The 144179-nt window shown below is 42.1% G+C and overlaps 1 protein-coding gene across 1 annotated transcript; it reads left to right on the top strand.

Moving 5' to 3' along the window:
* Positions 1 to 76534: 76534 nt before the first annotated feature.
* BMP3 (bone morphogenetic protein 3) lies at positions 76535 to 141186 on the top strand. Its single transcript, XM_077476171.1, has 3 exons — positions 76535 to 77062; positions 121803 to 122701; positions 140271 to 141186. Exons 1-3 carry the CDS (start codon positions 76792 to 76794, stop codon positions 140460 to 140462), a joined length of 1362 nt encoding a protein of 453 aa, XP_077332297.1. The 5' UTR covers positions 76535 to 76791; the 3' UTR covers positions 140463 to 141186.
* Positions 141187 to 144179: the final 2993 nt, after the last annotated feature.

Below are 144179 nucleotides of genomic sequence, written 5' to 3'. Positions count from 1 at the left end.
TTGGGAGCCTAGCCACGTACTGGACCCAGAAATCCAAGCACTGCCTTCCAGATTTAAATATAAAACGCTACCAAAAAAAACTGTTATCGATCGCAGGGATCAGGCCTGACTCTGCGATCGCTGTAGTTATGTGTTTAGTGTTTTGTAAGTGACAGTTATCGATCGATACTGCACTTGGGTGGGCTGGGCGGAGGGGCAAAACGCAGGTGCTAGCAGGTATCTGGGCTGATCCCGCTAACAATGCATTTTTTTGGAACCTTAAACTGCTGGGGACGCTAGTATAGATCTGATCAGATTCTATACCACTATGGGAGGTGCATGCTTTGCGCATGGGTGTTAGCGGTACTGGCACTAACCTAGCGCTGCCTGGGGCGATGCAGACCCTGACCCTAAAACCTAATTGATATCACCCGCCGGGTGATCAGGGGGTTAAACCTTTATTGGGTAATAAATGGTGGGTGCCCTGATGCTATAAAAAGCAAACTAACTAACCAGAGTCACCCGTAACACTTATACGGTGATCACTGGTGAAAGGGTTAACTAGGGGCAATCAGGGGGTTCAAATTTTTATTAGGTAGTATATGGGGGTCCCTGGCACTATATAAAAATCTGACGGGGAACCTAAATAACTAACTGGCTAACCAGCGTCACCAGTGACACTAATGCAGCGATCAGAAAAATGATCGCTTAGTGACACTGGCAAAAGGGGGTGAAAGGGTTAACTAGGGGCAATCAGGGGGTTAAAACCGTTATTGGTTAGTATATCGGGGTACCTAGCGCTATAAAAACCTGGTGGTGAACCTAAAAAAATAACTAGCTACCTAGCGACACTAGCAACACTAATGCAGCGATCAGAAAAATGATTGCTTAGTGACACTGGCAAAAGGGGGTGAAAGGGTTAACTAGGGGCAATCAGGGGTTAAAACCGTTATTGGGTAGTATATCGGGGTACCTAGCGCTATAAAAACCTGGCGGTGAACCTAAAAAAATAACTAGCTACCTAGCGACACTAGCGACACTAATGCAGCGATCAGAAAAATGATTGCTTAGTGACACTGGCAAAAGGGGGTGAAAGGGTTAATTGGGGGCAATCAGGGGGTTAAAACCATTATTGGGTAGTATATCGGGGTACCTAGCGCTATAAAAACCTGGCGGTGAATCTAAAAAAATAACTAGCTACCTAGCGACACTAGCGACACTAATGCAGCGATCAGAAAAATGATCGCTTAGTGACACTGGCAAAAGGGGTGAAAGGGTTAACTCTAAGGACAATCAGGGGGTTAAATCTTTATTGGGGGGTGGTAGGGGGCTACCCTGGACCTAACACTAACTGCCCTGACACTTTTTACTTTTACAACTGACACTGAATGCAGTGATCAGTAAATAAATGATCACTGCAATCAGTGACACTGTGACTGGGGGGGGGGGGGGCGGGGGGACATCGGGGGGCGATCGGGGGGCGATCAGGGGGGGGGGTTTGTGTGCCTGTGTGTTAGTTAGTGTCAGTGTAGTGTTTGGTGCAGACTTACTGTGTCCTCTCCTCGTAGTCCGGTCAATAAGACCGCCCCGAGGAGAATGACATCACTTCCTCCCTGCCTGTGTATACAATACACAGTGGGAGGAAGCTTCTCATTCGCCAGGAGCGATCGAGAGGGGATGGCCAGAAACCAATGGCCATCCCCTCATCCCGGATCGCTCCTGAAGCGAACCGGACTGCCGCATCCAGCGGTAGGGGGTCCGATCGGACCCCCCACCCACTGGAAGGCAAGCACGTACATGTACGTGCGTGTGCCTGTACATGCCATTGTGATGACGTACAATGGCATGCGGCGGTCGTTAAGTGGTTAAATGATGAGGTATTTTCCTGCAATTAGAACTGAAGAAGTGGCTTTGACAATACTGTAAAACTTTTCCAACATTACAAAATTAGCCCAGTTGAATGTGACTAACTACTTTTAGAGATAGCTATCAAAGTGGTATTAAACTTAAAAGCAAAAATGTATTATATTTCAGCTTACCAACTCCAATTTGTTAGTGTATCTAAATCTGCGAATACATCTAATGCCGCATACACATGGACGGATTTTCTGACGGAAAATGTTCGATGGGAGCTTTTTGTCGGAAATTCCGACTGTGTGTAGGCTCCATTGGACATTTTTCATCGGAAGTTCCGAAACACAAAATTTGAGATCTGGATCTCAAATTTTCCGACAGCAAAATCCATTGTCGGAAATTCCGATCGTGTGTACAATTCTGACGCACAAAGTTTCACGCATGCTCGGAATCAAGCAGAAGAGCCACACTGGCTATTAAACTTCAATTTCACACATCACCGTGTTCTTGACGTTCAGGAATTTCCAACAACATTGTGTGACCGTGTGTATACGTGTCCCTGTGCTCCTTTGTCCAAAGTGGAGGCACTCTAATGCAAGAGGAGTGTTACTGGTCAGATCACAAGGCGAAAACAGAGGGAAAAAAGCCTAAAAAAAGGAAACTAATGCAGCCACCACATCTAATAATTGGTAAGCTGCAATATACTTTATTTTTGGTTTTGGGTTTAATATCACTTTAAGGTTATCAGTCAATGCTTTGCTTGAGGAGCGAGCAACCAGATGTAGACCTCTTTTCGGGGATTATGATTATTGGCCCTCCCCAAACAGAAATATTGCGCTAAACCTGAAGATAAATAACAGAACCAGAACCTTTGCTAAGTGGAAGAGTGGAATTGATTTTTGATTGAAAATGTATACTTTATTTTGCATAAAAATATACAAAAAACAAATACTTCAACAGGGTATATTCCACTCTGTACTGCGACACAGCGCATAAATACACTATGTAACAATACTTTTCCAATCATACAAATAAATGACATTCATCCTGCCTAATGTGTTGTGCAGAGTATTAATACCCTGAACCATCACATCATGCATGACTCCTCATTACTCTGAAAGCATTGACTAAAAACATGTAACTAGCCAGTCAAATAACTAAATTGCATTGCAATAGGCAATGGGTGTGATAGGGGGTGGGGGGTGGGGGGCATAGGGAAGGGGAAAAAAGAGTTCACAGGCCCAAAGCTTTATTGAACTGCCAAAGGATACGTCATTTATTTTCTTAAATTGATGCAGCGTTCCCCTTAATATCCATACCAGACCTGAAGGGCCTGGTAATTGAATTTTGGGGAACCCCACGCTTTTTTTTTATATCAATGACTTTCAATGACTGTTCTCTGTATTACGGGGAGCCAACAATTCATTATAGCCGCAAGTGATTTTAAATGACTTTTTTTCCTGCAGAAATGACACTTTGTGCAGGGACAGTTCTAAGCATGGGAAACATGCGCCCCTTCACAGGCATACTATACACACCCCCCAGGTATGAAATTTAAAGGAATATTACACTTTTATTGTTTCACTTTAAGCATTATTAAAATCACTGCTCCCGAAAAAACTTCAGTTTTTAAAAACTTTTTTTGCATTGATACTTGTCCCCTGGGGCAGGACCAAGGTCCCCAAACACTTTTTATGACAATAACTTGCATATAAGCCTTTAAAATTAGCACTTTAGATTTCTCCTATAGACTTGTACAGGGTGTTCCGTGAACACCCCAAATTGTTCGCTGTTCGGTGAACAGGCGAACAGGCAATGTTCGAGTCGAACATGAGGTCGACTCGAACTCAAAGATCATCCCTAGTCCACATCAACAAAACTACACAAGGACACCGTATAAGCAGCCTTATATAGTGTGGGGTGTGGACTTAGTCCCCCTGAGCCATAATTGACCAAAGGCACCCTGCCTTTGGCCAATTATGGCTTTCTCAACAGAGCGCGCTATGAGGTTAGTTGCATGCTTTGACCAATCATCATACAGCAATGCACTGCGATCTCGCGGTGCATTATGGGGAGTTCCACAGCACTCAAATTTCCCACGAATGCCCTATAATGTTCATTGTTCTGCGAACATCTGTAAGCTTTTTTCATTCCGCCCACTGGTTAGATGAAAAAAAACTTCCAGTGTGTACCCAGCTTACGGCTGTAGTATTGTCCGCTTGTATGGCTGCTGCTTGCTCTTGCCTTCTTGTCCACCTCTTCTCTGTTGTCCCTGCAGAAAAGACAGACGAAGGCTCATGGTGGCCTCACAAAATCTATTTGGGTCTTTCCTTGCAGCATCCTTTCCAGCTTTCCAGCTATTTTTATCCCGTTTGCATTGCCATTCCTGCCTGTGCTTGCTTGAGTTGGGCAGGAGCATGACTTATAAGGAAAACAATAAAAATGTAAATACAAAATATACAAAATTCTGTAAATATGTAAGTAATAAAATGTGCAAATACAATTGTATGAGGGCTACATGTCATCAGACTTCTCTCGTCAAACCACTGTATTCATACTATAAACTCCAGTCTATGACAGCAGATGTCATTGAAGGAAGTCTTAAGAAGGAAGAAGACAAAATGAAGGTGGAGGGCCAGATTTGTGGCACAAGTACAATGGAATTTCAGGAAATAGCGTAGGTGGTGGAGGAGAAGGAAGAGATAAAGGTGGAGGTGCACGGAGAGAATGTGAAAAAGCAGGCATCATATGGCTGCAAGATTCTCTGTTTAGCATTTTGTCGCTGCCCGCCCTTCCCTCAGCCATAAAATTACCCTCCAATATAAGATTATGTTGGCAAGGAAGAGTACTTGCCAATGTGCCAGGCTTCTGCTGCATACAGCCCAACTACTGCATCAATACCAAAAACTACAGAAAAATTTACTAAAAATATAAATACATATGAAAACAAAATAAATTAAAAAATGGGTTAAGGTGGCTTGGACATGAGTCTGTGAGGACGCATCTCGCAGAGGCTCTGGCGCCGACATCCTGATTACCCCAAAAAATGCAGCCTATCGCCCTTAAATCCTCATGGACAACATGGGAAGGAGATTGGGCAAGCCACAACTGAAAAGACTGCCTAGGCCATCCGCCGCGTGGATCGGGAGAGGGCTCTGCCCCCCGACACAGGCCAGAGACCAGACACCACTCTCCAGTTTCCTCGGGCGGCTCGGATGTCGAAGTGAACCCAAGCAGGCGGACAAGAGTCGCAGACCTGGTGAGTGGATTGCCCACTAAAACTGACCTAGCCTCGATGCTCACATGGCTAAAGAAGGTGATCAAAAAGAAGCTTGCAGTGGTGCGCGCTGACCTCTCCCAAGTGTTAGCGCGGGCAGAGGAGATGGAGCAGCGCCTAGACAGGCATGCGGAGGCCATTCTAGATCTGCAGACTACAACACGATCCCTCTCCATCGCTCATAGGCTGGCCATGTATAAAATCGAAGACCAAGAAAACTGTAACCAGACAAACAACATCCGCATCCGAGGTTTACCAGAGGCCACGAGGGACGAGGATTTAGCACACACCATCCAAGGTATTTTTAATACATTTCTGGGGAATCCGGCGGATCACCCGCTGAAGTTAGACAAACCCAGTCGTATACTTGCACGTTCCATAGCTCAAAAAAAGTCAGCCTCTTTTATAGTCAAAATCAAATCAGCATCGGATAATTTACTCTATAAGACCACAGAAATTGCCAAGGAATTTAGTTCATTCTACCAACAGTTATACCAAGTAAGACCCACTATAGCGGATGGTGAGGCCTAAAGAGTAGAAATCCAAGAGTATCTGTCGAGAGCTAACCTTCCAAAATTGTCGAAATCAACATTAGACTCTTTGGAAGGGGACCTCACCATTGCGGAGCTCAAAAGCGCACTTAAAAACATGGAAAATGGTAAGGCACCAGGCCCAGACAGCCTGACAGTGGCATACTATCGCACCTTTGCAGATATACTCCTCCCACATCTGACGACATATGCCAACTGGGCCTCCAAGAAGGGGGGAGAGGGGATTCCACCCGGAGACATTACATGCTCACATTACAGTTCTGCCTAAACCCGGGAAGGATCCGAGCCTATGTGGCAGTTACCGCCCAATTTCTCTATTAAACATATACACAAAAATATACGCAAAGGCGATTGCCAATAGGCTCCTTCCTCTCATACCCCAGTGGATTTCCAGCGAACAGACGAGCTTCATACCGGGGAGGGAAGCTCATGATAATTCTCTCAGAACCCTCTCTTTGATATCATATATGCAAAGGTACTCCCAGCCCACCCTCCTCCTGTCTACGGATGCGGAGAAAGCATTTAATAGGGTGGACTGGGAGTATCTATTAGCCACACTTTCACATATCGGGATAGGATCGAATTTGTTAACAAAAATAGAGGCACTATACCAAACCCCCTCAGCACAATTGAGAATCAATGGCACACTGAGCGACACCTTTTTCTTACACAACAGAACTCGGCAGTGCTGTCCCCTGTCCCCTATCCTTTTTGCGATATCACTAGAACCCTTTTTAAACATAATACGCAATAACCACAATATTCACGGAGTTAAGATAGGACCGACGGAACATAAATACGCCGCATATGCGTATGACATCCTCCTCTAAGTACAGCAACCAGTAATTTCCCTTCCCAACCTCATGGTAGCTTTCCACAAATTCGGCGCAATGTCTAATGCCGCGTACACACGATCAGACTATCCGGCGGATTTAGTCTGGCGGACAAACTGCCGGAAAGTCCGCCAAATTTCAGAACGAGAGGACTTGCCCACACATGGGGCTTTTCCGACGGACTTGCCCACACATGGAGGAAAGTCCGTTCATTTTGAACGCTGCTCCAGGTAGCCGGGACTAGCAAAGGAAGTCAATGTCGCCGCCTTTGGTGGCGAGATTGACACGTCGTTGGCCCCATCACCTGGTATGGACTTAAAAGGGAAGCCCTACGGCGTGGGGGTCCCCCCAAGGTCCATATAAGACCCTTATCCTAGCACGCAACCCGACCGTCAGGAAAGGGGTGGGGACGAGCGAGCCCCCCCCCTCCCGAGCCGTACCAGGCCACGTGCCCTCAACACAGGGGGTGCTTTGGGGAAGGGGGGGCGCACGGCCCCCCACCCCAAAGCACCTTGTTCCCATGTTGATGAGGACAAGGGCCTCTTCCCGACAACCCTGTCCGTTGGTTGTCGGGGTCTGTGGGTGGGGGGCTTATCGGAATCCGGGGGCCCCCTTTAATAAGGGGTCCCCGGATACCGGTCCTCCACCCTATGTGACTGAGTATGGGGTACAATGTACCCCTACCCATTCACCTGTGAAAAAAATGTAAATAAAACACAACACACAAGGGTTAAAAATTATTTATTGCACAGCTCCGGGGGTCTTCTTCTGTCTTGGGGGTCTTCTCGCCGGACTCCTCCACTATGTTCTGCTAGCTATTTTACTAGTGGAGGAGCCCGGCTTTCTTCTTCGCCGCCGCATGGGGTCTTCTTCCGACTTCGGGGGTCTTGTCCCCCTCTTCGGTTCTTCTTGCCGGGCTTCCGCTCCTTCTTCCAGCTCTTTTACTGGCCTCTGTCTTCACCGCCTTCTGTTCTTCTCTTGTTCTCTTCTTGATATGTTGACTTGTCGCTGTCTCTGGCCATAATGACAGGGACGTGTTGCGTGGCGACTTATATAGGGACAATGGGTGGGGTCACCGGGTGATGTCCCCGCCCATTATGATGTCACAGTCCCAGCATCCTCTGGGACTGTGACATCATAATGGGCGGGGACATCACCCGGCGATGTCACTATATAAGTCCCCGCACGCCGCGTCCCTGTCATTGCGGCCAGAGAGCTCGTCGAGTCAACATTTCAAGGAAGAAGAACAAGAAGAAGAGAAGGCGGCGGCGATAGAAGACCGGGCCACCGCTTGTAAAAGAGCTGGAAGAAGGCGTGGAGGCCCGGCAAGAAGAACCGAAGAGGGGGACAAGACCCCCGAAGTTGGAAGAAGACCTCCGGGCGGCGGCGAGGAAGAAGAAAGCCGGGCTCCTCCGCTAGTAAAAGAGCAGAAGATAGCGGAGGAGTCCGGCGAGAAGACCCCTCAAGATGGAAGAAGACCCCCAGAGCTGTGCAATAAATTATTTTAAACCCTTGTGTGTTGTGTTTTATTTACATTTTTTCACAGGTGAATGGGTAGGGGTACATTGTACCCCATACTCATTCACATAGGGTGGGGGGCCGGGATCTGGGGCCCCCCTTATTAAAGGGGGCTCCCACATTCCGATAAGCCCCCCTCCCGCAGACCCCGACAACCAACGGCCAGGGTTGTTGGGAAGAGGCCCTTGTCCTCATCAACATGGGGACAAGGTGTTTTGGGGTGGGGAGGCCGCGCTTCCCCCCTTCCTCAAAGCACCCGCCCATGTTGAGGGCACGTGGCCTGGTACGGCTCAGGAGGGGGAGGGCCGCTCGCTCATCCCCACCCCCTTTCCTGACCGACCGGGTAGCGTGCTTGGATAAGGGTCTGATATGGACCTGGGGGGACCTCCACGCCATTTTTTCAGCATAGGGCTTCCCCTTTAAGTCCATACCAGGTGACGGGGCCAGCGACGTGTCAATCTCGCCACCAAAGGCGGCGACATTTACTTCCTTCGCTAGTCCCGGCTACCTGGAGCCGCGCTCAAAATGAACGGACTTTTCTCCGTGTGGGAAAGTCCGTTCATTTCAAAAGTACGGCGGACTAGCACGCACACGGCCGTATTGTTCGCCGGACTGTGAGTCCGGTGGACAGTTTTTGAGTCAAAACTACTTTCTAAGTCCGCCGGACTTTTGGGTAAAAAAAGTCTGCCGAAACCCACACATGGGCGGATTGTTTTCCGCAGGATAGTTTGATCGTGTGTACGTGGCATAATTTTAGAATTAATTTATCGAAATCAGAGATACTGAACATATCAGTCCCACATAGGCAAGCAGTGAGCTTACAATCTACACTCCCCTTTCAATGGCAATTGTCAGCCCTAAAGTACCTTGGGATATATTTTATGCCCAACCTTGCCTCCCTATTTCGCAAAAATTACATGCCTGTCCTGAATGCAATGAGGTCTGACCTGCAAAAATGGTCTCAACTAGCACATTCTTGGCTGGGGAAGATTGCAATAGTAAAAATGAACATATTGTCCAGGCCCCTAGGGATTCTTTAAACGTATTCAATCTATAATAGGTAGGTTCATATGGAATCATAGAAAACTGCAAATAGCCTATTCATGGTTAATACAAACTAAACGAATGGGTGGTCTGGCACTCCCAGATTTTAAAAACTACTATCTTGCTACAATTCTAAACCACCTGTTGGACTGGAAACACCACCGGGAGTCAAAGCTATGGGTGCAGCTGGAAATAGACTTATGTGGAAAAGAACTGTACCCGTTGATATGGATACCAGGGCCATCTTTAAGGCAGGGCAAAAGGGGCAGCTGCCCTGGGCCCTGTCATTGTTGTGGGGCCCAAAACAGCTGCCTCATACTTGCCAACTATCCAGGTTTAAATTCCCTTGAAGTTTTAGTACTGTGCTGTGTCCCGATATCTCAATGTGAAATGCTGCAACTAATGCTGTCCAGCTTTTCCCTATTGTTGTATACAGATGACTCACCTGCAGACACTGTGTTTACATGTAAATAACCGACATTCTTATGTAAATAGCGGCAACAATACTAAGTAAATAGCTGTGGTCGGCTGCATTGATATGTAAATAAAGGCGGCATTCATATGTTTATCATACTCCTCTGCTGTGAGGAGATGATGTGCTGTAACCTCTAGCAACTAAAGTAGAAAAGATGTAGCTGGATAGCCACACTCCGAATTATTCAGCTTTATGCTGTGATTTTAATTACATTTTGGCACTAAAACTGAAGCTGAGCGGCTGTGCAGTTAGTCTGTTTACCAGCCTAGATGCTATGATTTTAATTACATTTTTGAAATAAAGTTGAATAATTCGGAGTGCGGCTATCCAGCTACATCTTTTCTACTTCAGTTCCTGTTGCAAACAGAGCCAGCACCCTGTGGGATTGTGGAGAGAGCTGTTTTGGGAGAAATCATTACCTTAGAGCGGTAATTCTTTGTATTTATAACATCTAGCAACTAGTCAGTGAACCGTAATGTGTGCTGTAGCCTCTAGCAACCAGTCAGTAAGCAGTAATGAAATGCTGTAACTGCTGGCAACCAATCGCAATTGCTGCCTGATCTGATACAGTAAACTAATTTTAAGTCTAGCTGCTATTTATTGGCAACGTGCAAGTATACGACTGGGTTTGTCTAACTTCAGCGGGTGATCCGCCGGATTCCCCAGAAATGTATTAAAAATACCTTGGATGGTGTGTGCTAAATCCTCGTCCCTCGTGGCCTCTGGTAAACCTCGGATGCGGATGTTGTTTGTCTGGTTACAGTTTTCTTGGTCTTCGATTTTATACATGGCCAGCCTATGAGCGATGGAGAGGGATCGTGTTGTAGTCTGCAGATCTAGAATGGCCTCCGCATGCCTGTCTAGGCGCTGCTCCATCTCCTCTGCCCGCGCTAACACTTGGGAGAGGTCAGCGCGCACCACTGCAAGCTTCTTTTTGATCACCTTCTTTAGCCATGTGAGCATCGAGGCTAGGTCAGTTTTAGTGGGCAATCCACTCACCAGGTCTGCGACTCTTGTCCGCCTGCTTGGGTTCACTTCGACATCCGAGCCGCCCGAGGAAACTGGAGAGTGGTGTCTGGTCTCTGGCCTGTGTCGGGGGGCAGAGCCCTCTCCCGATCCACGCGGCGGATGGCCTAGGCAGTCTTTTCAGTTGTGGCTTGCCCAATCTCCTTCCCATGTTGTCCATGAGGATTTAAGGGCGATAGGCTGCATTTTTTGGGGTAATCAGGATGTCGGCGCCAGAGCCTCTGCGAGATGCGTCCTCACAGACTCATGTCCAAGCCACCTTAACCCATTTTTTAATTTATTTTGTTTTCATATGTATTTATATTTTTAGTAAATTTTTCTGTAGTTTTTGGTATTGATGCAGTAGTTGGGCTGTATGCAGCAGAAGCCTGGCACATTGGCAAGTACTCTTCCTTGCCAACATAATCTTATATTGGAGGGTAATTTTATGGCTGAGGGAAGGGCGGGCAGCGACAAAATGCTAAACAGAGAATCTTGCAGCCATATGATGCCTGCTTTTTCACATTCTCTCCGTGCACCTCCACCTTTATCTCTTCCTTCTCCTCCACCACCTACGCTATTTCCTGAAATTCCATTGTACTTGTGCCACAAATCTGGCCCTCCACCTTCATTTTGTCTTCTTCCTTCTTAAGACTTCCTTCAATGACATCTGCTGTCATAGACTGGAGTTTATAGTATGAATACAGTGGTTTGACGAGAGAAGTCTGATGACATGGAGCCCTCATACAATTGTATTTGCACATTTTATTACTTACATATTTACAGAATTTTGTATATTTTGTATTTACATTTTTATTGTTTTCCTTATAAGTCATGCTCCTGCCCAACTCAAGCAAGCACAGGCAGGAATGGCAATGCAAACGGGATAAAAATAGCTGGAAAGCTGGAAAGGATGCTGCAAGGAAAGACCCAAATAGATTTTGTGAGGCCACCATGAGCCTTCGTCTGTCTTTTCTGCAGGGACAACAGAGAAGAGGTGGACAAGAAGGCAAGAGCAAGCAGCAGCCATACAAGCGGACAATACTACAGCCGTAAGCTGGGTACACACTGGAAGTTTTTTTTCATCTAACCAGTGGGCGGAATGAAAAAAGCTTACAGATGTTCGCAGAACAATGAACATTATAGGGCATTCGTGGGAAATTTGAGTGCTGTGGAACTCCCCATAATGCACCGCGAGATCGCAGTGCATTGCTGTATGATGATTGGTCAAAGCATGCAACTAACCTCATAGCGCGCTCTGTTGAGAAAGCCATAATTGGCCAAAGGCAGGGTGCCTTTGGTCAATTATGGCTCAGGGGGACTAAGTCCACACCCCACACTATATAAGGCTGCTTATACGGTGTCCTTGTGTAGTTTTGTTGATGTGGACTAGGGATGATCTTCGAGTTCGAGTCGACCTCATGTTCGACTCGAACATTGCCTGTTCGCCTGTTCACCGAACAGCGAACAATTTGGGGTGTTCACGGAACACCCTGTACAAGTCTATAGGAGAAATCTAAAGTGCTAATTTTAAAGGCTTATATGCAAGTTATTGTCATAAAAAGTGTTTGGGGACCTTGGTCCTGCCCCAGGGGACATGTATCAATGCAAAAAAAGTTTTTAAAAACTGAAGTTTTTTCGGGAGCAGTGATTTTAATAATGCTTAAAGTGAAACAATAAAAGTGTAATATTCCTTTAAATTTCATACCTGGGGGGTGTGTATAGTATGCCTGTGAAGGGGCGCATGTTTCCCATGCTTAGAACTGTCCCTGCACAAAGTGTCATTTCTGCAGGAAAAAAAGTCATTTAAAATCACTTGCGGCTATAATGAATTGTTGGCTCCCCGTAATACAGAGAACAGTCATTGAAAGTCATTGATATAAAAAAAAAGCGTGGGGTTCCCCAAAATTCAATTACCAGGCCCTTCAGGTCTGGTATGGATATTAAGGGGAACGCTGCATCAATTTAAGAAAATAAATGACGTATCCTTTGGCAGTTCAATAAAGCTTTGGGCCTGTGAACTCTTTTTTCCCCTTCCCTATGCCCCCCACCCCCCACCCCCTATCACACCCATTGCCTATTGGAATGCAATTTAGTTATTTGACTGGCTAGTTACATGTTTTTAGTCAATGCTTTCAGAGTAATGAGGAGTCATGCATGATGTGATGGTTCAGGGTATTAATACTCTGCACAACACATTAGGCAGGATGAATGTCATTTATTTGTATGATTGGAAAAGTATTGTTACATAGTGTATTTATGCGCTGTGTCGCAGTACAGAGTGGAATATACCCTGTTGAAGTATTTGTTTTTTGTATATTTTTATGCAAAATAAAGTATACATTTTCAATCAAAAATCAATTCCACTCTTCCACTTAGCAAAGGTTCTGGTTCTGTTATTTATCTTCAGGTTTAGCGCAATATTTCTGTTTGGGGAGGGCCAATAATCATAATCCCCGAAAAGAGGTCTACATCTGGTTGCTCGCTCCTCAAGCAAAGCATTGACTGATAACCTTAAAGTGATATTAAACCCAAAACCAAAAATAAAGTATATTGCAGCTTACCAATTATTAGATGTGGTGGCTGCATTAGTTTCCTTTTTTTAGGCTTTTTTCCCTCTGTTTTCGCCTTGTGATCTGACCAGTAACACTCCTCTTGCATTAGAGTGCCTCCACTTTGGACAAAGGAGCACAGGGACACGTATACACACGGTCACACAATGTTGTTGGAAATTCCTGAACGTCAAGAACACGGTGATGTGTGAAATTGAAGTTTAATAGCCAGTGTGGCTCTTCTGCTTGATTCCGAGCATGCGTGAAACTTTGTGCGTCAGAATTGTACACACGATCGGAATTTCCGACAATGGATTTTGTTGTCGGAAAATTTGAGATCCAGATCTCAAATTTTGTGTTTCGGAACTTCCGATGAAAAATGTCCAATGGAGCCTACACACAGTCGGAATTTCCGACAAAAAGCTCCCATCGAACATTTTCCGTCAGAAAATCCGTCCATGTGTATGCGGCATTAGATGTATTCGCAGATTTAGATACACTAACAAATTGGAGTTGGTAAGCTGAAATATAATACATTTTTGCTTTTAAGTTTAATACCACTTTGATAGCTATCTCTAAAAGTAGTTAGTCACATTCAACTGGGCTAATTTTGTAATGTTGGAAAAGTTTTACAGTATTGTCAAAGCCACTTCTTCAGTTCTAATTGCAGGAAAATACCTCATCATTTAACCACTTAACGACCGCCGCATGCCATTGTACGTCATCACAATGGCATGTACAGGCACACGCACGTACATGTACGTGCTTGCCTTCCAGTGGGTGGGGGGTCCGATCGGACCCCCTACCGCTGGATGCGGCAGTCCGGTTCGCTTCAGGAGCGATCCGGGATGAGGGGATGGCCATTGGTTTCTGGCCATCCCCTCTCGATCGCTCCTGGCGAATGAGAAGCTTCCTCCCACTGTGTATTGTATACACAGGCAGGGAGGAAGTGATGTCATTCTCCTCGGGGCGGTCTTATTGACCGGACTACGAGGAGAGGACACAGTAAGTCTGCACCAAACACTACACTGACACTAACTAACACACAGGCACACAAACCCCCCCCCCTGATCGCCCCCCGATCGCCCCCCGATGTCCCCCCGCCCCCCCCCCAGTCACAGTGTCACTGATTGCAGTGATCATTTATTTACTGATCACTGCATTCAGTGTCAGTTGTAAAAGTAAAAAGTGTCAGGGCAGTTAGTGTTAGGTCCAGTTGGAGCCGCGCTCAAAATGAACGGACTTTTCTCCGTGTGGGAAAGTCCGTTCATTTCAAAAGTACGGCGGACTAGCACGCACACGGCCGTATTGTTCGCCGGACTGTGAGTCCGGTGGACAGTTTTTGAGTCAAAACTACTTTCTAAGTCCGCCGGACTTTTGGGTAAAAAAAGTCTGCCGAAACCCACACATGGGCGGATTGTTTTCCGCAGGATAGTTTGATCGTGTGTACGTGGCATAATTTTAGAATTAATTTATCGAAATCAGAGATACTGAACATATCAGTCCCACATAGGCAAGCAGTGAGCTTACAATCTACACTCCCCTTTCAATGGCAATTGTCAGCCCTAAAGTACCTTGGGATATATTTTATGCCCAACCTTGCCTCCCTATTTCGCAAAAATTACATGCCTGTCCTGAATGCAATGAGGTCTGACCTGCAAAAATGGTCTCAACTAGCACATTCTTGGCTGGGGAAGATTGCAATAGTAAAAATGAACATATTGTCCAGGCCCCTAGGGATTCTTTAAACGTATTCAATCTATAATAGGTAGGTTCATATGGAATCATAGAAAACTGCAAATAGCCTATTCATGGTTAATACAAACTAAACGAATGGGTGGTCTGGCACTCCCAGATTTTAAAAACTACTATCTTGCTACAATTCTAAACCACCTGTTGGACTGGAAACACCACCGGGAGTCAAAGCTATGGGTGCAGCTGGAAATAGACTTATGTGGAAAAGAACTGTACCCGTTGATATGGATACCAGGGCCATCTTTAAGGCAGGGCAAAAGGGGCAGCTGCCCTGGGCCCTGTCATTGTTGTGGGGCCCAAAACAGCTGCCTCATACTTGCCAACTATCCAGGTTTAAATTCCCTTGAAGTTTTAGTACTGTGCTGTGTCCCGATATCTCAATGTGAAATGCTGCAACTAATGCTGTCCAGCTTTTCCCTATTGTTGTATACAGATGACTCACCTGCAGACACTGTGTTTACATGTAAATAACCGACATTCTTATGTAAATAGCGGCAACAATACTAAGTAAATAGCTGTGGTCGGCTGCATTGATATGTAAATAAAGGCGGCATTCATATGTTTATCATACTCCTCTGCTGTGAGGAGATGATGTGCTGTAACCTCTAGCAACTAAAGTAGAAAAGATGTAGCTGGATAGCCGCACTCCGAATTATTCAGCTTTATGCTGTGATTTTAATTACATTTTGGCACTAAAACTGAAGCTGAGCGGCTGTGCAGTTAGTCTGTTTACCAGCCTAGATGCTATGATTTTAATTACATTTTTGAAATAAAGTTGAATAATTCGGAGTGCGGCTATCCAGCTACATCTTTTCTACTTCAGTTCCTGTTGCAAACAGAGCCAGCACCCTGTGGGATTGTGGAGAGAGCTGTTTTGGGAGAAATCATTACCTTAGAGCGGTAATTCTTTGTATTTATAACATCTAGCAACTAGTCAGTGAACCGTAATGTGTGCTGTAGCCTCTAGCAACCAGTCAGTAAGCAGTAATGAAATGCTGTAACTGCTGGCAACCAATCGCAATTGCTGCCTGATCTGATACAGTAAACTAATTTTAAGTCTAGCTGCTATTTATTGTATGTCTCAGAGCAGGTGGAGAGGGAAATTGCATGGGGGGGCCCAAGAAACATTTTGGGTCCAATCAATATTAAAGACGGCCCTGATGGATACCCAACAGTTACCGCAAGTTACCATCGACTGCCTCTCCTCTTACCAAATCCTCCCTTGCTGCATGGGACTCCTTGTGCAGAACACATAAGTGGCCCCACAACTCTCCACTTATGCAGCTAACAGGGCATGGCTACTTTCCAACGGGAAATCTGGACTCAAATTTCAATAACTGGACCTCAGACTCACCCCTCATGCTCTTTCAGGTAGTAAATACCTCGGGACTACTACCTATCTCAGATATTGCCCAGAAAGAATCATTCTCATTCATGAGTCGATGGAAATACCATCAATTAGGGAAATTTGTTAATTCCCTTCCCAGACCCTTGCGTTCTAAAGAGGATCTGAATCCAGTGAAGGAGATATTTTCCGGGGACCTGATATCTAACCTCTACCAGGCCTTATTAAGGATAACCACTACACCTCAATGTTTGTTCCTAGATAGATGGGAAAGGGACTTACAAGGCCATCTAACAGCCAACCAACGTGCCAAGATTCTACATCTGTCCCACATTTCATCTATATCTTCCAAGACAACGGAAATGAACTATAAAATGTTAACAAGGGGGCATTACACCCCAGCTATTCTCCATAAGACTTTTCCATCTGTTCCAGAGCTATGCTGGAGGGGCTGTGGATACATAGGCTCTCACGCCAACGTCTGGTGGGCCTGTCCATTCATTAGACCATATTGGCTCAATATCATCTATTGGATAGAGAAAATTCAGGGAAGTAAGCTGCAAAATGATCCCTGGAAGATTCTGTTCCATTGTACAGATGAGCCAGTGGGATCATATAAGAGATCTATCACCCCCCACTTACTGAATCCCGCAAAGGCCCTTATTCCAAAATTCTGGAAACAACAGAAAATCCCCTCCATCAGATTGTGGTTGATGGAGGTGGATAAGATATACCAGATGGAAAATAGCACGCTCAAACTTAGGAACAAAACTGAATTAGCATCCAAGATATGGTCTTGCTGGCTCATCTTCAAGTTTTCTACCACATATGCCGAAATAATGTCCCAAAACTAAAATAGGTTTAGGAACAATGAATAAAGTTTGGCAGTATGTGATATGAGGAGCACTCTTGGCTGGACACCTACCCTCCCCTCCCTCCCCCATCCCCCCTGCTCTTCCACACTTTTCTTGATTCTGTACTTCTCTTTCTATCTTTTCTTCTACAAATAAGGGCACGGTCAATACCATGACTTGTTGAGCTATATAGCTCTTTAGAGGAGCTGCCTACCTAGTCAATATGTTTATAGTCATTACGAGTAAAAAAAATGCCATAATGTTGTATGTACACAAAAGTTCTGTTGAATTGGTTGGTTGTATCCTACTGTGATGTACATTATGCCTTTAATAAAAAAACTTATTGAACAAAAAAAAAAAAAATGGGTTAAAACAAAAAATACATTTTGGTTGGGAATCTGCCAGTCTGGGACAACCCAAGCCAAGAAATGTTGTCTGAATTATATGATGAAGAGATACAGTGAAAAGAACTTGGATAAACTGGTTTTCACTCACAGTTCTGAGGGTGGTTCTATGGTAGCCTTTTTTGCAGCTTCAGATGTCAGCTGTTCCTCACTATGTCCCGCATATAATGTACTTCAATTTCTATATGAAGATAAAACCTGCCTCATCTCTCAGGCCGCGTACACACGGGCGGACTGTTCGCCCAACCTTGTCCGCTGAACAGTGTTTGGGCGGACAGTCCGCTCGTGTGTGGGCTTTCAGCGGACAGTTTCAGCGGACAGTTGGACGGACAAAGTCTTTCGGAAATTCCGAAAAACTGTCCGCTGAAACTGTGTTTGAGCGAACAGTCCGCCCGTGTGTGGGCTTGTCCGCTGTACTTTCGTAATGAGCGGACTGTTCCCACTCGGAAAGTCCGCCCATTTCGAGCGCGTGTACAGGTAGGCGGGGCCCGCGAAGGAGACGTCGCGGGCTCCGCCGCCTGGAATGGGCTTAAAGGGGAACCCCAACGCCGAAAAAAATCGGCGTGGGGGTTCCCCCCAAGTCCACACCAGACCCTTGTCCGAGCACGCTACCCGGCAGGCCAGGAAAGGGGGGCGAGCGAGCGCGCCCCCCCTCCTGAGCCGTACCAGGCCGCGTGCCCTCAACATGGGGGGTGCCTTGGGGAAGGGGGGGCCGCGCGGCCCCCCCACCCCAAAGCACCTTGTCCCCATGTTGATGAGGACAAGGGCCTCTTCCCGACAACCCTGGCCGTTGGTTGTCGGGGTCTGCGGGCGGGGGGCTTATCGGAATCCGGGAGCCCCCTTTAAGAAGGGGGCCCCGGATACCGGCCTCCCACCCTATGTGAATGAGTATGGGGTACAATGTACCCCTACCCATTCACCTGTGAACTAAAGTACAATAAAAAACACAACACAGAGAAAAAATATTTTATTGCACAGCTCCGGGGGTCTTCGGGGGTCTTCTCGCCGGACTCCTCCGCTATGTGTGTGTAGCTCTTTTGCTAGCGGAGGAGTCCGGCTTTCTTCCTCCCCGCCGCCGGCCTCTTCTCCCGACTTCGGGGGTCTTGTCCCCCTCTTCGGTTCTTCTGCCGGGCCACCGCGCCTGGTCCGGTGGCCCGGTCTTCTGTCGCCGTCTTCCGTTCTTCTGTCGCCGCCTTCGGTTCTTCTGCCGGGCCACCGCGCCTTCTTGTAGCTCTTTTACAGGCGGTGGCCCGGTCTTCTCTCGCCGCTGTCGTCGCCGCCGTCGCCGCCGCCGCCTTCCGTTCTTGTTCTTCTTCTTGTTCTTCTTCTTCTCCTGGAGATGTTGACTCGACGAGCTCTCCGGCCGGAATGCCAGAGCCGCGCTGTGCGGTCACTTATATAGTGACAATGGGGCGGTGTCACATGGTATATGTCACATGGGTTGGTCACATGGTGACCCCGCCCCCTTACGATGTCATAGTCCCCATGTGACATCAACCCATGTGACCAACCCATGTGACATATACCATGTGACACCGCCCCATTGTCACTATATAAGTGGCAGCGGAGCGTGTCCCTGGCATTCCGGCCGGAGAGCTCGTCGAGTCAACATCTCCAGGAGAAGAAGAAGAACAAGAAGAACAAGAACGGAAGGCGGCGGCGGCGGCGACGACAGCGGCGACAGAAGACCGGGCCACCGCCTGTAAAAGAGCTACAAGAAGGCGCGGTGGCCCGGCAGAAGAACCGAAGGCGGCGACAGAAGAACGGAAGACGGCGACAGAAGACCGGGCCACCGGACCAGGCGCGGTGGCCCGGCAGAAGAACCGAAGAGGGGGACAAGACCCCCGAAGTCGGGAGAAGAGGCCGGCGGCGGGGAGGAAGAAAGCCGGACTCCTCCGCTAGCAAAAGAGCTACACACACATAGCGGAGGAGTCCGGCGAGAAGACCCCCGAAGACCCCCGGAGCTGTGCAATAAAATATTTTTTCTCTGTGTTGTGTTTTTTATTGTACTTTAGTTCACAGGTGAATGGGTAGGGGTACATTGTACCCCATACTCATTCACATAGGGTGGGAGGCCGGTATCCGGGGCCCCCTTCTTAAAGGGGGCTCCCGGATTCCGATAAGCCCCCCGCCCGCAGACCCCGACAACCAACGGCCAGGGTTGTCGGGAAGAGGCCCTTGTCCTCATCAACATGGGGACAAGGTGCTTTGGGGTGGGGGGGCCGCGCGGCCCCCCCTTCCCCAAGGCACCCCCCATGTTGAGGGCACGCGGCCTGGTACGGCTCAGGAGGGGGGGCGCGCTCGCTCGCCCCCCTTTCCTGGCCGGCCGGGTAGCGTGCTCGGACAAGGGTCTGGTGTGGACTTGGGGGGAAACCCCACGCCGATTTTTTTCGGCGTTGGGGTTCCCCTTTAAGCCCATTCCAGGCGGCGGAGCCCGCGACGTCTCCTTCGCGGGCCCCGCCTACCTGTACACGCGCTCGAAATGGGCGGATTTGCCTCCGCCTTACGTGGGCGAGTCCGTTCATTTCAAAAGTTGAGCGAACTGTTTGCCCAACCTTGTTCGTCAAACAGTCCGCTCGTGTGTGGGCAAGTCCGCTCATGCAAATTTTGAGCGGACTGTTTGATGAAACTGTTTGCCGAACAAGGTTGGGCGAACAGTCCGCCCGTGTGTACGCGGCCTCACTCCTTTTATTTGGACCTAAGTTGCTTATATACTGTCCAACCACCAGGGCTGGTGCAAGGATTTTTGACACCCTAGGGGAAACCTCGTTTTGCCACCCCACTTAGCTCTGCCCCTAACTCCACCCCCTTTGCCCTGCCTATGTATATGGTGGCGGTAGCTGGGGTCATAGAGGTGTATAGTATACAGGTGTGTGGGGGGAGGTGTAAAGTAAACAGGTGCGGGGCAGGTGTACAGTATACAGGTGGGGGCAGGAGTGTACAGTATACAGGTGTGGGGGTGTACAGTATATAGGTGGGGGCAGGAGTGTACAGTATACAGGTGGGGGGCAGGATTGTACATTATACAGGCATGTTGGGGGGTGTACAGTATACAGGTGGGGAGCAGGAGGTATACAGTATACAGGTGGGGTGTACAGTATACATGTGGGGGGTGTAGAGTATACAGCTGGGGGAGGGGTGTACAGTATACAGGTGGGGTGTACAGTATACAGGTGGGGGTGTACAGTATACAGGTGGGGAGGAGTGTACAGTATACAGGTGGGGGTGTACAGTATACAGGTGGGGTATACAGTATACAGGTGGGGGTACAGTATACAGGTGGGGGAGGGGTGTACAGTATACAGGTGGGGTATACAGTATACAGGTGGGGGGTACAGTATACAGGTGGGGGAGCAGTACAATACACCACATTGGGCACAGTCAGTATGCAGACAGCTGAGGTCGGTGTCGGTGCCTGGTAGTAGGTCCTCCTATCACACACGAGGCAGTCAGGCTGTGTGTAGAGGTGACTCACCGTCGGGCAGCGTATGATCAGCTTGATGAGCACGGAGCATCATCCCGGCTCCTCACATCACCGGACACCAACTTCGCTCTTCTCCACCTCCATTACCACCCATACACTTCGTCCTCTTTCTGGCCCCGGACCTTCCAGCTGAGCATCCTCCGCGACATCATACAACTCCACCCTTCAGAGTTCCCCATTAGTCTTCCCCCACTAATCTGGACAGAACAAGACTCCGCCCCTTGCAGATCACCTTCTGAGAAGTTACTGATTGAGTGATCTGGGGGAACCACAAATGAAGGGGAGGGGGAGGGTGACCATGACTGAAGGAGGAGGACGGGAGGATGTCAGGAGAGGCAGGGCGCCATCGCGATTCCGCTGGTCTCAGAAGGTTATTTTCAACACCCCTAGCAGCCATGGCTGCACCCTAGGCGGCAGTGCGCCCTAGGCGGCAGTGCGCCCTAGGCGTCTGCCTAATTTCCTTAGTAGTAGCGCCGGCCCTGCCAATCATTGAATATTAGTGGCTATTGCTTGCCAGGTGTAATTTTTTTTTCAAATACTGACGTTATGGAAACATTTTGTTAAACCTTTAATGACAATGTAAATTAGTGTCAAACTGCAAAAAAAGTTAATTTTGCCACTCACAAATTTTTACAAAGTTGAGAACTTTAGCGTTATGGGAGTTTTTTTTACAAGTAAACTTTTCAATAGCTAGATCAATTGTGGCTGCTTCCACTGTTCAATTCAGGCCTGTTACCACTAGATAAAAAAACTACCCATAAAAGGCATTTTTTTTCGAATCAAAATGAACCTGAATGGGGTGCTGCTACTGTATTTAGGCCAAGCTAAATGTAAAGTAAAAGTAAACGAATGATTACACATTCAAATAATGTGAAGCCAGAATGGGGTATTGCTGATGCTGTTCATTAAAATTGTACTGTTCTGTAACACCACATACAGTACAGCTTAAAATCATCTCCTGAGCTTGCAATTGAAAAGCATTGGTGTTTTTCCCATGTCATCCTCAAACCACATTAAAATAAACCTCTCTCTGCTGTATGGTATTTTTTAACCACTAGGTGTCCATGCTATAGCCAAAGGACGGCTACAGCGTGGACTCCAATTGCCGGGAGGGTGTCCCTGGATGTCCTTCTATTTATTTCCTCTCTACGTGTCGCCACTGTGCGCATCGGGGAAATTCTGTGTTGGCTGTGTCCCTTGGACACAGCCAATCACAGATCATGCTAAATGGCCAATCACAGCAGCCATTTAGCACTCGATCTAAGTGTCCAAGGAGAGATGATCTCATATGTAAACATGTGAGATCATCTCTCATTGCCGGCTCTCCCTCCTCACAAAGAGACAGCGTGTGAAGAGGGAGAATGAACAGCTGCAGGGTGAGTGTTAGGGAAAAAAAGTGAAAAAAAGTGCCCACAGTGCCACCTGTCAGTGCCATCTGTCCCCAGTGCCTTCTGTCCCCAGTGCCTTCTGTCCCCAGTGCCACCTGTCCCTAGTGCCACGTGTCACCAGTGCCACTTGTCCGTGCCATCTGTCCCTAGTGCCATGTATAAGTGCCATCTGTCATCAGTGTCACGTGTTTTCAGTGCCACGTATTAGTGCCATCTGTCATCAGTGCCACATATTAGTGCCATCTGCCATCAGTGTCACGTGTCATCAATGCCATGTATCAGTGTCATCAGTGCCACCTGTCAGTGTAATGTGCCATCTGTTATCAGTGTCATCAGTGCCACGTATCAGTGCCATCTGTCATCAGTGTCAGGTGTCATCCGTGCCACGTATTAGTGCCATCTGTCATCAGTGCCACCTGTCATCAGTGCCACATATTAGTGCCATCAGTCATCAGTGTCATGTGCCATCAGTGCCACATATTAGTGCCATCTGTCATCAGTGTCACGTGTCATCAGTGCCACTTATCAGTGCCACCTGTCATCAGTGCCACATCAGTGTCACATGCCATTGTTCTGGTGCTCCAGGGCCTTCAAAGTGTAATAGGTAGTCGACAATTTAGATGTGTAATATTTGCTCCTAGAACACCTGATGGTGCTCCTGCATGTTTGGCCTCTCTAAGTGGCTAGACTGTGAAAAAGTCCCAGACATGTGGTATCATAATACTCAGGAAGAGTAGCAGAATGTGCTTTGTGGCATTTGTGGCACTGGAGCGCTGAGCTGTGGAGGAGGCAGGAGCAGCCATCTCAGGCTCTCAGCGGCTCCCTGAGAGGCCAAGCCGAGTGTCGGTCCAGGGATCTAGGCGGATCCCGACTCCATGGTCGTGATGACACGGAGCCTGGATCAACTCTGTGATGACAGCAGACAGCTGACTTCAGCCTACTGTCTGCTAAAAACGGGTCACAGGAGTGCAGAATAAACTGCACTCCTGTGATCCACAGGAGAAGTACAGCCAAATGAGCTTTGGCTGTACTTCTCCTTTAACATTAGTTTCTAATAAAAGTACAGCTACTGTTTTGTTTCAAACGTGTTAGTCACCTTTGACTGAGATTGTCAGAGGTGACAGGTAACTGAAAGGTTATAGGAAAGAATCCTTCTGTAAGTTATGATAATGACATTTAGGCATAGGATAGTGGATATTTACAGATAATGTACAATTCAAAAAAACAGAACCTAGGCAAATATTTTTTCAGGCTGTAAAATGATTCAGGTTATGCAAGTTTAATCCTTGGCAGGCTCATTATCTGATTTAACAGCAACGGAAACCATCCTTTTGATATTATAATTGCCTGATGCATTGTGCATGTCATGGCAGTATCTGAACAAGGGCAAGTGTACGCTGACAAAAGATTCACATAATTTGACCAGTAAAGTTGGTGAGTGAAAATGGAAAATTAGAGCTTATGAAGATATATTAGGGCAATTATGGCCACAGAGAACTTCTTGTCAACAGAAAGAAGAAAGCAATAAAAAAGTAAACTGGCCCAGTGTTCCAGAGTTTGAACCAAAAACATTAATAAACGAATCTGTTCCCCAGATTGTAGAAGAGAAGAAGATTTAGACAAATACCCCAGGTGCATATCCTGCCTCATTAAATGTCTGGGTAACAAAGAATTTATTTACGCAATTGGAAAACTTTGTAATACTACAAATAACTCTTGGAAAACAATGCATCATGGGTCATGTCAGTTGTATGTGTTGTTTTTTTAAAGAACTTTGTTCATTTTAAGTGCATTTGTAATCTGTGAACATTTCAGAAAGAATGTGTATTTAATTGCTGTACTGAGTTTTTGTTACAGTAATTGGTGCATGCATTGTTTTGTTCACAGCTTAACATTACTGATAGTATCTGAAGGTCTTCACAATGTTCATAATTTGAAACTATGGGCCAAATTAAAATGTGATATATATGATTATTACACCACTTTTTGTTTTCCTAATTCACCCCTGCAACACTGTTTTATTTAAAAAAAAATTCTGTCATTAAATTCATTCTTTTTTCATATTCTGTAATAGGGTGACAACGTTCCTGCAGCAGCATTAACATGGACGTGGTAGTCATAGATAGATAGGGGTAATGTTTAGGGATTAGCTAAGTGTTCAGCCTGAATGTAAGTTTGGACTGAACACTGGCTGTTTGGACATTTGTCTAAATGCAGAATGTGTACTGCGTTTTTCTTGGATGGGAGTGACAGCTTCTGACTGTCAATAAATGCTAAGGAAGCAGCTTGTAGCAGCTACATTTTTACCAACCACTGACATCACCTGGCCCATTCACTAACGTGGCCAGAAATCTTCAGCCACATAAGCAAATGAGTGGGGAAATGCAGCAGAAAACAAGATTGTCTAAATAAGGCCACATGGCATTTTTTAGGCAATGCTGTCAATAGCCGTTAAGGAAGCAGAAGCTGCTTGCAGTTGCCACAACCTTACCAATTATTGACATCAACTGACCTATTCACAAACAGGACCAGGAATGTCCGGCCACATGAGTGGAGAAGTGAGCCTTGCATCATTGCCTAGATATAGCCACAAGGCCATATTGCTACATGGCTATATTTGAGCAATGGTGTCACCAACATCCCTGCCCCTTCATGTATATTGTCGTTGACAGTTTGGGAAGCTGTCATTCTGCTTATGTCACTGTAATAAATCACCAGGACAAGATGGCTTTCACCTGAGGGTACTTAGGGAACTCAGTCAAGTAATTGCCAGACCATTGTTCCTAATTTTTACTGACAGTCTATTGATTGGAATGGTACCAGCGGATTGGAGAAAAGCCAATGGAGCACCAATATTTAAAAAGGGCCCAAATACACCCCTGGGAATTACAGACCAGTTAGCCTAACATTAATAGTATGCAAACTCTTGGAGGGGATGATAAGGGACTATATACAAGATTTTTGCAATGAAAACGTTATCATTATCAGTAATCAGCATGGATTCATGAAGAATCATTCTTGCCAAACCAATCTATTAACCTTCTATGAGGAGGTGAGTTGCCATCTCGATAAAGGAAGGCCCATAATTGGATCTTGCAAAAGCATTTGACACAGTTCCCCATAAAGGTTTGGGTTTGTTGGTATGGACCATAGGGTGAGTACATGGATTGAAAACTAGCTACAAGGGCGAGTTCAGAGGGTGGTGATAAATGGGGAATACTCAGAATGGTCAGGGGTGAGTAGTGGGGTCCCACAGGGTTCTGTGCTGGGACCAATCCTATTTAATTTGTTCATAAATGACCTGGAGGATGCAGTAAACCGTTACATTTCTGTATTTGTGGACAATACTAAGCTAAGCAGAGCAATAACATCTCCACAGGATGTGCAAACCTTGCAAGAAGATCTGAACAAATTAATGGGGTGGGCAACTACATGGCAAATGAGGTTTAATGTAAAAATATGTAAAATAACGCATTTGGGTGGCAAAATTATGAATCCAATCTTTACACTAGGGCGGGAGAACCTCTGGGGTAATCTAGGATATAAAGGGACCTGGGGGTCATAGTAGATGATAGGTGCTGCTAACAAAACAAACAGAATATTGGCATGCATTAAAAAGAGATTAACTCCAGAGATAAAAACGATAATTCTCTCACTCTACAAGACTCTGGTTCGGCCGCACCTAAAGTATGCTGTCCAGTGCTGGGACAAGGTCATCCAGCACCCAGGGCAAAGATGCCAAACTGCGCCCCCCTTTCCCTTAGGGTTAGGGTCAGGGTGCCCTCTACCCCTGCAATAAACCATTGCGCCAGGGGCAGCCGCCCCTCCTGCCCACCCCTTGTCCCAGCCCTGATGCTGTCCACTTCTGGGCACCAGTCCTCAGGAAGGATGTACTGGAAATGGAGCAAGTACAAAGAAGGGGCAACAAAGCTGATAAAGGGTCTTGAGGTGGAGGATATCAGTTATGAAGAAAGGCTGCAGGCACTGAATGTATTCTCTCTGGAGAAGAGACGCTTGAGAGGGGATAGGATTTTAATTTAAAAATACTGTACCGGTGACCCCACAATAGGGATAAAACTTTTTTGTGGAAGGGAGTTTAACAAGACATGTCGCCATTCATTAAAATTAGAAAAGAGGTTTAACCATAAACTACGTAGAGGGTTCTTTACTGTAAGAGAGACAAGGATGTGGAATTCCCTTCCACAGGTTGTGGTCTCAGCAGGGGGCATAGATTGTTTCAAAAAACAATTAGATAAGCACCAGAACGACCACAACATACATGGATATACAATGTAATACTGACATAAAATCACACACATAGGTTGGACTTGATGGACTTGATGGACTTGTGTCTTTTTTCAACCTCACCTACTATGTAACTGTTGGGAATAGGTCATTTGCAATAGGTTGTTACATTTTAAATTTTTTGGGAAAGTCAGCAGCAGTGGGCATCGTAATTGATGATGGATTTACAAGGTAAATTTTTTTGAAGGTTTTTATTTTTTTCAAAAAGTACACGTCGAATGTTTGGGTGTATTTATTTTTAGGCAAACTTTTACTATGTACCCCTATTCATTCATGTGAGTTTAGGGCCAGTATCTGGGGGCCCACCTAATAATAAAGGGAGTCTCCAGATTCCGAAAAGCCCACGCAACCATTGAGCAGGGTACCCCCCCATGTTGAACGCATGTGGCCTTGTATGGTTCAAGAGGGGGGCTGCACAATTCTGCCCCCTCCCCTTTCCTGGCCATCCAGGCTTCATGTTTAGATTAAGGGTCTGGTATGGATTTTGGTTTTTATTGTTTTTATATGCAGTCCCACTTAATATCCATACCAAGTGTGGAGAGTCTGATATGGACTTCCTGGGGGACCTCACTTTCTCACTTTTTTTGTTTTTCTTTGTGTGCGAGGTACCCTCTTAAAATCTATACCATACTGAAATGTTCTGCTATGCATTGGGGGGGGGGATGCTATGCAGTTTTTTTTTTCATTCTTGCTGTAGCATGTGCTACAGCATAAAAACACATTTACAAAGAAAAAAATGAAACAAGAAAAGAACAAATGAAAACGTGAAAAAAGAAGAAGCTAATAATTAATGTCGTTTTTCATTCTTGCTGTAGCATGTGCCATAGCATAAAAACACATTTACAAAGAAAAAAAATGAAACAATGAAAAGAACAAATGAAAAAGTGAAAAAAGAAGAAGCTAACAATTAATGCCATTTGCAGGCAATTTAATGACTGCAAGTGGCATTAATTGTTAGTTCCTCCTTTTTAACAGCACACAAACCCCATCCAAAGATCCTACAAAATACATAGCAGACTCTTGGTGGGTCGGTTTTACAGTTTTTTTAAACAAAGAAATTGACAATAACAAAGTCATTTGCCAGCAATTTAAAACATTTTTTCTTTCAAAACATTGCTCCCAGCTGCATTGACTTTAAAAAAAGTATATATAAATGTTTGCATTGGTGCATCTGCCCCAGAGCAGTGCCCACTCCCCCTTGCGTCCTTCTTTCTTTTTTTACAGCCCCTTGCATAATAACCCAGAAAATGTGCATTATTCTTTTTACACAATCGTCTGCCATTGAATTCAATTGGCATCCAAACTTTTTTAACCGGTTTCCGACCGGCACACGCCAATGTACGTTGGCAGAATGGCATGACTGTGCAAATGGGCATACCTGTACGTCCCTTTGAATTTGCCGCCGTGTCATTGCGTGTGCGTCGGCCGGGAACTCCGTGAGTAGGATCGCAGGTCCCGTGGACTCGATGTCTGCGGGGATACCCGCAATCGTATCACGGAGAGGAAGAATGGGGAGATGCTAATATAAACAAGCATCTCCCTGTTCTGCCTAGTGACACTGTCACTGATCATATCGGGAGCTATGATCAATGATGTGTCACAGCTAGCCCATCCCCCCAAGAGTTAGAACACATCCCTAGGACACACTTAACCCCTACAGTGCCACCTAGTGTTAACCCCTTCACTGCCAGTCACATGTACACAGTAATCAATGCAATTTTAATCATACTGATCGCTGTATTAATGTGAATGGTCCCAAAATCATGGCAAAATTGTCCGACGTGTCCGCCATAATGTCATGATAAAAATTGCTGATCGCCACCATTACTAGTTAAAAAAAAAAATATTAATAAAAATGCCATAAAACTATTCCCTATTTTGTAGATGCTATAACTTTTGCGCAAGCCAATCAATAAACGCTTATTGAGATTTTTTTACCAAAAATATGTAGAAGAATTCATATCAGCCTAAACTGAGGGAAAAAAAGCTTTTTTTTATATTATTGGGGGATATTTATTATAGCAAAAAGCAAAAAATATAATTTTTTAAAAAAATCATCGCTCTTTTTTTGTTTATAGCGCAAAAAATAAAAACCACAGAGGTGATCAAATACCACCAAAAGAAATCTTTATTTATGGGAAAAAAAGACGTCAATTTTGTTTGGGAGCCATGTTGCACGACCGTTCAATTGTCAGTTAAAACGATGCAGTGTCGAATCGCAAATTGTGCTCTGGTCTTTGGCCAGCAAATTGGTCTGGGGCATAAGTGGCTAGAATTTTGAGAACCCCTGCTGAACTGCACCCACGGCTGTTTGGCACATCACTAGTAGTAGTAGATAGACATGTATTGTTAAATCGACTTTGGGGAAAAAATGCTCCCTTACACTGCAAGGGTTGAATGCTCGCTTTAGTTCTAGGGGGCCTAAAAAGCACTTTAGTTACTTGGCACTTTAGTTACCCTCCTCGCTGCAAGACTGGTCCAGTAGTAACAGGTTCTCTGATGTCATCAAGATGAAGACATAGAGCCTGTACCCCTTTATTGGATGTGAGGATGCAAAGGAACATTCTACTGCCTCACGTGGGGGAAAAGAGGAGAGAACCATGCAAGAAAGAGGACTGTTCCGTCCCCTAGACAGAAACTGGCATTTAGCCCTTGCAGTGTTGGGCAGATCCACTGCAAGGAAGGATTAACATTTTTCCTGGTGATGGGATTTAAATAAGGGATGAGTTTTCCTCACAAAGATTATTCAAATAACGTAAAATCTTTGCTCCAACTACTTACCATCAAAAGAGCTTGTTAATGTCATATAGGGGAACCCTCCACCCATTTAGATATAGAAATCTTTGTGGAATCAAGTTATATATGGCAGTTCTATAGTTAAAGGATATTTAACACCATGAAGTGGTTGAATTTGTTTTATTTTATGGTCTACTAGGAATCTGAAGGAAAGAACAAAAGTGAGCCAACTCCTACATATCACAGCCATTTATCTCTCAGAAAATGGATGTACTTCTGTGGTAAAATTCTTGAAACGCTGCCAAATTGTTGAATACCCTCTTAACACAAAGAAGTTATTCTGACACCTCTCAGGTTATCTTTCTGTCATTTTACCATATCACTAAATGTATTTAGAGGAGGGATTGTACACATTCATTTCCATTTTGACAGTTACACATAAAAAGCTTTGCACTAAATTGTAAACGATAACAGTTTTTGCTTAAAAGAAGGTCTACCAAACAACGTTGTCCAGTCACATCTTATGCACTTTCCCAGAAAATACATCCCTGTCACAGGGAAAAGAAAGAAAAAGAAGCCATAGTTGGATGTCATTCTCATTGTAAAAATATATTTTATTATACATACTGTATGTCATTTAAAAAAATGTAACTGTTATTCAATGTTAGTTATCTGATCAAGCAGGATCTCTGGAACAATGAAAGTTTAAGTAAATGTATAAATAAATCTAGTCATGTACGACCTAATAACTGCAAGCAATGTTCAAAATCTATTCCATCTATTGCAATAATTTTGCTAAAAAAAAAAAAAATATTTGTTATTTTATACTGTATATCTTAAATGTCAATTATATCTCAATTATACCTAATCGGTATCCTAAAAGATTGTATTTTTATGACTTGAATTCCTCTTTCTTCTTGTGCCTAAAGTCCCATGTATGCAATGAGCTCTGATGTCCTGAACCTAAAACTAGTCCTACAAGATTTGGAGTGATATTCTGTTAAGTCACTACTGTACTACTTGCTGCAGTGGAAGCTTTACCTGAGGACCTGCTGACCAATCATTAGACCGAGGACATTTAGTAGCAGAAAAGAAAAAATGAGGGTAAAATCTGTGGATTGAAGCTGAAAATGCACTTTGCACTTTTGTTTTACCTTGTTTATTATATAAAATTGCGCTAAGTATACGTGAAAACCTGTGGTACAACTTATAAAAGTAAATTCAAATACCAAATCGTGCATGGATCATAAAAAAATAAATCCAAACTGAAAGTGTGCCATATAAAATACCCTACGTCTTAAGGCTCTTATTCTATCAAAAAGTCCTCACAGGTAAAGAGATACAAGAGACTATGAATATGGATCTAGTCCCAAAAGTAAAGAGATCAGTCTTTCTTTCAAAGTTTGGTAGAGCTTCCGAATCTTGCCAATATCTCTTCCTGAACAAGAAAAGTTGGACTCTTACCGCAATTGATGGACTCCAAACGAACGGAGTCGTTAGCGCTGGCAGAAACCAACCCTCTGCAGGGATCCCGGGTACACGCTCGGCTCTTGCAAGCCAGTGGAGGCGTCAACGCCTGTGGACCTTCCGAGGATTTCCATCAGGGGCCGATGACTTCCGGAAACGGCCGATTAACCTTCCTTCATCTCGGTTTACGCTAAGAAGATGGACAGGTTGGCTGCCCAATCCTTGATAGTTTCTGGTTTGGAGAGCTCTCCGATATACAGCTCCTGGGGCTCCAGGAGGATGTAAGGTTTGCGTATTGAGGAGCCTCCACGCATAGCTGTATATCGGAGAGCTCTCCGATATACAGCTCATAGAGTTGCTCTTCAACACCCGGTCACACCATGGTACATTGGCATCTGGTAGACCATCTCCTGTTCCAGAGGTCCAGCTGGAGGCAGGCATATGATGGAGCCCATGGTGCTCACATGGCCATCCCCCTCGTCTGTTGGTAGAACCTATCCAAGAATTGGAAATAGTTATTAGTTAAAGCAAGCTCTAGAAGTTCTAAAATAAATTCATTGTGTGCACCAAATTCATGGTGGGTTGCTTCCAAGAAAAAGGAGACCGCCCTTAGGCCCCAGTTTTGGGGTATCAATGTGTAGAAAGATTCCACATCGATCCCCACCAGTAGGGCCCCAGGGGGATCTCCAGGTCCTGCAATTTCCCCAGAACATCATGGGTACCATGGACGTAGGGCGGCAATGAGGTCACCATGGTTTTAATAAATCCATTCACATATCTACCCACTCCCTCCATTGGACCTCTTATTGCCGAGATGATAGGTCTACCAGGGGGGTTGGTGAGGGATTTATGTAGCTTTGGGATTATATAAAAAGGTGGGGCTCTTATATTCTCCCACTCTTAAATAGTCCCACTCTATGTTAGTTAAAAGATTAACTTTGCGAGCCAGGAATAGTTTTTGATAGATTTTTTCAGCTAGGGCGGGAAAGAGGTTATTCGGTAGTCTCAGGTAAGTGGAGGTATCACCAAGCTGTCAGAAAATGTCCCTTTCATATAGGTTGCCAGAAGGACCACATTGCCCTCTTTATCGCTACTCTTTAACTACCAAATCCCCTGCCCACTCCAGCTGAAACAGTGCTTTTCTTTCTTCACTGGACAGGTTGTCTGTACCACGTTGTGACCAGCCAGTTTTATTAAGATCATCCTTCACAAGATCAAGAAAGACCTTCATCCAGTGATGCCTGTATATAGGAGGCATTTTAGTAGATTTAATATACAGGCCACTGGGTCTTCTGATCTTATCTGGGTCAGGTTCATCCTCAAAGCCAATTTGTTCATCCAGGAGAGCTACCAAGTTCCCCCGAGGCTATCCTCTCCTCTTTTTGTCCTAGGTGGCCACGGGTGGTAGAACACCCGTTTGGGTACTGTGCTTGTGACCAGCATGCCAAATACAAAAGATAACTTTATGCAAGAATAAATTGATGTCTTTGTATACTATAAACTTGTCCATAGACATTGATGGTGAAAAGGACAGTCCCTAACTTGACAGTTTAATATGTCTTTCCTCAAATGGAAAGTTTGATTAATGGTTGGTTAAAGACCTTCATGTCTATTGTTGGGGGCATTGGTAAAGTCTGAGACCTAGCTTGCTGTTTGTCCTGTGTGCAAAAAAAAACCTGAAGAATCATAGCCGAACCTGACATTTCTGGCTGATTGTTATTGGCTGATCTCTATTTTTACCTTGTGATTGCTGTCTGTTCACATGACAAATATAATGTAAGAAATTAAAATAAAAACTAAATGGAAATAACACAAGGTCACCTTTAAAATGTAACTAATAATAATAACTAAAGTAATAATAAATAAAAAAATAGATACGAACAGACAATTGACTGTTTTCTACCATAAAATTAAGTCTTTATCTATGGAATGCTTAATTTTACTCCATCAAACTCCCCCACTTCTGGGAATTCGAAACTTCTTGAACCAATACTCTTTAAGAACGCCTATCTGATACCGTGAATATGTATAGTACCCAAAAATGATGATCTATGCAGACCTCTTGCCATCTTCTTTTATCCTCCCAAATTACAACCAGATTCATATGCATCGTTTATGCCCTTCAAAAGCTCTGAATACTTACTTCAGAGCTCATTGTCTAGTGTCATAAAATATTTACAACAAAATTCCCTTTGCATAGAGTTGTGAGATATCCAGCAATTAAATACTTATGCTCACACTAGCATTTTTTTATGTACACATTATCATTGTCAATTCATGCTTGTACAACTACAGCATGTCAAGCTACAGTATATAGAAATGAGCCTTATTAGCTAGTATCATAGTTAATGATGATGCTGTAAAAATTTTACCCAAAGTAACAAATATGTGCACACCTTTTATCATAATATTTCAATGTATTGTATAAATTTGGATAATGTCAAGTTGAAAATTTTCTGGTCAATGATTTTAGAGGCTCTTTTCAATAAATTAAAGCTTGCATTTGTCATTGTGTTATTTGCCTATATATTTAAATAATTAAAATACAAAATCAGCTGTAGCCAAAACAAAAGTGCAGCTGCCCAGCCCTCCCCAAACATACCAGCCTAATTCACTAAGCACATTAGATAAAATGTCTGGTTGGTAGCAAGTATGTCAGCCAAGTCCTGCTAGTACCAGCCACTATGCCCTTTAAAACTGGTTGGGTGCTTCAAGGTGGAAAGTAGAACTGGCACCAGGGTAATACAGGGACATGAGGGGCAACTTACCTGTCCTCTTTCAGACAATATTTTGTAAATGACTAAAAGCTTATGAAAATAGGAATAGCTGGGAAGTACAGTACAGCATGCTTCTGACAATCCACAGTTGTACTGTAATGTGCTGATTAGGGATGAGCCGAACATCCCCCAGTTAGGTTCACCACAGAACATGTGAATGGGCAAAAAATGATGTTCAAAAAAACAAACACCATTAAAGTCTATGGGACACAAACATGAAAAATCAAAAGTGCTACTTTTAAAGGCTTATATGCAAGTTATTGCCATAAAAAGTGTTTGGGGACCTGGGTCCTGCCCCAGGGAACTGGTATCAATGCAAAAAAAAAAGTTTTAAAAACTGACATTTATTCGGGAACAGTGATTTTAATAATGCTTAAAGTGAAACAATAAAAATGTAATATTCCTTTAAATATCGTGCCTGGGGGGTGTCCTTAGTATGCCTTTAAAGTAGCAAAATACTCGCGGCTGTAATGTATTGTCGGGTCCTGGCAATATAGATGAAAATCACTGAATTAAACGGTACGGCCCATTGGAACTGGTATGGATATTAAGGGGAACCCACACCCAATTTTTTTTTAAAAATGGTGTGTGGGTCCCCCAAGCACTATATACTCTCAACAGCAGTATATATACTATACGGCCTGCCCTATATACTCTGCAGAAAATTGGGCCTTAGGTGTTGGTGGTGGTTTCCTAAACCAAAAATATTGTTGGAGGTGGTTGTGGTACCAGAACACTGTAAGACCTCACAGTTACTCTTGGCGGTGCAGGAATGGGCCCTGCTGTGAAATATTAGATACAAAAATTGTAATTATATGCCCCTGATAAAAAGGGGCAGAAAAATTGGGCCTTGGGTGATGGTGGTGGTTTCCTAAACCAAAAATATTGTTGGAGGGGGGGCGTGACCGGAAGTCGAAGTGGACGGACGTGCCAGGGCTGAGCTCCGCCGAGGCCTCTCAGCATCCCCGTCCATCCTCGCTCGTCGGGCGTTTTTTCGCCCCACCGGATCCTCCATCTGACCGGGGGAACGTCCTAGCTCCGGACGGAGCCATTATTTTCAGCCGATCCACCGCTGAGCCTGTAAACAGGGCCGCAGACGACGTGACAGGCTGGTCTCCGCCGCCATCTTGCGGCCTACTCCGCATCGCGGAACGTGCGAACGGCGCCTTGCAGGGCTCACACCGGGCCGGCATCCAGGACATCGCCCACCGCTGGGCTCATGGGACCCCCCCGCTGGGGACAGGGAGCTGCGGATCGTTCGTTGGGGCCTGGAGGAGAACCAGCGCTGAGAGGTGAGACCCGGCGGCCATCTTGGTACACCTGAGGCCTACTACAGTTCACCTGCACCCTTCCTCCCAGCTGTCCTGCATAATCCTTCAACGAGGACAGTACCCCAGTTTATGCACAGCCTGTCCCCCCCCCCCCTGGATGGCTGCCTGTCTGGATCACCCTTTTCTTTGAGTCCTTTGTATAGTCTAGGCCTTGTCGGCGGCCATTTTGGTACACCCGGTCCCTTCTTCCATCCTCCTGAGGCCTACTTCTGCCCATTCTACAGCCTGTTTAGTGCCTGGACTCTCCCTGTACCTTAGTGTGGCGGTGTTTCTTGGACTCCCCCTCCCCCACTAGCTCTCTAACCTGATACATTCCGCTTCGGGGTCACACTCCGGGTCCCTCTGCTTGACAGACATGTGATCACTTCTTGCGAGTCCTACCCGCCTTCCAATGCTCCCCTACCGCTTACAGTCGCTTCTTTCCCATGGGGAGCTCCACGTGTAATTGAATGTATGCCTAGTCCCATCGCCTCATGGTGAAGTACGGACCGAAACACCTCCCTCAGTCGCTGTCTCCTGATCTGCGGCCCTCACAGACTCTAGATCGCTTTCTAAGCAGACCGGCCTCCCCTGTTCCAACTCCAGGCTCTTCTACATATGCACAAGTGGCTTCCCAGTTGTCCGCACCAGATAACCCAAGTCTTCTGTCTAGGAGCCACTTGGACACGATGTCCGCCCCTGTTACCGTCGAAGTACTGGATGATAAACTGCGAGCTCTCCTGCAGGACTTGACCAGCAATGTCTCTAAGGAAATGGGTAAACTCGCCCATGAATTGCGGGGGGAGCTTGCTCAGATTGGGGAACGGACCGACGTTCTGGAAACCAAATTTGACGACCTACTGCAATATGTACACGTCTTGGAAGAAGACAACGCCGGTTTGAAGCAATCAGTCTCGCAGCTCCAATCTCAACAGGAGGATCTGGAGAACAGGGAACGCCGCCAAAACCTACGCATCAGAGGAGTCCCTGAGACGGTTAGTGAGGGGGAGATTAAACCATACCTACTCAGCCTCTTCAATGTTGTCGCCCCTAAAATTCCAGACATAGATTGGAGATTGGATAGGGCCCACAGATCTCTAGCCCCAAAGCCCCCAGCTGGAGCCAACCCTAGAGACATCATTGTGCGCTTCCACTACTACGACAGCAAAGAAGCGCTGACCATGGCCACCCGTAACAAGTCCCGTCTGGAATTTAAAGGGGCCAAGATACAAATCTTCAGCGACTTATCCCCTATAACCTTGGCCAAACGGCGCAGCTTTCGTCCTGTGACTACGCATCTGCAAAATCATCAGTTCCCGTATCGCTGGGGTTTCCCCTTTCGTCTCTCGGCCTCTAAAGATGGGACTCAATACTCCATGAGAGATCTTCAGGAAAGTGAGGCTTTCATACGCAATCTGGGTTTACCACCCCTGCCAGATGAAGACCCCATCCCGCTTCCAACGACGCCCAGACCCTCGTCTATCCCGGCACGGATTTGGACACCAGCTCGCCAGAAATCGCAGAAACCCTTCTCTACTCCCCAGCGTAACTTGCATCCCAGATTGCCTCCTTGAAGAGAAATCTCAAACGTCAGGTCTGGTTGGACTCGATTTCGGTCCTTGTTTCACCATGTTTTTCCCCCTTGACAGGGGATGTACGCACCCTTAGTTATAGGTTGTGACTTTTCTTTTCTTCCCATTTTTGGGTGCCTGGGACTATGGTATATTGTTCCTATTGATTGTAACGTTTGCTGGAAGGTGGCGGGGTCTCTCCAGATGAGCTGGAACCCCTGATGTGCCTCCTTTTGTTCCGTGGCCGCGGCTGCGGACTCCTGGGTGGTTTTTACCCCCCAGGCCTTTTTTCTGTTACCTATGGTTTATTTTTCCATTTTTTAGGCCTTTTTTTTGGCCTTTTTTTCATTTTTTGCTTATTTTGGATGCCTTCTTTATCACTCATTAGATGCATTGTTGATATGTTATGTTTTCACGTGCTTTTCATCCCTAGGATACACCACGATTTCCAGTATTTCCTTGGTCTGTACAGGTATATTTGGTTACTGTATGTTAATTATGGGTACTTTAAGCTCCAATTACTTCATGCACAATGGCTTTGAGGGTACTTACTTATAATGTTAAGGGCTTGAACTCTGTTCATAAGCGTTGGTTGGCTCTGAAGGAGTTCAAGTCCTCCAACGCAGATGTGGTCCTAGTCCAGGAGACTCACTTCCGCCCAGGGAGTTCTCTTAAATTTGCTGCCAAGCATTTTCCAGTTTCTTTTATGGCCTCCGACCCCTCTGGTAAAGCCGGGGTCGCGATACTGATTAAAAAAACCTGTCCGTTGCGGGTGAAGTCCTCTTTCCTTGACCCGCAGGGTAGATATATTCTCCTGGACTGTGACTACCTATCTCGCTCTCTGACTATAATTAATATTTATGCCCCCAACTCGGGTCAGGTTCAGTTCCTCACTGGGGTCTTGGACACGCTGGGCGCATATGCCCAGCCGTTCATGATCATCGGCGGGGACTTTAACATGACTATGTCCGCTAGGAGGGATAGACAAACCCTATTTTCAGGTAACCCTTCCTGTAAATCTGAATGCCAATCCACTGCGTTTCGCAAACTCACTAGGTCCCATAACCTCCTAGACATTTGGAGGATTAAACACCCGACACATCGTCAATTTTCTTTCTATTCCCCCCCCCATAAGATGTACTCTAGATTAGATTATATTTTTGTAACGGCACCTCTATTGACGTCGGCAGTAGCCGCGGAGTTGAACCCCATGACATGGTCGGATCATGCCTCGGTTCAGCTTGACCTTGCCCTCTCCACTTCTACACCCCGGACTTGCCACTGGAGACTTAATGATTTCCTTCTCCGTGACCCGGTCACTGAAGCTCACTTGTCCCAAAGTTTAACTGACTTTTTTCAACTGAATGTAGGATCTGTGCGGGACGTGTCCACCTTATGGGAGGCTCACAAGGCCTTCTTCAGAGGAATATGTATTTCTGCCGGCTCCCGCCTTAAGCGAGACTCGGCTGCACAGAGACTTGACATCCTTTTGCAATTGCAAAAAGCTGAGGCTCTGCTCTTATCCTCCCCTTCGGTGCCCCGTCTTCGCACAGTGACCTCCTTACGCGAAAGGTTAAAATCTCTGGACATGCATAAATGCTCTAAAGCCCTACTCTGGGCAAAACAGAAATTTTACGAGTTCGCCAACAAGCCTCATAGGATGCTGGTGAATAAGCTTAAACCCCGCCCATTTCACTCTTATCCTGATCTTCTTATACAGTCAGATGGCACTCCGACTTACTGCCCCTTAACAATGACTAAAGTTTTTGGTGCTTTTTATAAAAAATTATATAACTGCCTGACCTCCGATCCCAACCATGTGTTCTCTCAAGAACACTTTAATGACTTTTGTACCTCTTTGAAATTGCCTTTGTTGTCCTCTTCTCAGGTGGACACCCTGAATGCTGCCGTCACGCCTGAGGAGTTGGCAGCGGTAGTAAAGGCACTCCCGTCCCACAAATCCCCAGGCCCAGACGGACTTCCTTATATCTATTATAAATCTTTCCTCCCGACGCTTAGCCCTCATTTACTAAATATTTTTTCCTCTTTACAGAAAGGAATAGTACCTCATTCCCAGTTTCTACATGCTCACATAACGGTTATCCCGAAGCCGGGTAAATCCCCTACCCTACCGGATAATTACAGACCCATAGCTTTACTTAACTCCGATTATAAGATCTTTACCAAAATTCTAGCTAATCGACTTTCCTTGATGATTCCCGCCCTGGTCCATAATGATCAGGTGGGATTTGTCCTGGGTAGACGAGCTGGTGACAACACTAGACGTACCATCGACCTCATAGACCTGCTAGACAAGACATCCCGCCCTGCCATTATTTTAAGTTTAGATGCACAAAAAGCTTTTGACAGGCTGGGATGGCCGTATATGTTTGCCACACTTCAGCGTTTTGGATTTTCTGGTTCTTTCCTGTCAGCTCTGCAGGCCTTGTACTCGCTACCCATGTCTCAGGTCCAACTGGCATCTTATAGGTCACCACTCTTTACGCATAGTAATGGTACTAGACAGGGATGTCCTCTTTCCCCCCTGTTGTTTATATTATGCCTTGAGCCCTTGGCCGCAGCTATAAGAGATGACCCGGACATAAGCGGCGTCTCCCTCAGGTCGAAGGACTATAAGCTGTCTCTTTTTGCCGATGACATTCTCCTCACCTTGACGAAACCCCACATCTCCCTTCCCAAACTTCATACACTCCTAGATGCATTCAGTAGACTCTCAGGATATAAGGTCAACACGACTAAAACTGAAGCGCTCCCCATTCACATCCCTCCCCCACTTCTGGCTTCGTTAAAAAATGAATTCCCCTACCATTGGTGCCCTGTCTCCCTCAAGTACCTTGGCATTAATTTAACTGCTACATATGATTCCTTATACGTAGCAAACTTTGTTTCTCTGATTGCGGAAACACATAGTTTGCTCCGAAGCTGGTCGACTTGCCCGCTATCCCTCCTGGGTAGGATTAATGTACTAAAAATGGCCATACTCCCTAAGTTTTTATATCTCTTTGAAACGTTACCAATTGCTATACCCATGCCTCAGCTTAGAAATATTCAACGGGCCTTCACCAAATTCATATGGGGAAATAAAATGCACAGAATCGCCCAGACCGTGGTTTTTGCTCCACGATCCCAAGGGGGGTTGGGAGCCCCTGATATATTGAAGTATTTCTATGCGACTCACCTCCTGCCGGCTATCTCCTGGTCGTCGTATTTCGCTTCCAGTAGATGGTCGGAACTAGAGATGAGCGTTGTCAGTCCGGTTCACCCATGCTCTATGCTGTGGTCAGATTTGCCCTCATCTATGGTCCAGCTTAGACGCATACTTCTTGGGCCGATGCTATTTTCTTTATCCATATGGAAAAAATGTCACAAGAGGTTCTCTCTCTCTTCTCCATGCTCACCTTTGCTGAATGTTATTTTCAACCCAGACCTTCCAGACAGCCTTTCCCTGAAGAACATGTTCCCCTGGTTTAGTTCGGGTATCTTCCAACTTCGCCACTTGGTACATCCGATATCCCGTAAATTCCTATCCTTTCTAGAGCTTCAGAATAAGTATGATATCCCGAACCAACTTCTTTTCTCATATCTTCAATTCAAACACTATTTTCATTCCAGATCCCCAGATCTGGCTTTGGTCAACCCTAGTACCTTTGAATCCTTATGCTCCCAGGGTCCTTGCCAGAAGGGTCTAATATCCTCCATATATAGCATACTTCATAACTCAACCACCCCCAACACGGACACTCACCTCTATATGAGAAGATGGTCCTCTGTTTTACAGTCTCCCTTAACTATCTCTCAATGGCAGGATATCTGGATGTCTACCTCCAAGGTCTCTAGGTGTGTGGAGCAGAGAGAGACGGCTTATAAGATACTGATGTTCTGGTACAAGACTCCTGAAATGTTGCATAAATACGATCCCTCTATATCTAAGCTGTGTTGGAGATGTCTGCGACATGAGGGCACTCATTATCATATTTTTTGGAGTTGCCCTATGATTGTACCCTTTTGGTCTATGGTCCAATCCCTGCTCCATACTGTGCTGGAGATTGATATCCCTTTGGATCCTAGGCATTATTTATTGGGCTTGCCGGTGGCAACACTATCTAAAAGCGCTAAGAAGCTGACAGCTTATGTCCTTCTAGCTGCCAAAAGAGTGATTCCTGCGCTTTGGCTGTCCTCCTCCCCACCCACTCACTCGCAATTGATATCCGCGGTGGCAAACATACGCAGAATGGAACATATGACTGCCTTGGCACAGGACTCCCTACCTAAATTTTTTAAAATATGAGATAGATGGGACAACTCCATACTGAACCCTGAGGCAACACCCTACTGTATGGATGTGAGCCCCCGAGTCAGCCTCCCTGAGGCTTCCCCCCGGGATCCTATCCCTGCATCACCTATATAGTTTACGGCATTTGGTTTACTTATGCATCTTTACTTGCAGACCTGTGGTGTATCCTTTTTCCTTTCCCCCCTATGTTTTATATCAAGATATCAACATTTGATGTCCCGCCTGCGGCGGTTTTTGCTGTTACATTTGCAATGTTAATTGTGTCTGTATGTATTGAAAGCAATCTTATTTTTGTTCTGTAAATGAAAAAATTTTCTCAATAAATATACATTTAAAAAAAAAAAAAAAATATTGTTGGAAGCTAGCATCATCAAGATTGAAGAGGAATAGGATAGTCAGCATAGGCAGTCTTCAAGGGATCCCACATCCATAGCAAATTCAATCAGTTACATCAGCATCAGGTGCTTGATAGCTGCTGATCCAAGACTGATTATTTTTTATGAATGTGAGCCTATCAACGGAGTCTGTGGACAGGCACACTCTTTGATCCATTACAAACCCTACAACAGCACTGAATGTGCATTCAGAAAGCACGCTAGATCCAGGACAGGCCAGTAGCTCATATTGAGCAAGTTCTGCTCTGTTGGAAAGGTCTCCAAGTCTTCTCTTGACCCTAAATATTCCTGCACCATGTAATGCAGACCTGGCGATGGTTACTTGAACTAATCAGACCTTGGTGCTGAGGACTGAAAAATTGTTTAAAGCCATCCGTCAGCCAGCCACCTTCTCCAACTCTCTTCCTCTGACTGAACAAAGCCTCAGCAACACATTGTCCAGCACCAGGAAATTGTAACCTCCCAGGGTCTGGAAATGCATTGCACAATACCTCCTGAGGATATTTCATTCTCTGCGATGGCAGGATGAGTTCTGCAACCTTATCCTTGTAACGCAGATCAAGAAGGGTTGCCAGCCAGTAACGATCCCTCTCCTTGATAACATGAATCCTAGGGTCCTTTTGCAGGCTTTGCAGAATAAGAGAGTCCATGCAGCGTAAGTTTGCAGAGGCATTTGATTCTGAGTCCTCCGGGTCACTAAGGATCATATGATCCATAACTACCTCCTCCCAGCCACGTACAACTCCTTGGGTTTCAGGGATTTAAAACCATACCTTGAAGACTGCTGCTGAGTGTTATCCTCTACATCCATTCTGACACATTCCTCCTCCTCCTCTTCTTCCTGTGTGTTTGGTGGGCCTGCAGGAATGCTATCTGGATAAAGGGGGCCTTGAGAGGTAAGGAGGTCCTCTTCTTCCTCCTGCTGTTCTGCCTCAAGTGCCCTGTCAATAATTCTATGAAGCGCATGCTCCAACAGGATGACTAGAGGGATAGTGTCACTGATGCATGCATTGTCGCTGCTCACCATCCTTGTGGCCTGCTCAAATGGTGACAGGACAGTGCATGCATCCTTGATCAGTAGCCACTGGTGTGGCAAAAAGAAGCCAAACTCCCCTGACCCTGTCCTGGTGCCATACTCGCACAGGTACTCATTGATGGCACTCTGCTGTGTGTGCAGCCACTGCAGCATTGCCAATGTTGAGTACCACCTGGTGGGCATGCCACAAATAAGGCGGTTGGTGGGCAGGTTGCATTCCCTTTGAATGTCAGCCAGCCGAGCACTGCCATTGTGCGACCGGCGAAAATTACCACAGACTTTTCTGGCCTGCCTCAGGAAATCCTGTAAGCCTGGGTACCTGCTCAAGAACCACTGCACCACCAAATTCAGGATGTGTGTTAAACATGGAACATGGTTCAAGTGTGCCTGTTGGAGGGCGGAGAGAAGGTTGGTGCCATACAACCATTACTGGCTGAAGCTGGCGCGATGTCAACCACCTCTGAGCCTGTCCCTGCAGAGCTGACAGAATCTCTGCAACAGTATGGCTCCTGTCCCCTAGGCAGACCAACTTAAGCACTTGTAATATTGGGGGTTGTTTAACTTAAGTGTAGCACCCGCTAGCGAGACCAATCCACACCAGAAACTAAATTTCAGGGCTTTTTGACCCACTTTTATTTTAAAAAAAAAGGAAAAGAAAAATGTCCATCAATAATTCCCACGCAGGGGTTTCAACTTGACAGCAGCAGTAAACGAAAAATACCAAGCCACCTGGCTTTATGGTCAGAAGTACTGCCGTTTGGGCTTTACCCTTCAGCCCTCTTGGCCATATAACAGAGATCATGGACTGTACCTCTTTTACTCTTCCTCACTGCTCATCCCACAGCTTTGGGCCCTCTGACTACACCATGCAGACATGCATGCTTCTCCCTTGCTTGCCTGGACTCCTCGGGAGGGTGGAGCCCAGAACCATGGTCAGGTGTATAGAAATAGACCAACACACACCTGACCAGTCAGTGTGCTGGTCACTCCCAAAATCTGGACCCAGGACTGGGGATTTCATCCCACCCGGATCACTATGAAATCCCCGGACTCCAGATCCCAAAACAGATTTTAGTAAATAATGAGGGAACTGAAAAGTCAGTTTCCTCCTAACATTGCAAGCTCCCTGGAGCCCCTCAAACCGCCTGGTTGAAAATACTGGGTCCATACACTGGTGGTGTACCACACTACCACACACTACATGGCATATTTTAGCCTGACTGCTTGCGTAGGCCCTTGAACGCTTACAGAGCACCGCTGGTTCAGAGGACACATATGCAGAAGAGGCAACAGAGGAAGAAGAAGAGGAGGGGGTGGAGGAGAGATCTGTGGCAGAATTATCACTAGCATTTTGGAGGTGTGGTGGTGAAACAAGCTCCAACAAAACTGAACTCTGTCCTACATCCTTCCCAGCTGCCAGCAGTTACCCAGTGTACCGTGAAGGAAAGGTAATGTCCCTGCCCATGCCTGCTGGACCATGAGTCAGCGGTAATATGCACCTTACTGCTGACTGCATTGTCCAACGAGGCTAAAACCTTGCCTTCCACATGCCGGTAGAGAGCTGGAATAGCGTTCCGCGAAAAGAAATGGCGTTTTGGAACCTGCCACTGTGGTACAGCACATTCCACAAATTCACGAATGGGGGCAGAGTCTACCAGCTGAAAAAGCAGCAGTTGTAGTGCTAGCAATTTGGCAAAGCTAACATTTAGAGAGCACTAGAAGTATAGTAGGGTTGGAAATCCCAGAGGAGGAGCAAGGAGAAGTCCACCTTTTTCTTTGATGTGGATCTTTCAAGTTCTGTTACCAACGCACTGCATGGCAGGCCATCATTTGTCTGGTCAAGCATATGGTACCCAAGGGGCTGCTATTCTAGCCACACTTGATGTGCTTCAGACACTACTGCACACGTGTCAAAAAAGGCTCACACAGAAATTTTTAAAAGTCAGCGGGGAGTCAGCAGCGCCCTTTACCTGCGATCTCTGCGATGGGATGCAATAGGGTGGCTGCCCTTAAGCTGCCCTCTAGAGGACATCCTGCCTCATTGGATTTGTACCTCCTCCTCTCTTCTCTCAAGCACCCAAGTACAGTCAGTGACCTCATCATCCCCTCCCTTCTCATCACTGGATCAAACTTGGCAGTATGCTGCAGCTGGGGGAACATGACTGACAGTTTATTGTCCTTATTGGGCACCCCCTCTCTCTAGGCTAACACTACTCCATTCCTCAACCTGGAAACTAACATCGGAGCCTTCAAATTGCTGCTCATCCTCCAGCAGCATGTACCTGGCCCTGTGGTCGAATAATTCTGGGGACTCCTCCGTGCATGATGGTGGGGCTATGGAAGGAGTGACTGTGGACAAGGAGCTGGTGGAATAGGCCACTTTGGCAGCTGTGTTGGAAGGAAAACTACTCTGAGCCTGGGTAACAGAGGATGAGGAGGATGAGGACAGCTTTGTTATCCACTCCACCAACTCTTCTGCATGTTGTGGCGCAATAACATGGCTAGCAGCAGAAAAAAAGCACAAGCGTGCCCCACGGCCACCTGCAGAGGATGCACCATGTCCACAACCAGCACTGTTGACTGTAGACACAGAGACTGCTTGCCCATAGTGGCATGTGAAAGTCTGCCTCTCCTTGGTGGCCTTCCAGACATAATGTTTATTTTGTTTTGCAACACCACACTACATTGTATTAAATACTATGTACACCACAAGAAGTGTAGTAGAAACTGTACGCACTGTATTGTGTACTGTGTACACCACCAGAAGTGTAGTAGAAATTGTACACACTGTATTAGATACCGTATACACCGCCTACACTGTATTAGAAACTGTGCAATGGCTGCACTGTATTTTATATTGTGTACACCCCCAGAAGTGTAGTAGAAACTGTATATCTATCTATCTATATATCTATCTATATCTATATATATATATATATATATATATATATATATATATCTATAACACTGTATATATATATATCAAATAAATACACTGCCACTAGCTGAATAACCTGCCTACCTAATCTAAATCAAGCTATCTCTCTGTCCACACCAACAACACTACACACGGCCACCGTATAAGCAGCCTTATATAGTGTGGCGATTGGCCAAAGGTACCCCGCCTTTGGCCAATTATGGCTCTCTTAGCAGAGGGCGCTGTGATTGGCCAAAGCATGCAGGTCAGGTGCATGCTTTGGCCAATCGTCATACAGCAATGCATTGCGATCTCGCAGTGCATTATGGGGTGTTCCACAGTGCTCAAATTTGCCGCGAATGCCCCATAATGTTCTCTCTTCAGCGAATGGGCGAAAACCCTGTGTTCAATTCAAACTTATGTTCGCCATGAACATCAAGCTCATCCCAAGTGCTGATGTTTTACTTTCAGTACATGAAAGTAAATAAATATTGTGGACTGTCATTTCTGATCTTTTTTTAAAATGATCAGTTACCCAATTGCCACTAAGCTGGAGCAAGCAGAAAGATGCTAAAGTTAGAAACATATATAATGTTTAGTAAATCAGTTGCTAATACACTAATAATCTCTTGACAGATATGTTCAGAATTTAAAACCACTGAAATTATGACATGTCTAGAGTATAATGCATTTTGAGCAAGTGACTGAAAAGCCTGATTGTTTAAGTTGAAGTCTAGACTACTCTTATCTATTAACAACACAGACTGCTTGTTAGAAGGGCGATAAAAGGCCCGACCAGCCCCCATTTAAATGGCTTAGTTTTGTGTTGAATTTATGATTGTCTTTGTTAGTCAGTCCCAAAAATTACTTTATGTATGATGCACAGATGTATCATGGTTGATAAGCATCTGCAAATTAGAGGAAACTATAGCAAAATAAGTAAGTTAACAGAGACCTCACCCATAATAACTATGCAAGTCTTTATGACACTCTTAGTAGTGTATGGTTCACATCTGTGTTTTGCAGATAACCAGCACATCTATATCTTAAAGATAAAGTTTAGGATTTTTTAATTTTTTTTTGCAAAGTTACATTTAGGAATGCATATCCCAGGCCTGACTGATGTCTCTATAAGCTGAAAATTTCTGTAGCAGTCACCACTTCTGTAGTGATAGCTGCAATCTTTTGGGTCTGGCACAGTTGCCATTCAGAGAAAGCCTTGTATTTTTTCAGTGAAAATGTGTCATTCTTTGACTTTGGATGAGGTGGAGAGGCAGGGTAGTGATGTCACAGTCTCCATCACAGCCAATGAGAGAATGCCTTGTATTCATTGACAAAAAATATAAGGCATTCAGTGATTGGTTGCAATGCAAAGGAAGCAATCCCCTGCGATTACTATGCAGAAGGGCAGCCACACGGCATTGGACATGAAAGACTACTGTTATGTAGACATGTGTAATTTGTTTTGTAACAAATCGAAATTCTGACAATTGTTGCATCTTTCAGACATTCGGATGCATCCGAATGTCCAAATAAAAAAAATAACGAATTTCAACTAATACGAAAAAGAAATTATAGCGGATATAATGAATGAATTTGACATGATTTGGTAATTCCTTAAAGTTCTAATGAAACAAAAGGTCAACTCAAAGTAAATCTTACAGTCCAATCAGCTGATTAATTCTGTGCTGGAGGATGGATTACTGGCAAAGTGCATTCCTGAGAACTGAGTGAGAAGGGTGCTGTATTGTATTTGAGAGGAGGAGAAGAGATATTGTCATTGTGTGTGTTAATAGATTCAATAAACAAACGACTTTCCAAACTACGAATCATTATCACAAATCAATATACATACATAAATATCAAATTTCAACTAATTATAAAGAAATTATAGTGGATATAACAAATTAATTTGACATGATTCGGTAATTTGTTAAAGATCTAATGAAACAAAAGGTCAACTCAAAGTAAATCTTACAGTCCAATTAGCTGATTAATTCTGTGCTGGGGGTTGGATTAATGGCAAAGTGCATTCCTGAGAACTGAGTGAGAAGGGTGTTGTATTTGAGCAGAGGAGAAGAGATATTGTCATTGTGCATGTTAATAGATTCAATAAACAAACAACTTTCTAAACTACAAATCATTATCACAGATAAATATAAATACATAAATATCTAATTTCAACTAATACTAAAGAAATTATAGCGGATATAACGAATTAATTCGACATGATTCAAGATTCAGCATAATGAATATCGACACTCTACAGACATAATGAATTATCCAAAAATTAATTAACGTCACATAACGAATATAACAGAACAAAATTATGTATTTTACGAATGAAGACGAAACAAAACTAAACAAAACAAGTCTACTGTTATTACTGTACTATTGGCAACTACTAAAGTAATTTACAGCCTACACAGGCATTAGTCAGGTATGAGATATACATACCCTGTTTCCCCGAAAATAAGACCTAGCGTGATTGTTGGTGATGGCTGCAATATAAGCCCTACCCCCCAAATAAGCCCTAGTTAAAGTCCTTGTAGGTCTTCTTTTCAGGGTAGGGCTTATTTTCGGGGAAACAGGGTAGGGCTTATATTGCACTCATTACCGACAATCACGCTAGGTCTTATTTTCGGGGAAACAGGGTATGTACATTGGTCCAAACTAGAGAGATATGGTAGACAAGAGCTCTAACTGTCTGAATCCACAGCTAGGAACCTAAGCCCTAAGCACCCCCAAGAGAACAGGAAGGACAAAGTGCAAAATGGAAGGGGAAAGGTGAGAGCTACAAAGAATAGCAAGAGTGTGGTTAGTGAGCTGGGCATTTGGTCTAACCCAGTAGGCACCAGGAAGCTTAGAAATGTAGGTCAGAGTAGAACAGCACCTGATAAAGCTGGACAGGGCTTTGGAAAAGGAATAAAAATCAGCAGAGACAAGTGCTTTAGCATCCTGAACCCAAACAGCAGATGCCCCCAGATCAATATGCAACCAAAAGACAAAAAAGAAGACTGTCTTCATATGGCCAGTAGACTTATCTGAATCTGAAAACAGTGCACTAAGCTATTGCAATTTTTCAGTGGATGATAGAGTGAATGCTGGGCAGTAAGAACGTGATAGATGTACTGGTGTATTTTATTCAATCTGGGCTTATTCATTTTTCACATGAGGGTACAAACAACAAAAGCCATATAACATTGGAAAGAGGCACAATGCATGGTTTCTTTACATTTGTATGAAACAGCAAAAATCCGAAAAAAATAAATATTAACAGTGTGCACAAAGGGAGAGTTAAATAAGTCTGTTATCAGTTAAAATGTAGGGAGTATTCCTGTTAAACTTCATCCAGTGCAGAGCCAGAGTTAAATAATAAACATGAGGTTGTTACTGATCGTGGATTCAGAAACAAGTTACAACAGTAGGCTGAGGCTGGCCATTGGAATGATGAAATTGAGTACCTAAGTGTAAGGAAATATTGAACAGGAAAGCAACAGGCAAAGTAAAATTTGGAAGAAAAAAAAAAGGGAATCAAATACAACTATTAGCTTAGGGAAAGTGGGGGGAGAGGGAGGATGAGGTGAGAAGAATGCCATCATAGCTGTATCAGTCTAGTAGAGTCATCATTTGAACCCCAACTTTAAATGCAGATGACATTCTAAACATAGACCAGACAACAAACGTTGTAGAACGTTTATAGAACTCCACGGCCCATTTCACAAAGAAAGGTATGATGGTAGATCTGCAGTGATGGGGTATGACTATCCCAACTAAAGCTAGGAAATGTCTGATGATGTCTTCCTTGGCAGATTTAATAGAACCAAAGATCAAGAAGAGAAGCGCTTTCTCTGGGAGATGGGAATATGAGTTTTCATGATGTCACAATAGAGTTTTAGAATTTTTGCCCAGAACTATTCAATTGGAGGACAAGCCCACCATATGTGAAGCATAGGTCCAACATACGGCAAGGACTGAAGGGTTGAAGTGATTGAGGGAAGCAGGGCACTTGTACCTTCTTGTGCTGAATTTAAATTCTTTCTCCTGGATCTTAGTTGCTAGATATAGTTTATGGGCCAAAATAAAACATTTTTCCAAATCGTGAGCTTTAAGGTTGATTTGGAGCTCTCTTTCCCACATTAGGTATAGGATGGGGGGAAAGAATTAATATAATTGGGAAATGGTGTGAGTTGGAGGGGTGGGTTGTAGAAGTAACAATTCAGACACAGCAGGTTGGAAAAAGTTGCTAGTTAGGTCATGGAGTTTAGAAAGGACAAGGTCTGACATCTTTGAAACCAATAACCAAACTTGGGCATAATGGCCTGGGTACCATCAGTATAGACAGGTCAGATTGTACCAGTTGAAGGAGTCTGTGATGGTCAGTGTTATTCCAGGGGCTGAAGGTTGGGATACCTAGGGATGATAGAAAAAAAGGGTTGCCAAAAAAGGGGGCCATGGGACCTACATATTGTGAAATCTGCTAATTAGCGAGGGTGCATTTTTGTAGAGACATTGTACATTTCAGATATTGATTTAAAAACGTTTTTCAAGATCGGGAGAAGGAGCGTGGAATAAGTTTTATAAAACTGAGGTGTAAATCCATCTGGACCTGGACCCTTTTATTAAAAGGGTGTTCTTAATCGTAAAGTTCACATCGTCTTCAGAAATGGGAGCTCCTTGAGTGTCTTGAGTCTGTACATCAAGTAAAGGCTGTTATTTCATCGTCAAATGTTTCAGGGTTACTGTAGTGACCCTGGGCTGGGATATTGTACAGGTTGTGTTAAAACTCAGTAAACATCTGCATAATAGTGGAAGGGGAAGGGATTGCTTCCCCCTTCGGGTCTCTAAGCTAAGAGCTGAAAATGTTACTCACCCAAGGGTGGAAGGTCCTTGCTAGTGATCTATTTAATTTATTGCTGAATTTGAACTGATGTAGCTCAATTTTATTTGTAAAAGTGGTCTCATAGAGTCAACAGAGGATCTAACTGCAGAAATATCTGATAAAGTTGAGGCTAAAGGGGCAGTGTGTGATTAGTTTCAAGCTCCAGAAGTTTATTTATGGTCGGAAGTAATAGAGTTAGCTTGTTGTCTCTTCAATCTGGTTCCTTGTTGGATGAAAATCCCCCAGAACTGCTTTCATCACTTCCCACTAAGTTTATTAGACCTGATTGTCTTTGGAAGAGCACTTGAGGAATATGAAAAATACTCACAGAAAGTGTTGAAGTGACTTCATAAAGAGAGGCTGAAACCTTCCCAACAGATGAGTCAGTTCTGTCAGCTGTTTGTCATCTGGGACACAAGGTCTCTGAAGGAGTGACCACTGACTCCATAAAGTTGAAAGCCACGTGGCCACAATGTAAGTTTAGATCATTCCTGTAGTTTAGCTTATACAACTGAACAATTGTGGAACAGTTTTCAACAAAATGCAACCTCTCAACGAATTTTTGAGGAATGAGGGAGATGATCAAATGCTGTCTGTAAAGACTTGTCAAGTTAAAGGGCCTAGGAAGCCTCAAGAGTTGATACAAGAAGAGTAGTGACCAATATAAACAAGCCTTTCAGCAGCTAAAGTGGAACTTAAAGCAAACCCTTGTCTTAGCATATGCTGTTACACTTGACCTTATGAACTGCATATGGACACAGGTAGAGACAAACTTTGCAGTGTTGTATCAACAGCATGATGGTAATTTCAGACCTGAAGTTGGAGTCTCACCCCCGATGAAAATAACTTTCTTACGCACAAGCTAGATTTCTTGGACTTGAAATGGTCAGTCATACTCAAGGAATACCTGTATGGTGGAGATTTCGAAGTCTAAACAGAAACAGACACTTATATTTTAACCACTGCCAAGTCAGATGCTTTGGTTGGGTTTTGCTTCAAGTAGAACTATAAGCAAAACTTTTTGTTTTTCATTTTGGATAGAGCAAGAGAGGGTTATAACCCATGTCGGATTTTTCTTTCACCATCTGGGTCCCATTGGAGAGATTTCCCTTCATTTCCTGTCCCATGGCCAAGGGAATTCCTTGGGGACCCCCAGGTCATCAGAAATAGTGTCCTCAATGGAAGATGTTCCCTCTATCAGGACAACCCAAAATTTGGGATTTTATTTTACTTTCAATGATAATGTAAACAGGACAAATAGAGAGAGTGAATCTCCTTAACGGGGGGAACAGACAGCAATAAAAACTGACAAGCATTCTAACTCCTCTCCAGTCTGTCCAAAGTGAAAAAAAAGTCATAATTTCAGCTTAAAGCATCAATCAAGGGTTAGAAATGAGGAACCTGATGCCCTGTCTCAAAGGTCACACAACACTGAAGCTTTAATAGAATAATGGACTCAATTAACACCGGAGCAAAAGAGGGTTATAACCCATGTTGGATTTTTTTTCCCCATCTGGGTCCCATTGGGGTGATTTCCCTTAGCAAGAAAGACCTAAGGAATTATCAATCATAAGATCCCCTCTGTTGTCTGGCTCTAAAAGCTCTAGGAAGTGGTTGGCCATAGCTTCTACTGACTGAACCCCCTAAGGTACCCAAGTTGATTTATAGATAGTTGAATCTGCTGCAACTCTCTGATGGACTTATTTACAGTACTCCTGCTGATGTTCCTGAGAAAAAGTGTCAGCTGTCTCTTCTTGAAAAGCACAGCATTAAAGTGTGATCAGTCCTACATAATGAACACAGTCATCCTAAATTACTTAAACAAGAAAGCCATCAGTCAGCTGATGAAATGTAAACAAACTTCTGGCTGTGAAAGCTGGAGAGAGTTTGTGTACATCTCAACGCTGCTGACAATATATGACATACTCATTGCAGGCGGTGAGAGGGTTAAAGGGGACCACCCCCGACAGACTTTGTTGTCTGTATAGATTTACACACTGGCTAGTGATTAGTTAGGATCTGTTTGACTGTAGCTAGGCCCAATGGATAGTTACATCCTTGCTGCTACATATCGGGGAAATTTGTTGCATTATTGGTTTACTGCTACTTGCAGCATTGCTCTCCACTCACCCAGTGCACCAAGGCCTTTCACTGGTGGTAAATAGAACAAAAAACAGCCCTATTCATCTTGCTTTATTATTGTTTGTTGTTATTGATCCACTGCATTTGCTATTGTGAATTCTTTTTACCACCTCTTTACTTTCAGGGTGTTGTCAGGTTTAGTAATGGGGCGGGTCATCACTGGAATTGGTTACAGAGTCCATAATTTATCAACACCTCTTACAGGGATAGTGCTATATGGGCAATCATGACAATAAGTGAGAAAAGTGAAATGGGGGAGAGAATCCAAAAGAGGAAGGGAAGGCATAGCTCCCAACTGTCCCTGATTTTGAGGGACTTTGGAACAAAGTTCCTCTGTCCCTCTTTCCTCCTCATTTGTCCCCCATGTTGATCTGATCTAGATATTTGTATATAAAGAGTACTTTTTATCTTTCAAAAAGTGTTTCCCAGTGCTAAACCTTTCATCCAATTTCTAAATTGCTGCATTTGTACATTTCAAAAGTCAAAATAAAGGAATAGTAGTGGTAAAAAAAAAAAAAGCACTTGTGGATATAACTAATTATTTTTTTTTGTCTTATTCTCCTTTAAGGGGGCATGGCAGGGTTTGTGTCCTATGCATACATACTTTTGCTAATGTTCTTGTTACCATTTCAAACAGTTGAGAGGTATGGGAAGGACAGGGATAGACAGGGAGAAAGTGAGAGGGAGAGAGATGGGGACGAGAGATAATGTCAGAAAGAGTGCAATAGGGAACGGCAAATAGTCAAAGAGTAAGGGAGAGAGAGATAGCATGCAAAGAAAGGGGGAGAGGGGGTGTTATATTAGGTACTCTGGGCCTGGCACAGTGAGGAAACCACTTTTTTTTTGTATGTGCTAACATTTTGTATGACATTGTGAGCCTTAAGGCATAGACAAAACAGTTTGAAATTGGCATGTGAGGAACAGGTAGTAAAGATACCCAACCACTCTGCACATTTATACCATGCTAACGCTCTCAGTGGCAGAGCTTACCTGTTTCCTAAGTCCTAGGCAGGTCTGACCTAGAGCAATGAGTGTATGATGGCAAACCTTTCTTCTCCTGCCAGGCAGAGGTCAAATGTGGCAGCAGGAAAAGAGGCTACAAAGAGGTATGGCTGAAACAGGACTTGGGAGGCTAAGCAACTGTAGCACAGCTCCCTACTCCTCACAATGAGGCTACATCCATGCACTCTTGGCTACCACTAGAAATATGTCCACATGCATTATAATTAACATGTTGACACAAAATAAAGCACAGACATTATCAGTACCATACTCGCACAAGCAGAAATATTGGGAAAAATTAAGATCAATGCTGATAACCCTAGGGTTATCCTAATATTGAAGGAATTTATGGTGGTATTTGACATATCCCCTGATGTGACCATGATGTAACATGTAGGGCATTAACGGAGGCAGAAATGGACCTCAAGTGACATATGTGATAGCGCATCCCGATACCCGTATGTGATTTTACTGCAGTGTTTATAAAGCAGTTACTAGTAATTTACTACAACTACAATATTATGGGATTTTCATGGTGCAACAGCAAACATCTTTTCTTTAAAAACAAGAGGTTTTATTTCACATGTATTAAAATTACAGTTAAATAATACTTTACAGATAGTTTACAATTTCATCTTCCATATACAGCAAGATTTTGTGGGGTTGATTGTCCCTTCCATACAGGCTACACTGTTGTTTCCTCTACATCATGTTTCACAGACCACAACGTGGTTAAATTTAATAAGCTGTATATAAACAAATTATATATATATATATATATATATATATATATATATATATATATATATATATATATATATATATATATATATATATATATATCAAGCAGCAAGAGCAAGTATTCACACAAAGCATTAAATAATCCTTCCCAAACAAACAAGGTGTCCTTATGACACCATGGTTACCCACATCCTTATCTAGGAAAAAAGCTCTTATTCATGGTGGCTGACACTTCTCTTTAGAACTACCCTATTGTAAGGGAGATCAACTACTGAGAACTGTATACTGGGCAGATTTGGCATTCCTATTTTTGTTGAGTACATGTGCTCAGTGTTGTCCAGAGGTTGTCTTTGGGAAATAGACGTATAAGTGCTGGCAGCATTGCTGCAGAGGTTGAAGGGGTGGAGGGTCAGCCTGTCAGTGCTCAGACCATACGCGACACACTGCATCAAATTGGTCTGCATGGCTGTTGCCCCAGAAGGGAGCCTCTTCTAAAGATGATGCACAAGAAAGCCCACAAACAGTTTGCTGAAGACAAGCAGACTAAAGATATTGATTACTGGAACCATGTCCTCTGGACTGATGAGACCAAGATAAATGTATTTGGCTCAGATGGTGTCAAGCATGTGTGGCTGCAACCAGGTGAGGAGTACAAAGACAAGTGTGTCTTGCCTACAGTCAAGCATGGTAGTGGGAGTGTCATGGTCTGGGGATGCAAGAGTGCTGCCAGAACTGGGGAGCTACAGCTCATTGAGGGAACCATGAATGCCAACATGTACTGTGACATACTGAAGCAGAGCATGATCCCCTCCCATGACGATGACCTTAAACACACCTCCAAGACAACCACTGCTTTGTTAAAGAAGCTAAGGGTAAAGGTAATGGACTTACAAAGCTTGTCTCCAGACCTAAACCCTATTGAGCACCTGTGGGGCATCCTCAAATGGAATGTGGAGGAGCACAAGGTCTCTAACATCCACCAACTCTGCGATGTCACCATGGAGGAGTGGAAGAGGACTCCAGTGGCAACCTGTGAAGCTCTGGTGAACTCCATGCCCCCTCTAAGACGGTTTAGGCAGTGCTGGAAAATAATGGTGGCCACACAAAATATTAACACTTCTGGCCCAATTCGGACATTTTCATTTAGGGGTGTACTCACTTTTGTTGCCAGCAGTTTAGACATTAATTGCTGTGTGTTGAGTTATTTTGAGGGGACAGAAAATGTACACGGTTATACAAGCTGTACACTCACTACTTGTAGCAAAGTGCCATTTCTTCAGTTTTGTCACATGAAAAGATATAATAAAATATTTACAAAAATGTACGGGGTCTACTCACTTTTGTGAGATACTGTCATTTGTGACATCATTTGTTGCTGTGCGTTTCTGCTTCCTGGGTTATTTTCATCTCCTTTGTCGTTTTCGCTATGTTCTGTGTTGCTTTCTGCTCTTCAAACAATGACGGATGAAATGACATGTTTCATGGCGGCAACTACAGTAATGTTATATTTCCTAATGGAAGAAGAAGAGAGAAAGAGAAGGACATGGTAATAGTGGATCAATTCTGTTATTGCTGATCCAGAGCAGAGGGACCAGTTCTAGGTCATGTACATGCAGCTGCTGCATGTACAATACGATATAACTAAAAATATGCACAAATCATAATTTGTTTTTATTAAATTGTATGTATTATTTATTATATATACACAGTACTTTTATTTTCATTTTTTTATTTTTTTAAGAAATAGGACATATTTACTGCCCCACCATCCCTCTCCTGAACCAGATTCGCCTATGCCCCATAGGAGAATCTGGTTCAGGAGAGGGATGGTGGGGCCAGTAATATGTCATATTTGTTAAAAAAATAAGTACTGTACATATAATAAATAATACATAAAATGTAATTAAAAATAATATGACTTGTGCATATTTTTAGGTAGATAATATTGCTTTAATATTTTATTTGGAGTGGTGAGTAGAGGCTGTCAGGTAGGCTATACGGGGCCCCGTGATTAAGCAAATTAACAGGTTGCAACCAGTGAGGGAGACCTTAAAGTGTCATTGCTAAACAGATAAAAAAGATTGAGTTTATTTTATTATCAAAAAGTAAACAATACTGCACTGTCACCTAAATACAAGACAGCAGCCAGCACAGCAAATGATAAATAGCAAGTGAAAATAAACTAGTATATGTGCCCCCCAAGTGAGGACAGTCATAATGAATAAGACAATATGAGTTAAATAGTGAACACTCTAAATAATATACATGCAAAAACACAAATGAATGTGTTAAATAAAGTCCATCCAAAACTAAAAAAAAAGTTTTCCATTAGTTATGATTGAACAAGCTGAAGTTAGAAGCTGATTGGTTACCATGCACAGCTGTACCAGATTTTACACTCTCCCGTTTTAGTAAATCAATCCCAGTCAATCCTGAGACCTTTCCTGGATGGTGAGGGCGCTCCCCATCTGTACGAACCTCAGAATCCCTGTTACAATTCCTGAGGAAGCAAATGGAGGGCATGGGAACAGATTGGTGGGCAAGTATTTTCCAATTGGGAAGATTTTACTGGATGGTGATAATAAAAGTAAGAGACTAGTATATGTGCAGCGCTAAGTGGAGATGGTCGTAATGAATAAGACCGCATGAGTTAAATAAGGAACACTAAATAAAATACATGCAAAAACACAAATGAACGTGTTAAATAAAGTCCACACTGTGACGATAAATACGTGAATATAATCCACAGATGCAAAACTGGGGTATGATGTTAATCCAGGTATGTGAATATCAACTTTCAGACATCAATGGTGGAACACATGTGAGGAGAAGATAATGAGACAAGCCACCACCAACATAAGAGAGGCTTATGGACTCAACATATGAGAGCAAATCGAATCAACAAGGCATATGCACAATGAGTCGTCAAGGCTTTTGGTGACAGCATACCAATAGGCAGGGACATCCACGTCTGTGAGTATTGGCACAGGAAGATGGTGTTCACACTGTCCCTCAGAGAACTCACAGCAAGGAAGGGAAACTCAGAGATAAGTAGATCAGATCCTTGTCATATGCTCACAGGATGCAACCATAAACTAAACAAAAGTTCCGCATAGTGTAAATCCATATAACAAGGAATATTTATTAAAAGTTGAGGAACACTCACATTTGAGCAACTAAAAAGTGCTTGTACAATACTGAAGGTTAACGCAATGGCATCAGCAGGCTCGTTCTGATGCATTTTGTCTGAGAAGACATCATCTGGGGTTTAGACTTCCCGTGGCCATTAAATAGACCTAGTACCCCAATAACAAGCTACAAACCTGTGGGTAATTGGTCGTGCAATAATGTAATCACTTCCTGGTTCTAAAAATGGCAGCAGACCTTTGTCCTAAGGATTAGCAATATGTGCACCAAGCCTCACTTTCAGATGGCGACGTCCTCTGGATGCCGTAGTGGTAATGCTTATTGGTCCATCCATGCTCAGTCATGAGCGTAGGACCGCCCACCGCCACGTCAGCAATCCGGTTGACAAGGAAATCTGCAGGTCATGCCTCTCTATAAAACAGCGAGAATCGCTCGCTTCCAACACTTTATTGGCTGAACACTGCTATATTTCATGTAGTGGGGATACCACATGACATTGGCAAAAAAAAAAGTTTACATTACAATGGCATTAACATACCAAAACTATACCGGATAAATTTAAAGGAGTTGTGAAAACTATATGTGAAGATATATTGCAAATATGTATATAGAAATATTTTAATATATTATGCCCTGCAAGGTTAATGCCGAAACTGGGGTATGCATTGCAACTATTAACTATAAGCTGTATATACATATAAATTGTGAGAAATCTCACAACTTGGGAGAATATACTTGTCTATAACCAGAAACTCTGTACCTCTTGGATCTCTATTGTGATATTGTTGATAGTGTTTAGGTACAGTATGTTTGTTACTGCCCTTTTGTAGCTATATGTTCGTTGACCCTTATCCTAAAGGACCTAATGGTACAACCCACATATTGTTTGTTGCAAGGCAAAGTTTGTTTTGGTATGTTAACGCCACCGTAATGTCAAAAATATTTTTTGCTAATATCATGTGGTGTCCCCACTACATGAAATATAGTGATGTTCAGCCAATGATGTGTTGGATGCAGGCGATTCTCGCTGTTTTATAGCGAGGCGTGACCCACAGACGTCCTTGTTGACCAGATTGCTGACGCGGTGGTGGGCGGTCCACGCTCAGAACTGAGCATGGATGGACCAATAAGCATTGCTGCTACTGCATCGGGAGGATGTCGGGTGTCTGAAAGTGAGTCTTGGTGTGCATATTGCTAATCCTTATGATTAAGGTCATATGACATGGTTTGCATGTGTGATGATTCGCTATTCATAGCGAGGCATGAGCCGCATGCGCCACCACCATTTTGAAAAGCAGGAAATTATTGCATTATTACACGACCAATTGCCCACAGGTTTGTAGCTTATTATTGGGGTACTAGTTCTTTATTTAAATGCAATGGCCACGGCAGGTCTACACCCCAGATGATGTCTTCTCAGACTAAACACTTTGGGACCAGCCTACTGATGCCATTGCGTTAACCTTCATTCTTGTACAATCGTTTTTTATTTGCTCAAATGTGAGTGTTCCTCTAATTTTAATAAATATTCCTTATTTTGCGGATTAACACTATGTGGAATATTTGTTTCATTTATGGTTGCATCCTGTGAGCATATGAAAAGGATTTGATCTACTTATCTCTGAGTTTCCCTTCCTTGCTGTGAGTTCTCTGAGGGACAGTGTGAACACCATCCTCCTGTGCCAGTACCCGCAGACATGGATGTCCCTGCCTATTGGTGTGCTGTCACCACAAGCCTTGACGACTTATTGGGCGTATGCTTTGTTAAGTCCATTAGCTCTGGTAAGCCTCTCTTATGTTGGTGGTGGCTTTTCCTGTTATCTTCTCCTCACATGTGTTCCCCCATTGATGTCTGAAAGTTGATATTCACATACTTGGATTAAAATCATGTCCAAGTTTTGAATCCGTGGATTATATTCACTAATTTATCATCACAGTGTGGACTTTAGTTAACACATTCATTTGTGTTTTTGCATGTATATTATTTAGTGTTCATTATTTAACTCATATGGTCTTATTCATTATGACCATCCTCAGTTAGCACTGCACATATACTAGTTTCTTACTTTTATTATCTCCATCCAGTAAAATCTTCCCAATTTGAAAAAAAACTTGCCCACCAATCTGCTCTCATGCCTCCATTTGCTTGCTCAGGAATTATAACAGGGATTCTGAAGTGCATACAGATGGGGAGCTCCCTCGCCATCCAGGTAAAGGTCTCAGGATTGACTGGGATTGATTTAGTAAAATTGGAGAGTGCAAAATCTGGTGCATGGTAACCAATCAGCTTCTAACTTCAGATTGTTCAATCGTAACTAAAGGCAAAACCTTTTTTTCGTTTTGGATAGACTGGAGAGGGCTTTGAACACCTGTCAGGTTCTGCCTGTGACCCCATTAAGGAGATTCACCCTCTCTATTTATCCTGTTTTTCATTATAATTGAAAGTAGAAGAAAATCCCAAATTTTGGGTTGTTCCCAGAAAAGTATTATAGCGGAATTCTTCCATTGGGGACATTAGTTCTGGTAACCTCGGGGTCCCCAAGAAATTGCAGGGATTTCCTCTCACTTCCTGTTTGGCTATGGGAAAGGAAGTGAATGACAAGCTCGGCAATGGGACAGAGATGGTGAAAAAAAATCTGACACAGGTTATAACTCTCTTTTGCTCTCTCCAAAAAGGAAAAAAAAAAAACTTTAAGCTTTGACAAAAAAAAAACTGTAAGCTGATGGGTTTCTATGCAAAGCTGCACCAGACTTTGCACACTCCAGTTTATTAAATCAACCCCCTGTCTCCTCCATCTTGCTTGGTATTGCTAAACCAAATGCATTTTTGTTGATTTGTTGGATTTTCCTGGTTGGGAGATCACTGTATAAATGAGCAGAAAAACACACCTAAATGGGTGACAAAATGCGCAAAAACATGCATAAATGCTCGATTGTGCATTTCAATGCATTTCTATGGGGAAGAAGGTGCTTCAAAAACCACCAAACTGCCTAAATAGAGCTACAAAAGTAGCTTTACAACTTTTCTGAGCATCAAGCATTTAGCTTCGGGTGTTTTGGAGTGGATATGTGAACCACCAACATAGATATGTTTTCTCCCTGAGCATTTTGGAGTTTCAAGCTTTATGATACAAAATGCTCAGGTGTGAACGGGGGCTAAGGCTTGATTCAAACCATTCTGTGCACATTTTTATATGATATCAACACATATAACATGTATTGATGCACACATTAACATACAGCCATCATCAGTGTACCTGTGTATTGTCTTGTTACCTGTGTATTGTCTTGTTGAGTAGCTGTGTATTGTCTTGTTGAGTATTAGTGTCAGAAAGCGAGTCGTTAGGTAATTTGAACAAGGTATAATCCCCAATCCTCATTAAATTTAATAGGTATGATGCCCGGTGGGTGTGGAGAGGCGACTCGTTGTACATCTTGCGACATGTATGCATTCCTTGATCATCCGATCGAGGGTGAATACTGCTGTGCAAAATCAGGGCAGGTGCAATTTTTGACACCCTAGGCGAAACCTCATTTTGCCACCCCCACCTTTGCTCCACCCGTGACTTCATCCCCTTTGCCCTGCCCATGTGACAGGAGGTGGCGCTATACAGGAAGCATCAGCTTTGCTTCCTCTAGCGCTTGCTCGAGTGCTGCGTCTGTAGTTACACTACCGGTCGGATGGAGCAGCTGCCCGAGACTGAGTTAGTTACATGTTGCAGCCTGCAGAGCATGCAAATGCAGAGGGAAACAAACGGCCTGGCGCCCCTAAGCAGCAGTGCGCCCTAGGCGGCTGCCTAGTTTGCCTAGTGGTAGCACCGGCCCTGTGAAAAATGTAAGTACATTGTTTCCCTTGATGTCTAGGTTCTGAATCTGGGGAAGCAACTGTCAGCACTGAGAAGACCCTCCATACTAAAGGAGGAACGTACACAGCAGGGGACGGCAGAGTCCAGCACGGAGGTGGGTGGAGACAAAGAGGTGCAGACACTAGGAAAGTGTAGATGGGTAACAGTCAGGAAGGGTAGAGTGGGAAGTGCCCGGGAGGCCAATTCATGGCTGGAGCATCCCAATAAGTACGCTCCATTGAGAGACATTGGTGAAACCAATCAGGGACCAACATTGCTGGAGCTAAGGATCTCTCCTAGCTGACGGGGGAAGAAGTCTTCCAGTGAGAGTGGGGAGGAGTGAAGGGAAAGGAAAGACAGATTCTGGTGGTAGGGGACTCAATTCTTAGAAGGACAGAGGGGGCAATCTGTAACAAAGACCTGAAGTGCCGAACCGCAAATTGTCTACTGGGCACTCAGGTTCAGCACATCTCGGATCTGGTGGACAGATTACTGGGAGCGGCTGGAGACGACCCAGCTGTTATGGTGCACGTTGGCACCAATGACAAAGTCAGAGGCAGATGGAGTATCCTAAAGTACTATTTTAGGGACTTGGGAGCTAAATTGAGGAAAAAGACCTCCAAGGTAGTATTCTCAGGAATGCTACTGGTAGATCGAGGCACACCAGAAAAGGCAGAGGGAGATTAGGGAAGTAAACAATTGGCTGAGGGGCTGGTGTAGTAAGAAGGGGTTTGGGTTCCTGTAGGACTGGGCTGACTTCTCAGTCAATAACATCTTAAGAACAAAGTACACAGAGGAGAGATGGGTTTGCTTTAAGAGCATATTAAATAAGGACATGAGCTAATGCATCCCACTGGGTAATACATTTAAAAGAGCAAACAAGAGTCCTGGATGGCTTAACAAAAAGTACAGGGTTGAGGGATCATCATCACATTCAGACTTTATAAAGAATGCAACAAGAAATGTAAGGGCGCAATAAGGACAGCTAAGATAGAACATGAAAGACACATAGCGGAGGAGAGCAAAACAAATCTCAAGAAATTCTTTAAATATGTAAAAAGTAAAAAGGGAGGACAGATCATATTAGCCCCATAAAGAATGAGGTAGGACATCTGGTTACAAAGGATGGGGAGATGGTGAAGGTATTGAATTTATTCTTCTCCTCAGTCTTCACTAAGGAATCAAGGGGCTTCAGTAACCAAAACTGCAGTGTTTGTCCTCATGACACATCACAGGAAACACCTCCATGGTTAACAGAAGACAGAATTAAAATTAGACTTGAGAAACTTAACATTAATAAATCACCGGAACCAGATGGCTTGCACCCGAGGGTACTTAGGGAACTTAGTCAAGTAATTGCTAGACCATTGTTCCTAATTTTTACTGACTGGAATGGTACCAGGTGATTGGAGAAAAGCCAATGTAGCACCAATATTTAAAAAGGGCCCAAAATACATCCTTGGGAATTACAGACCAGTTAGCCTAACATCAATAGTATGTAAACTCTTGGAGGGGATGATAAGGGACTATATACAAGATTTTAGTAATGAGAGTGGTACCGTTAGCAGTAATCAGCATGGATTCATGAAGAATCGTTCTTGCCAAACCAATATATTAATCTTCTATGAGGAGGTGAATTGCCATCTAGATAAAGGAAGGCCCATAGATGTGGTATATCTGGATTTTGCAAAAGCATTTGATACAGTTCCCCATAAAAATTTACTGTGCAAAATAAGGTCTGTTGGCATGAATCATAGGGTGAGTACATGGATTGAAAACTGGCTACAAGGGCTAGTTCAGAGGGTGGTGATAAATGGGGAGTACATGGAATGGTCAGCGGTGGGTAGTGGGATCTCCCAGGGTTCTGTGCTGGGACCAATCCTGTTTAATTTGTTCATAAATGACCTGGAGGATGGGGTAAACAGTTAAATCTCTGTATTTGTGGAAACCTTGCAAAAAGACCTGAACAAATTAATGGGGTGGGTAACTACATGACAAATGAAGTTCAATGTAGAAAAATGTAAAATAATGCATTTGGGTTGCAAAATTATGAATGCAATCTATACACTGTGTGGAATACCTCTGGGGGAATCTAGGATCGAAAAGGACCTAGGGGTCCTAGTAGATGACAGGCTCAGCAATGGCATGCAATGCCCAGCTGCTGCTAACAAAACAAACAGAATATTGGGATGCATTAAAAAGGGGATTCGTTTCAGAGATAAAACGATAATTCTCCCACTCTACAAGACTCTGGTCCGGCCGCACCTAGAGTATGCTGTCCAGTTCTGGGCACCAGTCCTCAGGAAGGATGTACTGGAAATGAAGCCAGTACAAAGAAGGGCAACTAAGATAGTAAAGTGTCTGGAGGATATTAGTTATGAGGAAAGGTTGCGAGCACTGAACCTATTCTCTCTGGAGAAGAGACGCTTGAGAGGGTGTATGATTTCAATATACAAATACTATGCTGGTGACCTCACAATAGGGATAAAACTTTTTTGTGGAAGGGAGTTTAACAAGACTCACGGCCACTCATTAAAATGAGAAGAAAAGAGGTTTAACCTTAAACTACGTAGAGGGTTCTTTACTGTAAGAGCTGCAAGGATGTGGAATTCCCTTCCACAGGCGGTGGTCTCAGAGGGGGGCATTGATAATTTCAAGAAACTATTACATAAGCATCTGAGTGACCGCAATATACAATGTAATACTGACATATAATCACATACATAGTTTGGAATTGATGGACTTGTGTCTTTTTTCGACTTCACCTACTATCTTACTGGACTTCGCTCACACATTTGGTCTAATTCAAAAATGATTTTATGCGCACCAATATAATTTAAAGATGTGAATATTCCTTTGTTGATATAACTATATGCATGAGCTGTGTGCACACACTTTCATGGGCTGCATCTAAACAACACAATACACAGCCCTGATAGGGAGGGTATGCTACATTACCTATGAAATGAAGCAAAATACAGGCGGTCCCCGAGTTACAAACAAGATAGGGTCTATAGGTTTGTTGTTAAGTTGGATCTGTTTGTAAGTTGGAACAGGTAAATTTTTTAAGTGTAGCTTCCGCCAAAAAACTATTTTTAAGCTTTTTGGATAGCATAGGGAATAGTTAACACCCCTGTAATGTCTGTTTAGCTGTCTCTGCCCCTATTCAGAAGATTTCACCTCACTTTCTGTCCCAATGACAATTGGATTTTGAAAATTTGGGGTTGTTGTGGAAACAAGCCTTGGTGACAAAAGCATCAGTGCAGACACCTTTTTCCTATAATAACTCTTAGCCCTTGTACACACGGTCGGAGATTCCGACAACCAAATCCATTGGATATCGTCCGTCGGATTTTGTCTGACGGATTTTGTCTGAAACTGTTGCATACACACGGTCGGACAAAGTTGTTGGAAAATCCATCGTGATGACGTTATTTCGTTACGACGGGACTACGTTCACGATAGTAGCCAATAGCTTTGTTGTAGGAATTTGATCTGAGCATGCGTGGCACTTTGTCCGATCGTAATTCTCTACACATGATCGGAGTATGTCCGATCGGAGCATTTTGTCTGAAAATGTTACCAACAAGTTGGAAAACTTGGTCCGTCGGATACTCCGACGGAAACAGTCCGTTGTAGACCACACAGTCGGAATATCCGACAAAACGGTCCGATCGGACACATTCCGTCTGAATTTTCGACCGTGTGTACAAGGGCTTACAGGAGTGAATTTCCATTTCTAGGGGTAGATTTCCTCTCACTTCCTGTTATCTCCCTCTGTTTGTAAGTAGGAGTCATTTGTAAGTTGGATGTTTGTAACTAGGGGACTGCCTGTAATATGAAATGCAATACAAGTCAAAACACCAATAATTGAAAACACAATTAAAAACTTAAATTTTTTTTAAATTATTACATTTAAAAAAAGTTTAACAAATTACTAACCAAAAAGACATATGACATGCTGTACAGAGCAGCTTAACAGCTCGAACTATATCAAATATAGCATAAACCAAAAATGTTAAACTTATATTTAACATAATTATTAATGCTAAATTATTATAATAATTAACTCATTTTGGCAAGGGAAAACGTACTAACAATCCTTCCCAAACTCTTCCTAAACTCCCATAAAAGGCACCATGTGGGAAATCCCTCCCGTTGAGCTATTGTGTGCTTCTGACGGGAGGGGGCACAGGGAGCCGTCCCTACCAGGAGAGCAGAGTTGGGTTTATTTACTAAACTGGAGAGTGGACAATATGTCGCAGGTCTGTAAAGAGACCAATCGGCTTCCAGGTTTTAGTGCCAAAGCTAAGACCCCTTTCACACTGAGGCCATGGATGCATTAGTGCTAAAGCGACGCTTGTGTTAGCGGGGTTTTAGTGCTATTTAAGCAAAGAAGAAGGGGTTAAAAGCACCCCATTTATTTCAATGGGCAAGGCATTTTGGGAGCGCTAAATACAGCACTCTCAAACCGCCCCAAAGATGCTGCTTGCAGGACTTTTCCTAAAGTCCCGCAAGCACACCGCCACAGTGTGAAAAGCCACACTGAAATGAATGGGAGGTGGTTTTCAGACACTATTTAGAGGCTATTTATAGCGCTAAAATGCCCAAAGAACACCTCGGTGTGAAAGGGGTCTTAAAAAAAAAAAGCAAAAGTTGGAAGCTGATTAGCTACCATGCACAACTGCAGATTTTGCAGTCTCCAGTTTTAGTAAATCAACCCCAATATGTATGCACCAGATTCTGAGTGCACCCGTTTTTGTAAATCTCCCCCAGTGATTACTGCTAGCAGCTATAGCCACTGGTAATAACATCATGCTTAAAAACTGACATGCTGGTTATACCCGGTTATATTGATGGATCGACCTGGGTACCATCAGCCTGCCCAGAGATGGCTTGAATCTTGGCTGGTACCTGCTGAACTGGCCAAGAGTCAATCCATTATTAGCCCACTTTACACTTAAAGTGCACTAAACTCTGCTTTAAAAGAAATTCTATTCAAGAATGTATTCTTATTCAAAGTGCCCTCTATTGCTTTCAGCCTCCTTCAGATCTCCAAATTCCAAATAGAGGGTGGCTATGTTTGTTCTCTATGGTCCTACTGTATGTAGAACATTGCCACCCTTTCTTGCTAGCTCTCAAGATGGACTATGGACTTTGGGATTTGTAGCCTGCATTGTGCAGGAGAGGTTTAGGAGCCTAAGGAGAATGTTACAAGGAGGCAGAAAAACACAGAAATGATTAAATGAAAAAGAGATTGCAAGAAGATTAGGCAGTGAATGTGTATGGATTCATTTTAAAGAATAAGCATATTGTTTAATTTCACTTTATGCACCCACTTTAACACATGAAACATATTGATGAATGAGTCTCAAAAGAAACTCAACGCAGACTAATTAATAAGCTTTTTTGCGCATCATTTTGCTTAAGAAAACAAAATGTCCTTATTCTGTCATCAAATGTAAATTTTTTTACGAAATTAAAGTGGTTGTAACCATAAAAAAAATGCTCCTGTTCCTTTAAAGCATTATACTGTATAGCACAGTGCTTTTGCTGTGTCATTTGTCCCAATACATGTTCTAAAATACCTGGTGTTCTGACCATGCTAATCATGGCTGCTGATCCATCATAACATGGTCAGATTACGTGCCTCCGTCATCCTGCATTCAGAGTCTCTGCATCTCGCCCTCCCTCTCTACCATTCATTTCTGTAGTCTGTGCTCTGAGCCAATCTCCTTTGCTCTCTGCTCCTCCTCTCCTGCATCTTTTGGCTTGTGGCTGTAAAGTAACATATATTAATTTATTTGCTTGTATCCCCTCTGTTTTAAGGAACATATTAAGTACAGTGTGTTTGTTTTTTTGTTTTTCTTTTAAAATACCTTCTTTGCCCGGCACTGCTGTGTGGGTCACATGTCCTCCCTCTGCTAGCTTGTATATGTCAGAGGGGAATCTCAGACCCTCCCACTGTACTCCATTAGATTGGGAAGGAGATGGAGGGAGGACACATGACCACACAGTAGCACTGGGCAAAAAAAGGTATTTAGCTTTATAATTTAAAAAAACACACACTCTGGATATATTCCTAAAACAGAAGGGAAAACATGTACTTTATATGTGTGACTTTACAACCACTTTAAGTGTAACTGAGTTGGCATTCAATAACAGGCCATAATTAAATGTGCAAACTGATTGCACTCTTTAGTGAATCAGGCCGAGTCTTACTGGCTTTCTGTCACAATAAGGGGTCAGGCCCTCAGAGCAGTTGCTATAGCAGTATCAGGACTATCACTGACCAGCAGGATAGGTACACAGGCAGTCACCCTGGTTGATGATGCGGGCTCACCTGACGTGCAAAGTCTAAATACTAACTGGTGTTCACCAGAGCTCCTGATAGTGGAGATGGATTTTGCTGCATATTAGTACCAGGTTGCGATCTTCAGGATCGCACCACCAAGAGGTGAGCTAGCCGAGGCCCAGAAGCAGATAAGCAGGTAGGGATAAAACAGAAGCCTAATCAGTAAACAAGCCAAAGGTTAGCAATAATTATTTGCAGGTTGGAATCAGGCAAAAGCGTAGCCAGTCACCAAGTTAAAGGTTGATGATGAGTAGCAAAATATGGACAGCAGAAGGGAAGAGAGGAGCGAGATACTGGTTGAAGAGAGCACAATAATCTGGTAAACAGGAAGTGTAGAGTCATGGCTTAACCACTTGCCGACCAGCCGACGCACTTTTACTGCGACAGAATGGCACGGCTGGGCGAAACGACATTATGTAACGTCACTTCTCCCTGTGTCCACTAGGGGCACTCTGCTTACCCCTGGAGCCAATGTGAGTGCCCAGCGGTCGTGGTAACCAGGCTCCCGTGATTGCTGCTGAGACACCGAGAACTGGGATCAAACACACAGTTGCTAGTCCTCTGAAGGGAGAAGTGACTGATCGTCTGTTCATACAAAGTATGAACAGCGATCTGTCATCCCCTCCCCTAGACATTCCCCTCCCCCTTCAGTTAGAACACAGAGAGGGAACACAATTTTCCCCTTGATAGGCCCCTAGTGGTTAACCCCTTCCCTACCAGTGAGATTTTTACAGTAATCAGTGCATTTTTATAGCACTGATTGCTGTATAAATGCCAATGGTCCCAAAATGTGTCAAAGTGTCTGATGTGTCCACCATAATGTTGTAGTCCCGATAAAAATCTTAGATAACCTGCCATTACCAGTAAAAATAATAATAATAAAAATGCCATAAAACTATCAATATACACTTATTTCGATTTTTTTTTATACCAAAAATATGTAGAAGAATACTATATGATAATACTATAACATGTAGAAGTAAACTGAGGAAAAAAAGTGTTCTTTTATATATTTTTGAGGAATATTTATTATAGCAAAAAGTTAAAAAATTTGTTTTTTTCAAAATTGACGCTCTTTTTTTGTCTATAGCGCAAAAAATAAAAACTGCAGAGGTGATCAAATACCACCAAAAGAAAGCTCTATTTGTGGGGAAAAAAGGACGTCAATTTTGTTTGGGTGCAACGTTGCACAGCCGTGCAATTGTCAGTTAAAGCGACGCAGAGCCGTATCGCAAAAAGTGCTCTGGTCAGGAAGGGGGTCAAATCTTCCAGGGCTGAAGCAGTTAAAGTGGATGTAAACCACATTCATGAAATTTGACCTGGGCACATCTATCTGTAGTGTTTATTTATCTCTCTCTAAAGCCCCGAGTCCCATGTTTTCTGCTCCTTGATCTTTTGTTATCAGCACGAAAACTGACAAGCTCTCGAGAACCGAGATAAAACCAGCCTGAAATTTGTGTCGGGGTTGGTGCATAGAAATAGATTAGTAGACAGCTGGTCTATTCACAGAACAGCTCTACACATTTCTTCCCTTCTCTATGTGGAGGAGGGGGGAGTGTGTACCTTTCATCCAATCAGCTGTCACACAGTGTATGGCAAGAATCCACACCCAGTGGTGGAACAGGAAGAGAAAATTCTAACATGACGTGCAATTTTTAAACAGTCTAGAAAGTTGAAGACAGCAGATATACATGTAAAACTTATGTAGAGAGATTTGTTTCATTTCTCTGTATCACCTGAGGCTGTTCACTTCACTGGTTATAGGAAAGGGTTTAAAACCACTTTCAATCTGGAAGTTAATGAGAGGAGCAAAGAGTTTAATATTAAAGACATACAAGGTTCAAGAGAGGATTATTTAAGGCAGTGTTTCTCAACCTGTTTTAAGTCAAGGCACCCTCTAAAATTATGCACAAGCTCAAGGCATTCTAAAATGTAAAAAAACAAAACTAATGGTTTTACATAACGCAGCAACATCCACACATGTAGGACACCCAACATTAAAGATGATTTATTCTTTCAAAGCAAATACACCTTTGCACGCTGGTACTGGCTATTCCATAATTTCTACTCCCGCTCAGTTTCTACTCCTCGCTCAGCTAATGTGATCCCAGTGCTGATGGAGAAGGGCAGGGGAGAAGCAAACTAGGCTGCTATGCAGGATCCGTTGACCTCTTTACCAGCCAATGACATCATTGGTTGTTAGGACGCCGGAGGCTAGAAGGTTGTAACGGTGCACAATGAAAACTGGTGGCTTTGTGTAACTAAAAGGCAGATTCCATTCGTCCACTGACTTGTATACAATTGTTGGGCAGTTTTTAGGTATTTTGCCAAAGCACCCCCTGAAGATACCTGAAAACACCCTGGTTGAAAAAAAGCTGACTTAATTAATTGTTCAGGGAGCTGTCCAGCATTCCTGGTGCCTCAGCGATAAATGACATTGCCTCACACAGCAGAGGTTCCAGGTTCAAATCCAGGCCCTAACATGTATCTATAATGGGGCTAATTTACTAAAATTGCAGAGTGCAGCTCTGACTAGAAATCAATCAGCTTCCAGCTGATTCAAAGCTTAACTGAACAAGCTAAAGCTAGAAGCTGGTTGGCTACCATGCACCAAGATGATAGAACGGTAGTATGCTTAGCCTATAACAAATCTGATGATCAAAAAACAATGTTCACTGCCCGGTCATTTTCTGCTACAAGTGATCTCTCTCCCAACTAAATCTACATCGTGAGGCATTTGGCCCACATATGCTCGATTGACCCACTACCACTGGTAAGTGGGTCCACCACATCCGGTAAGAGTACCCATCTATTTCTTCATGACAGAGCATCGCTTTTTCATCTATACAACTTCACTGCCAATCGCATGTTGTCCATCATTACTTTGATTGAAGAATTATCACTGTATAATTTATGGACATTTTATGTTGAATTTCAATTTTCTTTTCTCACCAGTTCACCACAGTGAACATTGTTTTTTCATCATCACATTTGTTATAGGCTAAGCACACTACAGTTCTATAATCTTTGTTTTTAGTGCTACACTTTATTTTCTTTATTTTGTTTGGACTTTGTTTGAGTGTTAGCTGCTTTTTCACAATTTTTTGGTTTAGTGCAGTAATTTCCCATAAAACGACACTATACCTATTTAATGTCAGTAAATTACTTAGTAATCCTGCCTTTGCCCTGCTTACTTCTTTATTTGGTATTTTGAGCTAACAACGCTTTACAGCTATTAAATTGGCTGATCCCCCTAGTTTTGTCAGGACCTATAAACGATACCTCTCACTTTGACTATAAGAGGACTATACACCTGGAATGCTATTGTACATGTGCCGAATTTGTCATATTGAACTCCCTTCTGTATTGACATCAGCGATCTCTACCCGTATGGACCAGGATGGAGGATTAGCATTCACGTGACCGCAAATAAACAGTAAAAAGAAAAGGTATTTAAATGGCAATCTATTATTTATTAACATTAGAAGGTTTCAAACTATTGCTATGGGTATTTTTGGTCAGCTGATAAGAAGTTGACTTTTCTAGCTATTTTAACTCCTGCGTGCAAACCCAATTGAGGGGAACAGGGGAGTTTTACAAACGTTTACATTTCCTCTCATATTCTCGGATGATATTGACACGTTCCATGGTGATATTATGAACTACTTTGTGTCCAAGGCAGTTTTGAAATTTTTACCACATATGGTAAACCAGCATTTTATTTTATTGTGTCTCAAAACAATTACCATATTTATCAGCGTATAACCTTAATTTTAAGAGGGAAGTTTCAGGAAAAAAAAAATTACATTTTAAATAAAGAACTTTGAAGCAAATTAAGGGTAGCTCAGAACTTGAATGCAGCCTCACCAGTGCTCATCAGCGCAGCCTCACTAGTTCCCATGAATGCAGTCTAACCATTGCCTATCAGTGCAGCCTCACCAGTGTCCATGATAGCAGCCTCACCAGTGTCCATGAATGCAGCCTGATCAGTGCCTATCAGCATGGGGATTAGAAAGAGAAGAGCTGTCAGATTACACAGAGCGGGGATCTATCTCTTACCCGCCATGTCATATGAAGACTGGCTCCTATGATAGATGTCCCAAGTCCCAGCATTGGACCAGTGTGCTATCTATCATAGGAGCTGGTCCAGGAGGTGGAATTTCGTATGACAGCGGCCGATAAGCGGGAGATCCCCGCTCTGTGTAATCTGGTGGCGCTCGCCCCTTCCACTCAGGCCCTGGGCGCCTCCCCTCTGCCTCAGATTGCAGAGCTTGGGCGTGGTGCACCCAGAATTGGCCCTGCCTGGCGCCCTCCCCCAATTGGCTTTAAAAAATATCTATCAGCATATAATACGCACACATTATTTGCAATCTTCTTTCGGGGGGAAAAGTTTGTGCTATATGCCAATAAATATTGTATATCATTTCTGAAAACAGGGGTCTTGTGGAATGAAATTGTGCCAATTGCATTTTTGTGGATGTATTTGTGCAGCTGTTTATCAAATGAAATTAATTTCACTGCACACAAATACGATTTAACTCCCAATTGTTGGTAAAATATAAAAGATGGGGTTGTGTCATGTTGTAAATAGATATGAAGAGTGTCAAGACTCAAAATCGTACAGGTCTGCGAAATGGTAAAAACGATGGTACCTAAAACCTAAAGTCTATTTGAATCTGACTAGTTACTACTAGCTGAACAAAGAGAAGGTTGCCTAAATCTGCTTGTCTAATTTAGTTATCTAATAAAGCTCAACATATACACTATTGATTCTGCAGTGTAGACCAAATCAAAAAGTGTACTGGAATTCTATTGCTCATTGTGTTACATTAAGAGCTTGTTTACACTAGGGGTTGGGAGGCAGTAAAACCACATGGTTGAGCTGTGTTTTTACAGCCCCTCATCTGCCCCCACCCCCCTTTAGCTGGAAAGTAAGTAGCTGAGGGAGTACATACTGTATATTTCATGGCAGGAATTATACCCCCTGTCTGGGGTTGGCAGGTACTACCTGTCAAACTATTCAAGCGAAAAGGGCAACCACCATGTGACCATGCACAATACATATGCTTGCGGTGCAATCATTCGACATTTAGGGATTAAAACAGGTGGTGAGGAGGCGATACAATTAAGACAAATTCTATCTTTGGCAGCATAGCATTTTTAGTATGTTACTTGCCCTATGCTCCTACATGCTCCTACTTTGGTCTAAAATTGCCCTTTATTATATTTTGGCATTAAAAAGTATTTTATTTTCTCTACCAGTTCAGATGCAACTAATTCTTTCCCTCAGTTGAAGCATGACAAATGTTAATTATCACTACCTTGAAGTAGCAGGTGTTTAATTGTAAAAACAACATATATTTTAAAAAAATTAATCATTAATATGCATAGTACTTGCTGCAATCTAATTTTATCTAACTGCGCCAGTTCTTTTATATTTATTGGATGCCCCAAGGGTGCCCACCTGTTTCTTATTACTGAATGTGCCAAGTTTTCCTTTGGAGCTTGTCTTCCTATTGAAAACTTTCATTAGTCTCTGTGGGCAAGAATAAAATAAAAATATTGTAAAAAATAGTGCATTGGACGGGAAAATTTGAACTTTCAATATCTGACAGACTTCATATACAGCTATATAAAACTTTCTATATTGTGAACTTGGGAAGTCAGTTAACGAACTGCCCCTTTATAAAATCATACTAATGCACTGCAGAGGTCATGCACAAATAAGATGAAAAATTCCAATTTCAGCAATATCTAAGTTTTTTTCCTATGTGTGCAATAACCTCTACTTGTAGTAAATCCTAAATGAATGATATCTAGTTTGCTAAAGCAATGTGTGTCATAAACAACTGCTGTGTTTGTAATAAAAAAAGAGGAAAAGAAACATTTTACCAGATTAAGGGCCTGTGTTGGTGGGCTTTTGATCACATAAGACAGGTTTTGCATTCCAATTTAAGTCTATGGGTATGCAAACCCCACTTTGAAACAAGTCAAAGGCAAGTCAGAAGGAAGTTAACTGCGGGTCAAATCCACCTGCCAATTAATTTTTGATTTATATCAGAAGCATTTCAAACTGATGTCAAGCTGATGCCATCAGCCCAAGCCTTAATCCAGTCAATGCAGACCCTTACATTGCTGATGTCAGTAAAGAAAGGTAAAGGCAAATAAATGTCAAGTTTAACATTTTCAACCAAAAGTGGTGAGACCACCACCAATGGATTATGATGTACTCACCAGATCCATGGATCTCAAATCTACCAAAAGGTCAAGAATCTTTTGTGAAACCAATGCTTCATTCCCCTAGAAATTTCATCAACAGTTGAGGTGATCCAAGGATATCCTCATGACAACTTCATAAACGGAACTACCCCAAACTAAAATAAATGCATCAAACCTAGCACCAGGTATGCTGGATAATTCATAAAGGGTGACTGAGACACTCTTTAGAATTCTGTCTGGGTGCAGCACCAAAAGTATTTCAAGGGTTCCTCATGGGTAACAAGGTTGAGAAAGACTGCTCTAAACAATGGCATTTCTCTAGCTCCTAGAGTTTACAATTTAACCACTTGCCGACTGCCTGCCTGCAAGGTACTGTGGACAAGCGGCCAGTGTAAGCAAAGCAACGTACCTGTACATCGCTGCCTTCTTCCAAGTTGTGGATGCCCCTCACCCAGCACATACATCGGGAGCCTGTGATCAAGTCCCGGACAATAATTCATGTTGATAAACAACACAGAGCTCTGTACAGAGGGAGCGATCTGTAATTTTCTCATCCCTGCAAAGCAGAAATTTCTCACTGAGAGATCTAGGCACACATTTAACCTCTTGATCACCCTAGCTATGTTAACCCCTTTACAACCAGTGTCATTGGTGCAATGTATAATATTATCATTGATCACTGTATTAATGTTACTAGTGATGTCAGTGGAATTTAGTCAGTTCCCTCCAGCGTCAGTCAGTGTCAGATTTACCACCGCACTTTGGCAGTCCCATTATAACTTGCTATTAGTAGTATAGAAAAATTACAAAATACAATTTCCAGTATATATACCATTGTTTGAAGGCACTATAACTTTCAGGCAAACCATTCAGTATACACATATTGTGATTTATTTTTGTATCTAAGACATGTACCAGAAAATATTTTGGCCAAAATTTATGAAGCAATTGGATTTTTTTGATTTTCTTTACAGTATAGTAGAAAAACTAATATTTATTTTTCAAAATTTTCGTGTTTTTTTCATTTATATTTATATAAAAAAAGAAAACCCCAGTGTTGATCAAATACTTCCAAAAGAAAGCAAATTATATTAATTGAATTTGAGTACAGCATTGCATGACTTATAAAAAAAAAAAAAAACAGGGATTTCATATTTATATTTATTTATTGAAAACAAGGAACAGCACAATGGAAATCGCATGAAAACATATTAGTCTTTAGATAAGTAACATGATGAATTTATTGCACGAATGCCGCGTACACACGATCGGACTATCCAGCGGACTTGGTCTGGCAGACCAGAGTCCGCCGGACAATCCGCCCATGTGTGGGCTCTGGCGGAACTTTTTTCCCAAAAGTCACCTTGTCCCCATGTTGATAAGGACAAGGGCCTCTTCCCGACAACCCTGGCCGTTGGTTGTCGGGGTCTGTGTGAAATGGTAACGGGGTACAAATTTACCCCTAGCATTAACCAAAAAAAGCATGAAAATGGTAAAAATGACATGACAGCTCTTGGGACAAGTCCTTTATTAAAAACAATAAAAAATAAATAAAAAAAAGTCCCACAAAGCCTTCTTCTTCTCTTGCTCTGCCGATGAACTGAAAAAGAAAAAATAATGTGACCCACCTGCCTCCATGGGAGGCATCCGCCGCATGACACGTCTTCGCTTTGACAGTTCTTTTATAACTGAGGGTGAGGCCCCAATGTGACGTTCCCGGGTGAGTCGGTAAGCGGCAGTGTGTGCAGAGGTGGAGGTCTTTATCTCTTTTAACCGCGACTCTTGGGTGTATCGTGTGGTAATTTCATGTTTGAAAATCACCTTAAAACATGATCTAATCAATCAATTTTTATTTATGTATGGAGTCACTTAATATATATATATATATATATATATATATATATATATATATATATATATATATAAATATATATGATTTAGCATTATTAAAGTTTATTGCTAGTATTCACTCACATGAGAGCATAGCGCAACTTACTATAGAAAGTTGTTTATTTTGTGCGTCTCTCACAGGAAGTTGCAGCTTTGTTTTCTAAAAAACATATTTATGTTTCATCCGTTCACTTATCCACTTGCTCTTTTTGTCTTATAAGCGCAGTCATTTTAATTGTATTCTATGAAACATGTGTAGCGCAATGTTTTTGCATGCCAGCATTTATGTTCATGCATGTGAGAGAGTGTGTGTGTGTGTGGGGGGGGGCTTAAACAAAATTTGGGGAGTAACTTTTTCCATTTTTTTTTAGTTAACCTTTTATTTCATCACATAGACTCTATGTGATGACATAAAAAGTTAACTAAAAATAAATAAATAAATAAATAAATAAATATATATATATATATATATATATTAAAAAATTAATTATATATATATAATTATATATATATATATATATATATATATATATATATATATATATATATATAATTTTTTTATAAAGCGTAAAAAAAAACGTTCCTCCCCAAATTTTATATTATTATTATATATATATATATATTTTTTAGTGCACAAAAAAAACGTTCCTCCCCAAATGTTAATTATTATTATTTATTTTTTGGTGTAAAAAAAAAAAGTTCCTCCCCAAATTTTAAGTCTCGTTTGTGCATTTTTGGTGACAGGTTCTCTTTGGTGTAAAAGACCCCTGTTATGTCACCTGTCCTGCAATGGATTTCTGCAGCTTGATTATGACAGGTTCTCTTTAAAATGTGTCCAGCTGCCAACAGGAATAGTTGTAGTACACAGAAGCTATGGGCTTGCCTGTTGTGATGTTGTACAGAGCTGTGGCAGGTGACAGGTGATGAGAGAGGGGAAGTGTTGTGTAGTGATAGAAGGATAAAGGTTTGGGTGTCCCCTGTGTACAGAGGTGTAGTAGGGAGGAGAGCACACACCACACACTCACACACACACAGCACCCAGATGTGCTCTAACACTATGCATTGCGCTGGCTGTACGCTATGCAGGTTGGTCAGAGCGGAGAGCCGTGATTGGCTGCCTGCTGGCTGGGCTCAGCCCCGAGCTGACACAAAACCACGGCCAAGCAGCGCCTCTCACTGCACTCCAAAGTCCTGGCAAGGAAAGCGGAGAGAAGATTTCCACAGAGGAGACAGGAGACTGCACACTGCATACTACACACTGCACACTGCTCATCCCCTGCCCTCACACAGGACCACTATGTTCACATAACGACTGCCCACCTGTGAGCACCCTCATTACACCTGACTCCCGGACATGTGTGGATGCTGAATGAATAAAGTGCTCCATTGTCACTGTAGTGGGTGATACTGACTACCTGGACATGGCTACACGGGGCTCGGCTTGGCTCGTACTGTGCTGGGCATGCAGCAGCTGCTTGTGTCTTGGAGAAGTGTGGAAGGAAGGAGTGCTGGCCGTCAGGAGCCAGGCGGGGGGAGCTGAGGCTGTGCTACCTGTGGGGGACACCGTGTCCGAACATATGCTTAGACTCTATGATAAGTACCGAGGAGGAGGGAGAAGGGGCAGAGACAGCTCCCGCCATCAACTCACCCTCAAGGACGGCAACACCGTGCGGAGCTTCAAACCCCTCACTGGTAAGTCTGCATTATATACGGGACACTCAGCTCACACTCTCCTATATACACTTATATCTATTCATATATACGTCCATTTCTCTCTATATGTGTCTTTCTTCCCATATGTATATGTCTATCTTCCCATTTATATGTCCTTTTTCCCATATATATGTCTTTCTTCCCATATGTATATGTCTATCTTCCCATATATATGTCCATCTTCCCATATTTTTGTCCATCTTCCCATTTATATGTCTTTCTTCCCATATATATGTCCATCTTCTCATACATAGGTCTCTTTCTCTCACCCATATATATGTCCATCTTCCCACATATAGGTCTCTATATTCCCATATATATGTCTATCTTCCCATATATAGGTCTCTATCGTCCCATATATAGGTCTCTATCGTCCCATATATATGTCTCTATCTTCCCATATATAGGTCTATATCTTCCCATATATGTGTCCATCTTCCCACATATAGGTCTCTATATTCCCATATATATGTCTATCTTCCCATATATAGGTCTCTATCGTCCCATACATATGTCTCTATCTTCCCATATATAGGTCTCTGCCTCTCCATGTATATGGCTTTATTCCTATATATAAGTCTCTATTTATCTCTATATACGGCTCTCTTCTCATATACTCATATATAGGTCTCCCTCTCCCATATATATATATATATATATATATATATATATATATATATATATATATATATATATATATATATACACACACATATATATGTCTTTTTCTTCATATTCCCATATATAGGTCCCTCTTCCCATAATTGGGCCTCTTCCTATGTATAGGTCTCTCCCCTCCCCATATATAAGTCTCTCTTCCCATATATAGATCTATTTCTTCCCTGGTATAGGTCTCTCTCTCCACATATATATCTTTCTCTTACCTTTTATAGCACCCTCTCTCTCTCTCTCTCTATAGGTTTTTCTTCCCCCATATATATGTTTTTTTTTTTTCATTTTTAGATCTCTCTGACCCTCCTCATATATGTGTCTCTCTCTTTCTCTATATAGGTCTCTCTATTTCCATATGTTGGTCTATCTCCTCCATATATTGGTCTCTCTCCTCCCTTATATAGGTCTCTCTCTTTCCATGTATAAGTCAATCTCTCTCTCTCTCTCTCTCTCTCTCTCTCTCTCTCTCTCTCTATATATATATATATATCTCTTTGCAGCATTCAATATATCGCTCTCTCTTTCTCTCTCTGCTTTCTCTCGTTCTCCCTTTCTGTCTTATGTTGCATATTTTTCTGAAAGAATAGTTGACATAGAGTTGCGCTATAATAAGAATTTTTCCCAATGGCTCATAGTTACTTATTATTATAAGATGAGAATAAGTTAAGTGACATATAAAGCATCCTTCCAGGTGTAAGCTTACATCTGTGTTCTGGTATATGACCCCTTCTAGTGCCCATAGCCGGCTGGAGCTGACCTTGTACTTAAGTGAACTGCACTGAACTTTGTCTGGTGCTGTTTAGTGTAACACCCCTTTGCTATTTCATTACGGATCCTTGTGTGTGTCTGTAACTAATTTATTGCGTGGCATGACATTATTACAACTGTCAGAATTCCTAAAATGATACTGAGCCAATTGTGGAGGCTCTCAAACATGAGCTGCGTTCTGTTTTCTTGTTGAGTTCTGATGAATAGGCTGCGTAACGGTAAACCTTGTTTAAAGTATGTCCCTGCTGATAGCCAGACAAACCGCTTTCCTCCTGAAGCCTGGACTGTAATGAATTTCATATTTCATATATTTCTTATTAGAAATGAAAATGATCATTACGTATATATAATAAATGGTAGCTTGTAGTGAACTATCAGCTGCAGTGGATGTGCAGGCAAGATACTCAAATAAAAAAAAAGTATCACTGGCAGTACAGTGTTGTTTGTTTACAGGTAACTGTTTTCTGATTGGCTGCTATGAGTTACTGCACACTGCTCTCATTTGCGCTTAGTGATATATACAAAAGGAAAATAGCCCTAAATCCATAGCAAAGGCAGTTTATGTAGCAGTGGTGGGCACCTGTAACTACTCAAAACGGCTCCATTATACTGGGCACAGGTGCCAATAGGGCAGTCATAATAAAACTCTTTGGGAGAGATTTACAAAAACTGTAGCACTCATAATCTGGTGCAGCAGTGCATGGTAGCCAATCCGTTTTTAACTCAAGCTTGTTCCATTACACTTTTGACAATGACACCTCATTCACACTTGTGTGACTTGTCATATGACTTTTGAAATCAAAGTCGCATGGCAAATCATACTCCATGTTTTCCAATGATAGCCATTAATATATGTGTGACTTAAAGTTATAGCGACTTCAAAGTAGTTCATGCACTACTTTGGTCCGACTTTCATGCAACTTGAGGGCCATAGACTTCAACGTTAACCGCCAAAAGTTGCATGAAAGTCGTATCCAAATGTTTTACATGCAACAGTGGGTCAGTCTTTTCAGAGGGACAACAAGTCGCATCCAAGTCGCACCCATGCAAAGTTGCATCAAAAATGGACTTTGCTTTGGAGTCGTGCAAGTGTGAATAGAGCCTTACATTGAAGTCTATGGCCCTCAAGTTGCATGAAAGTCGGACCAAAGTAGTGCATACCACTTTAAAGTCACACATATATGAATGCTTGTCATTGAAAAACATGGAGTACGATTTGTCATGCAACTTTAATGTCCAGAGTTGTATGACAGGTCGCTCAAGTGTGAATGGGGTGTAAATCTCCCCCTTTTATGGTCATAGCATGGTGAGGCAAAATAAATGTATAAATGCCAATCCCTAAGATAGTGTAAAAGTATCTCCGGTGGAGTGATAAGGACTAAAGCGTTAAATATTAGGGATGTAATTGCTGTGCAGATCAGTGTGGGTACCTGTCAGGGTATTGCATTTTGTTGGGGTATCACAGTCCAGATGATTTGCCTTTCAATACTCACATTCACAAAATAGCTGGAATACTTGCCAGCATGTGTTCCTTATGATAACGTTTTAGCGGAGACATCTTGACAGTCTGTTTGGGAAAATGTCAGTTCCTTTGCATTCGTAGGGTTTATTTGTTGTTTGATCTCAAAGTCCGTTTCTAATATGAAATCTTTCAAGGAGATCACACTAATACGTCCTTGAGGGGTTAACTTGCGTGACACCCCTGTTGGGGTAGTCTCTTATGGTCTCTTGTTTATTCAGAAGGGAACACTTACAGGGAACAAGACTAGAAGGCATGTTGAAGAAATCCTGCACCACTAAAGAAGCCAGCGGTGCTTGTAAAGTGCTTGCAAGGGTCGAGCAAGCAGGTGCATACCCAGAGGCCATCCAAGTACCCTCTTTAGATACAAGAGCTGAACTGATATTAAACTCGCACTCACATTTCAGCCATCCATTTATCTTTTCACAGTGGAAAAATCTGCAGAGTACGTGTAAAAAGACTGCGATGAAGCAATGCTGTGCTGTGTTTTGATCACACCTTTGGCAGCGGAGAGAGTGCGGAGTTAATTACATGAATCCATTCTCTGCCAGAGTAAACAGAAGAGAGCTGGAAAGGGCAGCACATGGGTAGAAAAACACTTTCATTGGCCTCCCACCGTCTTATTGTAATGATACAATGCAGAACATTGATACCTGTATCTGATTTGTGCTTTATCACTGGATTATCTCCATGCTGGGAAGACAGACTTCAGGTTTTAAAGACTTTATAAAGATTCCCTGGTTAATGAGAAGGTTAGACATCTGGGATGCTTACAATGGCTGTCAGATGTTTTGGCAGTCAGAAAAGTGTTAGGGCAGATGAAATCACCAATCTATGTCATGCGAATTAATTTTATCACATACACCTCAGTCTGTGCAATGATTAACTTGGGTTTTGGCTTGCCGGGCTGCGTTTAATCAGTACTTGCAAATTAAATAGTAGCTCTTGCAATTCTCTTCTACAAGGGAGGAGTTTTTGTGGACTATATCTGGGAAATCATTGAATAAATATTATGACCTAAGACTGATGTCTTCTGTATTTTTGAACAATTTTATCAGATTGCTTAGTAGTTGACTTTAGTGTAGTTCATGGGAAAAGAATGCAATAGCCTTACATGGCTAATATCAGTTTGCGTTAAGCAATAATATGCCGAGTTTGAAAAGTAATTGGTGGGAAGTGAAGATCTGTATATTTATACACCCTGGTTCTTCTCATTTGATGTGCATCATATAACATAATGACTCTTATCAACTGTAAAACCGGACATAGACGGTTCAAATCTGCTGACCTGCTGAAACGGCCGAGATTCAAACCATGTATGGGCAGGCTGAATGTACCCAAGTTGATCAAATGATCAACCTGGGCACAACCAACATGTCAGACTTTACATGAGATTATTGCTAGTGACTGTCATAGCTGCTAGCAATAATCATATTCTCCTGACAGGGATGGCTTCCCCTGAACCCCCCCCCCCCCCCACCAAGAGAACACAATGGCTCCGTGGGAGGCATTCCCCCTTCAACACTGACTGGGGGGATCTAGCGATTTTTTTTCCAGGAAGACAATTGCTCCAATTATGGCTGGCTAAAGCTTAGGCGTTTTTAAACACATGAAAGCAGTATTAAACCTTAAAGCAAACATTTTAGACTACTTTCACACTGAGGCACTTTACAGGTGTTTTAGCACTAAAAATAGTGCCTGTAAAGCACCTCTCCTGTCTGAGTGCTTTCACACTGGAGCGGTGCACTTGCGGGATGTTAAAAAAAGTCCTGCAAGCCCTGGGGGCCACAAAAGATATATATATATCCAAATCACCAGGGGGGCCGTATTAAACTGGAATGCGGGCCGCACTTTGGACATGCCTGCCTTAGATGAAGTAGCTGTCATGAATACCAAGCCATTGACACTGATTTACAGCACGTGTGGAAGGTGAAGAGAATCCTAAAAACATGTCTTGTTGGCGTTACTTGAGGACTGAGGTGGGAAACCACTGAAGTAGGTAATAGTTAAAATCCCTGCATTAAAGAGGAGAGAGGAACCAAGGGGCCCAATATAGTTTAGTAAGTCAGTTTATTGAAAAATAGTTTAGAAAGTATAATTATGCACTCACATGGGTGAAGCAACAGAAGGCATGTCACAATGGTTTTAGCCCATAGTGGATGGATGACCCGGACTGCTGGAGTCATAGGGGGAAGAGCCACTAGAAGTGTGGAGGGTGAAGCCACTGGAGAGACTGGAGAAGGCAGAGCTGCAGCCGCTGGTCACAGTCAGACTGAGAGAGCCAGATCCTCGCTAATGGAATCGGCCATGTAGGGAGGGATGACACCAGCCTGGAAGCACCATCGTGACAGTGTGTATGTGCTCTGGAACGTATTTCAGACGAATTACAAACTTCCTTCATCAGCCTCAATGAAGTTAAAATCTGGTCAAATGTTGTTTATTTATTTTTTCGCCATCTGTGAGGAGATTTCTATTCTCTTCCTGTCCAGTACACACATAAAAATGTGAGTTCATTTCTCCAAAGGGAGGGTAGTTTATTCCTGGAGAGTTGTCACTGGAACAAGTATCTCCATTGTAAGATTTCCCCTCTAAGGCACACGTTATGAAAATCAGAAGGGAAAATTCGTAAGACGAGCTGTCTGCGGATTTTCGAATCGTTAGCATGGTGCTTTCGACAGCCAATTTAACTTTTTCCTCAGACAAAAGCTGGATGTGCAGGCTATAAAATGTTTGTCGGATGTGAACTCAACGTCTGATTTTTGGATGGTCAGTACAGAAATCGTCACACAAAAGTCGAAAGTACAAACATCAAGGAATGAGCCGGAAGAGTTTGGTCTTGTAAACTACCATTGTCATCTATAATTAACATTTGTGAGCAATGTGGAATTGTAGCGCACATTCTGGTCTTCTTTATTGGGATAATAATGTTGCTTTGCATGTAGTTATGCCAAATGTATTTTAAAAGGCATTTGTTTTGTACAATCTGAAAATCGCAAATCGAATCTCACCAAAATTCTACTAACACGACATTAGCAGAAGGGGCCCAAAGGATGGTGCTTGAGAAATGAACTTCCTCTTTATACTCTCATAGTAGGTGACTAGGTTTTGGTTTGTCAAACTAGTTAGTATGCTAGACAAAATCCTGCACACACCCTTTTGACAAAAATCAGTAATCCAACAAACAGATCATGTGTACAAGGCCATAGCCTATTCCAGGTATCACAGATAATTTTGAATTTTCCATCACTTTTACTATTGTTTTTATTCAAAAATGTTATTCAAAAATAAAAACATATATATTTTGGCTTTAGATATTTGTTAACATTTTATGTTTTCCTTTGAAAGTGAATGAAAACTGTTAGAACTCTACTGATAGATGAACTTGCACTGTCCTCATTTTTAGTCATTAGATGACAGCTGTGATCAGTTGCGTGGGTGAGTAATTACTCTTTCCCTATTGGGCAAGTGTGAGTTAACAATTAAGCAACAGTATTGCAGGTGAAGTTTATCACTTAAAACACATATTTGTAAGACAAACAAGGTTGTGTCATCCTGATGGAATTCCCACTCCATTGGACGATCACTATTTCTCAAACATAAAAACTTTTTTTTTTTCTTCTTACTCACAGTTGTATATTCAACATGCTAACTTACAGATAACCTAATAGATATAAATTGTACATCCATCTTCCAAAGATCATATGATTTAGCCCGCATTTAACATATACCCTTTTAACCTTCTTCTGGGTGTCTAATTATTAAAAGCATATGTTAGTTATTTTTTTCATCCTCTTAAATTGGACTGAATGTCTTTACTGAGACACATACAAAATCAGGCGTTGTAACTGCAACACCTGCTTTGAATCGTAACTCCCTTATCTACTTGATACTGAATACATTTTCCAGATCTGGGGCTTTCAAACCGAGGTCATGTGATTCCTGGGAGGAACTGAATTCTCTAGCCACACTGGCCTGGGAGATAACCTCGATTTTTTCCTAGAGCCTGATGTCGGATGTTTCTGTTCAATTCTTTGCAAAGCCAATACCTGTATTAAACCTTTTACCTAATTTCCCAGTGATGGTTTCTGTGATGTGCTTTTGATAACTGAGGCATGCAAAATATGCTACAAATACATGGAAAATTTTACAAATCAAGGTGTCCAAAGATGGATCGGAATGTGGATGGTTCAGCAGTGACCAGCTGGATGTCGACCCATGTGTGGCTACGGCTGCTCAACAGAAGTTATTACATTGATTGACTTCTGTTGAAAATACCTGTTGAAGAAAAGACGTTCGGTCAGCGGCTGCAGCCAATGACTGCAGCGCTGAACTGTGCATTCTGACAGTTGAGGAGTCCCCCCTGTCAGAATAAACAGAATTGTACAGAGGTTTCCCACATCCACCTTAAATGTGTGGATGGGGAATCGGTTCCGTTCATCCGCCAAACAAAAAAAATGGCAATGTATGGCCAGCTTTAGACTTTAACTTCATTTTACAATGCTAACAGACCAAGATAAAGATCCTTATTTTCATGAACGTAACAGTCATTTTTAGCTACCAGAGTTGAAAACTTTGTGATAAAGCGCAAATAAACCTATCTGCCGGGTATGATGCCATATTAGTCTCTCTTTAGATCTTCAGTTATCATAGTGCTGCACATGTAACCAGCTATGACACCAGTCATTGGCTTGAAAGACAGGTTGACAGCTGACGTAAGTACACTGGAAGCTGTGACAATTATCACCAGAAGCATGTTTTAAATGTATGGTACATTTGATTAAGTGTTTATTAACAAGGTTTGACAAATCCCAGGTGCCAGGTCGCCATGTTGACTAGAAATTGTGTCCTAGCACTTTTTGTCAGTCAATTCACTGTTAGCACCAGGCGTGGGGATGCACGATTCCTATCGCCCAATGTCCCGGGGCATGTAGTTTCCGGGCGCCAGACAGGTAGTATTTTTTAACATTTACCTCTGCTGTGTGCAAGCAGCAGGGTTTATTTGTTGGATGGAAGCATTCAGGTGGCTGCGCTGCTGCACACCTAACGCGCCCCCTCCCAGGCTCCGCTTGCTCATCTGCAGACCCAGGACTGGCATAGCAGGTAGAGGCGGAGGAAGGAGAGTGAACACACATCCGCTCTTCTCCCCTTCTTGTTGCTGACCCGGATGTGGCATATATGAAGTCACTTCCATGTCCCCATTGACAGTTTCCCCGGCCATCAATGCAGGGAATTATGGTACAAGATTTCCCCTGGGTGGGAAGAATGTAGTGCAGTATTATGTGCATTGCATTACATTCAGTGGATCACAATTAGAAAATATTTAAAGCATGAACTTAGAAAAGAGAGTTTTATTATGGCTTCCAGTGTTTTTCTGGAGAGTGGCATTTATCATATGATTTGAAAATCAGTAATTCAAAGGCCACCATTAAATTTAGATACAGTTTAAATTGATATATCAGTAGTTACCAGGGTTTCCCTTAAAAAAAAAACTCTTACTCCCTTCTAAGTAGTAGACCTTCATTTTTCACACCCATTTCCATTATTTCACTCTTACCTCAGGCATCTCAGGAGGTTTCAGAGTACTCAGCTCACGTACTGCAGTGTGTCATCAAGACGCTGGCTGTCTCTTGGTTCTTTCAGCCAGCTCCTTGATAATGCGTTGGGGCACAGGTGCTTCATAAGGGAACAATCTACAAAACCCAAAAGAAACATCCGACTGCCAATGATGTCAGAGGAGAAGGTGGCAGCGCAGTGTAAGGAATATATCAGAATAAGGAAAGGGATAGTGGGCACACCAAAAATAGAATTCTTTTATTGAAAAGACATATACAATGCTGTAAAGACAGCCTACGCATTTCGGATGGTAATCCTTAGTCATGGTTGATATATTTTTTTTATCTCCTGCTTGTGTAAGCAACAATTGTAGTGCCCAGGTCTCTCTTATAGGCATCAGAGGCAGGAGAACTCACATAGGCAGGGAGGGACCAGTGCCTAAGAAGATAACAAACAGGGAAAAATGCCTGGTCCTCATGACAGCATATTATCTTTGCTCATAGAGAAAACTGTAACATTTATCCATTATGCTACAGGAAGAGGTATTTGCAATTATGACTGAGGAGTAAGGTAATTGATGCACAATGTGTATAAACGTATTTTTTTACACTACGCTTTAAGAAAAGCAATAAAGTGGCCAGAGTCCATATTATGGTGTCTAGGTGGTTTAATGTATAGCTCCAGGCTAAGGCAATAATGTATCCAAGCCAGTTATATGATATATCAAAATCTAACTCTTCCATTTGCAGAGAATGGAGACTTCCTCCCATTGCCAGAGGGCAAGCACTTTGTAGGTTGTGCTGGTACTGTGGCAAAAAATTGCGTTCAGTGTCCTAAATTATGGAATGCATTGCATCCATGATGTCACATTTTGCTGTGGTTTCTGTTTGCCAAAGTTTGTATAGGCATTGTAGTCGTGTCTTATATGCACATTGAAACCTTTCCAATTTCAGCTTAGAGGAGTAATTCCCCACATACCAGTGGATTCAAGTGAATGATGCTTCAGAATTAAAGCCCATCTGAAGTAACAGATATTCAGCCAGACAGGCAATGTGCTGACACCCTCCCTTTTCTTAGTCTTACCTCTTATTTCCTGATACAGTTGTTACGCAGTCCCTCAAACTCACAACTTTACTAAAGGCAAATAGACTGTATACTTTGTAAGTGCAGTTGCACTCTGCAAGGGCATTTCCTCCAGAGCTTAGTAAATGTGGTGAATCTTTGCTGACTTTCATCGTCCAATACATTTTTTTTTCCTTGCATGTGATTGGGTATTCTTTGCAAAGTGAACTTCACCTAATTTGCAAAGCCCTGGAGCAAATTCCCTTGCAGAGTCCTATTGCACTTGCAAAGTGAAATCTATTTGCCTTTAGTAAACCAATCCCATAGTGTCGGAGATGCTGTTTTCAAATATAAGTTTCAGAGAGGCTTAACCCCTTCAGATCCACGCTATAGCCGAATGACGGCTACAGCGCGGACCTACTTGGCTGGGAGGGTGTCAATATACGTCCTTTCCTGTTCAAGTGTCCTGTGCAACCTCTGCAGGGCGCGTGCGGCATGCTCTGTGATCAGTGAGTCTATGAGACTCGGTCCTTACCACGTGATCAGCCTTCAACCAATCACAGCTGATCATGTGATGTAAACAGAGCTGGTAATCCGCAATTTTTTCTCCTCACGCTAACAGCAGATCACTGGCGCCTGTCAGAGGGACATCGGTCCTGGTCAAGGAGAGCAGCCAATGCCTCATCTGTGCCCACCTGTGCCACCTACCAGTGCACAACAGTGCTGCCTACCAGTGCCCACCAGCACCACATACCACTGCCCACAGTGCCACCTATCAGTGCCCACAGTGCCACCTATCAATGTCACCAATCAGGGCCTCATCAACAGTGCTGCCCATCAGTGTCACCTATCAGTGCCACCTGCCAGTGCCCATAAGTGTCATCTATCAGTGCCACCTATTAGTGCCCATCAGTGCCACCCATCAGTGCCACCTCATCAGTGCCATCTTATCAGTGGCCATCAGTGTCACCTTAACTGTGCCTATCAGCGCCCATCAGTGCAGCCTATCAATGCCCATCAGTGCAGCCTATCAGTCCCCATCAATGCAGCCTCATCAGCGAATATCAATTAAGTATAAAAACTACCTGTTTCCAAAATTTTATAGCAAACTATGAAACATTAGTAGTAGTGATTAAATACCACCGAAAGAAAGGTCTATTTGTATGAAAAAAATCATTTGGGTACAGTATAGCATGACCACGCAATTGTCATTCAAAGTGTGACAGCACTGAAAGCTGAAAATTGGCCTGGGCAGGAGGGGGATTTAAGTGCACAGTAAGCAAGTGGTTAATGACAAATTATGTTGCAGAATATTATAAAAGGTGTGACGTAATCAACTGTTTACTCCAACTTGGAAGAGGTCTTATTTAGCTCCTTTTTCTTTATGACCCATAAGGTGGTATCTTTTATGAATCGATTGTAACAATATTGCCATACAATATGTGCAAATAAGAACTAGTTGAATTTGTTAGATATGTCGGTACTAAAGCAGGCCAGGCCATAGATGGTGTCATAAGAAAATTGCTTGATTCCCCCTCCTGTGTTCTCCCCGTGGGGAGCCATCCCTGCTGGGAGAGCACAATAATTACTGTTAGTGGCTATAGCCGAAGGCATGCTAAACTGTGGCAGCCAATCACAGTGATCACATGAACAGGGAGCTTTTGAAGAGCAGGCTCCAGCTGGCTGTAATGGGTTAAGACATTTCTAGGTCAACATTAGTTAAAAATGATAAAATTCGGAATGGTTCACAGTAATATAACTTTGTTTATGCTTCTCAGTTTCCACTCACTGTCAATCTGATCCAGTAGTGTTAATGCATTCTGAGTCACTTACCTGAAATAAATATGCAGAGTTGACATTTTGCTGCTTCATGCATTTGTGGAACCAACTTCAAAATGTTCTCTCCCTGTTTGATATTATCATAACTATCTGTAGTAGCAGGTATCATATTTTCAGCGTTCTTCATTTTTCTAACACTGCTTTACTGGAAGCAAAAGTGCAACCAGTGGAAATACCAGGGGCCCTCATAAACCTTTACTACATTACTGAACTCAAATGGAAATGAGGTGAAGTTAATATTCCTCTTCCCTCTGCAAATTAACCTGAAACCTTTGCAAAACAGTTATATTTCTCTGGTTCATCTGTTTTGTTTTAACTAATCTGATTGATGGCTTTATGGATGAAGTTTCCAAAGAACTGCTGAAATTATTCCACCTGTGCTATGGAAACATGAAGCTCATATTAGTATTTGCAGAGCACGGCAGCATTATAAGTATATTTAATGTTAACTGAACTAGACACTGCTATGGGTCATGCTTGCCTTTTTAAATCTACCAAGTTATTTTATATTTCAATATTATATGAAGATAAGATAAATACATATTTGCTAACGTTTGAACCAATAACTAAAAGCAAGAAGAGGCCCAACAGAAATTCTGAATATTTATTTGATGTGGCTAATTGTATATCTAAACCCAAAACGTGTTTTGTTTTCATTTTGGAAAGTGTAAAGAATAGTTAGAATCATCCTATTGGAGAGATTTCCCTTACTTCCTGTACTGTACACACATCAGGAAGTGAGGAAATCTTTCCCAAGCGAGGGGGGCCTCCTCTTACACCTGCCAAGCCCAAGTACCCCAATTTTGCTGGCTGCGAAAAGGCCACATTCAGTTAAACAGCTTGGTAAACGCCTTCATCATGTGCAGGACTTTCATCATCACTAACCTAGTTTCAAAATACCAACCAAGCCGCTCTCTTTGGTCCTCCTAAGACCTCCTGCTCTCTAGCTCCCTTGTCACCTCCTCCCATGTTCGCCTACAGGATTTCTCCAGAGCTTCTCCCATACTTTGGAACTCCCTAGCCCAATCTGTTCTGTATACATGCTTTTCACTGTTTTTGAATTTCGATTAGCCACATAGTTATTCATTTAAGGTAGTAAATGGATGACGTTTTGAGGTCACAGGAATCGGTTACAACAGTTTTTTGAACTGTCAGCACTGAAGAAGGGCAAACAGGAAGGTGAGTCTGAATTAAACCTACAGGTCCACTTTAAGAAACTTCTGTCAATTAAAATAAAAAATAGATACTTGTTGGCAGCTCATGAGTGCCTTGGCTAATTGCAATGTATTAAAAGTTATTTACATTTCATTAAGCACTGAGCAGAAACACCTGCTGGAATGATGGCAGACAGCAGATCTACTACACATATTGGGACTTCAATTGACAAACTGGTAGCAAGATACTGCAGGCTAATGTCCTCCTCTCTTAATAAAAACTCACCAGTAACATAGACCAAAAGAAAAGCTTCATTGTGCAATGTTTATTGAGAATAAAAGCCACACATAAATAATAAAAGTATGTACTTTACTGACACCAAACATGACCAACCTCTTTGTATTCAAGAATGCCACTGCTCTACTCTATCCTAGAGCCAGCGTGTGTTCCAATAGCAGTATATGACGTCACCAGAAGTGGTCAAATGGCAGTGGAGATCCTTTGTTTGGTATAAGCGCACATTGACCTGCTTATTTTGCATAGGAGGTCATAGATACCTGGTAAGTGAGCACTTCTGCACTGAGATAATTGGGGTGTTGAGAGAAGAATTTTGGTGTGCCGCATCAGTGGTGTAAAGGCTGTAGAAGGATTGCAGGAATGTTAAAAAATAAGGACACTTGATCACGGGTTGCATATTTGTTGTAGTGGCAACTAGGAGATTATTTACTAAAACTGGAGAATGAAAATCTGGTACAACGCTGCATAGAAACCAGTTGGCTTCCAGGTTTTATTGCCACAGCCTAACTGAACAAGCTGAAGTTAGAAGCTGAGTGGCTACAATGCACAGCTGTACCGGATTCTGAGTGCACCAGCTTTAGTAAATCTGCCTCCGTGTTTCTTTGTGGGCACAAATAATAGTGTCAATTTAGCACTGACCACATTATTTCGGAATAGCGTTCAAATATTTATTTAGCATCGTTTCTTTTATATGTTTGGTAATATCGCAAGTGTAAGGCCCCTTTCATACATGCGGACCATTCAGGTCCACCTGTCAGTTTTCCAGTCAGACCTGAACGTATGCTCCATGCACCTCTATGGAGTGACGGATGTCAGCAGTGACATGTCTACTGACAACTGATCTGCTCCAATCCGCTAAATGCATACGGATGGAAACCATATTTTCCATCTGTCTGGTGGATCGGATAAAAACGGACAGGTGGTCTGTTTTCTTCCGATCCCCCATAGAGTCTCCGCACAGTGAGCAGAAACAGACCTGTCATCCACTTACTCAGCGGGGATCAACGGATCGATCCCTACTGGTAAAGCGGAGTCCGTCAAAAAAACGGACAGCCCCCGTGTGAAAGGGACCTAAAAGGGAGCACTGTAAAGTGGCAACTGGGATATGTGAAGATTATTATTGGGAATAATCCAGTGGCTTTCGAACAAGTAAAATACTGACAGAATGGAAATCAAAATGTTTAATTTCTGCTGACTCCATAGCCACCACTGTTACAAGCTGATGGGAGGGTTACATGGTAGGGTCCTCCGTTATACTGATAAAAAAAACAAAAAACAAGAAATTTTATTTAAACATGACTTTAGAACTTTAGAAGGCTTTTTATTCTGTAAACCCTTTCAAAAAATTCCAAACCTTTCTGTGAATGGGCAGGGGAGAGGAGAGGGAAGTTTTTCTCTACTGTATTCTGGCAGTGGACAGTGTTGTTAGCAAAATTTCAAGTATGTAATGCATCCTTTTTACACAATATTTTGTAACACTTGCACTTTTTAATTTTAGGTTAGCAGTCCTTTAACCCTTTCGCTGCCAGGCACCAAACATCATGGTGCTGAAAAGCTAAAAACAAGCAGCCGTCAGATTGCTTTAAATCTCATCAGCCACCTACTGGGTACAATGTAGAAGTGATCAGGACAGCTGATCCTCCATTTTAAAGAACCCCCACCTCTCTGTATGTGCACAGATGTAACTAGGACAACTATAAGTACATAAATGCAGAATGTGTAACACATATTAGGTATTCAAGCACTGATTGGGTATTTTGACAGCTGTATGCGCTGACATGGAAGTTTTTTTTGGTGTTTGTATGCACTTGAATTCATTTTAACCACTTCAGCCCCGGAAGATTTGGCTTCTCAATGACCAGAGCACTTTTTACAATTTGGCACTGAGCTGCTTTCATTGGTAATTGCGTGGTCACGCAATGCTGTACCCAAACAAAATTTGTGTCCTTTATTTCCCACAAATAAAGCTTTCTTTGGATGGTATTTGATTGCCTCTGCGATTTTATTTTTTAAGATATAAATGGAAAAAGGGCGAATAAAAAAAAAAAGATATTTTCTACTTTTTGCTATAAAAAAAAATCCATTCAACTCAATTTTAGTCATACATTTAGGCCAAAATGTATTCAGCCACATGTCTTTGGCAAAAAAAAAAAAAATGTCAATAAGCGCATATTTATTGGTTTGTGCAAAAGTTATAGTGTCTACAAACTAGGGTACATTTTCTGGAATTCACGCAGCTTTTAGTTTGTGACTGCCTATCTCATTTCTTGAGGTGATAAAATGGCAGGGCAGTACAAACTCTCCCCAAATGACCCCATTTTTGAAAGTAGACACCTCAAGGAAATTGCTGAGTGGCATGTTGATCAGTGATTTTCGGGGTCCTGTACATGGTTACACTGCCAAAAAGTCCCACACATGGTATCCTCATACTCAGGAGAAGCAGCAGAATGTAATTTGGGGTGTAATTCTACATATAACCATGCCATGTTTGAACAATATATCATTTAGTGACAACTTTGTGTAAAAAAAAATATATATATATATTTTCCCGAAACGTGTGGAAAAATATAAAATATTCCATGGACTCAACATGCCTCTCAGAAAATAGCTTAGGGTATCTACTTTCCAAAAAGGGGTCATTTGGGGTTAGGAGGGTTGAAGTGTCCTGGCATTTTATGCAACATTAGAAGCTTATGTCACAAATCATCCACTCTTCTAACCACTTGAAGACAAAGCCCTTTCTGACACTTTTTGTTTTATTTATTTTTTTTGCTAGAAAATTACTTTGAACCCCTGAACATTATGTATATTTTTTAAAGCAAAGGCCCTACAGATTAAAATGGTTGGTGTTTCATTTTTTTTTTCACACAGTATTTGCGCAGCAATTTTTCAAACGCAGTTTTTTTTTTCATTTTTAATTTTAATGCACTAAAACACACTATATTGCCCAAATGTTTCATGAAGTAAAAAGGACGATCTTCTGCCAAGTACATGGATACCAAACACGACATGCTTTAAAATTGCGCACAAGCGTGCAGCAGCGACCAACTACATACATAATTTTTAAAAGCCTTTAAAATTCTTTACAGGTTTCCACTTTAAATTTACAGAGGACGTCTACTGCTATCTCAGGAAATGTAAATATCCCCTATGATAGCAATAGGTAGTGACAGGTACTCTTTTTTGAAAAAAAAATTGGGGTCTATTATACCCTAGATCTCTCCTCTGCCCTTAAAGCATCTGACCACACCAAGATCGGTTTGATAAAATGTTTTCCCAATTTCCCAATGGCGCTGTTTATATCAGGCGAAACCTAAGTCATTAAATGCTTGTAGCGTCTGGTTTCTTAGGACATAGAGATGATTGGAGCCATTTTGGTCTCTGATGAGCTCTATGGGCATCTGGCAGAACCACCAGCTGCATTCTTGGGTTCCCTGTTGGGACAGAAGAGCCAGAGTAAACCATGGAAGACGGTGGGAGGAGGGGGGAATGTTCCCTCCCACTGCTTGTAAAAGCAGTCTAGCGGCTAATTAGCAGCTAGCATGGCTTTTACATGAAAGCCGACCAGTGACTGAAAAGAATGATACCAAGATAATACCTAAATCTGCAGACATCATTCTGGTATAATCACTCAAAGTCCAGCAACATAGCGGTACGTTGCTGGTCCTTGTTGGGCATATATTGTAATGTTCTTTTTTTCATGCAGCCTGTGGGCTGAACGAAAAAAAAAGAGATTGATTGGTGGGTATGCCCACCATTAGAATACCGCCCTTCATCCACCCACTTCTAATGATGGGCATACATGCACCATTTTTGTTTTAACTGTGGTGGTGTAATCACCTCCTACAGCTCTGGAGTCGCTGATTTACTCATCGTGAGAGCAAGCGCTGTTGCTGGCAAGATAAATAAAACAGTGCTGCAACTGTATGGCGTACCTGCTAAGCAAATGATTGTTAACAATAAAACAAAGTAACATTGCAGTATAACAGTAAGACATATCATACTTGCAAAGCAAATACAATAAAATATAGTAACAGATGGAGAGAGAACAATAGCTATAGAACAATAGAGAGAAGAAAAATAAAACCATGATTATTTATTTTTGGCTTTTTTATTTTTTCTTGTTTTTTGTGTTTTTGTGTGTTTTTTTTTTGCACTTTTATATAAACTGTAAACGTTCCAGATTAGGGTCTCTCAAAATGTGATGGCCATGTCATCTTTCCAGACCCTGTGTAAGTGTACACTAGGACTGTGCAATGCTGTACCCTATGCTAACACTCCACTAGTGTGTGGTAGCGTTCAAAACATTTACAAATGCAATTGGAATAAATATACAGACACTTTATTATACAGACACTTTATTATACCAGCGTCTGGCCTTATGGGCAATTGGGTACGGTGCCAACAACTGGTCATTCAGGTCCACCCCTCCCGTATTAAGGTTATATTTGTGGACACAGAGGGGTTTCTCCACAACACCAGTCGTCGTTTGAATTTGGACTGTTGTGTCTGTGTGAAGGGAGGACAGAATGAAAACATTCTTATTATCCCTCCACTTCACAGCACGTAAATTATTACACTTCAAGCAGGTTCTCTCCTCCAGCCTAAGACAGGAATCTACAAGCTGCTGGAGTAAGCCCCGGCAATTAGATCGCACGGAGCTACATGCGCCAATTCCGTGACTAAAAAGCGGAGATGACATCACTTCCCCTGCCTGTGTTTACACTTACACAGTCAGGGGAGGATTTCATTTATCAGGATCGATCAACAGGTCCAGGCCAGAAATCATTGACCTGAGCCTGGAGACTGATCGGTTCTAAAACAAATCCAATCGTGGCGGCCGCCTAGGGGGTGCGCGTGTGCACCCCACAGAAGGTAACGTCAGTTCTCCCACCCATGCTCTTCTGCCGCAGTAAAACTGCGGCGGCTGGTCGAGAACTGGTTAAGTATGTTTTACTGAAAACATACGTTTAGTAAACAGTTTTACAAATATTGTGCAACATAAAAATTTGCAAATACCATATTTAATTCTACAAGTTCTCTGCTATAATGATTTGGGGTTTGTGAGTAAATTTGAAGCCAAAAATGCACTCTTTAAAATGCATGTAAACATTTTTTTTAAATATGTTTGGCAGTGAAAGGGGTAAAGGAAATGTATACTAGCTGTCTACATATTTATTTATTATTGCCAGGACTAAAAATGTAAATATAGAATATTCAATATTATAGGGTTGTAAAGGTTCAGGGTTTTAAAAAAAACAAAAACAAACGTCATACTTACCTCCGCTGTGCAGTTGGTTTTGGACAGAGTGGCCCCGATTCTCTTCTTCTGGGGTCCCTCAGTGGCACTCCTGGCTCTTCCTCTTCTCGAATGCCCTGTAGGAGAAGTGCTCTCCTTCGTGGACACCCATGCTCCAATGTCCTGTTTCTGCATCTATTCACAGAAAGCAGGACTCGGCCCGGCTCCTGTGCCATTGGATTTGATTGACAGCAGCGGGAGCCTATAGCTGCGCTGCTATCAATCTATCCAATCAGGACACGAGACACCGGCCAGAACTGGTGTGCTCTTTCCCGTTGTGGGAAACACGGGGGTCAGGTAAGTATAATGGTAAGTATGTTATATTTACTGGCTCCTTACTTTTGCGAAATGAACACAATGGGGTTGATTTACTAAAACTGGAGAGTGCAAAATCTTGTGCAGCTGTGCATGGTAGTCAATCAGCTTCTAACTTCAGCTTGTTCAATTCAGTTTTGACAAAAAAAAACTGGACGCTGATTGGATTCTATGCAGAGCTGTACTAGATTTTGCTCTCTCCAGTTTTAGTAAATCAACATCACTAAATGATTGGTACGGATCACTCACAGTGTTCATTTATAACTGAAGGAAAGTAAGTTGTGTTTGCTACTGCTGTTTTTAAATGAACAGGAGCTTGTGTACATACTGCTCTCTGTTCTTTCACTGGCCAGTGCAGCTGAGGCTGCAGAGAAAGGGATGGAAGAATCTATGTCCTCAGTTCCCTTTTCTGTCTAAATAGTGAGATCTCAGGGCAGTGGTGTAAGTAGAACCTTCAGGGCCCCAGTGCAATAAACCATGACGGGCCCCCCTGACTGGTGGCATAACACCAAGGCCCAGTCACAAGTGTGACTTTTGTGACCCTGGTAGTTTTTGTTTTTTTTCCTACCATGTATTTTTTTTTTTTTTACAATATTATTTAAAAAAATATGTTTTACATTTGTTTAAGAGCCCGGTTGGGGGGCTTTGGTGAGATATCAGGGGTCTAAACAGACCTCTGATGTTTCACCTTTGAGACAGAGAAATGAGATTGAGAACACAGCCTCAGCTGCAAAGAATGAATGCACAGGAATAGCTCTGTACAGAGCTGCCCCTTCATTCACAAACTGAAGCAGAGTAAATACAGTTTACTACGTTTCAGTTATGAATGGACTGAGTCTGTGATCAGTATGGATCACTGACCCTCCATTCAGAAGAGGCTTCATGCTGACAGATATCCTGCAGCAGCTGACAGGAGAAGGGAGGGGGGAACCCTGCAGAGCTGTGGGGACAAGGGGAGGGGCCAGGAGAGCGCACAGGGGGCCGGTAAAAACTACAAGGGGGCTGGAGAGCACACAGGGGGGCAGCATAAAGAAGCTGCATAGGAGGCGCGGCAGGGCAGCTGCATATAGAGGAAATTATCTTTCCATTTCCCCTCACTTCTCTCCCTTCTGCAGGCTTTCAGAAGCTGCAGGAGGAAAATGGAGAGATCAGTTTCTCTGTATCTGTGTTTCTCAACATTTTACCACTCACAGCTCAACATATTGCCTCTTCACTGCCTCTGCCACTGTCAAATGCCTGGTATTTTCTTGTTGGTATTATGAACCCACCCTAAAAAATCAGTTCTGATCATAAAGAAAAAGGGAGTCAGGATTAAAAATGTGTATACATACACACACATGCACACATATAAACATGCACACACACAAATATGAAGACACACGCATGCACACACACACACACACAAACATGCACACACACACACATATAAACACACACAGACACACACATGCATACAAACATATATATATAGATAGTCTTTTTAAAAATCAGCAGCAGTAGCACTGTACCTTCAGTTCACTCTCCATGCGCTGCAGGGGGAAGCAGAGATCACAGCACACACTGTGCAGGACACCTTTCCCTTGCTTTTATTTTCAGTGATCAGTGGGATCGATTTTCTGCACTGCTGATTTATCCATTGGCTGAGGATTGGGGAGATTGGTCCCATATGCAGCCACCACTCTAACAATTCAGGCATGGGGGGGTGCTGCAGGCCTCCTGCAGCATGAGGCCCAGTTGCAATGGCGACTTCTGCGACCCCTGTATGTCCGCCCCTGCCTCAGGGGTCTGTTTAGAGCCCTCATATATCAAGCCCCCCCCCCCCAACAGCGTTCTGAAAAATAACAAAATAAAAAATTATAAAAATATTTGTAAGACAATATAAAAATGTAATTAATTTAATAAAAATGTAGGGCTTATTCACATGGAATCTCTGGCCCAGACAATGTGAATAAGTGTTTTTTTGTGGTTTTATTTATTAACGTAATACAGTTTTATCTTTTAGATTTAGCAAGAATGCCATGCTTGTGATTTCACAGCAGCTCTGCCCATGACTGCCCCACCTAGGGGTAAGCAAGGACAAGGAAGGCCAGTACACTATGAAACTGGCAAGATAATAGTTACGGTAGATCCAGACAAGGATGAAGGCAGGCAGCTATCAAGAGAGAAGTCAGGTCCTGGCAAGGATTCTGCAAGCACTATTGGAAGTATAGGCAGAGTTTCTACAAGTGCCATTGGAAGTACTGGCAGGGATTCTGGTGGACCTTGCTCTGTAGCTAAATATAGCATATTGTGTTATTTTATTATTCATTTTAGGCTGGGTGAGGCTGCAGTATCCTATCCAGTATAACAGCAAGCCAGCTAGGTGTAGTACGTTCTGGAATAAGGAAGAAATAAAGGATGTTCACCTAGAAAAGTAATTTTTATTAAATAAGGCAGATTTGCATTTGCTTTCAATACCAGATCATTGACAAGGGACATTTAAAAAAACAAAACACGATTTTGTGTTCATATTCTGCTCTAGTAAATCAGCCCCATTCCTCTGTAACCTGCTGAACGATGTGTCATTCTATCCACCCGTTTCCAAATGATATTTAGCTAGACAGGTTACATTGGTCCACAATTCTGCGATGGTTTGCAATCCTTTAGAAACACATGCATGCCTTACAATATTATAAGACCTGTAGTTGAAATATAGCCCCAGCAGAGTATTAAATATTGAGAATGAATTAATGTCATGTGTGTAATTAATATTGTCAGTTAAGCCATTATTCATTTGTTATTTTAGGCCTGAGGCCACACAATTATTTGTGCAGTCAAAATAGAAAAAGGAACTTTGTTAAACATTTTTTTTTCAAACCTAATGAACAAGCTAAAGTTCTTTCTTTTTAAAATGCTAGCAAGCCTTGACCAATGCTCTTGTAGAGTCTAAAACACTTTGACCATGCCATGTAATTCACATAAACTAAGAAATGCACCTTACTGATTGGGTGCACTGGGGTTTAACAGCCACTTGCTGGGGCTACAGTCTGTCATATAATGAACGTCAATGCTCCAGTTTGCATCCAACACCTTTTAAGGATATGTAGACAACTAAAGTCATGTGTAAATTTCCATTTCTATTATAAAGGTCAGACTTATTCAGCGCCCTGTGCTCCTTTATTGGGTAATACTGGGTTTGCCCATTAAAGTAAAGGATCTAAAGCAGACAAAAAGGATAAGAGACAGGGGAACAAAAAAATCATTACGTACAGCTTAATCTGCCTTTAACTCTGGATCTGATGGTATTGCCAAGCAATTTTCATCAAAGTCAATATCTCTTTATTCATGGTCCAGTGACGGGTTTACTTTTATCACATCTCTTTATTTGAATTATTAATGAGTGAGTGACATTGAGAATATTACTCAAGCACTTGTTTTGATAACTGATACTTTAGATTACAGAACTAAAGTGTTTCCCCACTTATATGAGAAAATATTTCTGTTTCTATATATCATATATGTAACTATTTCACAGCTTATGTGATTCAGTGGTAGAGGGAAAAAAGGAGAACATGCACCAAAGAAGAATGGCACTGACATAGGCCAGCTTATGGACGGCAAGGTATATACTGGCTGAATAGGCTTCAAATTACAGACAACGATGTCCACTCGTGTATTTGTAAACCATTTCAGCATGTCTTCTTAATATGTATTAGGTGCTGTTGTTTTTATATTGGGAGGCGAAGTGGGCACTATTTTGAGCCTAAACATGAACTAGCTTTAGTGTACATTTGGAATTGCGTGTGGACACTTCAGTTATGGTGGCATCAGAGATAGAGTTGATGGAGCTGAGACAAAGAGTCACCTAAGCCATTTTACACTATAATATGGTGTCATTGGTGGCCTGTAATATTATCGCCAGCATTATCCTGTTCAGTGTATACGTTTCAACATTTTAAAGCTGAATTCCAATTGGCTTACAAAGAATGGCATTTGGGGTTCCCTCCATCCTTATACTTAGTATCTAATGCTCATTTAGGGAAAGTAATAGAGAGGAATATGTATGTTACTGTTCAGTTCTACATTAGTTGATGCCAGAGAATGACAAGTGCGCACAGATTAGGAGCCCACAACATGGTTTTGTGGCCACCACATTTTTAAATAAAGCTTTTTAAATTTTATATAAAAAAAATGTCACGAGGCTTCTAGGCGGGAAACACATTTTCCCACACGTGTCGGGGTCTACAAAAACCCCTGTTGTAGCAAGTCCCACTCACAGTTGTCTTGGATCAGCTTGGCTGAGCTCCATCTTCCCTCCCACCCTTGTCGCTGGCACCATTATGTGGTTATGTCACCCTTGAATCAAGGGGGGGACTTTGTTTTTTATGAATTTATTAATTTATAGCTCAAGTTCTATGACTGAGCAAGTTTAGAGTTTGTTTTAAATTTTGAAGTATACATTTATTATTTATTGTTATTTGAATAAAGCTTAAAGCCGTTTTAATACCAAATCTTTGTGTTGTGTAATTCATTAATTTATTAATACATTTAGTCATTTAAGTGTGCGACCTTCAATCCCATGTGCGTGGGCCCTATGCATCATCACATAAGCAGCCACTGGTCCTGCATTGCTTGTGATGAAGTTGTTGAGAGAGGCGGGTGCAAGAGTGGACAAGAAAAACAGCTTTGTGGGTCCAGTGGTCAATACAGGAATGGCAAAAATATACTGGCTATCTGGGAGGAAGCCTTTGGGACTGTGGATTTAGCTAAGTAATACTCTCAATTACTTCTCCTCTAGACTAAGCAAGTTTTAGATACTTAGTATATGGGGTGGCATACAAATGCCATTTTTGTAAGCTGATTGGAGTTCGGCTTTAAACAGTAAAAGGTCTCAGTAGAGCCTAGTCCTTTTAAACTCAATCTTTTCAATAATGTGTTGGGATTCTGTGCAAATTACCTGCCTTAATGGGGGGAGGCATTTAATCTCCTAACGCTTACCTGTTCTTATTTTGTGTTTGTGTATACCTGTTAGGACAGAATTATGTAGGCCGCCATTGCTTTCCTTCTTCTTTCAGAATATCAGATCCCTGGTTGCCATGCTTATGCTTTGGCTTCAACATTTTCTAAGTCTCTGATCTGAAATAGATGATAACGATATTGAATTGATTTCCCTTTACTTCCCACCCAGTAGGCAAAGACAATGGAGAGGAAATGTCCTACCCGTTCTGTAGAAATGCTTATTTATAGGGCATGTGAAATGAGATGCTCAACCAATGCTTTTAAAAAAAGGCCACACGTTTATTGAATTGTCATACGCAAACCTAAAAATCTATGTGAGCAGAAAGTTGACCACTTACAATGATAAACAAATACATAGACTACCAGTAAAGGCCCATGCTCGGTATAATATGTGCCCGATGATGCGCCAACTGTTTTTTTTAATACTTTATTTAAATGTCAGTAAGTGACATTTCATTTTTTTTTAACTTTTAATCATTTTCATTCAGCAATACAACAATAAAGACACAAGAACAAATCAATTTTTTGCAACAGCCAGAACCCTGGCACATGCTTGCAGAAGCAGCACATACAAGGATATATCTGAAGTACTAGAACAGTAAAACAACACCTAAATAGGTTCAATATATTACTGTCCAGTGAGCTGAAGAAATAACCATGGAATATTGTTACACACCTCATGAGGGGAGTAATTAAACTGGGTTACACCTCTCACTGACAATTTATTTTTATGCACCACAGCACATTTCCCTGCAGTGTGGTATGCAACAATGTGTTGTGTCTTTTGGTGCACATCTCATTGGTGTGACCTGAACTCATAGGACAAAGGGCGAATTGCCTTGTCTACTCATTGCAACTGTATTGCACAAAAGTGCACAACACGTATGGTGTGAATGGGCCCTACAGCTGGCACAATGGCACCTCAAGCTCAGAGTGTAAAAAAAAAGCTTGAAAAATCAAGATAAATAAAATGTATATAATTGTTTTTGCCTTATTAGCAATATCTATATACGCTATTAAATTATTATAAACAACTGAATATAAATATCTTGTGCTGGATGTTTTCATTTTTATATATTTCATAATTTGAAAAGTAACACCAAAAATATTGTGCTATTTATTAGAAGTCCATAAAAATTAACCATGAATACATTACTAGTGAACATCATGCATGCACAGAAATCCTGTGACAATACTGTCATCACCAGGACTTTCCTGGCAATGGATGCAGTTCATCACTAATATATTCGCTGGCATGTCAGAATCTATTCCAAAAATATGCAGTGATTGTACCTGCGTTGACAGTTTGGAAGTTCCTATTGGATCTGGAGAAGGAATTAGAACTATAAGTTTCAACAATATAAAAATCTTTTAAGACCTTTTGTTTTTTGCACACCAATAAACATTTTTCTAGGTGAATTTGGCAACCCCTAATGAAAACAGAGTATTGGTCATCTAATGGTGACATCAAACCTAAAAGTGTACCTGTGGTATCTTTGTGGCTGGGAAGGAAACGTATGTGGCATTTGTATCGAGCTGAGTATCTTGAGAGCCTTGATACTCTGAGCATTCTCAGACAAATTTCAACCACATCTCAAAAACTTGAGCTCTGGCATAAAGTGTTACTAAGCCCAGGACCCTGCATTTACTATACCTGGTCAGTACACAGAACATGGAAATGCAATAGTTTTAGTAAATATAAACTGCTAAATACCTTTTCTCAATCAGCAGTTAGAGCAGTCTTGTGACTTCTATCAGTGTCTGGCCGAGAGCTAGTTAAAGCTCGTAGGAGGAGTTTTCATTCTCCTCTGACTGTCCTATGAAGCTGCATGACCCCCAACCCTCTGTTTGGGCAGTGCTGATTGGCCCTGTGCTGATCACATGCTCCCAAAAAAAAAAAAACTCTAGCAATACACTCTAAACTGAGTATATGCAGAGTGATTCCTAGGGCTCTGTACTCAGCAGATGGATTGGGGACAATGCAGACCTTTTTACTCAATGCGGAGCATTAACCCCTTAGGTTTCACAGTGAGTAAAACAAACATGCTCTACTGCATATACGTTTGTGGGTTTCCTGCCCCCCTAATCTGGTACGATCAGAACTGCTTTTTTAGGGCTCATCCATAATAGCAGCAACAACTTCCGCTCCTCTTAAAAGTACTCCATGCTTGGATTGCTTTTCAGAGGCATTTGCCAGGTGCTGAAGTGGTGGCATGTACGGAGTGCCCCCAAGGCTCTGTATTATCAGTAGATGGATTGGGGGCAGTGGAAGAAGGGTCAGGATTAAACAGCCTTTTTACACAATGCGCAGGATTAACCCCTTCCATAGTGAGTATAACAAACATGCTTTATTGTATATAGAGACTGATATTTACTGTTGTGGCTTTAGTAACACTTTAAATTAACATTTCATTTCTGTAGGTAAAACAAAGCCTAAACAAAGGCAGTTGAATTGTGCGGCTAAAAAAAAAGTAATGCTTGCTTTACAACTGATGAAAAATATTTATCATGTAAAATATTAGCCATTTTACCTCCCCCGTGTCATGTGACTCCTTAGTGTTACAAGGTCTCAGGTGTGAATGGGGAGCAGGTGTGCTAAATTTGGTGTTATCGCTCTCACTCTCTCATACTGGTCACTGGATGTTCAACATGGCACTTCATGGCAAAGAACTCTGAGGATCTGAAAAAAAAAAAAAAAGCCTGCAAACAGTTTGCTGAAGACAAGCAGACTAAGGACAGAGATTACTGGAACCATGTCCTGTGGACTGATGAGACCAAGATAAACTTATTTGGTTCAGATGTTGTCAAGTGTGTGTGGCAGCAACCAAGTGAGAAGTACAAGTGTGTCTTGATTACAGTCAAGCATGGTGGTGGGAGTGTCATGGTCTGGGGTTGCGTGAGTGCTGCCAGCAGTGGGGAGCTACAGTTCATTGAGTGAACCATAAATGCCAACATGTACTGTGACATACTGAAGCAGAGCATGATCACCTTCCCTTTAGAGACTGGGCCGCAGGGCAGTATTCCAACATGATAATGACCCCAAACACACCTCCAAGATGACCACTGCCTTGCTAAAGAAGCTGAGGTTAAAGGTGATGGACTAACCAAGCATGTCTCCAGACCTAAACCCTATTGAACATCTGTGGGGCATCCTCAAATGGAAGGTGGAGGAGCGCAAGGTCTCCAACATCCACCAGCTCTGTGATGTTGTCATGGAGGAGTGGAGAAGACTCCAGTGGCAACCTGTGAAGCTCTAGTGAACTCCATGCCCAAGAGGGTTAAGGCAGTGCTGCAAAATAATGGTGGCCACACAAAATATTGACACTTTGGGGGCAATTTGGACATTTTCACTTTTGTTGCCAGCGGTTAAGACATCAAAGAGCAAGTAAACCCTGATGGGTTTACTTCCTCTTTTATTCCCTGCAAAGGCAAAGCATAATGGACTACTATGCATCGCATAGTAGTCCATTATGTGTCACTTACCTGACACAGGAGTCAGCGATGTCACTGCTGTCCCCTGTAGTCCGGCGCATCCATCTTTTCGGTGGGGTCTCGCAGCTCCGCCGCTGTCATTCAGTGGAGCCGCGATGACGTCACTCCCGCGCATGTGCACGGGAGCCGACACGCGCGGCAGCTCCATTGTTGGAAATGCAGCGCTCAGTGCGCCTGCACGCCGCTGTCTACGGCGCATGCGCCGTAAACAGCGGTGCCTGTCTTCGGGCAAATATCTCCTAAACCGTATAGGTTTAGGAGATATTTCTTGGACCTACAGGTAAGCCTTAATCTAGGCTTACCTGTAGGTCAAAGTGGTTTGTAAGGGTTTACAACCACTTTAATGGCTGTGTGTTGAGTTATTTTGAGGGAACAGCAAATTTACACTGTTATCCAAGCTGTACACTCGCTACTTTCAATTTTAGCAAAGTGTAATTTCTTCAGTGTTGTCAAATGAAAAATGTGAGGGGTGTACTCACTTTTGTCAGATACTGTATATATATATATATATATATATATATATATATATATATATATATAGAGAGAGAGAGAGAGAGCTGTACCAGTTTTTGCCCTCTCCAGTTTTAGTAAATCTCCCCCACAGTGTCAATCAGCCTAGCCTAGATGTCTGAGTACATCTTGTGGTAGAAAAGAAGTATTGGGGAGGACAACTACAGACTGAAGTATTGCAGCAAGGGATTTCTTTTTATTTTAAAACTTTAAAGGGTAAGTTTATCTTACAGAAAATCTGTAAGGTGAATTTACACTGGACCCCCCCCCCCCCACACTCCTTTTCCGGCTGTGAGAGATCGAGTCACCACTTTACCCATCCAGGGATTTGATATCCCTGTGGCTTTCTCTCCTCTTCTCCAGCGATAACAGGATGGACTAGGTGGGTTCTGATTGGTCGGCGCTGTCCGTGTGACGACGCCAACCAATTAAAATGCCTCCTATACGTACCTTTACAAGGTACATTTAGGAGATTAAGCAGCAGGGTTTTCAAATCCCTGGACCGGTAAAGTAGCAATTCGATCTCTCACAGCGGGTGATTGCTAGACTCAGGTACCACGGGACCGGGGGGGATGGGGAGAGGGTCCAGTGTAAGTTCACCTTACAGATTTTCTGTAAAGGTGAACTTACCCATAAAAGGGTTTGTTAACGCAAATAAAAAATGGATCCTGCTCCTTTAAAGCATGGTATATTACACAGTGCTTGTTCTGTGTCATTTGGCCCCCTATAACACCTAAGAAACCTTCTCCCCATCCCTCTGTAAACTGACCGCGTGTATCATGGCTGCTGAGCCCTGACACTGTGTCAGTTTATGTGCCTCTGTCATCAGCAGCCTGCTATCTGCTCTTCTCTCTGCTCCTGTGTCCTTCTCCCCCCTCCCCTCTTTGTGTGTGAGCCGCCCCTCCCCCCTCCTGCTGCTCTCATAACACTAGTCTGTATACACCATTAGCACTGTCTCCTATTGCAGTGTCGCTCTCTGTGAATGATTTATAAATATAAATGCTGCAGAGACCAGCCGGCTCTCTCCTCCTCTCCTCCTCCCCTCCAGACTTACATCAGCAGAGGAATCTCAGCCCCTCCCACTGTATCTCTCAGAGGAGGAAAGGAGAAAGCTGGCCAGTTGTGTGATAGCCATCCCAGCAGTGAAAATTGGTATTTTCAGCATTTCTTTTTATAAATCACATACAGAGTGAGATACTACAATAGGAGGCAGTGATAATGGTGTATACAGGTTAGAGTGGCTTAACAACCACTTTAACTGTTCTCTTGCCAGGGGGGCTATATTATCGCTTTAGCTCATTCAGTATGATTACTTGACTAATCTTACCCATTTTGGCATGCTCCTCTATTGCAGATGTTGCACATGTAGCTATGTGAAACATCGCCCAGATCATGAAAACGTGATCTCCTCACAAATAATTCACCCTGACAGTCAGTGAGTCTGCAAATCTTTAAAGGCAAATCTAAGCCAGACATGCTCTATTTCCTGAACCCATTTCCTTTTAAGATCCTCTTTTAACTTGGTAAAAACATCACAGGACAAAGAGTGATAATAGGAGAGTGATTATTAGGGGATTGTTAGAGGAGTGGCTCATTCTTTGTTGTTCCAAACACCTTTGTTGTCAGATTTTAGACAACTGTTTAATATGTGCAGTTTTCTACAGACGTAGCACTTCATTTTTATATGCAATCAATAAATGTAATGTTGACAGGAATTTAAGGGAAATCTCCCTGATGGGGCACAGACTGTGAAAACAAATCTGACAGGGGTTATAACCCTCTCTTACTCTATCCAAAATGAAAAAAAAAAGTTTTGCCTAATGTTCTACTTTAAATATTATTAATCTAATGCAAGCAATGGTGTACCTAGCATATCTGTCATCTTTGGCTAATATTTATTATTATTTTTCAGTAACAATCAATAAATCCCTCAAAGGGATCAAGAAGAAAAATGCTGGAGCCATGGCCTATAAATCGGGTGTCATTTTACAGTGTATGGCTTGTAGTTTGGGAGTAAAATACCACATTACCCCATCATTGATGTCATCGGAAGCAATAATAAACCCCAGTGTAGGTAATCTACTCTTCATTTGTGGTCACTGATTTGGTTTGGTCTAAGTTTAGATCTTCTTGTCCTCTTTGGGAATATACAACCATCAACCTGTAGCAACTTTCCATTTCAACGTGAGTGATGTTTAACTGCACCATATAAACATAGATGGGATTGTCCATTTTCCTGTAGGCAAAAGTGGGAAATGATGGGTTGCTCTCAATGCTGGTTAGCAGAAAAGGAAATCATTGTGTGTTCCTACACTTGAGCATAATGGATATTACTGTGGCATTGCCCCCTAATCAACCAGTTTTACAGGCTTTGCTTGTTTGGTTTACTTGTAGTTTTGGCTCTGTTTGCAGAATACAACTGACTATACATAGGATCTGGGCTTTTTTTCAGCTAAAACGTGGAAGAGTGCAGTTCCAAGGAGTCTTGGGGTGTGTCGGAAGGTCTATTGATGCTAGTTGCTGGTGTATCTATTGTCACGGGGGGATTTATTGTTGAGGGAGGGGTCTATTGTTGCTGGGAGGGTATGGCAGTTGGAGGGTCTATTAATGCTGGCTGCAGGGAGTTCTATTGTTGCTGATGGGGATCTATTGTTTCAAGGGTGGATCTATTGTTGCTGGGGATATTTTGCCACAGGAGGTTTAATGTTGCTGGGGGGCACTATTGTTGCTGGCTGCAGGGTATCTAGTTTATTGCTTTTCTTGTTATATTTAACATATTCTATACAATTTAGTTAGCACTACAAAATCTTACTTGATTCAATTTTCTCTAAAGGGGGCAGTACAGACAGTCCCCAAGTTCCAAACAACTGAGTTATGAATGACTTGTACTTACGAACAGAGGGAGACAACGGAGGAAATCTACCCCTAGGAAGGGAAATTCACGCCTGTAACAGTTATCATGGGAAAAAAGGTGTCTCCACTGAAGCTTTATCACCAAGGCTTGTTTCCCCAACAACCCAACATTTTTAAAATCCAATTGTCACAGGTGCAGAAAGTGAGATGAAATCTTCTGAACAGGGGCACAGACAGCAAAACAAACATGACAGTGGTGTTAAACCTTCCCTATGCTATCCAAAATAATGTAAAAATTATTTTTTTGGCTGGAGTTACACTTAAAAAATTTACCTGTTCCAACTTACATATGGATTCAACTTTAGAACAAACCTACAGACCCTGTCTTGTTTGTAAACCGGGGACTGTGTGTACTTTGAGGTGGGTAGAAGGTGGAACCAAGGGACGGTGCTCAGAGGTGGTAGGGGTAAGGACAAATGGGGGAATCCGAAGTGGGGAGTACCTGCACCCATTCTCTGAGAGAAAAAAAAGTCCTGCATACAACGATTTTCAGAAACTAGGATAAAATTTAGAGCGATAAATAAATAATTGACTCCAATTCTTTTTTTATTTCAAACTTTTTTATTGAAAAAATAAAAACAACATACAGTAAGAATGTCTAAAGCCATCCATATAAGAGATATAGCCTACTATGCACATTGAAAAGGTCATCACATTTCTTGTAAGGGAACAGTTTATACAATATCCTGTATAACAATAACCGGACAAAGTTATGTGGCCAGTTCTTATGTGTCGTATCAAGTGGATGGGACATTTGTAGTGAGTGTATGTTCATAAGTAGGGTCAGAACATATATAAAAAAAAAAGGCAAACAAAACCAAAAAGGAAAAAACAACATGGTCAGTTCTGAAGTCTAAACAGGGACCAAGACTTCGATTTTGCATCAAATGCGGGGATAGTGTCATGCAGGGTGAAGTGAATTTTCTCGGCGAGCATCATTTGATCTATACGTGACATAATCTTGGCGAATGGGACCAAAGGTGATTTCCAGTTTAGCGCTATAGACCAGTGCATAGCCATGCAGATGGAGTGAATTAGCCTCCTTAGGGGTTTAGGAGCATCTGGAGGGGACTGGAATAGTAGACAATGATTAGCGTCTAATGTTATAGAATATCCTGCTAGATTATTGATCAGCCTAAATATTTGTTGCCAAATTGGTTGTATATTTCCGCACTCCCAAAATATATGTCTAAAAGATCCAGGGCAGGTGCAGCCCCTGAAGCATCTTTGGGAAGCTTGAGGAAAAATTTTTTTGTAAGCGTGCTGGTGTATAATACCATCTAGTGATTAGTTTGATGGCCGTCTCTCTATTTGTTAGGGACTTCGAGCATTTGCTCATGTTACTCCAGCCCTTCTCCCAAACTATAGTATCCTCTTCTAATTCTTTTTACCATTGGGATCTATATTTCAATTTACCTCTTTCTTCTGCCGATTCTAACATTTTATAGACTCCAGAAATTAGTCCTTTTTGACGAGGCACGGTATGACAAATATCCTCAAAATTTGTGGAGGAGTCTGAGTAATGGCCAGAGTAATGATGCTGGAAAAAATGACAAATTTGTAAGCAGTGAAGGTATTCATTATCCGGGATTGGGTATCGAGATTGTAGGTCCTGAAAAGTGGCAAATTTCATACCTGAAAGAAAGGCCGCGTACACACGCGGGGACTGTTCGCCCAACTTTGTCCGCTGAACAGTGTTTCGGTGGACAGTCCGCCCGTGTGTGGGCTTTCAGCGGACAGTTTCAGCGAACAGTCTGCTGAACAAAGTTTTTCGGAAATTCCGAAAAACTGTCCGCTGAAACTTGGTTTCAGTGAACAGTCCCCTCGTGTGTAGGCTTGTTCGTCAAACTAAGTTCCGCGCATGCTCAGAAAGGATTTACACGCCGAAAGTTGTAATGCAGTGTATAGGACGTCGTATTTTCCGTCCCGTCGTACGTGCCGTTCACGTCATCGCGCACGGTTTCAGCAAATTTTTCGTTCGTCGTGTGTGGGCAAGTCCGTCCATGCTAATTTTGAGCGGACTGTTCGCTGAAACTGTTTGACGGACAAAGTTGAGTGAACAGTCCCCGCGTGTGTACGCAGCCAAAGTCTCCAAGCGAAATGAGTCCACATTCCGTTCAGAGCTGAAAAGAGTCTGGATATTCATAAGCTAGGGGGAACCTATGGTCTCCCAAATACAAAGCGCCTGGGGGGGTTGTGAGATGAGGTTGTATTTGGTTTTGCATTGATTCCAGAGTTTTAACCCTATGGTTACAATTTCATTTTTTTGGGCTTGAGTTTGGATAGCCTGATTGGAGGACCACATAATGCCTGGGAGGTATAAAGGGTTTATAGACTCCTGTCTGAATTTAACCCAGGGGAACTTTGAATTTCTAATGTTCCATTGGGCTTGCTGTGTAAATCTACTGGCTAAGTAGTAGAGCCAAATCTGTGGGACCCCCAGCCCCCCCTCCCCCCTCGTGAGGAACGATATAGGACTTCTTTAGCAAATCTGGGAGGTTTATCCTGCCCAATACATTTATTGAGCTGGGCCTGGAAGTTACATAGATAAGATTTTGAAATTTTAATTGGGAGGGAGCGGAACATGTATAGGAGGCGGGGACAAATTATAATTTTAAGGGCTGCTATTCTACCGATGAATGAAATATGGAGGTTTGACCAGAGTTTCAAAGTTTTCTTCAATTTCATTATAAGTGGAGGGTAATTGACCACAAATAATTTGCTAAAGTTCCCAGGGAGATCTTTACCTAAATACGAAAGATGGGAGTCAGCCCAATTAAAAGAATAGGATTGTTTAAGATGGGAGAGTTTTGTGGATGGGATACCTACAGGGAGGGCAGTGGATTTGGATACGTTTTATATAATTATATTTCAAATAGGTTGGGTAATGAGATCAGCGGATTTGTCAGAAACATCAAAACGTCGTCCGCATACATACAAAATTTGTAGGATGAGGGGCCTTTAGTATATCAGGAAATATCTGGGTTATTTAAGATAGCTATAGCCAGGGGCTCAAATGCTAAGGTGAAAATTAATGGAGAGAGGGGACACCCCTGTCTAGTACCTCTGCCTATTCGGAAAAATTCCGAGCTACAACCTGGGATTTTAATTCTCATCATAGGGTTTTGATAAAGGGTTTGAAATGAATGTAGGAATTCCCCCTAAAACCTCATGTGTTGTAAAAGGGTCGAGAGATAGGTCCACTAAAAACTATCAAACGCCTTTTGTATATCCAGGCTAAGCAAGAGGAGTTTCCGGAACTTTATATCCGCATTTTGAATAATGTCCGCCGCTAAGCGTATATTGTCTGTTATAAATCTATGTGAAATAAAACTGGATTGGAAAGGGGAAATAAGGGAGGGAATTATCTTGGCCAACCTATCTGCGAGGATTCTACTAAATATTTTCAGGTCATTATTAATGACTGAGATGGGTCTGTAATTTTGTGGGAGCGTGTGGGTTTTGGAATCAGGGACATATTTGCCAATAACCTCTCATCAGGGAAACTCCCCCCTGCATCACCCAGTTGAAGAGATAGGCGAGTCTAGGGGCCAGAGGTGCAGAGAATTTTTTATAATACATTGCAGAAAACCCATCCAGGCCTGAGGCTGAACATCATTTAAGAGATTTGATCACATTAAGTACTTCAGAAGTGGTTATGGGGGCATTAAATGTTTCAATTTGTAGGTAAAGGAGTATTTTCTATCCAGGATTTGATTTCTGAGGTGTTTGCATTCAAACCAGGTGCTAACAGGGTAGAGTAGAATTGTTCAAAGATCCTAAGGACTTCTTTCGGGTGGGAGGTTAATAAACCATCTTTTGTGCATAATTTATAGACATGAGATGGGCGAGAAGACTGATTTAATTTTCTTGCGAAAAGGGTCGAAGGAGAGTTATTATAGACCAGGTGTTCGGCTTTAGCCCATCGGAGAGCCTTTTCTACTTTGTTAGTTAAAAGAGCGTCTAACTTAAGGCGTTTTCGGTCAATTTCCTGCATAAGATCAAGGATCTTTATATTGTTTAGCTTGTTATTGACTGAAGATTCACTAATCAGTTTGCCCCTTAGGACTGCTTTGTGGGCTACCCAGAGCGCAGAAGGTTGGATATCAGGTTGGGCGTTTATTGTAAAATATTCTTCTATTGCTTCTGCTACTTTAGATTCTATTGCTACATCTGACAGGATCGATTAATTTAGTCTCCAAATATGTGGGGTGGGAGCCAGTTTAATGAATGTAGTAGTGAAGGAAGTGGCCTGGTGGTCAGACCAGACATAGGGGTGAATAGTCGCCTCAGTGGAGTTAGCTAAAATTATGTGTGAAGTGTAAATGTAATCCAATCTCGCATAACTGTTATGTGGGTGTGAAAAATCCCTACATTATGTGCTCTCCAGGTATCCAGAATCTGATGGTCCAATAGCCCATGTGTAAGGGATTTGGGAAAGGCTCTAGTTATGGTGGCATGAGAAGAGCGGTCCAGTGTGGCGTTTGCCACCATATTAAAATAATCACCCACAATCATATGTGGGGAGTGATATGTTGTCAGTTTTTCAAAAAAAGTTCTAAAGAAAGTAGCTGGGCTATCATTTGGGGCATAAATACTTGTGATGTCAACTCCCTATTGTGTATGACTCCCTTGATAATGACATACATATCCTTATCTTTACATCTATTTATATCTATTATCTTTGACTTGTTTTACTTCCATCGGGAAGGAGGAAGGAGTGTAGGAAAATGGCTGCGCCCCTGCTCTTAGACAAATAAAGAGTATAAAATGCATGGGGGAAGTTTCTATGGAAATAATTGGGGTGAGGCGTGAGCGAAGTGGATTTCCTGGATAAGAAGAATTATAGCACCTATTTGTTTGTAGAACCCAAATGCCTTACGCCTCTTACTTGGGGAGTTAAACCCCTTGGAAACACAGGTGATCGTCATAAAGAATAACACAGCAATAGATCAACTGAGTCAAGGGGTATGTTGGTTGACGCGCTGGTCCAGCACTCTATTTATGATATAGGGAGTATGTCTACTTCCCAATTCTACAGGTAATCAGATTAGGCCAATATCTGATATTCTAACATTAAATCAATAAATAAGTAATAAGTCAATTGTTCACTAAAATGTAGGCTAATGTGGTTAAAGTTAATATGGTTAAAGGTAAATCACTCCACATAAATATATTGTAATGACTGTGTGCAGTATAAATTCATCCAAAATCAATGTAGAATTATAGATAAATAGTAAAGCACTGAAAGTGCCAAGTGCTCAAATTCTGAAAACAAATATCTGGTGAATGCTTAATAGTAAACACTCGTAGGGGTGATCTAAAATGATAAAAAAAAAGGCTAAACGTGCATAGATATACTTTAAACACTGTGTAGTGCAGATTGATAGATAATAGATCAAAATCTGAGTGCTGAGTGCAAAAATTTAAAAAATAAACACACTACGGAGGTGTAAGAAAAATAACAAACAGAACTACAGATACAGAATCACAATAAAGTACCAAAGAAAATATTATCCATATCACTTATAACTTCAAAATAGATTAGAAGTGCGAAAAACAGCAAGCAACAGGAATTAGTAAACGCACTGCAGAGATGTTTCCAACGTGTGTCACATAAAGTATCAAAAATATTGTCCATATACCTATAGCTTAAGAATGATTAAAGTACAGAGACACACAACAGTGCAAAAAATAGTCCAAAAACAGTAGTTAACACACTACTACTAATAGTTTACCTGAAAATATCAATAAGCAATATAACGAGACAGCTAGGTCTCATACCCAGCTCCTCACTATGCACCTCGAAGAGGTGTGTTTAAAGTACCGCGGTATAGTTACTTGCCCGGTGGGGGAAGCATGCTACGGCTCCAAGGGACAAAAGCCTTAAGCAGAAAAGCAAAAGGTGAACATGCCAAATTGGGGAGCACACCGGCAATGGGTTCTACCCAAAAAAAAAATCCAGTGGGTCAAAAAGTCAGCGAAGATGATCATCATTGCACTCACTGATCTCGTAACGTATCCTTCTCCTACCTCTCCTGGGTGGTGGGGTTTGCCAGATCGGAGCTGGTCTAGGAGTGGGAGGAAGTCTGCATACATCTGCTGCTTCAAGAAGGCCTAACTTCATCAGGATCTCCTGGCCCTCTTGCAGAAATGAAGCTGAGTAGGTGCTGCCATTGTGTGGGACCAGCAGTTGAAATGGGAAACCCCATCTGTAGGGAATGCGGGCTGCTTGGAGCGCTACGGTGATCTCCTTAATCCACTTCATCTTTCCAGGGTTGCAGGAGAGATATATGGAAAAATCTGGATGAGGTTGTCATTAAGAGTGATCCGCTGCTTATATCTAGCTGCTCTCAGAATCTCCTCTTTAGTTAAGAAGTCCTTCATGCATAAAACCACATCCCTTGGTGGTTTATCCTCCGGTGGCTTTGGGCGAAGTGCCCTATGTATGCTGTTGCACTTGAAAGCTGCAGAATCATACTCCGGGAGGAGAGATTTGAGTAAATGGATCACAGTGGGGATTAGTTCTGTTTCTGACTCAGGGATACCGCGGAAGTGCAAATTATTGCGCCTATTTCTGTTGTTGAGATCTTCGACTTGTATTTGAATTGATGTAAATGCCGACGCTAGAGCTTCATGTTCCCTACTGAGATCATTGTACGCTATCGCCAGTTCGTCATGTTTTGTTTCTGATATCTCTGTTCTGGAGCCCAAGGAAGCAATATCCTGAGATAAGGTGTGTGAAGTTTTATGTAGTTCTGTTTGATATTTAGCAGCCAGCTTAGAGTACATAGCTTCTAGGCTTGCATCCAGGTCTGCCTTAGAGAGAGCTGTGTACTCACCATTCAGAGTTTTCACAGGTGAGGGGTCTGGCGATTCTTGTAAAGGGGTGTTACAGCTCCGCGCCATCTTTTGCCATGCCGTAGCTGTCCCGAGCACGGAGGAGATAATGCGTGAACGTGTTGTGGACCGCGCTTCGGGATTTTCTTTTCTTCGCCGGCATGCACCGTGCTTAGGGGACCTGAGGGGTGTTCAAATTTTGTGGAAAACGAGCGTAATGACCCTCAGGGCGCTGGTAAAGTCTCGGGTGGAACGGCGCTACAGCCTCAAGCTTCCATCTTGCTCAGCGCTGCGCATGCGCCCCCCCCTATTGACTCCAATTCTACCAATGTGGCATGACTAATGCTTTTGGATTGGCTACTCAGCCAGCCACCATATTGGGGGTAGAGTACACAGTTCTCAGCTAACACTGTCACATCGGGAAGAGATTTTACATAGGGCATGCTCTGGTTTCTCGCAGCCTCCTAATAAAACAGTGAGAGAGGGAAGGAGAGGTGAGTATGTGCCGCTGGTGGGCCAGGAGGAAATTAACCTGTTGCTTAGCCTACAGACCTTGAATGACAACTATTCCATACATGCATAATCTGCATAGCAATTTTGTTTGAATATATGGTCATACGAACATGTGGGTTGCAGCAACACAAGTATATGTTGCTATAATGGGAAAAAAAAACAGGCATAATTAACTACAAACACTAAAAGATTTCATGTGTGGCAATTAATAATATGGTTTAGGAATCAGTGGCATACTATGGGAGTGACATGAAAATTTCCAGCTGTCCTGCATAAATTGGTTGGAAAACATTTAAAAAATACACAAGGTAATACACAACACAGTGGGGTTGAGTTAATAAAGGCAACTTGCAAAGTTTAGTAAATGAGGTGAAGCCCTGTTGACTGCCATCATCCAATCATGTGCAAACAAAAATGCTGTGTTTTTGTTTTTTTTCCTTGCAAGTGTTTGGGTATTTTTTGCAAAGTAAAGCTTCATCTCAATTACTAAGCAATGTGACAATGACAGTTTTAATAACAGGCTTTTGGCATTCCTGTGCAGCTGGAACTAACGATGAACATAAACAGGCATATTCTATATTGGCAATGAATTCCGATCTCAGTTCAACAAGTTTATGTAGCAGTTTTACACTTGATCACGCTAATTTCCTGACATATTAGATCATTTCTGCAACCAGTCATTTCTGCAGAAGTTTTTTGTCATTCGGCTTGGACTAATAACTTGAATATATTTATAGTCTAACTGGTCTTTGAAATCGTTCTTGCATCAAAAACTTGGTGAATTCTTATTGCTGCTTTGCGTCCTATTTTCAAATGATAAGAAGGTTTGACTGGTGTAACGCTGGTTAATCCTATAATCTAATGTAATGATTTTTATATGTTTCTCTGCAGTGCTTTAGAATACAGCACCACCTACTGGCTACTATTATATTTTTGCTAAAAGTTGAAGTCTTATTTGCGTAATTTAATTATTGACCACTGAGTCACTGTAAATTGCTTTTGTAACTGTAATGTTTACCAATGTATTCTTTTTTTTTATAGCATAATAAATGCTTTAAAATGAAATGCATGAAAAAATGTTTACTTTATAGCATAAACATGGAATATTTATTTTTCTTTTCATTCTTTCTTTCTTTCTTTCTTTCTTTCTTTCTTTCTTTCTTTCTTTCTTTCCGTCTTTCTTTCTTTCTTTCTTTCTCTCTTTCTCTCTTTCTTTCTTTCTTTCTTCCTTCCTTCCTTCCTTCTTTCCTTTCTTTCTTCCGTAACATATATAACTTCAGAAATATTTGGAAGGTTGAAGCAAATTATACAGAGTTAGATTTCAGTCTATAGTATATTTTATTAAAAGTCTTTATCCTTTACTATATTCAGTTTTTTTTACCTTGATACATATTGAACAGTTATTAATAAATATTAACACATATCATTAGCAATTTGCATCGGTTTGTTTTCATATCGTTCAGTTAAAAAAGTTAATCTCTAAGGAGAAAATAAATGAATTAAAAACATGCATCCTCAGAACCCTAAACCTGCAGTTGATCTAGAGCAGGCATCTCCAGACTGCGGCCTGTGGGCCAAATATGGCCCACTGGGACTCTGATGTAAGAAGGGATTCTTGTGGAGACTGTCATGTAAGGGGGCTCTGATGGGGAATCTGATATAAGAGGGAACTCTGATGGGCTCAAGATTATTTGAAGTTTCTTTGCTTTGGTTTACTAAATAATTTTTTCTGTTGTTCCAAATCAGGGGTAGGCAACCTTAAAGGGGTTGTAAACCCTCACCGTTTTTCACCTTAATGCATTCTGTGCATTAAGATGAAAAACCTACTGTGCTGCAGCAGTGTCCCCGAGCCCCCCTTATACTTATCTGAGCCCCGTAATTCCCATGATGGGAATGAGCACACCACCAGCTGGTGTCTCGTGTCCTGAGTGGATAGATTGATAGCAGCGCAGCCATTGGCTCCTGCTGGTGTCAATCAAATCCAATGACGTGGGTGTCGGGGGCGGAGCTGAGTCCTGCTGTCTGTGTCTACGGACTCAGCAGCTGGACACGGGTGTGAGCCCGCTTGGGGAGCTCTTCTCTGGCGGAACACTCGAGAAGAGGAGGAGCCAGGAGCGCCGTGGTGACACCCCCGAAGAAGAGAATTGGGGCATAACCATCTGCACAGCGGTAAGTATATGTTTGTTTTTTAAACTGAACATTTACAACCCCTTTACTGAGGTGGAGATCTACCTGAACAACACACACAGATCCTGGTTCTCACTCTGTAATGACTGATTGTGGGTGCCCGGCGGTCATCACACCAGCCGGGCATATGCATTGGCTCTGGGGACACGCAGCGCCTACTGCATATTCTTAAAGGAGCAACATACAGCTACAGCCGATTTGCCCAGCCGAGCCAATCTGCCGCAGTATAACTGCGGTGGCTGGTCAGCTATTGGTTAATCGTGTCATCCCTGAGTCAGCTATTTCACAACAATTTTCACCTTCATCCATATCAATCGAATGGTCAACACCTGTATTGGCCCTGGGATGGGATTAGAACAGGTTGCTTCCACAGATTTTACACCATCCCATCCAACACCAACTATGACAAATTCCATGATGATTGTTTTAAGGTGACTGTAATAGCACTGTATGTCTGTAAAAGCTGGGATATGTTCTTAACACTCATTAAAACTACAGAAATGGCTTGGATAATCTTCAAAACATCTTCAACATTACAGCACAAGTCAGTTTAAATGTGATTAACTACTGATTGATATACCGTGACCTGGATAGATGAGAACCTTTACAGACATATCCCTAAGCCAACAACTAAGTCCAGGAATCAAATGCTGACCTTGGATAATGCCTGATTATAGACGACTTCATCCCTCTGGAGAAAAAGACAGAATAAGGCATTGCCAGGGGGAGAATTATAATCTCTCTGTAAGGTAATAAAAGTGTTACACTTAGTGCCCGTTCACACTACCGCGACTTGTCAGGCGAGTTAGTCGCCTGACAAGTCGCGCTCCGTTCTGTACTATGGAACCGTTCTAATAGTCGCTCCGACTTAGAAAAAGGTTCCTGTACTATTTTTGGGGCGACTTCAGGCGACTTGCATTGACTTCTATACAGTCGTCATTTTGCAAGTCGCTGCTGAAGTCGTCTGCAGGTCACGTCTGTGAGTCGCGCTGCAAGTCGTGTCGCCAAGCCCTGGAGGAATCACCCTTTGCAGAGTGCATCTGCACTTGCAAAGTTCACAGTCTATTTGCCTTTAGTAAATTAACCCCTGGGTTTTTACTTGTTAAAGGCTCAAACATTTTTATTCAAATATATTCCCTAATAACCACAAAGAATAGAAATCCACTTTGTGTGTACCATATGCCTTTGAAAACTTTGTAAAAGTAGTGGTGACATCTTCACTGTACTGTGCAATACCTGTGCATAGAAAAGAGCTGGGGGTGGAACTCAACAGGCCCACCCACTACAGGCTGCCTACAGAAAACTACAGGAAGGGGGGATACAAGACCAGTCACCCTGCAAAGCAGAGAGAGCAGCAGTTTGCATATTTGCTTATCCTGGAGGTCAACTTAAAATTGGGTCTGTTGAATACAGATCATGCAGACTTTTCTTTAAGAGAGGAGAAAACATTTATACTCAGATGAATGGAGCATCGATCCAATGCTGCATCTGACCCCCACCATCTCTGTACTGAGAATGAACCGATCAAAGACCACTGATCGCTCATAATTCTGTGCGCAGGGAGCTGTGACTGTCCCCTCCAGTGCTCACTGTAGTGCTGGGCTAGGGAGGGGGCAGGAGGGGCTGACTCACTCTCTCAGCAGATAGCAGAGAGGCCGAGCCAGCTGTTGGTTCAAGCTTCTGGGAGCATCCTGACCATGTGGTCAGGACCTTTTCAGAGCCTGGACCGGCTCTGTGACATTAGTCAACAGGACTGAAAACAGATGACAGGAGTGCAAAACGAACTGCACTTCTGTGATCCATAAGAGTAGTATAGCCAAAATATAGCTTTGGCTATACTTTTCCTTCAAGTCATTAATGTATAATGCTTATTAGAATATTTCCACCAAACTGTTTCCAAAATGTTGACATCTCCTACAGTATACCATTTCCATGTACCCTTGACAGAAATTGCCAACTGATTTTGGGAGATCCACCTTGGCTCTAGTGTACTGATGATGTAAAAGTCTTTTCTAGTATTTGGTGTAGAATGCTTTTACAGCTGACCATTATTTAGCCATATTAGCAAACAATTTCACTTTAAAGACTCTTTCACAAATCTCCCTTACTATATCAAAAGGATTACTATCTAATTTAATTTTCTCTTACTAATTAGTTTCAGTTAAAATTTTATGATAGCTCAATTTTCAACTGGTCTAGAGGATGAACACCCAAATAAAACCTTTGTATAATTAGATTATAAAAGCCTGGGCACATGGTGTTTCTGAATAAAACAGTAAGCCTGGTTCTCATATACTTTGGTCCGCTTCCAGTCCAGACTAAGCGCATGCTGTACTTTACTTATATTTTCCACAAAGCCCCACTTTATGGCTCTCCAGTGCTGCTTAGCGTGAGAGTCCGTGTCTCTGCCAGTTTCGCCAGTGTGGGCGCAGTTACAGCCCATGAAGGGAGCTTAGCAAAACGAATAAAAAGAAGTATGTTTTCTCTTTGTATTGGAATTGTATCCATGGACTTTTACAGTTAGGGAAAATATCTAATGTGGTGGCTTTTTGAGCAATTGCTTCAAGTAAAATACACTGGATAGAAATTATAAAGGCTATGTTGGTAAATTTACTAATAACATGCAAGGATTTGCAAAAAAAAATATTTAAATATTTTTGAATTTTTGAAGTGTAACCTCAGGTAGATATAAAAGATCCCTTTAAATCCTATTATATATGTAGTAAGCATTTTAATAGTATCTCAGTCTGTCAATAGCCTCAGTTCACAAAGGTAACACACGTTTTTCAAAAAAGTGACAGTTATTTTCAGTTCAATGAAATGTAAAATTTACAGTCAAATGGCTAAATAAAGATCTTTATTCTTATGTTAAAGTGGATGTAAACCCAATCATAAAAACCCATTTTTTTCATGTTTAACCTATTATTGTCATTTCAAAATACATTTTTAACCTATTTTTTATTTTTTATGATGGCGCTTGTTCAGCCATTTCCTGTTATAGGGTGTTAATTCTTGTCCCTGTCCCCTAAATGTACTACTGAGTTGTCACCCTGTCATATGCACTTATGTGATAATAGTGAACCCCGCCTGTGTAACAAGCATTGAGTGATTTATAAGCACTTGGGAAGAGACTCTTACACAGACAGATGACAAAGTAGACAGGTTTCACAGAACTTGGCAACCTTGGTTGGCTTTCAGATATTCCACTGCATATGTGGAGACCATTTCATAAATGACCACCTTGAGTTCTTGAATTCTGGAAATTCCTACCGCATCAGAACACCCAATGGTGCCGGAACCATAGATGCTTTCAGATACACGACTATTACCGCTCTATGCTTCTTTTTTTCTTTTCACTTTAATTTCTACACTTTTCTATCTACCTACTATGCTGCATACGAAACTAACAATCTAAAAGGGAAGCTACAGTAGCTTGTAATAACAATAATTATACTATCACATCATACCAGAGTTTGAAATAGAGATGCTTTAATGTTATATTTTTATCAAACTCTGCACTATCCATGTGGGGGAGGTCATTGTTCGATTATGACCGCTTTCCACTTACTCGAGATTAGAATTTCATTTCATTGTCATTTGGATATACATTCTTGATGCAATGTGATATTTCAGCATATACTTTATCACTGAAATACAAGCAGTTGCTTCTGCAAATGTTATGTTTTTGTTACTCTACATAAGCTTTAATAAACTTGGAATGTTTTAAAAAAATGTTTTATAAGCACTCGATGCTCGTTACTCAGGCAGGGTTCGCTAGTAAAATTTTTAAGCCTAGTACACAGGGGCTGAATGTTAGGTGACATCAGCTGGTTCAAATAAAAATGGTCGACATTTGGCCTGTGTGTATAGCAGCCGGTCCGACAGAAGCCGGCCATTGAGCCAGCATATGTTGGACGTGCATGCTGTAAAACTCCCGATGAGCGCTCTCAGCCAATGGCTGGAGAGTTGTGGCTGGGGACAACAGAACACAACAGTTCAGCGGGGGAGATCGCTGTAATAAGGTTAGATCGCTAGTACACCGGCTCCGACCAAAGCTGTCAGTTTTTTTTTTTCATTAAACCATAGTGTGTACTAGGCTTTAGGAAACCTGGCCTGAGAATTGTCATGCAACCATGGTGGAATGAGTGCATTCAGACAGCTTGTTCACTTAAGCTTTGGCAATAGAGCCCAAAAGATGATTGTTTACTATTCAGAGCTGCACCCGATTTTGCACTCAGCATCAGTTTTAGTAAATAACCCTCTAAGTGCCTGCAAAGATGCTGCACCAGATCAGCAGCATCACAATGCAACAAATTATAAGAAAAATTTAAAAACTCTTATTTCATAAAATACCAAAAATTGGCAGTTGTTAAAGTGTATGTAATTGCTAAATATTTGTTCAGCATTTTTAAATCGAAAATTTGTGGATATGTCAAATAGAACATATGCATTACTGAGTCCATGTTGCATGGGGAAATAGCATTGCATACATCTCTCTTAAGGTATCAGCAGACCAGACTAGTGCTACAATATAACAACTAGTCACCAACACATGGTCTAGAATAGAGGCCAGGGACCTCTTTCTGAAATAGCTGAGGTGATTGGGATCCTTTAGATGTGTCCCAGCATGGACACTTTCTGCTTTACGGTTCAGTGGTAGCTATGCCATATACCATAGACACATTGCCTTTTGATGTTGTGTCAAATTAGACCAAACCATTGTAACTAAATGAGGTTTTGATTAAACAAATGAATTCATATTTTTCTTATTTATTTTTTTCCCCCAGGGAACTTTGAAGATATTAATCAGCATATTTTCAATTTAACATCACTAACATCTTCAGAAAATATATTGTCAGCTACATTTCATTATTATCTTGGAGATATTTTAAACATCAGTCAGCGATGTCAACATTCATCATCTTGCTCTAGGCGTGGACACAGAAAACCTGAACTATCCATAGATTTGAAAGTGTCCAGTTTAACATCTCTTGAGAACCAAACAAGAATTTTGGGGAATTTTCTTATAAACATTTCTACAACCTACCGAGACATTCCATCTTGGCATTGGAAGGATATCACTCAAGTCTTGCGTGAAGCCAAACAACATGGAGAGGCCCTCATTGCAATCAATATGACAGTCGATACCGCAAATAAACGAAGGAAACAGATACTAGGTCATAAGCCTTATATCCTGGTTTATGCCAATGATTCCGCTATATCTGAGCCAGACACTGTGGTTTCCAACTTACATGGACAACGTGCTAGTATAGTTCATAAAAAACAAAGAAAGGAAGGACTTATTGATCACAGGAGTAGACGGTCAACTGATATTTTGTTGCCGCTCCAAAACAATGAGCTACCAGGAGCTGAATACCAGTACAATGAAGATGAAGAAAGATGGGTGGAGAAGAAACCTTACAAAACTCTTCAAGTACGGCCAGCTGAAAAGGAGAAGTCAAAGAAAAAGCTAAGGAAAAGTGGACGGCAGAAAGGCCAAACTCTACAGTTTGATGAACACACCCTGAAAAAAGCTAGAAGAAAGCAGTGGAATGAGCCACGGAACTGTGCTCGACGTTATCTTAAAGTAGATTTTGCAGACATCGGCTGGAGTGAATGGATTATTTCTCCCAAATCCTTTGATGCATATTATTGCTCAGGTGCATGCCAGTTCCCAATGCCAAAGGTACTGTAAATATTTTAATAGTATTTTTTACACAGACTTTTATATCAAAATATAGTTTCACACAGTGCTGGTCAGGAACGTGCATCCCTCTTTATGAACTGTACGTCTTTTTATTTCTTAATAAAATAGCCCAGCTGTTTTATTAGGGAGCCCTCTGAAGCTGTAAATAAGTAATATTTTTATATCTGTTCTATAAGTGTAGTTGTTAAAATAGTAAGATTTAAAAACTGAAGGTTTATGTGCGGGAATTTATTGTACAGTATCCAAACATTAATGTCTCACTGTGTATAAAAGCCTGACCCTTTGTCCTCTCAAGGAGGTTCATGTTCCACTTCTTGCTGCATTTGTTATTGTCCACATTTCACACTTTTGCTAATAGCAAGCATTCCAGCCTTGTTTTGTCAGGCTTTCCCAACAAAATGAAGACATCAAACTGAAAAAAAAAGTCTCTGATATAACTAGCAATAGTGTACAAAACTATATTCATATATTCTCCCCTGCCTATAGAAATCTTTAGAAGCTAGCTATTTCATTTACATGTATTACAAATAGTTTAAAATAATTAAAGCGATATTAAAGGTGTGTTGTTTTTTGATTTTTCACAGAGTAGCCCTGATCCTCTTTTTCTTGGGTCCACCATGGTACTTTTGGCTCCTCCCCCTTGACTAGTACCCCCAATAGCAAGCTGCTTACTCTGGGGGCTCTGATGCGTGCTCACCCTTGAGCCCCACTCTATTCATCTATAAGACACATAGAGCCATGTCTAGAGACCCCCCCCCCACTCTCTGCTCATTGGCTGTGATTGACAGAGACCTAGGACAGATGAGGCTCCTGTGCACATCGCTGGATCAAGCGGAGGCTCAGGTGAGTATGGGCGGGGAGCAGCACACAGACTTTTTTACCTTCTTGCATAGAATGCATGAAGGAAAAAAACATTCAGCCTTTACAACCACTTTAAATATTTCCAGTCGTCTTTATTAGAAACATATAGCATCCATTGCTGATTTTTTCTAAAAAAAAAGCTAGTTGAATGGTTGTCATGCAGACTCTATTGATTCAAATCTTTGAGCCACTGATCCAAAACAAGAATGTGGACAGAAGGGTGGATTTACTAAAGACAAAAAGATTGCAATTTGCAAGTGCAGAAAAAAGAAGGAAAACCGCGCTTAACAAACAAAAATTATAGAAAAGCAGCAACCCAAATGTTATACTACATTTGGCATAAAGGAAAAAAGAGTGGGTTGCGCTACAAAAAATTAAGAAAATACGCTTACATGAAAAGGCTCATAAAAACATTGACTTAATGGTGTATCTATCCTATATAAAAAAGGTAACAAATACACCTTGATATAGTTTCCCAAAAAACCCTAAATGACAGTGAATGTTCAAAGAGAAAAAATAAAATATATATTAATTAAACCTAAACAAATAAATATAGATACAAAATATATATGTATACCAACTATACCTAAAAATCGTATTAAGTATCAGAATAGTGAATAAAGACCCTTAAGTAATATAAACAATCATATTATGATGTGAACCTACAAAAAGGGCAAACAATATAAAATCCACTGTTCCGTTGTCTTAAACCATTAGGGAAACATGGATATAGAAATTAATTGTGAACATAACATCAAGTGTTTGCAATGTTCAAAGAGTCCATATAAAGTCTCTATTTGCAAGGTATTCCGCAGTGAAATGGTGACAGCATAAAGATCCAAAACGAACGTGACTCGTGCTTAACCTCCACCAAAGATATTACTGCCGCTTACCAGAAATGAGTGGTTCTTTGTCATAGAGAACCATATAGAGCAGGTGACTGATTCCCCCAGTCCAGGGTTTCCACGAATGGATGTGAAGAAATTCCAGAATCCGTTCGCCTCTCGATTTGCTCCCGTTCACAGATTAGCATAAAAAGTAAAAAACTCACAATAGTGTAAAACCCAAATATATCTTTAATCGAACGTAAGAGACAAATGCGCACTTACAGAAATGAAGATAAAAACGATCGTTTCAGCGAAACCGAGCTGGACGGTCTCGATTTGCGCCCGTTATACCGTAAACATACAACACGAGATGGTGGCGTCAGGACGTCGCTCCTCCTCCAGGGTATAACGGGCGCGAATCGAGACCGGCCGGCTCGGTTTCGCTGAAACGATCGTTTTTATCTTCATTTCTGTAAGTGCGCATTTGTCTCTTACGTTCGATTAAAGATATATTTGGGTTTTACACTATTGTGAGTTTTTTACTTTTTATGCTAATCTGTGAACGGGAGCAAATCGAGAGGCGAACGGATTCTGGAATTTCTTCACATCCATTCGTGGAAACCCTGGACTGGGGGAATCAGTCACCTGCTCTATATGGTTCTCTATGACAAAGAACCACTCATTTCTGGTAAGCGGCAGTAATATCTTTGGTGGAGGTTAAGCACGAGTCACGTTCGTTTTGGATCTTTATGCTGTCACCATTTCACTGCGGAATACCTTGCAAATAGAGACTTTATATGGACTCTTTGAACATTGCAAACACTTGATGTTATGTTCACAATTAATTTCTATATCCATGTTTCCCTAATGGTTTAAGACAACGGAACAGTGGATTTTATATTGTTTGCCCTTTTTGTAGGTTCACATCATAATATGATTGTTTATATTACTTAAGGGTCTTTATTCACTATTCTGATACTTAATACGATTTTTAGGTATAGTTGGTATACATATATATTTTGTATCTATATTTATTTGTTTAGGTTTAATTAATATATATTTTATTTTTTCTCTTTGAACATTCACTGTCATTTAGGGTTTTTTGGGAAACTATATCAAGGTGTATTTGTTACCTTTTTTATATAGGATAGATACACCATTAAGTCAATGTTTTTATGAGCCTTTTCATGTAAGCGTATTTTCTTAATTTTTTGTAGCGCAACCCACTCTTTTTTCCTCCAATTTGCAAGTGCAGTTGCACTCATTTTCCACACAGCTTAGTAAATGTTCAAAAGTTCTGCTGATTTCCATTTTTCAAACATATACAAGCAATAAAAACGTTTTTTTTTTAACACCTTCCCGCCCCTGCCTATAGCAGATTGACAGCCGGTGCTTTACCATCCTTACTGGACATCATATGTCCTTTTTAACACGTTGCTCGTGTGCTCCCTCGGGGGTGCGCAGCAGTCATCGGTGGTAAGCTGTGTGCCTTGGACACAGCACATCCTGGATCAGGGTAAAGTGCCAATGATATAGTCTCTTTACCATGTGATCAGCGGTCTCCAAGCTATCTGCGTTTCCTTTCCTCATCGCTGTTAGTGTCTGAGGAAAGTAAAGCCGATAACGGTTACAGGGGACATTTACACTGATAATCAGTGCCCTTATAATCAATGCAACCTCATCAGTGCAGCACATCAGTGTCCATCAGTGAAGCATATCAGTGCACATCAGTGCCGTCTTATCAGTGCTGCTTATCAGTGCCCATCAGTGCTGCTTATCAGTGCCCATCAGTGCTGCCACGTCAGTGCTCATCCGTGCCTCATCAGTGCCCATCAGTGCAGCCTCATCAGTGTCCATCAGTGCAGCCTTATCAGTTCTCATTAGTACAGCCTCATCAGTGCCCATCAGTGTAGCCTCATCGGTGCCCATCAGTACATCCTGCCAGTGCCCATCAGTGCATCCTCATCAGTGCACATCAGTGAAGAAAAATATTTACCAAATGTACTGGCGTATAACACGCACAGGTGTATAACATGCCCCCCAATTTTAGGAGGGAAGTTTAAGGAAAAAAACACATTTTAAATAAAGAAGTTTGAAGCAAAATTAGGGTCACAGGTCATCAATGTACCCTGCTCAATGCCCATCTGCAGCCTCTAAATTACCCATCAATGCACCCTGCTCAGTGCCCATCTGCAGCCATTAAATTGACCAACAATGCAGCCTGTTCAGTGCCCATCTGCAGACTATAAATTGACCAACAATGCAGCCTGTTCAGTGCACATCTGCAGCCTCACCTTTTCCATCATTGCAGCCAGTGTTGAATTATCCCTGCTGTCTTTGAGGGAAGAGGAGGCGCGAGCGCTGCTGAATTACACAGAGCCGTAATCTCCTGTGTACCGGCACTCTGTGACTCACAGCCATGCATCCTGGCCCTGCTCATATGATAGACAGAACAGTGGCCAAACGCGGGGCCAAGAGGCGTGGCTGTGAGTGACAGAGCGCCTGTTATACAGCAGATCGCAGCTCTATATAATTCCCTCTTCCCTCAGAGACAGCGGGGATCGATGTATAACACACACTCATGATTTTCCCCTGATTTTAAGGGGAAAATACGCCGATAAATACGGTACATATTTGTTTGCAAAATTGTATACCGGAAATGAAGAAAGTATTTTTTTTCAAAATGTCTTTTTTCATTTGATTAAATACCATCAAAAGAAAGCTCTATCTGTCTCAAAAAAAGGATAAAATATGTGATATGGGTACAGTGTTGCATGACCCCGCAATTGTCATTTAATGTGCGACAACGCTGAAAGCTAAAAATTGGCCTTGGCAGGAAGGGGGTGAAAGTGCCCTGTATTAAAGTGGTTCATTTTCCTTGCACCTGATTGGGTATTTACTCATTCTTTAACAAGCCAAAAATGAGATTTAAAATAAACTCTTGCTGGTCTCTGCAATTAATTCTTAAATTTAATATGAGAGGTCATTTAGGTTGTTCTCTCAGGTAGCTCAGTTCACACTGCACCCCCTCCCCCCACACACACACACACACACACACAAAATTCCTTCCAGAGCACCTGCTGTGTGATTACATTAGAGATTGGAAGGCAGGAAAGTCTGCTCAGTCCCAGGGAGAAGCTAAACTGTTGACAGAACAACTACAGTGCTTCTACTATGAACAAAATAATGAATTACTTCACAGTGCATGCAGCTATAGAGTTCAGAGAGGACTTGTTTTAAAGGGAACTCCAGGACTTCAGTCACTTTTTAAAATGTGCCAGCATTTAATGCGTTAAATCCATTGTGTTTTCTTTCATTTACCGTTTAACATTTTACTAGGTGCTGGGAGTATAGCTATCAATCTACTTCTGGCGCTCTAACAGGAGAGATGTGCTCCGCTACACAGCAACCATTCTGCCCACCCCTCCCCTCCACTTATACAGGAAAAAGGATCTACTACCCCAGATTATATAGAAATTCTCCTGAGTTGTCGGGTGCAGGATGTGCAGTCACTCAGCTGCCAATGAAGTAAATAGAAGACAGTCCGCAACTCCATGTATAGCGACAAGGTGCTTTGGGGTGGGGGGGGCCGCAGGATGCCAATACCAGACCAGCTACAGACACATAGGGTTGTAAAGCTAATTCCCTCTCTTGATCACTCAAGCCAAATGGGGTTGAGAATCAATCACCAGTAATATTGCTATTGCAGTGTGTTTTTTATAGAGCTAGCATTAAATAAAATATAGAAGTTTAAAGATATGGCAGCAGAAGACATTTACCAAAAATGTTACAGCAATGTCAGTTCAATACATTGCCAAGTATTATTCTCCACATTTTTTTATTGTGCATTAAAAAAAGAAAACAAATAAAATTAGACATGCTATCTGCCAATATAACTTAACCAAAAAGTACATTCTATGCATCCAAAAATATAGAAAATATACCAAATCAAATCATTATTCAACCAAAAAAATTATGTCAAAGCAATAACCCCAAGGCCAATAATAAATAACATGTTATCTCCTCTGATTCCGCAACGTGCCTGGTTGTTGTCCAGAAACTAACTGAAAAGCACAACATGAAAAGCGCAAAATGAAAAGTGCAACATGAAAAGCGCAAATCAACACTCACCAAACTTCTACTAACATGAAATTAGCAGAAGCCCAAAGGGTTAAAGAGCTGAAAAACAATGTAGTATGGCACTACGTTCGTATTTGTTGGCCGACAAGTCCTTGCCGTTTGTATGCAAGACAAGTTTGGGCCAATGCCCTTTGGACAAAGGCCACGGTTTTGTTGGCCAACAATCCGATCATGTGTGTGAGGCTTTAGGTCCAGCATACAAATGTTAGAAGTATAGTGATAGCTGTACTCCCAGTTCTTCTGTGAGCTGAATAGCTGGTTGTTAAGAATATGTAAATACTTGACTGTCTATAACCAGGGCATAGGTTTACATTAAGCTAGCTTGCAAGGATAACATTTCAGGAAACTGTAACTGGGGGTAGGCATGTTATTAGAGGTTTTCCCTCTTGAGCTGACCAATGTAAAGCAAATATGTATAGAGGAAAACACATGTAAAAAAATTCTAAGCTAGGACTGCAGCCACCATAACATGCCTACAATCACATTAAAAGCATACTTCGCAGGGGAGTATGTGACAGCACTGGGCTAATCCATATTGTCACATCTATAACCCTGTATAAGCAAAGATTCTGTTAACATGTAGCTTGCACAAGGCTTTCCTTTTATTACTGGTGGCTGAATGGAGTGGGTAAGGAAAGGAATTTAAGTGTATGTGCCTGTAGAGATCTGAATTTAAGTCAATCTATTGACTTAGCACAGATCCCCAGATTCAGATTATCTTGAGAAGTGTACTTGTGATCCTGTATTAAAGCGGAGGTCCACCCTAAAGTGGACCTTCCGCTCATTGGAATCCTCCCCCCCTCCGGCGCCACAATTGGCACCTTTCAGGGGGGAGGGGGGTGCAGGTACCTGTACAGTACAGGTATCTGCACCCACTTCCGGCATAGCTATCTGCGGAAAGGGGCGTAGATCTACGCCCCTTTCCGAAAGTCCCCCGCTGCCTGCTGGGAAACACACAGATCCCAGAGGCAGCGGGACCATCCTTATTGCGCAGCGCGACTCGCGCATGCGCAGTAGGGAACTGGGAAATGAAGCCGAAAGGCTCCACTTACTGATTCCCATACCCAAGATGGCAGCGGCAGCACCCGAGAGACGATCGAGAGATCGGCTTCGGGTGCCGACATCGCGGGCGCGCTGGGCGGGTAAGTGTCCTTATTTTAAAAGTTAGCAGCTGCAGTATTTGTAGCTGCTGGCTTTTAAAAAAAAAAAAAAAACGGCGGAACTCCCGGCGGACTCCCGCTTTAAGGTTTTATTTATAGTGTTTTGTAAACTTTGTTTTGTAAATCAAAGTTTGTTTTATCAAAAAGAGCAATCAATCCTTATAATTAGGTAACTTGAACCTTCAATAATGTTTTTATAGTTCAACAACTTTTATTGGATTTTAAAGAAAAAAAATATATAAGCGAGTGCCTTCTATATGGTATAACAGAGTATGAATACAGAACTTCATGCAAAGGTATTGTGCAGATACTGAAATGTGCCAAATCAAACATAATTTGTTCCCGTTATGTAGCACCAGGTATGGCCATCATTAAAGCGATTTTCTCTCACTTTCTGTTGTTCCCATGGATAGTAACAGACTAACAGGGGTGTTAACACTTCCACAATCTACCCAAAATGAAAAGAGTTTTTATCTTTACATATACTTAAATGCTAAGAGAGGTGTTTTAAATAAGCAAATGAGATGGAATGAAATCAACATTGTAGGTGGTAAGTGAGGAAAAGGAGAGAAGAAGGTTTAAAATGTGTGAGCTAAAAAGCCAAGGTGGTGGTAGAGATCTGGATGTACAGACTGGGTTGGAAAATGAAGTTGTAACTGGTGTTGTCAATCTTTAAACAGATCCTATCAGGGGAGGAAAGATAAAAAACAGTATTTGCAGGTATTAATAGCAAGCACCCAGAGGTGAACAAACATGTAGCAGCCTCCAAATCCTTCCTATCATGGCTAGGGCTATTCTGGCAGGCAAGGCTTCAGTACATCTTAAAGGTTCCTAATGTTTCCTAGCCTTTTCTGTCAACTGCAAATTTCTCCTGGCAGGTGAGGCTGCTCATAGCGATGAAACAATATGAATATGCCGGGTGGCAAGAAAGTGTTGGAACTTGTCAGTGTCAGAATGAAATTAAATTAAATTCAGCCATTGCAAGAAGGCTTTGAAAGCTGCCATAAATATGTGGAGGCACCTATAGGTACATGATCTTCATACCTGTAGAAGTTATTATTTTAAAGGAAAGGTATTGGGACAGAAATACTATGCCAACCAATGTTTTGGATATGCTGCTGTAACTTTTAAAAAGTGTTCACCTTAATTTCTTAGTCAATCTAAATCTGCTAGTTTTTTTTAACATTACCCACTCCCCAATCTCAATTTATATTCCATTGGAGTGGGGAACTCTATGACAACATGAAGTATGTTTCTGGCCAGACTACCATTTGCAAAAAAAGGGAAAAAGGGGAAAAAAAAACGAATGCAACCACCACATTCAGCCCTCTTGCACATGGGAGTAAAAAATGCTGAGTTTTTTACTTGATTTGAAATGAGATGCATTGTTGTCTATGGGACATTGCACACAGCTTCTACCTGACACTCCCAGCAGTTTGCATAGGGTAGTATGAACTGCCGCCGGGAAACATGCAATGTCATGTGAGGTTTCTACATTATTTTCTTCTGTAGTTGTTTGCTTGGGGTGCTATGCAAATCAGAAATTATAGTAGACTAAAAAAAAATACATACCGTATATCTGAGGCTATTTAAACCTAATCTGCTTTCATAGGGCGTGCATTTGCATTTAGCAGTGTTTATGTTACTTTGAATAGAACGGTCATTTTATATAAGCCAAGTGAGTTCAGGTCAAAATGGAAGGTTTGTATTGTATTTCTAGCTTTAATGCTTCTTCAATTTAGTTGCGGTGTTTATCTGTGGAATTGAAAGTATGAATTGGCTTCAGCTCTCATTTGTGACATGGGGCTGGGTGGAATTGGATATAGCACATGTTTTCAAAATGAAATATCAAGTTTTACAATTTACAAGCAGGGAAATTCTGGACGTGTTTGTAACATTTTCTGTAAGTTCAAGTGTTTTGGTCCACCTGTATTTTGTGGAATTCCTGGGCCTCTAGCAGATTGGATCTGTGCCTAAAGGTTAATTATAGCTGGTTGACACTGATAGCGTATCGTATTCCTCCTTTGGGTTGAAAAGTTAGTCAAATGGAAAGGTACATTTTTTTTCTTAGTACAAGAAAAGCTAGTGTGTTTACAAGTAAAACCATTGTTTTTATTAACAGCTATATACAATAGAGGCTCTGGAGGACTTGTGCCCTACTATTTGTATGAAACACTCAGAAGAGAAAGGTATTGGTAATAAATCAGTGTACTGAATATATTCCTGCATCCCTTTCTACAAGTAATTTCCTTGAAATTAACTCTCCGTTAGTGAGGCATGACATTTAGAGCTTTTTTGAAAACAAGAGTAGAACATCACCTGTTTTCTTGGAAAACTGCAGGAGACCCAAAGTCAGCTGTCACCTATTGTTTTCATGGAAGACTGCAGTAGACCCAAACTCAGCTAACATCATCTATTGTTTCTTGGAGGACTGCAGTAGACCCAAACTCAGCTAAAGTCACCTAGTGTTTTCTTGGAGAACTGCAGTGGACCCAAACGCATTGCTTTCTTGAGGAACTGTAGTAGACCCAAATTCAGCTAATGCCACCCATTGTTTTCTTATAGAAATGCAGTAGAGCCAAACTCAACTAATGTCACCTATTGTTTTCTTGGAAAACTGCAGTAGACCCAAACTCAGCTAATGTCACCTATTGTTTTCTTGGAGAATCGCATTAGACCCAAACTCAGCTAACATCACCTTTTATTTTCTTGGAGAACTGCAGAAGACCCAAACTCAGCTAATTTCCCCTATTGTTTTCTTGGAGAATTGCAGTAGACCCAAACTCAGCCAACATCACCTATTGTTTTCTTGGAAAACTGCAGGAGACCCCAAACGCAGCTAATGTCACCTATTTTTTTCTTGGAGAACTGCAGTAGACCCAAACTCAGCTAACATCACCTATTGGTTTCTTGGAGAACTTTAGTGGACCCAAACTCAGATAAAATTGCCTATTGTTTTCTTGGAGAACTTATGTAGGCCCCAATTCAGCTAATGTCCCCTATTGTTTTCTTGGACAACTGCAGTAGACCCAAACTCAGCTAACATCACCTATTGTTTTCTTGGAGAACTGCAGTAGACCCAAACTCAGCTGACATCACCTATTGTTTTCTTGGAGAACTGCAGTAGACCCAAACTCAGCTAATGCCACCCGTTGTTTTCTTGGAGAAATGCAGTAGACCCAAACTCAGCTAATGTCACCTATTGTTTTCTTGGAGGACTGCAGTATACCCAAACTCAGCTAATCTCACCTATTGTCTTGGAGAAATACAGCAGACCCAAACTCAGCGAATGTCACCTATTGTTTTCTTGTAGAAGTGCAGTAAACCCAAACTTACCTAAAATCACCTATCGTTTTCTTGGAAAACTGCAGGACACCCAAAATCAGCTAACGTCACCTATTTTTTTCTTGGAGAACTGCAGTAGACCCAAACTCAGATAACATCACCTATTGTTTTCTTAGGCCGCGTACACACGGGTGGACTGTCTGACGGACTTGGTCCGCTGAAACGTGTTTCAGCGGACAATCCGCTCGTGTGTGGGCTTCAGCGGACTTTTTCGGCGGACAGTCTGGCGGACTAAGTCTTTCGGAATTTCCGTAATATTGTCCGTCCAAACTTGGTTTCAGCGGACAGTCCGCTCATGAGTAGGCTAGTTCGACGGACTAAGTATGGCGCATGCTCAGAAAGGATTTACACGGCGAAAGGTTGCATTGCAGTGTATTGGACGTCGTATTTCTAGTCCCGTCGTACGTGCTGTACACGTCATCGTGCAAGCTTTCGGCGGACTGTCTGTTCATCGTGTGTGGTCAAGTCCGTTCATTCGAAAGTAGGACGGACTGTCTGTCGGATTGTCTGACGGACTTAGTTGGGCAGACAGTCCGCCCGTGTGTACGCGGCCTTAGAGTACTGTAGTAGAGCCAACTCAGCTAATCTCACTTATTGTTTTCTTGGAAATTGCAGTAGATCCAAAATCACCTAATGCTTTCTTGGAGGGCTGCAGTGCACCCAAACTCAGCTAATGTCACCTATTATTTTCTTGAACTGATGTGGACCCAAATTCAGCTAATGTCCCCTATTGTTTTCTTGGAGAACTGCAATAGACCCAAACTCGGCTAACATCACCTATTGTTTTCTTGGAAAACTGCAGTAGACCCAAATGCAGCTAACATCACCTATTGGTTTCTTGGAGAACTGCAGTGGACCCAAACTAAGCTAACATGACCTATTGTTTTCTTGGAGAACTGCAGTAAACCAAAACTCGGCTAATGTCACCTATTGTTTTCTTGGGGGACTGCAGTAGAGCCAACTCAGCTAATGTCACTTATTGTTTTCTTGGAAAACTGAAGTAGATCCAAACTCAGCTAAAATCACCTAATGTTTTCTTGGAGGGCTGCAGTGGACCCAAACTCAGCTAATGTCACCTATTATTTTCTTGGAGAACTGCACTAGACCCAAACTTAGCAAATGTCACCTATTGTTTTCTTGGCAAAATGCAGTAGACCCAAGCTCTGCTAAAAGAACTACAGTAGACCCAAACTCAGGTAATGTCACCTATTCTTTTCTTGGAGAACTGCAGTAGACCCAAACTAAACTAATTGTATTCATGACCAGACATTTGCAGCAAGCGAGAACAGTGCCAATGAATGTTAGGCTGTGTATGCTTTAAAATTGAGCTCCATTATTGCAGTTTGATAGAATGGGGAGGAATACAACTTTATTGCCATTTGTGTCACTATTTGAAAAATTCCTCTTACTAGACTGCCCTTGCACCTGTCGCCATGATAGGAATCAAGAATAAATCTCACTAAAGGGGACATAAAGTTCAATAACTTAACAGAGGGTCCGATGAAGCCCACACACGGTCGAATTGTCCAACGGTTTCATTCCGTCGGACCTTTGCTGTCGAAAAGTCCGGCCTTGTATACACGGCATAAGTCAGTTCGAAAGTCCGGTCTTGCTGGCTGAAATTCCGATCGTGTGTACGCAGCATTAGCCCTTGTACACACGGTCGGAGATTCCGACAACCAAATCCGTTGGAGTAATTCCGCCAACCAAATCCGTCGGAGTAATTCCGACGGATTAATTCCAGAAGAGGTCCGGAAGTGATGTTGCATACACACGGTCGGACTAAGTTGTCGGAAAATCTGATTGTACATAATGTGATGACGTTATTTTGTTACGACGGGACTACGTTCAGGCTAGTAGCCAATAGCTTTGATCTAGGAATTTGATCTGAGCATGCGTGGCACTTTGTCCGTCGGAGTAGGCTACACATGATCGGAGTATGTCCGATCGGAGCATTTTGTCTGAAAATTTTACTGGCAAGTTGGAAAAGTTGGTCCATCGGATATTCCACACACAGTCGGAATATCCGACAAAACACTCCGATAGGACACATTCCATCGGAATCTCCGACCGTGTGTACAAGGGCTTAGAGGGAACACAGACTTGCTTGCACCAAGCTTGACTATACTTCATTTAGAAATGCATAAAATACGTAGTGTTGGAAGCTGATGTCTAAAAGCAATATCTTGCAAAAAAGAAAAAAAAATGCATTTAATAACATTAGGCATTATGCATTTAGCTAAGATGGAAAAAAGACAATGAATGACAAATATTTTCTGTAAATCATAAGTCACCTAGGATTTTCAGAACAGGCTAGCACAGACATCATGCATTCTGTACTCATTCTTATATGGTCTAACACAATCAGTTAGAAATGTGTGTTACCAGCTACAGTGCCTGACTCATGTTTATGATGGTATTCATGTTTTTGGCTGGATCAGCATTTGGCATATCTTCACAGGGTCTTTAGAGACATTAAGTATCAATTAACGGTAAAAGGCTAACATTTAGTCTCAAGCAGAAAATATGTAGATATTAGCAGAAAGGGAATTGAAAGCATGAATTAATCACATAGGGAGTATTTAGATATAGTTTTAAGGGCCCATCAGTTTCAAGTTAGTAGCAGAACTATGAGTACAACCAAAAATGACAGTCAATTACCTTTGTTTCTCTGAGTCCCCCTGTAATATAGTTGTGTTAACCTTTGATCTGGCCAATAGGTATGTTATTTTTCAACTTAACCGCTTCAGCCCCAGAAGATTTTACCCCCTTCCTGACCCAAGCACTTGCGATTTTGGCACTGCGCCGCTTTAACTGGCAATTGCGCAGTCGTGTGATGTGGCTTCCAAACAAAATTGACGTCCTTTTCTTACCACAAATAAAGCTTTCTTTTGGTGATATTTCATCACCTCTGCGTTTTTTATTTTTTGAGCTATAAACAAAGAGCGACAATTTTGAAAAAAACGTATTATTTATTACATTTTGCTATAATAAATATCCCCCAAAAATATATAAAAAGCTATTTTTTTTCCTCAGTTTAGGCCAATACGTATTCTTCTACATATTTTTGGTTTAAAAAAAATTGCAATAAACGTTTATTGATTGGTTTGCGCAAAAGTTATAGCGTTTACAAAATAGGGCATAGTTTTATGGCATTTTATTAATATTTTTTTTTACTAGTAATGGTGGCAATCAGTGATTTTTATCATGACTGCGACATTATGGCAGACACATCGGACATTTTTGACACATTTTTGGGACCATTGTCATTTATACAGCAATCAGTGCTATACAAATGCACAGATTCCTGTGTAAATGACACTGGCAGTGAAGGGGTTAACCATTAGGGGTGGTGTAAGGCTTAAATGTGTCCTGGAGAATGTTTCTAACTGTGGGGGGGTGCGGCTACGTGTGACATGTCACAGGGAGCAGAGATCAGCAACACTGTCACTAGGCAGAACAGGGAGATGCTTGTTTACATTAGCATCTCCCAGTTCTTCCTCTCAGTGAGGCGATTGCGGGTATCCCCACGGCGATCGAGTCCTAACTCATGGAGGTCCCGGGCGGTGCGCACGCGATGGCATGGCGGCAAATTTAAAGGGACGTACAGGTACACCCATTTGCCCAGCCGTGCCATTCTGCCGACGTACATCAGGAACCGGCTAAAGTGGTTGTAAAGGCAAAAGGTCATTCTATGCGTTAAGATAAAAAAAATCTGTGTGCAACAGCTCCCCAGTCCCCCATAATACTTACCTGAGCCCACCTCCATCCAGCGATGTTGAAGGAGAGACTTGGCTTCTGGGACTCTCCCTCCTGATTGATTGAGACAGCATTGGCTCCTGCTGCTGTCAATCAAAGTCAGTGAGTCAATGAGGAGAGAGAGGATGAGGAGAGGAGAGAGAGAGGACTGGGCCTAGCCACGGGTCAATGGACACACAGAGCTGCAGCTGAGCTTGGGTGCCCAATAGCAAGCTGCTTGCTTTGGGAGCACTCAACAGGAGGGAGGGGCCAGGAACACCGAAGAGGGACCCGAAAAGAGGAGGATCTGGGCTGCTCTGTGCAAAACCAATGCACAGAGCAGGTATGACATGTTTGTTATTTTAAATCCCAAAAAATGAGACTTTAGTATCACTTTAAAGGTGAACTAAAGTGACAATACTTACCTCCTTCCCTATGTCCATGAGAAGTCCCATGCCAGTATCTTCTCCCTGGCTTCTTCTGGGTGCTGGTCTGCAGGCAGCTTGACTAGCTGCCGCAGTATATTACATTTTTGTCTTTGTGTTTATATATACTTTTTGGAGACTAATGTCCACTTAAAGTGGAACTAAACCCTCCTATCCTTTTCATCCAAGGAACTTGCCATCGTAGCCTCTGCTTGATCTGCAACTGTCATGGTGCTGCACATGTGATCAGTTATGACACCAGTCATTTGGAGGTTTGACTCATTTGGTCAGTTTTTATGCATGTTGACATCAGTTTTCATGCATATCAGTTATGTGCCTTATTCAAACCAATGTTGATTTCATGTGAGTTTTTTCCTGTGCAGAAAATTGTAAACACATTGTAGATTCCTGCACAGAAAAAATATACACGGTGTAGTGTGAACAGGGCACATAGAAAACCATTGTTTTTTGTTTTTTTTAGTCCTTGCAGAATGTGTGCAGAAAAACTCACGTCTCTGCACCATGGTGTGAACGAGGCCTTAAATTGATGGGTTTAGTTCCGCTTCAAACAGTTATAACAAAACAAGTTATTTCAACAATAAACATTCTAGATTTCTGATCACATAGGAGATTTCAAATAAAGAAATTGACTAGAGTGTAATCAACAAATAAATGGTAAAATACATTTTGTTTGAGGTATTTCTTAAATAGTCTTCCCACAAAAAAGACAGGCAATGCATATTAAAACGATAATTTACAGCATAAATTTCATAAATACAGACCCAGAAGGTGACAGTCTCATACAATATCCGACAGATATCTAAAAAAAAAGCCTTGTAACCAACTAGGGCAGCACAGTGGCTAAGTGATTAGCACTTTTTGCCTGGCAGCACTAGGGTTTGTTCAAATCTCAGCCATGGCACTGCCTGGCTGGAGTTTGCATGTTCTCCCTGTGCCTGCGTGGGCTTCCTCCGGGTACGCCAGTTTCCTCCCACACTCCAAAGATATGCTGGTAGGTTAATTGTCTCCTGTCTACATTGGCCCTAGAATGTGTATGAATGTGAGTAAGGCACCTTAGATTGCAAGCTCTTTGAGAGTAGGGAATGAAGTGAATGTACAATATATATGTGTAAATCACTGCATAAATTGACAGCACCATGTAATAAATTAATAAATAAACCCTTGCTCCCATTCATTGTAAAATTCCCAAGAAAACAAAATAACTTTGTAAGGGGTAGGTAATGTCTTCTAAGCAAAAACCTGAGCAGTTTGAAGTTTGAGATAAAATAAGCTTTTTATTCAATTTAAAAGCCAAACTATTTGGTAAAGGACATTCATAAACGCAAGGCAGTAATAGAGTCATGGTACATGATATCCAGGTGGTACATCATTTTCAAATCGGGAGTTCTGACTGCGAAAAAGCCTAATTTAAAGACCATAAAGCTCTGAAAATTAGCAATGTACAGTAGATACCAAGTGTAGATTATACAAATGCTTAGTTGGTGTAATAGATGTAATTGCTATATTAAATACTGATGTATACATGAAAAGTAGTGTAACTTATGATTTATTTTTCTAGCATGTAGAATTCATCAAGAAAAATACATAAAATGTCTTCAGTAGAAACATACTAAGGGAACTAAAAAAATTATGAAGGCAACGTTTTTTTTTATCTTAATGCAATCTATGAATTAAGATAAAAAAAAAAAACCTTCTGTATGCAGCAGCCCCCTTCAGCCCCCCTAATACTTACCTGATTCCGTCTTAATCCTGCAACGTGGCAAGAGTGTTTAAGCTGCTTGGGACTCCCCTCCTCATTGGCTGAGAAAGCAGCATGGCGCGATTGGCTCTCACTGCTGTCAATCAAAATCATTCAGCCAATCAGGAGAGAGGGGGTGGGTGGCCAGGCGGGGCTGGGTCTCTGCTCCATGTCTAAATATACACAGGGAGCTGTGACTCAGCTCAGGTGCCCCCATAGCAAGTTACTTGCTGTGAGGGCGCTCAACAAGAGGGAGGGGCCAGGGGCACAGAAGAGGGACCCAAGTAGAGGAGGATTCAGGCTGCTCTGTGCAAAACCACTGTATAGAGCAGGTAAGTAAAACATGTTTGTTTGTTTTTTGTTTTTTAAACAAGAGTTTACAATTAATTTAAGCTCTAAATTTTGAAAACCACTGACATGCAGGGTTTTTAAAATAGAAGAGATCCTAGTGGCTTCCTCTGTCATTAATGGTTCTCCCTGCGGTAATATACACATTCACACATGCACAGTACATTTATGGCACCGCTTTGTGTTGTGATGAAGTGACTCCTGTGCGCTTGCAAGTGCATAATTCAAGCAGCTAAATAGGGTGACCCTGGAAGGAAGAAGATAAAAGTGCCCGGAACCAGCAAGAGCGCTGATACTGCAGTGCTGGGTGCAATGCACACTAGCATATTATTGCATAAACCTGGGGGCCCATTAAAGTAAATTACATGAGTTTAATTCTGCCTTAGAGAAACATATGCTAGATTGCTTGGGTCTTAGTGTAGGTTGTAGTCATAATGATGAGTGATTATATATATTAGTAATAAGTTGATTGGACTGTGCTATGAATATTTAGAAATCTTTGCTAGATATTTTTGACCTTCACTCCACAGTCTGATAATTATAATAGAACAGAAAATGTGTAATGTCATATTTTCTCTATTTGTCTAGGGGAGAGGGAAAGGGAGATATATTTACTTAAAATTGTTCTAAAAGCTCAAGGTTTTTTCCCTTAATGCCCCCTCTCACTTCTCTTTGGCTTACTGGCTGTGATTGACAGCAGCGGGATAGTGGTTCCTGCTGCTGTCTCAGCCAATAAAAAGAGGGAGAGTCCCTGGAGAGCTGAGACTCTTGTGCACATCGCTGGATCACAATGGGGCTCAGGGGGAACTGGGGTGGGGGGGGGAGGCTGCTGCACATAGAAGGATTTTCACCTTCATACATAGAAGGGTATAAGGTATAAGAAATGCCTGTCTAATATAAGTTATACAATTTCTTAGTATATCATTGTTTCAATTTTTTTTTCAGTCATTGAAGCCATCCAACCATGCCACCATCCAGAGCATCGTACGAGCCGTGGGTGTGGTACCCGGCATTCCCGAGCCATGTTGCGTCCCAGAAAAAATGTCGTCTCTCAGCATTCTGTTCTTTGATGAAAACAAGAACGTCGTGCTCAAGGTTTATCCCAACATGACAGTGGAGTCCTGTGCCTGCAGATAACGGTTCAAGCCTTCAGAGCTGTTTGTAGCAAACTTCATATTTGCACTTTCAGTAAAACTGTGTCCGGAAATGTTACAGCCTAACAGAGAGCAATGCAGAAAAAACAAAAAAACAAAATACAAAGTATATATTATATAAACACTGGGCAATAGATGTCTGCTGTGTTCAATTCATGATGGACTTGAGTCAGTGAACTCACAGAAAACTGACACATAGCACACAAGAAGATAAGCTCCTGAATCAAATAAGCTCTAAAGAAAATAGGAGTCTTTCTACTTTTTTCAAAGACACATTTATTTTTGTACCGGAAAAAAAAAGACTAGACATTTGAACAGCTGAGGCTGTAATGTGCCTTCAGACTATCAGCATTCACCTGCCTATGGTGTTCTTTTGCTATATATACAGTCCTTACATTTCTTGCGTCTGTTACACACATCTGTTAGCATTGAATGGACAGGAAGTTAAATATTTGATGCTTGGAAGTACTGAAGAAGTATTGCGTGTTCCTCACCACATCATAGCATGTATAAATAGTCTGAAGACATACATCATGGAAAGTGGTTTGTGACAGCAAGTTTGTGTAACAAATTAGAAATGTTATTGATTTTTCTGTGTTTTTTTTTAACCAGCACTTTTTAATAGTGTAAACAAACGTTATAATGGACATGAAAGATTATAAATACAATTGTGTAAAATAAACAATATTTAATTTTGTTATACAGTACCACACAAATAAATCTGCCTGATGCTTCTTTACAAGAACATATTGTCATAGGCATGACTGGTTTACCCCAAAGAGGCTATCGAGCTGCGAAAATGAATAATGGGTTTATGATAATTTAGGAAATGGATATCAATCATTGATGATCATTTGTTAAATGTAAAGCAATGATAACTCAAGAAAAAAAAAAAACACTGCAGCAGAAAAATGCTCCTGCTTGTAGAAGGAAAACAATGTGTGAATTTTCATAGTCTCCAGACTGGCTTTTAATGGATGCACCAGCACAGGAATGAAGGTTAATCAACTTGTTATTTCAGCCATACCCACATTTTCTGTAACAAGCAGCTGAATTTTTGAGCACAAGAGTGTTTAAAGCGGAATTAAGCCCATTGATTTAATGGTTTAAAAAAACAGTTACATTTCAGGCTTGTGTCGGGAATGATAACTGTCATTGTTGTTTGTGCTCTCAACCAAACTGTCAAACCATCAAATGGCTGGGGTCATAACTGTTCACATGTGCAGCACCATGGCAGTTGAGGATCAAACAGAAGCTAAGATGGCAACTTCCTTAGCTAAAACAATAGGGGGGTTTAGTTCCGCTTTAAGCCCTATGCTCCCGCATAGTGCTATATACTATTAGGTCAATTCAGCTTTTAAATACCAGATCCTCTGCTGTCCAATGGATTTCAACCATTTGACAGTTGAGTGAAAGGGATTTGGGTTTAGCACACTTGGGGTTTATTCGCGAACTTGGGCCTTTTGAAGAGTAATGTGTATTTCAATGTTTTATGCCAGATCAAGTTTTCATTAAAGTACACCGCCAGGCAGATAACTAAATATAGAGTTAAACCTCTTACATGTTTTAACTGTTCAAAGCTTCATTATTCTGTGCAGCTAGTCTTGTGATTTCTTTTCCACTCTACAGTGAACCACGAAGATCACTCTGCCACTTCACGGTTCAATTTACTGCTTTATTGTATAGTAAACAGGCTACAGGCAGGTAGTAGCCATGCCCCGTTGACCTGAAAGGATGAGCAAAGTCAAGGGGTCAGTACTTCTTATGCTGCATACACACGACTGGACTTTCTGGCAGACTAGGTCCGAAGGGATTAGTCCATCAGACAATCCGATTGTGTGTGGGCTGGGCCGATCGTTTTTCAAAAAAGAAAATCCGATGGACCTAGAAATAGGATATGTTTCAAATCTAACCAACGGACTCAATTCTGACAAACTAAAATCAGGGAACCGTTTGTCTGTGTGCTGGTACCAAGTACGATGCAAGTGAAGCTATTGGTTACTGGCTATTATTATTATTATTATTATTATTATTATTATTATTAACGATTTATATAGCGCCAACAGTTTACGCAGCGCTTTACAATGTATAGGGGAGACAACACAATTACAGTACAATACAAAAGGTACAGGAGGGCCCTTTGTTTAGTCCTGTCTTATGTCATCACGTTCAAAACAAATGGACTTTCGACTTAGTCCATTCCTGTGTGGCCAAGTCCGTTCGTTCGGAAAGTCCATCGGACCTAGTCTGCCGAAAAGTCCGGTCGTGTGGACGTGGCATTAGAAGTAGAATTCCAGGCTAAACCTAACTAGACTTAAAATGCTCCCTCCCCTCTCCTAACACCTATGATGACTAACCTGTGACCAAAAGATTTGTATACTTACCTATTTTCAGCTCACTCCAATCAAGTCACGATACAGCTCCCCTGTACTGTGCTGTGCAAGTCAATCACAGATGAGAACAGGGAACACTGACAACGTTTTGGCCATAGGAGTCTATGGGTGAAGTCACCAGGCATTCCCAGCTGTTGTCGAGCGCTTTATTCTCTTCTCCCCAGCTGCAGTTGGCCAACAGAGGGGATCACTTGACCAAGCATGAGCGAAGTGAAAATAGGCAATTATATGCATCTTTCTTATATAGGTTAGGCAGCATAGGTGTTAGGAGGGAGAATTTTTAAGACTAGTTAGGTTTAGCTTAGAATTCTACTTTGTAGAATGAAAAGATACTTTCTTATTGCAATGGATACCATATTACAGTGGTTAATGCCTCCAAAATATTTATTTTTATTTATTTAAAAATAACAATGGTCTGTCATTAGCAATATAGCGGAACTAATCCCATCAGTTCAACAGCTTCCCAAAACATTTGCATTCAAGACATGCCTTACATAGTTACATAGTAAGTGAGGTTGAAAAAAAACATAAGTTCATCAAGTCCAACCTATGTGTGTGATTATATGTCAGTATTACATTGTATATCCCTGTATGTTGCGGTCGCTCAGGTGCTTATCTAATAGTTTTTTGAAATTATCGATGTCCCCCGTTGAGACCACCGCCTGTGCAAGGGGATTCCACATCCTTGCCGCTCTTAGCCCTTGTACACACGGTCGGACATACCGACAACAAAATCCGTCTGATTTTTTCGGACGGATTTTGTCCGAAACTGGTGTTGCATACACACGGTCGGACAAAGTTGTCGGAAAATCCGATCGTTCGGAACGTGATGACGTTCATTCGTTACGATGGGACTGTGTTCAGGCTAGTAGACAATAGCTTTGGTCTTGTAATTTGATCTAAGCATGCGTGGCACTTTGTCTAATCGGAATTCTCTACAAACGATCGGACAAAGTCCGATCGGATCATGACGGAAAATTTTATATCCAGCTCTCAAACTCTGTTGGTCGGACATTCTGACAGAAAAAGTCAGATGGAGCCCACACACGGTCGGATTATCCGACAACAGGGTCCGATTGGACATTTTCCGTCGGAATTTCCAACCGTGTGTACAAGGGCTAACAGTAAAGAACCCTTTATGCAGTTTAAGTTTAAGTTTAAACCTCTTTTCTTCTAATCTTAATGAGTGGCTATGCCCTGAATGATAACTGCCACAGTTGGTTGTGTTTTTTACCTGTCAAGCCTTCAAATAGCTGGTGTCATATCTGTGCAGCACCATGGCAACTGCAGATCAAACAGAGGCTAAG

Source organism: Lithobates pipiens, unplaced genomic scaffold, assembly GCF_037356315.1.
Source record: "Lithobates pipiens isolate NorthernLeopardFrog02 unplaced genomic scaffold, aLitPip1_a1.2 Scaffold_13, whole genome shotgun sequence".
Classification (NCBI taxonomy): Eukaryota; Metazoa; Chordata; class Amphibia; order Anura; family Ranidae; genus Lithobates; species Lithobates pipiens.
Note: the sequence above shows the minus strand (reverse complement) of the source record. Positions and strands in the feature narration are given on the sequence as shown.

Bases quoted from the DNA above. Each gene is read 5' to 3' on its own strand.
- BMP3 (XM_077476171.1), top strand. From the start codon at position 76,792: ATGGCTACACGGGGCTCGGCTTGGCTCGTACTGTGCTGGGCATGCAGC. The intron at 77,063-121,802 runs GTAAGTCTGCAT...TTTTTCCCCCAG, and splicing joins GAGCTTCAAACCCCTCACTG to GGAACTTTGAAGATATTAAT. The intron at 122,702-140,270 runs GTACTGTAAATA...TTTTTTTTTCAG, and splicing joins GCCAGTTCCCAATGCCAAAG to TCATTGAAGCCATCCAACCA.